The sequence below is a fragment of the Carcharodon carcharias genome, chromosome 5 (genome assembly GCF_017639515.1).
Source record: "Carcharodon carcharias isolate sCarCar2 chromosome 5, sCarCar2.pri, whole genome shotgun sequence".
In the NCBI taxonomy this organism is placed as follows: Eukaryota; Metazoa; Chordata; class Chondrichthyes; order Lamniformes; family Lamnidae; genus Carcharodon; species Carcharodon carcharias.
Window position 1 is genome coordinate 23,355,478 of NC_054471.1, and position 144,179 is coordinate 23,499,656.

At 40.5% G+C, this 144,179-nt stretch overlaps 1 protein-coding gene across 4 annotated transcripts; it reads right to left on the reverse strand.

The window, feature by feature from the left end:
- Positions 1-19,383: 19,383 nt before the first annotated feature.
- LOC121277641 (zinc transporter ZIP9) lies at positions 19,384-77,494 on the reverse strand. 4 transcript variants are annotated; one of them, XM_041187231.1, is made up of 7 exons: positions 77,290-77,494; positions 43,575-43,683; positions 41,014-41,193; positions 35,240-35,308; positions 32,296-32,381; positions 20,569-20,703; positions 19,384-19,875 (listed from the first exon to the last, which is right to left on the reverse strand). In XM_041187231.1, exons 1-7 carry the CDS (start codon positions 77,383-77,385, stop codon positions 19,642-19,644), a joined length of 909 nt encoding a protein of 302 aa, XP_041043165.1. In that variant the 5' UTR covers positions 77,386-77,494; the 3' UTR covers positions 19,384-19,641. The 4 variants fall into 4 exon arrangements, with proteins under 4 accessions (XP_041043165.1, XP_041043163.1, XP_041043167.1 ...); XM_041187229.1 differs by having other exon boundaries at positions 20,569-20,718; XM_041187233.1 differs by lacking the exon at positions 41,014-41,193 and having other exon boundaries at positions 20,569-20,718.
- Positions 77,495-144,179: the final 66,685 nt, after the last annotated feature.

The window sequence follows — 144,179 nt, forward strand, 5'->3', positions numbered from 1 at the left end:
CCTCCCCACGTCACCAGCACAAGCCTGCCCATTCCCCAAATGGCCCCAATCAGTACCCCCCCACCTCATTGGCCCCGCCCCAGCCCATCTCCCCCCACTCCCCCGCTTGCCCCTGCCCCACCCACGCCGCTTGCCCCCCACTCACCCCTGCTCACTCCTCCCCTGCTTAACCCCCACCCCTGCTTGCTCCTGCAGCCCCTTCCCTGCTTATCCCCCTCCCCACTTAAACCCCTCCCCATCCCCTGCTTGCCTACATGTGACTCCAGACCCACTGCAATGTGGTTGACTCTTTTTAAAAAAGAAGGGATGGGAAATAAATGCTGGCCTAGCCAGCGATGCCCACAATCCATGAGTGAAATTCAAAGCCTCACAATTCCTTGTATGATTGTTTCCTTTGCTATCCCTTGCATTCAGTCTTTTGTCTATGGGCCCTTGTTCTGGGTTTCTTTACTATTAGAAGCAGTGTGTTTCTATCTATTCTGTGCCCCTTCCTCCCCTCTGCTCCGTTAACCCACCTCCCCTCTTCTGCTTCATTGTCCCTCACTTCATAATTTTAAATACTTGTATCATATCATTGTAGCAAGAGAAGACCCAACTTTTCAAGTCTTTTGTATTTCTTCAGTAACCTAGTGAATCTGAATTGTATGGTTTCTGGAGCTTCAATATCCTTCCTATAATTTGGAATTTAATATTGCTGACACTACTTTGAGGTCGTACTAAGATTTTATATAGCGCATCATTATCTCTTGAAAAGTATTTTTTAAAACAGCCTTTTCAACTTGAGGTGCTATAATTAATGTCCTGTGAACCTGTACCATCTCATCTCCTTTCTGTCTTGGAGTTTTCATTCCTGCTTTTATTGGATGATCTTAATTCTGTTGTTTTACCTCTTTATATTATTTAGGGTTGAGTTGTTTGGGAAGGGAGGAAAATTGCTTTGTACAATAAATATAAGTTATACAACAATTAGCAGAGATATCACTGAAGTTATGATATAGTTCTACAAACCAAAACTTCTGGAAATAAAAAGCTTTGCCAGTATCTGAAAATAGGAAAAAACAGCTCAATATTTTGGACATAGATCCCTCATGAAAGCTTGATTACAAACATTAAGCTGTTTTTTTTCTTTTGAGGAACCAGCTATGTTTTTACAGTAATTACTGTTTACATCAGATATCTGACACGTAGAGTTTTCTTTTATCTCCCATCATCTAATTATTTTACAGCGACAGTAGTGACATCAATACCATTTTGGAATGGTGTAAGATTGGAGCTGATTAACAATCTCTCCTTGTTGCAGTTCTAGGAGGCACGCCCTTGAGCATGCTACTTCGGCACAGCTGCGGCATAAATCTTTTCATTCTTATTATAGAAATATACAAAGAGACCATTTGGCACATCATGCCTGTACTAGCTCACTAAAAGAGCTATTGATTAGTCCCCCTCCCCTGGTCTTTCCCTATGACTCTACAATTTTTCCTTTTTTAAGTAGAGTCCTTTTGAAAGTTACTATTGAGACTGCTTCCACAAATCTTTAAAGCAGCTCATTCCAGATCATAACTCAAAAGCAAGAAAAAATACCCTTCATATCACCCTCAGCTTTTTTGCCAATTATCTAAATGTATCCTACGGTTGTCGACCTTTTTGCCAGTGGAATAGAAACAAACAGAAATTGCTGTAAAAAACTCAGCAGGTCTGCTAGCATCTGTGGAGAGAGAAAGAGAGTTAATGCTTCAAGTCCAATGACTCTTCTTTGGAACAGCCAGTGGACATGGGTTCTCATCTATCTACTCTGTCAAAACCCAAAATACTGGTATCTTGGAAGATACACTCAGAAAATGTGACGAATGGACATGGTACTTTGAGGGGTACACATAAGTAGAGGATTTGGAGATGTACATTAACCAATCCTCTAGCCATGCCATGCTAGTATATCACCTCCAAACCCATGAGCCCTTCTATGATAACCTTTATGTGGTACACTGTCAAATGTCTTTTGTACATACTACACCTACTGGTTCCTTTTTAGTTACATTCTTAAACACTAATACACTTGTCAGACACAATTTCTCTTTCATAATATCATGTTGACTCTGCGTAATCACATTATGATGTTCCAATTGCCTTGTTAACACATCCTTAATAATAGATTCCAGAAATTTTCCTGATGGCTGATGTCAGACTAATTGGCTTCTAAGTTTCCTGATTTCTCTCTCCCTTCTTCCTTTAATAGCAGGTTTACATTTGCTAACTTTTCAATCCACTGAGACTGTTCTAGAATCTAGGGAATTTTGAAATATTGCAACCAATGCATTCACACTGTCTGCAATCATCTCTTTTAGAACCCTAGGATGTAGGCCTACATCCTAGGGTTGAGGGAATTTGTTGGATTTTAATTCCATCAATTTATCCGGTAATTTTCTTCAACTGATATTAATTACTTTAAGTTCATCACTCTCATTAGCCCCTTCATTTTCAATTAGTGACTTCATACTGATGTATCAATCAGTATTTTGCGGTGAGTTTATCAGAGACTGGATGTCAGATAAACACAAGAGTGGATGGAGAGTTAGAGTTGGGTGTCATCAGTGTATACACAGAACCTGGTCCTGTGTCAGCAGGTGAGATCATTGAGGGGGGCATCATATAAATGTAGAGTTGGAGAGCTCCATGGAGAAAAATGTGGGACAGGAAGAAAAAGCATTGATTTTGAGTCTTAACTCAAGCATTGATGTCTGAGAACCTACTTAATAAAAGCTAAACACTCCCATCAGTAGAATGAGATTAAGAACAGATGTAACCCTCCAGCAAAAAAAGTAATTTTAGCCAATGAAACTGGGTGTAACTATTGTTAACAATGGCTAGAACCCCAATATGAAATTTCCTGCCAGGTACCCTATACTATGGACATCGACTTGTCCAAAAAACAAATGTAATTTTAATGTGCCAATTTGCAGCTGGCCACAGTTAATTTTTTTTTTGCTTTACAGTAAGCTGTGGCATTTCCAAGCGTTTTTGCTTGCTGCCAAGGACTGGGTTTATATCAGCATCTGTAGGATTAGTGAAAGTCCTCCACGAACATTACAGGGCCTACAATTGTAACTATATAACATTTATGACAGAGAACTGCATAAACATTAAGCCTAACCAACACATCAATGAAAGCAGATCCTTAGGTAGCTGATGGGCATGTCATGTGATATGGAGTAACCCCACTGACTGTTCCCCCTTGTCTTCCTGTAGGCAAGTACATGGCTTCTGCTTGGTATATCACCATGATGTAAATTACCAATCTTGGCTATACTAAGTAGAATGCTGCTGATGTGAAATCACTTACTATCATTCTGTGACATAGCCATGACCCACCTTTACTTTTTTTCCAATTATTACTTTCTGCCTTTTCATCAGGGCTTCTCTGTGCCATGAATTATTGTGCAGCCAAGAGCTGAACAGGTACAAAGCATCTGATAATACTCCATGTGGCGATGTCAGGTGAAGAAGAATTAGATTTTATTTTTACAGGTGCAGGTGAAGATAGGATTTTATTTTTTCAAATTACTCATGTCACATGGTGCTTGCTACAATTTCTGAGCCTGGATTGGGAACGTGTGTATGTGCATGTGAGAGAAGCAATTTCGGAAGCTGCTACTTTGCAGGCAGCTTGTATAGTTCAGCCTATCCACTCTCCCACTTGAGCCATCTTCCACCTGCAGTTTGAAGGAAAATCTATCAACCAATACATAGGTACCCTGCGACAAAAGCAAATTGTATATAGCATTTGTTTGGCTCGGCTTGACAACTGAAGCTAAAAATTTATTTTCAATATTTGTCATGTTACCAACCAGTTTACTGACAGTTTGTTTCCTCTTGAGTCACCTCAATGGAAGATTCACACAGCACCTATCATACACATTTTCTCATACTTTATGACTATAGTGTTGAACTAGGTGGGAACAATTGGTACAGTTATGTCCATGAGGATGAATAAATTATGTGAAACTACCAGCACACTGCCTGGGATTTTCTCTGGCAATAAGTACTTAGAAAATCGATAGTTCTTTCTGTACGCAAGCTGGTGTAAAAACTATTCTTCCTGTACACTAACAGACAAATTGCAGCATTAGCTTTTTAGTCAGCTTGGTAGTAGACTTATCTCTGGGCCAGAAGTTTGAGTTGAATTCCATGACAAGCATTCAAGCCCACAATCTATGCTAGCTATACTGAGGGAGTTGTTGAAAGTGCTGTCCTTTGTATGAGATACCTGTCTGCCTGCCTCTTCCAATGTAAGAGATGATGCTAAAGATCCCAAAGCACCATTTAAAGAGGAGCAGGGCTAATCCGGCCATTGTTCTTCCCTCAGTTAATGCAACCAAAAACAGGTTAACTGGTCATTCATTGCATGTTTATGGATTCTTGTAGTATGTGTAATGATATTTGGCTCTAAATTTTCATTGCACTTTGTTATAAATCATTGTATGTGGAGTGCTTTGAGATATGTTAGGGCTTTTCTAACTAAGAAGAGAGCAAGTGACACCATTGGAATATTTTAGGATGTATGTTGGCTAATTTAATACTTAATTGTCTGTTTTATAGATTTTTAAAATGGCACCTTGTTACCTTTGATCAAATTTAGCTTGTGAAATAATGGACCTTCAAAACAAAAATTAGAAATTGCACTCACAATTTTGGTCTGAGTTTAATATCATGAGTATTTATAAATCAACTGCACTGCAAAGAACAGGTTTCCTCTTCAAATTGTGAAACATACAAGTCACTTTGCCACTCATGAGGAGGGCCACTTGACTTAGTAATTTTAAGTCAAATTCTGTTCTTACTATTTGGGATTTTTGTCAGAGTTTTGGAGTCAAAATTTATAATAGCTATTGGTTTGTGGAAACAGTTTGTTTTATTACATGGAGTTATTGATGTCTTGTGAGTTACAATTTGGAATTCCACCTAAACTAAATTGATGGCCTTTTTTGAGAGTTATTTGGTGAACTGTGCTTGTGGAAGTACCAGGTCGCTTTCCCCACCCTTAATAGTGCAGCCCTAATTTCTGTTACTGGGTCTCTTTTATTTTCCATATTTATATATATTTGAAATAAGTTGTACACTATTTTTATACAGAGCGAGGCTTTCCTTAAATTACATAATAGGCATTTTATTTTTATTATCAAAACTAGTGCCTGTGTACATCTTGTAATATTGTTTTTGTCTCTTTTTATGCTCCATTTATTATTGTTTGACTAATCATTTTAATAAATTATTCTTAAACAAGTGTCTTCTTATTTGCATACTTGGAGAGTGTCAAATTTGATCACCATTCTGGACTGAATTAGTAGGTCTCTGGTAACAGAATGCTACAGGTGCCCTCAGCAACCCTGGGCTAGGGATTGATAAAGTTTACTGGGGGTCGTATCCTGATATTCATCTAGTACAACCTGCTGGAAATTATGCCTAACGGACACCCCGTGAAAATAGGATTGGGCTCGGCCATTATGCCTTTCATGATAACGTATTGACATTCACTTTCTAGGTTCATGAAATGGCCAGTTTTGGGTGAGGTGACATAGGGCAGCTGGTACCTGTAAGTACCCTCATAAGAGTTGAAAGATGAGAAATGTTTCTTAATGTCTCTGTAAATCTCAATAGTAAGTATGAATGTAGGTATTTGTGGTCAATAAACATGGTGGGATTAGAGAACTTTACTCAGCTTGGTTAAAATTTAAAATTCTCTGCTTCACGCTGTTATTGAACCAAGTTTCATAAATTCCTTTTGCAAAGGATTTAGATATTTGCTTGAAAAAAAGCAATAATAAAAGATGTGAGGAGTGAGCACAAATCAGAAGGTTACAGCACAGAAAAAGGCTACTGAGTTCATTAAGTATTGTCCACAACTCACTTAGTCTAATCCCACCCTCATACTTACTGCCCTCCAATTATTTTTTATCAATACACTAATATTCCCCTCAATATCACCTTTTCAATTAATATTTTACTGCTAGTGTATCGTAGGTTCTTTGGAAAATCCACATCTACCTCATTTCCTCTATCCTCTGACTACGCAATTATCCTGATAGTTTCTGTGGAGACTAATCAAGCACTTGCATGGAGTCAATGTTTGAGCTCTGTAATTCTGTGTAGCAATATTCTATGATTTCCAGTGCAGTATTAGAGAGTTGTTAGATATCTGTCCTGACAAAGTCAATGCCAGTAATCACCATTCCTTAGTATTTTCAAACACTACTCCTAATTAGCCACTTCTGAGACACTATATAAAATGGTCTTGGTAACCTTTTCAGTGTGATATTGGCACACCATTGCTAGGAAACCATCTTTTTGTTTTCTTTTACATTGACCAGAGGAAAGTCAATCTAATGAAAGGTCATTAATCTGAAGCATTAACTCTGATCCTCTCTCCAGAGACGCTGCCAAACCTGCTAAGTATTTTCAGCATCTGTCGTGTCTTGCTTTTGTGCTGAAGATTAATAATTACAGCTCTTACACTGGATTCCAAGAGATAAGTGAGTTTACTCAGCCTCTGGTTTACATTTTCAGAGAAGAATGGGTGGTCAACTTGCCTCTAATTAGTACTTGGCAGGCCGCTCTGGCCAACTCCCTCTCACTAGACTGCTGCTAATCAGTAGGAATAGAGAGTAGAACATTCTACAGTTCACAAGAGCTTCATGTTACCAATGATAGTAAATAGCATGACAGTATCTATTTCAGTAAATTGAGACAAAGTCAGTGCCTGAATAAACCATTGTTTCATTCTCTGCATCAACAGCTAATTTAAATAGGAGCTATATTCCATATGCCCTAAATATTACAAATAAAGGGAGATACCTTTACACTTTTAGTTCAGCTTTCCATTGTCACATTTTTAAAAAATTCCTTGAAGGTCTGATTGAGGGACAGGTGATGTATCCAAATCTTTCCTGGTACTAAGTGGAATTTTAAAAAATATTTGACATGATTCTGTTTTGAACAATTCATCCTATGCATTGCTCTTTCCCTTTCTACATTCCATGTCTGGGAGAGTCAGCCTCTGTAGCACTTCTGGACCCTGCTGTCAATGTGGAGATCCAAAATCTAAAAGTGAGGTTGGGACCCTCATTTACTTTAATTAACCTGCAGCTGTCACCCAATAGCACATTTGAGAATAATCTTTTTCTGGGTCTATGTTATATTTTGAGGTTTTCAAAGTGTGCTGAACCCAAGAAAATACCTAATCAGCCATACTCACTAGGTAGGTTCTCTGTGATCTGGAGTGCAAGTTTCTGTCTAATATCTAAATAATAGAGATACAAGAATTAAAACAACACTCACTCTGTACACTAACTATTGGAATGTATAACTTGATTCTCCTCTTTAAAAGCAAACTGAATATGCAATCTTAACAGAGCAAGGGTCAGACTTTGGCTTTATTTACATAAGGCAGATGAATAAACAGTTTCATAATATTACCCTCAACACATAAAAGAAAGACAATGCTTGATTTTACTCTAACCATGGACTTTAAACCGAAGTTAATATGCTGCAGACTCTAATAATTTTTTTTTGTTCTTGGGATGTGAACATCACTGACAAGGCTAGCGTTTATTGCCCATCCCTAATTGCCCTTGTGAAGGTGATGGTGAACCACCTTGAACTTCTGCAGTTTATCTAGTGTAGGTACACCCAAAGTGCTTTTTTTCTGATGCAACTGAGTGGCTAGCTAGACCATTTCAGAAGGCAGTTAAGAGTCAACCATGTTGATGTGGGTCTGGAGTCACATCTAGACTAGACCAGGTAAAGACAGCAGATTTCCTCACCTGAAATACATTAGTGAACCAGAAATGTGCTTACAACAATCAGTAGTTTCATTATAATTATTAATGAGACTAGCATTTTATTCCAGATTTATTTATTTATTAATTGAATTTAGATTTCCCCAGCTGCCTATTGCTAAATATTGCTAGGCGAACTTTAAAACTTATACGGGTTTGCACCAGTTGCTCATGAGATTAAAATATTAATGTAGACTGGACTGTCTGGTAAAACAGGATTCCCATAGAATGCAATCTCATCTCTTGAACTGGTACTGAAACAAATGATAGTAGATGACTGCATCTTTCAAATACGTTAGATCAAACAACCCTTCATTAATGTTGAAATAGTTAACCTGAACTTTGACAATAGCAGGATTTTTGTGATTAAATACAACAGCTCTGACCAATAAAACCATTCACACTTCATCTCGCAAATCAGTCCCACTGTTGGTTGTAGAAAATCACACAGTTGTAGAGTTCTGGCAGCCAAATTCTCTAACGTCACTTTTTGCTTGCCTGTTGAAATATACTTTTGGGATATTAACTTTTTACCTGCTATGTCTAGCAATACAAAATAAAATGTTAAAAGAATTAACAGAGGCAAGTTCCATGTCAGTCACAGTCAACAGTTGCTGTTGATTTGCTTGCACCAGGAAGTTCAGCTAGCAGCAAAAGAAAGGCACATGTATGACTGACTACACTCCAGGGGAGTAGAAGACTTGTAAGGATAGAATTAAAATTTGCTGAATAGCTGGTAAAAGGGGCACTGATTTCATTAGTATCTAGAAACCCTTAGGGAAGAAAGAAGAGTTGTGTCATTTTTGTTTTCATCGCAAGCAAGCGACAGAATTATTTACATATTGTTTTATACTGTTTACACACACTTTCAAGAAACCAGTTCCTTTTAAATCATAAGAGGAAGGACCACAGAGACACCAACCTGTGTACTGATAACGCTAGTGCACTTCCTTGTGGCTAATGAGGTCTGAGTGTGGTGGTTTAAGTTTAGGGTAGGATCTTCCGGTCGGCGACCGGGGGCAGAGCCCGCTCGCTGACACACAAAATGACGTGGGCTGATGTTGGGTGGAACTCCCGACGCCACCCTGCATCATTTCCATTTTCAGGTTGGCGGGGGTGCAGCCGAGGCCATTGAAAAACTAATTAAGATCGTTAATGGACCTGCCCGTCCAACCTTAAGGTTGGTGGGCAGGCCGGGAGTTCTGGCGGGCTTCGGAAAAAGCATGAAACCTCATCCACGGGCGGCATGAGGTTTCATGAGGGTATTTAAATTTTCAAGAAACGTTTCAATAAAACTTGTGGACATGTTCCACCTCATGTGACAGTGTCATATGAGGGGACATGGCAGGGAAAATTTTTAAATATGTTTAATAAAAGTTTTAAATGGGAGCTGATCTCCCTGAGGCAGCACTTCGTCTCAGAGAGATCTTTGCGCTCTTTCGCGCGCATGCACGGTAGAGCGCAATCCCGGCTGAGGGCATAGCGCTTCCTGGTGGACGTCACGCTGGGCGGGCCTAATTTGGCCTGCCAACATAAAATGGCGCGCCCCAATTGGGGGCGCCAATCGGAGGCGCACCTTCTCCCGCACTTCCCCCTCCAATGGGGGGAAAATTTTTCCCTTATTGCAAAGTTGGTCTGTTTCTTTAAGACCTTTTCTCTAAATAGGGACATCTGGGTAAGTGCAGTTACTTAAACTAAGGCCAGAGGGAATTGTAACTGGTTTCACATTTCAGGGCCCTGATTAAGATTATTTGGCATATTTTATATATATTTGTGTGTATAGTTTATGTATATTTGTCACACCTGCATCCACTTCCTATGTCAGCTATAAATTCTTATACCCACATATATAATGGAGGCTGCCTATGGAATCTGTAATAATACACTTCTACTAGTGGCAACATTGTAGTGCTTCAGCTGGTACTGCAAAAGCTACTCAAATCATCTCTTTCTCTGTTTTTGTATTGTTATATGTTCTGCTGTTTAGCTATAAATAATATCAGTTGTATACAAAAGACCTTAGCATGCCAACTGAATTATATTTGCACAATGTTGTCCATTTATCCATGCTCGCTAACCTTGCATCAACTGTAAACTACGCTGCAACACCATGATAAATATTATTTAAATTGTGTGTATGCGTGTGAGAATTACATGTCATTTCTGCTGAATATACCTCCAATTTAAGACCCAGGAGTGAAGACGCTTTGGTAAACTTAACTTTGATCTTTCAATTTGGCCGCCTTGTTTTGTCAATTGCAGCTACTGAAGTGCTCAACTTCAGTGGTTTTTTTTCACCCTTTTGTTTCTTCCCAAGAGGGAAGTCTGATGGAAGCAATGGATCAATGTTTTGGTAAGACCAGCAGCAGTTTGTTGCATTTCTTTTTACCTAGAGGACAAGACTCCTTTTCTCACCCTTTCAGTTGTTCTCTTCATGCAAAGTTTCAGAGCAGAAACAGAAAATGTTCTCCCCAATTCCTCATCCCACCTCACTGAGTGCTAAGTCTTCTGTGGAGATGTGAACCTAAGGCCCTATCTGTTTTGTCAGGTCGATAAAAGATCACATGGCACTATTTAAGAAGAGAAAGGGAGATCTCTTGGCATCCCAACATCACTAAAACAGATGACCTGGTCATTTATTTCATTGTTGTTTGCGGGACCTTGCTATGCACAAGTTGGCTGTCCTAAATTGGTTCTGAAGAAGGGTCATACGGACTCGAAACATTAACTTTGTTTTTCTCTCTCCAAAGATGCTGTCAGACTGCTGAGTTTTCCCAGCATTTTCTGTTTTTGTTGGCTGTCTTATTCCCTTACATTACAAGAGTGACTACATTTCAAAAATAATTGGCTGTAAAGCACTTTGAGACATGCTGAGATTGTGAAAGGCACAATATAAATGCAGGTTATTTGTCCTCTTATTCAGGAAAGAAGCAATGAAAATACCTGACATTGCAACAGCAACGTTTCTAAATTCAGCCTCTGTTCTACTCAATTGGATTTGGTTTTCCGATGAAGCTTTACAATGCCCTAGTCAGATCTCATACTTAAGAACGGTATGCACAGTCTAGTCACCACATGTCAAAATGATCATGACTACAACAGAGATTGTGGAGAAGATCAACACAAGTGATCCTAAGTGTAAAGTGGATGAATTGTGAGGAAACATTACAGAAGCTCAGGTTCTACAGTTTTTAAAGAGGGAGGCTGAAATATCTAAAATATTAACTGGTATCGATAGGACAAATTAAGAATGCCATTCAGGATAGCAAAAATGGGCATAAACTTATTTAGTGAAAAATAAATTTGGAGTGATCATAGTGAAGAATTTCTTTACTAAATCAGAAACGTTTGGAATAATCTAAATAAGATGGTGGAATGAAAGGAGCAGCGTAGTTGAATGCTGTGGTACTGGCCACTAGAAAGACGAACCATGTGCCTAATGTCCTTTCCTGATATTTGAATGTCTTTAGTGTTTTGCATTTAGACCTTTAAATATCTTCACTCTCAGTACCTTTAAACATATTCACTCTCGGAACAGAAATTTCATGAGGGCTAGATTAGTCAAACTCATGTTGACAGCCTATCAGTTATACAGATGTCACAGTCCAATATACAAATTCTGAAATACTAGTGTTATGTTTTTTTTTATTCTTTCACAGCATGTGGGCATCACTGGCTAGCCCAGCATTTATTGCCTATCTCTTATTGCCCTTGAGAAGGTGGTGATGAGCAGCCTTCTTGAACTGCTGTAGGCCATGCGGTGTAGGTAGACCCACAGTGCTCTCACAAAGGGAATTCCAGGATTTTGACCCAGTGACAGTGAAGGAATGGTGATATAGTTTCAAGTCAAGTTGGTGTGTGGCTTGGAGGGGAACTTGCAGGTGGTGGCGTTCACATACATCTACTGCCCTTATCCTTCCAGGTGGTAGAGGTCTCGGGTTTGGAAAGTGCTGTCCAAGGAGCCTTGGTGAGTTGCTGCAGTGCATCTTGCAAATGGTACACATTACTGCCACTGTCAGTGGTAGATGGGGTGCCAATCAAGAGGGTTACATTGTCCTGGATGGTGTCAAGCTTCAAGTGTTGGAGCTGCACTTATCCAAGCAAGTGGAGAATATTTCATCACATTCCAACTTGTGCCTTATAGATGGTGGAAAGGTTTTAGGGAGTCAGAAAGTGAGTTACTCGCCACAGAATTCCCAGCCTCTGACCTGCTCTTGTAGCCACAGTATTTATATGGCAGATTCAGTTCAGTTTCTGGTCAATGGTAACCCCTAGGATGTTAATGCAGGGGGATTCAGCAATGGTAATGCCATTGAATGTTAGGGGGACATGAATAGATTCTCCCTTGTTGGAGCTGATCATTGCCAAGCATTTGTGTGGCACAAATGTTATTGCCACTTATCAACACCTGCCTGAATGTTGCCCAGGTCTTGCTACATATAGACAAGAATTACTTCAGCATCTGAGGAGTTGCAAATGGTGCTAAAGATTGTGTAATCATCAACAAACCACTTCAGATTTAATGATGGAGGGAAGGTCAAAGCTGAAGATGGTAATGCTGAGGACACTACCTTGAGGAACTCCTGAAGCATTGTCCTGGGACTAAGATACTTGAGCTCCAACAAGGACAACTATCTTCCTTTGTGCCAGCTTTGATTCCAACTAGTAGAGTTTTCCTCCTGATTCCCATTCACTCCAGCTTTGCTAGGGCTCCTCGATGCCACACTCAGTCAAAAGATGCCTTGATATCAAGGGCAGTCACTCTCACCTCACTTCTTGAGTTCAGCTCTTTTGTCCATGTTTGGACTAAGGCTATAACGAGGTCAGGATCTGAGCGGCCCTGGTGGAACCCAAACTGAGTGTCAGTAAACAGGTTAATGATGAGGGAGTGCCACTTGATAGCACTGCCAACGACCCCTTCATCACCTTGCTGATGATTGCAAGTATTCTGAATGGCGGCAGTTGGCCACATTGGCTTCGTCCTGTATTTTTATATACAGGACATACCTGGGCAATTTTCCACATTGCCAGGTAGATACAAGTGTTGTAGCTGCACTGCAACAGCTTGGCTAGCAGCACAGCTAATTCTGGAGCATAAGTCTTCAGTACTCTTGCCAGAATGCTTTCAGGTCCTTTGCAGTATCAAGTGCCTTCAACCAATTGTTGATATCATTTGGAGCGAATCGAATTGGCTGAAACTGGCACTGAAACTGTGATGGTAGGTACCACAGAAGGAGGCAGAGATGGATCATCCAATCAACACTACTGGCTGAAGATGGTTGCAAATGCTTCAGCCAGTACTGACGTGCTGGACTCTCCCATAATTTAAGATGAACATAAGAAATAGGAGCAGGAGTAGGCCATTCAGCCCCTCAAGCCTGCCCTACCATTCAATAAGAGCATGACTGATCTGCCCCAGGCCTCAAATCCCCTTTTGTGCCAGCTCCTCATAGTCTTCAACTCCCTAAAATTTCAAAAATCTATTTACCTCCTCTTTAAATACTTTCAGTGATCTAGCCTCCACAACTCTCTGGGGTAGAGAATTACAGACATTCACTACCTTCTGAGAGAAGAAATTCCTTCGCATCTCAGTTTTAAGCAAGTGTCCCCTTATCCTGCAACTATGTCCCCTAGTTCAGGATTCCCCAGCTAATGGAAACATCTTTTCAACATCTACCCTGTCAAGCCCCTTCAGAATCTTGTATGTTTCAAAAAGATCACCCCTCATTCTTCTAAACTCTAATGAATAAAGACCTAACCTGTTTAGTCATTCTTGATAAGTCAATCCCTTCATCCCAAGAATCAGCCTAGTGAATCTCTTTTGAACTGCCTCCAATGCCAGTATATCCTTTCTTAAATATGGGGACCAAAACTGTATACAGTACTCCAGGTGCGGCCTCACCAACACCCTGTAGAGTTGTAACAATACTTCCCTATTTTTAAACTTCAAACCCTTAGCAATACAGACCAAAATTCCATTTGCCTTCTTAATTACTTGCTGCACCTGCATGCTAACTCTTTGTGTTTCATGCACAAAAACACTCTAGGTCCCTCTGTGCTGCACTTTTTTGGAGTCTCTCCATTTAAATGATAGTCTGCCTCTTGATTCTTCCTACCAAAGTGCATGATCTCACAATTTCTTACATTAAACTCCACCTGCCAAGTTTTTGCCCACTCACTCAACCTATCCATAACCCCTTGCAAATTCCTTGTCCTCATCACAATATGCCTTCCCACCTATCTTTGTATTGTCAGCAAATTTGGATACATTACTCTCTTCCCCCTTTTCCAAGTCATTAAGATAGATAGTAAATAATTGAGGCCCTAGGGCCAATCCTAGCGGCACTCCACCAGTTAGGTCTTGGGGATATTTGTGGAATCTCCTACTTCAGTTGGTTGTTTGATTGTTCACCACCTTTCACAACTGGATGTGACAGGATTGCAGAGCTTAGATCTGATCTGTTGGTTGTGGGTTTGCTTAGCTCTGTCTATTGCACGCTGCTTCTGCTGTTTAGCTTGCAAGTAGTCCTGTGTTGTAGCATCACCGGGTTGACACCTCATTTTTAGGTATGACTGGTGCTGCTCCTGGCATGTTCTCCTGCACTCTTCATTGAGCTATATCTCCCGACTCTTTGCATAGTGCCATGGGGGTCATAGTCCGATGGGATCCTCCATGCTATTATTTAATCAAAAAAGTTGCAATGTTTGGACATATTCCTTTTGCCTGCAGAAGTCGCCACTTTCAGACCTGAAATGTATCCATCCTACTTCAAATTACCATAGAAAGGTAAAGGATCCCAAAAATTTGAACAACAGGTGAAGCTAGCCATTTCATTCTGCTACTCTGCAGTGTGTTCTATTAACAGGATGCTGCTGTCAAGCCAAAAAGACATTCTGCCTACCACCCAAGTGAGTCGTATAGTAGGTGAATATCAGTGTCAGTGCAATGCCAGTAGGCCGTACATCCCAATGACTGGTGGATCGAGCAGCACTTCTTTCAGCTGTTCCCAACAGGCAGAGTACTGACTGTACTCAACTAACCTGTGCTTGTAAAACTCAGAACATAATGTCTAACATTGGATGTGATTCTGTGATTGAACAGCATTTGCTGAACCATGCCGAGTGTGCTAACAATTACACTAATTTAAGATTATCAGTTGGGCTTGCAATGTGGCTCACTTACACTTTCTAGGAGCTAAATGTATTCATATGCAGGGACCTGTTTTCTGCAGACGAAAGGAATATGTCCAGACATTGCACCTTTTTTGAATAAACAAAAGCTTGGCTCCCTGGTGCATTTTGCCATGGCAACATCTCAACCAGTCAGAGCTAACTTATCAACAAATCAGCCCCCATTTTCTCCTGCAGTATAAATTGTTGTTCCTTTTGAAATTTAGCATTCTTGCATCTGTCCTAATGACTGCAAAATGAAAAGCTTCGACAGCATGTCTCATTTTTCGGCAATACTCAAGTTCTGTTCTACCAAGCAACTAACTTTAGTGAATTTGCGGTCAATCTATGCATCATTGTTCTCCAGGAGATGATGAAAGCATTGATTCAAATAAGATAGATCAAGTGTTGATTCAAATAAGATAGATTTCTTTCAGAAAATAACAATGTAGGTCCTGTTGTGTGAGTAATTTGAGACATGGTGACTTTGGTCCAAAGCTCTCCATTACTGGGAGTTTTCCCCAACTCATCTCTGGATCTGTTGTTGACTAATTGATAGCAACTGATTGCTAGGAGCTGTCAACAACTTCATTATTGTTGTAACATCTGCCTACCAGGATGACTGAAGGCAAACTAGATCTGTGGTCTTTTTTGTTTAGTAATACCTATAAGACTCCAGGAAATTGTTCCCTTAAAATAGAAAATAGACCCAGGCGTAAACACAGACCAAATTAAACCATTATATAAAAACAAAAAACCGCGGATGCTGGAAATCCAAAACAAAAACAGAAACAGAAATACCTGGAAAAACTCAGCAGGTCTGGCAGCATCGACGGAGAAGAGCACAGTTGATGTTTCGAGTCCTCATGACCCTTCAACAGAACTACATCCGCAGTTTTTTGTTTTTAATCTCTGTTTAATTGCCTGCCACTTCTCTTCAAGAAATGCCTACCTTGAAGTTTTGTTCTACTCTCCGTCAGGATTTTCAAATATATTTCACCCCTTTCCTATTTTTACTTAGTTCTGTTGAAGGGTCATGAGGACTCGAAACATCAACTGTACTCTTCTCCGCCGATGCTGCCAGACCTGCTGAGTTTTTTCAGGTATTTCTGTTTCTGTTTTTGTTTCAAATTAAACCATTGTTAGAGTAAGGATGCAGGAGATTGGGAGAACTGTCACTGTGTCAAAGCCTCCTGAAATGTCCATGTGGCACAGAGTTACCTCAGTCTGCCACGTCTTATAGAATGATGCAGGACAAGAGACCATTTGGCTATTCATGCTTGTGAAGGCTCTTTGGTAGAGCTATCTAACCAGTCCCATTTCTCTGCTCCTTCCCTTTAGACCTTTATTCTCTTCAAGTATTTATCAAATTCTCTTCTGAATTTTGCTACTCAATCTGCTTCCACCACCCTTTCAGGCAGTGCATTTCATATCACAACTTGCTGCATGGGGGAAAAAAGGTTTGCTCGTTTTGTCTCCAGTTCTTGGTGTTTTAGTCCCTAAACATGAGAGGAAAACAACTGCACTTAAGCCTGCACACTTCAAAATTGTGAAAAGGATAGATCGAGTAGTTACAGGCCAATCAGCCTAACCTTGGTGGAGGGCAGATTATGGAAAAAATCCTGAGGGACAGCTTAATCATCATTTAGAAAGGCATAGATTAATCAAAGGCAACACAGATCTATCAAGGGAAGGTTGTACCTGACTAACCTAATTGAATTTTTTGAGGAGGGTTTGTGATGTAGTTTACATAGAGTTTAGCAAGGCTTTTTCAGGCCCAACATCCAGATGGATCAGAAAAGTAAAAGCCCAGTCAAACAAAGGGCAACTAGCAGTCATCTCAGCTCCAGAACATCACTGCAAGAGTTCCTCAGGATAGTGTCCTTGGCCCAACTATCTGCAGCTGCTTCATCAATGACTTTTCTTCCATCATAAGGTCAGAAGTGGGGATGTTCGCTGATGATTGCACAATGTTCTGCACCATTCGCAACTCCTCAGATATTGAAGCAGACCATTTTTAAAAATTATTCATTCACAGGATGTGGACTTCACTGGCTAGGCCAGCATTTAATGCCCATCTACAGTTGCCCTTTAGAAGGTGGTGGTGAGCTGCCTTCTTGAACCGCTGCAGTCCATGTGGTGCAGGCACACCCACAGTGCTGTTAGGGAGTTCCAGGATTTTGACCCAGCGACAGTGAAGGAACGGCGATATATTTCCAAGTCAGGATGGTGAGTGGCTTGGAGGGGAACTTCCAATTGATGGCGTTCCCATCTATCTGCTGCCCTTGTCCTTCTAGATGGTGGTGGTCATGTGTTTGGAAGGTGCTGTCTGAGAAGTCTTGGTGAATTTCTGCAGTGCATCTTGTAAATGATACGCACTGCTGCTACTGGGCGGTGATGGTGGAGGGAGTGAATGTGTTTGGATGTGGGGCCAATCAAGTGGGCTGCTTTGTCCTGGATGGTGTCAAGCTTCTTGAGTGTTGTGGGAGCTGCACTCATCCAGACAAATGGGGAGTATTCCATCGCACTCCTGACTTGCACCTTACAGGTGGTGGACAGGCTTTGGTTAAGAAGGTGAGTTACTCCTCACACAATTCCTAGCCTCTAACTAGCTCTTGTAGCCACTGTATTTATATGGCTTGTCCAGTTCAGTTTTTGGTCAATGGTAACCCCCAGGATGTTGATAGTAGGGGATTCGGTGATGGTAATGCCATTTATCATCAATGGGCGCTGGTTGGATTCTCTCTCATTGGAGATGGTCATTGCCTGACACTTGTGTGACCAAAAGGCTCCCAGTGGGGATCTGCAGGAGAGGTGATCTTATTGAACCACATGAGATCCTGAGGAGACTTAACAAGGTGGCTACTGAGAGGATGTTTCTCCTTGTGGGAGAGGCCAGAACTAGGGGCACAGTTTTAAAAGCAATGGGACTCTTAAGACGGAGATGAAAAGAATTTTTTTTCTCTTGGGTCATTAATCTGTGGAATTCTCTTCCCTAGAGAGCATTGGAGGCTGGGTCATTGAATATTTTTAAGGCTGAGATAGATTCTTGATTGATAAGGGAGTCAAAGAGTGTAGAGGATAGGCAGGAAAGTAGAGTTGAGATCACAATCAGATCAGCCATGATCTTATAAAATGGCGGATCAGGGCCTTGGGGTCGAATGGCCTGCTTTAATCCTAATTTCATCTGTGCTGCAACCTACAAGGCTAAGGAACAGAGGCTTGAAGCTGGGACTAGGCTTAATAGCTCTTCCTTGTCTGCCATGGATAAGATGGGCAGAATGTCATCCTCCTGTGGCGTAAATTTCTATAAATCTCTAACTATGGCGCCAAGTTCAGGGGAAATCCTTATGTGTGTTAAGTTTCAACAGTGGAGTGAGGTAATTCACCCCCTAAGTAAACTTTATACCTGTATTCACCTCCTGTTTGCTTTACAAGAGTGATTCAGCCCCTGTATATTTTATACCAATAATTCAGTCCTAAGCCTGTTGAAAGTAATTCAGCCCTATGCAAAAAAAGACACTCATAATTTATCCCTTACTATGGTCTATATTAGTAAACCCCTTAGTATGCTTCACATTAGTAATTCACCCCCTAAATAAGCTTTATATTAATAAAAACAGTACTTGCTCACTCTGCCTTTGCATACTGTCCTCTTATGTGTTTAAGCATTTATCTATTTCAATTGATTTCACTTCTCTGTCAGTGAAGTCATATGCATTTCACTCAGAGTTACTGACACTTAGGAGATGGAGGTGGCTGCAGCCTCAAATCTACACGTGGGAAGGTTAGATGTTGTGTTGGGTGGAAAGCAGAGTTCATATCCTATGACACCAGTTGGCTTCCCTCCATCCATGATCTTGTTGACTGTCTCAGTTGGGAGCAAAATGGTGATTTTTTTTTTCTCTTCCTGTTCAGCTCAGAGTAAGTATTTTAATTTTGCAGGGAGAATAGAAATAAAAAATGGCAAACACTGAAAGAATGAAGTTGGAATACAGAACATTCTGGAAATACACATCAGGACTGTCAATACCTGAAGAGGGCAGAACCCTTTATCAGAATTAGGACAAGGGATTTTGCCTTAAACATTAATTTGCATTTTTCCCTTTTAGATTTCTTTACTCAACAAGGATGTGCTGGATTGCTCTAGTGGCATCAACTAAACACAAATAAATCTACCAGTCCCTTTTTAGCTGGGTAGAACTATTAAGAACTTAACCATAAGAAAAAGGAAACTTAGAAAACTAAATAATATTATTGCTAGTATCTACTATACATCCAGTACGCACTGGCTGTGGAAGGCCTCAAATCTGTGTGTAATGGAACGAGAGGACATTGCCTGTTTGACTTGTCCTCATGATGCCTCCTGCCCCCCTCCCCCCACATCCCAACCCCCACCCCAATCCCATTGTGTCTCATGCCTCAAAACTCCACACTCCAATAATAGAATACCCATTACTCAACAAAAAATGCTCCTTGGTCTCATTAATTTTGAAAGATATTAGTTTAACCTTGTCCCCACTTCCGATGTCTGCATGTATCATTGTCACAAGGGGCTGAGGCCTTCTGCATCTCGCTTGAGGTAAAGCTCACCCTGGTGGAAAATGGGGGCTGGTGATGCAAGACAAGGTTCCAATTCTACTTATGCATCGTGAAGTCCCAGCGACAAGAAAACTGGAATCATGCAGCCCACAATTAGTGTCAGGCTCTCTAGAACACCTAGGCCCTTCTTGCCATTGCCGTTGGTGACCCCATGGTGACTTTGGCTGCTGACTTCAGGCAACACGTGTACAGATGCAACATACAGAAATGTCCCGGCGGAGAAGAGCAGCCCGATGCCGGTGGCCTTGGTCTGGTGCAGCGAGCCCACGCTACTCTGTGGAGAAGAGGGGAGAAAAGAATGATCAGGTTCAAAGAACATAGGTCTGTCAGCTTGTACTGGTTGGTCCTCTACACAGTACATCATGCAGCAATAAGCCAATCCTGAGCCTGTACTCCGGTACAACTGGCAAACAGATGGTTCCAGGGCACAGGTTTAAAACACTCTGATTTTAACAAGGGAGAGAAGCAGGAAGAGTGAGATGAAAGGGAGATGGGGAGGGAGTGAAGAAGAACAGAAAAGAGGGAGGGAGGGAGGGGGGAGAAAAGGGAAGAAGACAAAAGGTAAATGGAAAGGAGGGAAGAGAGAGGGAAAGGGAGGTATAGAAAGGAAGGAAAGGAGGGAGAGAGGAGATAAGATGGAAGAAGGAATGGTGAAATTAGGAAAAGAAGAAGAACTGAAAGAGGAGAAAGTGGTGAGGGAGGCAGAGAAGCAAGAGGAAAAAATAACTTTATTATTCCAGATTGGGAAATCACTGCCGAGAACATGAATTTCACCACTCAGTGGAGATTTGGAGCAGAGGAGGAGAGGCAGTGGAAGTTGAGGATTCTAGATGCAAGGTGTGAATTAAAAGAGGGAGGGAGTAGAGATAGAAAGTGAGGATTAGAGGAGGAGGGTGTGAATTAGCAGAGGCAGGGAGTACTGGTGGAGGCTGAGGATTAAAGGTGGAGGTGTCTCTGCGGGTCTTACCTTGCTGACTATAAAGTAGGTGGTGATGGCGAGGAGCGGTGCTGCCAGGGAGAATACGAATAGGTGTTTCTGAATCTGCCGCTTCTCTAGACCTGCATGCATCAGATACGACACCAAACCAAATGATGCAGGAGCCTGAAAATATCCAGACTAACAGCAGTGAGCACAGATAGTAAAACCTGGCAGGCAATCTCACTGTTGTTCAATAAATGATTTTATTCACATATTCTGCACATCCTCCTTTTGGTTTCTCTCCATTACACATCCACCCTCATGGATTACCTTCTGCCAATGCCTCTGTTTACCCAGCTGCAATAGCAGCTTCCACACAGACTCAATTCCCCCTCCCACCCCTCATCACCCATTCCTTCAACCTCTATGTGCTTGCTGGACTATTTTTGATGTTGTAATTTGAGATTGAATTGAGAAAACTGAAAGAGTTACAACTTGGAAACTTTGGCTCCAGAGAAATAGAAAAGAAGCAATAGAAGACAGAATGAAAGATGAATTACTTAATGAATGGGATTGAACTAGAGAAAAGAATAGCCAGGATCTGGGAATGACAAACCCAGCAGTCAGTACGTCCAGAGATTACAGAACAATCTGTCAATAAAACTAATAGAATTCTAACTATACAGTACTGCCAATATGTCATGTACACACCAGACTATGCCCGAGTGAGATGCAGATTGAGTGAGGAGTTGGGCATTTGGTTCAGGTGGGAATTAGGGGCAGAGGGGCAAAGAGGTGCTCTACTTTTTTTCAGCCTCCAGTGGTTGGCAAGTTTCCTTCCTTGTCTCTGAGCTAGGTAAGTGCAACTTTCTGTTACTTAATCTGTGTAAATTATTAACTAATTGACTAATTAAATAAATAAGGTTGGACAGAAATGGCAAGGCTGGTGGTGTGCTGTGACGGTAGCATGTGTGCATCTGTGGCATGTACTGCAATTCCAGCCAACCATATCTGCAGAAAGTGTCAGCAACTTAGGCAACTTCAGCTCCGAGTTCCAGAGCTAGAGTGTGAATTGTGGACATTGCAGGGCATCAGGGAGGGGAAGAGTTACCTGGACGCTTTGTTCTAGGAGACAGTCACTCCTGTTAGGTTAAACAGGATCTTAGAGTTGGTCAGTGGTCAGGAACAGGAGGGTGTGACTGCGAGTCAGGCAGATAAGAGGAACCAGCATGTAGTGATGAAGGAGCCTCAGCCCCTGACTTTGTCCAACAGGTACAAGGGCCAGAGTTTACAGGAACAGTAAAAGGAAACTGAATTAAGGACTCTGTATCTGAATGCCCACAGCATTCGCAATAAAACAGACAAATTGTCAGGTAACATTGAAATTCATAACTATGACCTGATATCCATTTTAGAGACATGGCTACAAGGAAACCAAAGCTGGGACCCGAATATCCAAGAGTACGTGATACTCAGGAAGCTGGGAAAAGGTGGTAGGGTAGCTCTGTTAATTAAAGAGGGCATTAATACTGTAGTTAAATATGACCTTAGTTCTAAAGATCAAGACGTTGCATCAGTTTGAGTGGAACTAAGAAACAACAATGGTAATATAAATCACAGTATAAATCTGGAAATTAGAGATGCGTGTAACAAGGATATAGTAATCATGGGGGTTTCAATCTACACATAGACTGGGTAATCTTAATTAGTACTAATATTGTGGTGGAACAATTCTTGGGATGTAGGAAAGATGGTTTTCTAGAGCAGTACTTTGAGGAACCGACTAGGGAATGGGCTAGTTTAGAACGAGTATTGTACAATGTAAGAGGGATAATTAATAATCTTGTAGTAAAGGAGCCTTTAGAAAAGAGTGACTATAATATGATAGAATTTTACATGAAGTTTGAAAGTGATGCAGTTCAATCAGAGACTTTTTTTTATTCATTCACGGGATGTGGGTGTCACTGACTGGGCCAGCATTTATTACCCATCCCTAATTGCCCTTGAGAAGGTGGTGGTGAGCTGCCTTCTTGAACCACTGCAGTCCATGTGGTGTAGGTACATTCACAGTGCTGTTAGGAAGGGAGTTCCAGGATTTTGACCCAGTGACAGGGAAGGAATGGTGATATATGACTTGGAGGGGAACTTCCAGGTAGTGGTGTTCCCATCTATCTACTGCCCTTGTCCTTCTAGATGGCAGTGGTCATGGGTTTGGAAGATGCTGTCAAAGGAGCCTTGTTGAATTCCTGCAGTGCAACTTGTAGATGGTACACACTGCTGCTACTATGTATTGGTGGTGGAGGGAGTGAATGTGCCTGGATGTGGTGCCAACCAAGCGGGCTGCTTTGTCCTGGATAGTTCTTGAGTGTTGTGGGAGCCTCACTCATCCAAGCAAGTGGAGAGTATTCCATCACACTCCTGACTTGTGCCTTGTAGATTGGCTTTGGGGAGTCTTAATTCTAAACAAAGGAATCTATGAAGATCTGAGGAGAAAATTGGCTATGGTAGATTGGGAAACTATGTTAAAATTTGTGATGGTAGACAGGCAATGGCTAGCATTTAAAGAACTAATACACAGTTTACAACAAAAATATATTCATTTAATGCACAAAGACCCATCAAGGAAAGTGTTCCAACTGTGGCTAATGAAAACAATTAGGGATTGCATTAGGTGTATAAGGTTGCCAAAAAGAGGTAAGCCTGAGAATTGGGAGCATTTTAGAATTCTGCAAAGGAGGAACAAGAAAAAGATTAAGAAAGGGAAAATAGAAGAATAAACTAGCAGAAAACATAAAAATGGACTGTAAAAGCTTCTATTAGTATGTAAAAAGGAACACGATTAGCAAAAACAAATGTGGGCCTATTACAAGCAGAATGAGGAGAATTTATAATGGGGAGTAAGGAAATGGCAGAGAAACTAAACAGTTACTTCCTGTCTGTCTTCATGGTGGAAAATACTAAAAACCTCCCAGAAATAATGGAGAATCAAGGGACTAGTGTAAATGAGGAACTGCAGGATATTAATATTAGTAAAAACAAAAGTACAAGAGAAATGAATGAAACTTAAAGTAGATAAATCCCCTCGACATGAGGTAAGGTAACATGGGGGAGGGTGGGGGGGGAGATTAACTGTGGCCCCAGTTTGAGGCCATCGGCTGCAGAGGATCCCCAGGTCCTGAGTCCGGCCACATTGACCGTGACCCCTGTATGACCTTGCAAGGCAGACGGGTCCTGCAGGGAGGATAGATGGAGCCATTCTGGGGAGGGAGGGGACACAAAGGGATAATCAATCAATTGCCGATGGTGGTTAAACACCAGCCCCTGCACCTCGCAGGGGTCAAGGGCAGTGGGAGTGGGGGATGTACTGGACTCAGACCCATAAACTTCCATGGGCAGGTTTTTCCGGTCGGCAAGCAGGGGCGGGGCCCACTTGCCGATGCGTAAGATGATATGGGGATACGTCGGGTGTGTGTCCCGATGTCACCCCGCGTCATTTAGATTGTCAGTTCAGCGGGCGCATAGCCGACCTGGCTGCGCGTCCACCGAGCTGTCAACAGCCTATTAAGGCCATTAAAAAAACCAATTAACGTGATCGATGGACCTGCCCGTCCAACCTTAGGGTTGGTGGACAGGCCGGGAGCCCAGGCGGGCTTCGGAAAAAGCATGAAACCTCATCCATGGGCGGGATGAGGTTTCATGAGGGTATTAAAATTTTATGAAACGTTTCAATAAAAGTTATGGACATGTCACAACTCATGTGACAGTGTCACCTGAAGGGACATGGCAGGGAAATTTTTCAAACCTCTTTATTTCAAGTTTTACATCGGCGACGATCTCCCTAAGGCAGCACTTTGCCTCTTGCAAGCGCGTGTGTGAATGAGCGCACTCCAGACTGAGGGAATCCCCCCCCTGCCCGCATGGGGGGTGCATAGTGCTTCCTGGCGCATGTCACACTGAGTGGGCCTTAACTGGGCCGCCCACTTAAAATGGCTGCGCCCCCCCCCCCCCCCCACCCCCCCCACCCCCACAACCACCAACCCCACCCCCCCGACTAGGAACGCCGATCGGAGGCCCGCCCATTGGTGCCCACTCCCACTCCTCCCCCTCCCTAATGTGGGGAAAATGTTGGCCTATGTATTTCACTTACAAATAGTTACCACCTTAAAAATTTGCCCTTCCATTTTACTGTTTTAATTTTTATGAGGTTCAAACATTTATTTCCCTCTAATCAGACTGAGCTGACTTTCAGTGGCTGTCTGACTAAAATCAATCAGAAGTTATGATCCAATGGTTTGGAATGAGTCACAATAAGTAATTAATTAGCCATAGTCCACAATGGACGATTGGCATCTCTCCCTATTAGAGAGAGATATTTGGTTATATAGCTTGAGGGGCATCCATTCCACTATTGTGGGGTAAGATGAGGAGGCAACCTCCTTGATCTGAATGTTGAGCCAATCCAACACGATTAACTGTTTAAAACTATTTTATATTAGCAATGACACAGTTCAAAGTTCATCCAAATCTAGACTTAAATCCATTCAGTTGGGAAAGCAAAATACTTGATGACCAATGTAATCTTTACCTGGAGAAGTAACCTGCCAGAAAGCAAAGCTTCAATACAACCTTCCCCATTCAACGAGATTATGTTTTGAGTTTAAATAGTAAACCTATGTTTCAAGGAGAATGCTGGTGGGGTTCTTCTCAAAGAATCCAACCAAAGAAATGAGGAGCAGGCTTAATTTATTTGTTTCAGTTGTCTTTTCCAGTAAGTGCAATGAAATGAAAATGAATGGATGTCTGCTGTAAGCCAGAGAGAATAATTAAGAGTTGTCTTAGGGCTCTGTCACAGATGCTAAGCTGCTCAGGAACCAAAATGAATGACAAATAAAATTGGCATTTTGAGAAATGTTACCAAAATTAAGCATTATGTTATGATACAACAGCTTCTACATTTTACTTCAGTATATACTTGCATTTTAAAAAAGATATACTTTAGACTAAACTACAAAAATATAATTAGGTAATGTGTTTCTCTGGAGAGATCAGCATGTATAACAGGGATATAGCAATCCTTCAAGAACGTACCTAATTGTTAGAACAATAGATAATGAACTCCGAAACACTATTCCAAGTAACTTCACAGATTGAGAAGTTTGAGTTTGTGGGAGATGTGGCTGGCTGTGGAACCCTTTTGACATGAGTGTGAATTAAAAAAACACATCAGCTGTTTTGTTTCAGGATAAAGCAGTTGGTCATCTGACTAATAGAAAACTGCATTATTATTTTAAAGGACAACAATTGTTAAGTATTTGAAAATACTTCACTATAGAGGATACAAGTAACATCCCAGGAATTACTGTAAATCAGGAATTGGAAGGGAGAGAGAAAATTACAATCATCAGGGGAGTGGTACTTAACAAATTGTTGGAGCTGTGGGCTGACAAGTCCTTGGGTCCTGAAGGAATTCATCCTAGGGTCTTAAAGGAAGTGGCTAGTGAGATAGTTGATGCGTTGGTTTTAATTTTCCAAAATTCATGAGATTTGGGGAAGGTTCCATTAGATTGGAAAATAGCGAATGTAACTCCTTTATTCAAAAAGAGAGACAGAAAGCAGGAAAATATAGACCATTAGCTTAACATCTGTCATAGGGAAAATGTTAGAAGCTATTATTAAAGATGTTATCACAGGGTACTTAAATTCAAGGCCATCAGGCAGAGTCAACATGGTTTTGTGAAAGAGAAATCATGTTTAGCCAATTTATTGGAGTTCTTTGAAGAAGTAACGTGCTGTGAATGAAGGGGAACTTGTGGATTTGCTGTACTTAGATTTTCAGAAGGCATTTAATAAGGTGCCACATCAAAGGTTATTGTGGAAAATAAAAGCTCATGGTGTAGGGGGTAGCATATTGGCATGGATAGAAGATTGAATAGACAAGAAACAGAGTTGGCATAAATGGGTCATTTTCTGGTCGGCAGGATGTGACGAGTGGTGTGCCACAGGGATCAGTGCTGGAACCTCAACTGTTTACACTTTATATAATTGCTTTGGATGAAGGGACAGAAGGTATGGTTGCTAAATTTGCTGATGGCACAAAGATAGGTAGGAAAGTAAGCTGTGAAAAGGACTTATTTGGCCCGCCTGCATAAAATGGCAGTGCGGAGCTGACTGCCCCTGCCTGCTCCTGCCGAGCCTGCCAGACATGGGAAAAATTCTGCCCAATGTTTAACAAACTATTGGAATTTTTGAGGATGTAGCTAGCAGAGTAGAGAAGGCGGCTGTGATATATTTAGATTTTCAGAAAGCTTTTGATAGGGTCCAATACAAGAGGTTATTAAACAAAATTACAGCAGATGGGACTGGGGGTAATATACTGGCATGGATTGAGAACTGGTTAATGGACAGAAAACAGAGCAGGAATAAATGGGTCATTTTCAGGTTGGCAGGCTATACCGCAAGGATCAGTGCTTGGGCCCCAGCTGTTCACAATCTATATCAATGATTTGGATGTGGGGATTAAATGTAATATTTCCAAGTTTGCAGATGACACAAAGCTAGGTAGAAGTCTGAGCTGTGAGGACGATGTAAAGACGCTTCAAGGGGATTTGGAGAGGTTAAGCAAGTGAGCAAAAATTTGGCAGATGGAATACAATGTGGAGAAATGCGGGGCAGGGTCTTTTGCTGAGCGGGCGGGCGTGCCCCTGACCCGCTTGAGTGTAAAATGACGCGTGATGATTCGGCGAATGTCCTGACGTCATTGCGTACTTGCACGATATTTCAGTCGGTAGGCGTGCGCGGGAATCAGCAGTGCAGCCTCCGACAATTAAAAGGCCTATTAAGGCCATTAATAATGTAAGTGATTTAAATTTTTCGTTGGCCGTCCAACCTTATGGTTGGCGGGCAGGTGAAAAGGCCAAGTGGCCTTTGCATTTTTTGCGAAATCTCATCCAAACCTCATTTGATCCATCATTAAAAAAAAATTCATCTCAATTTCTAACATGTCCCTGCTCATGTGACAGAGTCCAGCGTGCTGGAAAAGCTCCCAGAGGCACACAGCTTCTTCAGGGAGATGAAGAGTTTTGACATTTAAAAATAAAGATTTTTGAAATGTTAAAAAACATGGCTCCTCATGTGACTCGCGTGCACCCGCTGCCTGTGTGGGAGGGGGAGAAGGTCAGGAGTGCAAGTTCATGCTCTTGCCCTCCTCCCACTCCCACACAGGCAGCACTGAGCGCTGCTGTGTGCATTTCGTGCTGGGTGGGCCTAAACTGGCCCGCCAGCGTGAAATCGCGGTCTGTCCCCGAGATGGGGGGCTTCTGACTTCTTCCCGCCAGCCCCCACCAAGCTTGCCCAACAAGGGAAAAATCCTGACCATGAAGTGATCCATTTTGGTGGGAAAAACAGAAATACAGAGTATTTCTTAAATGGTGAGAGGCTTGGAAGTGTTGAACTCCAAAGGGACGTGGGTGTCCTTATTCATGAATCACTGAAAGCTAACATGCAGGTTCAGCAAGCAATTAAGGTATGATATTGAAATGATACGTTAGATTTTATTACAAGAGGATTTGAGTACAGAAGTAAAGATGTCTAACTGTAATTACACAGAGCTTTGTTGAGACCGCACCTGGAGTAGTGAGCGCAGTTTTGGTCTCCTTACCTAATGAATGACACACTTGCATAGCGGAAGTACAGTGAAGATTCACTAAATTAATTCCTGGGATGGAAGGTGTGTCCCATGAGGAAAGATTAAATAGACTGGGCCTTATTCTCTGGAGTTTAGAAGAAGGAGAGGAGATCTCATTCATACAAAATCCTTTCAGGGCTCGACAGGGTAGATGCAGGAAGGACGTTTCCCTTGGCTGGGGGATTTGGAACCAGGGGACAAGCCTCAGAATAAGGGGCAGGCCATTTAGGACTGAGATGAGAAGGGGTTTCTTCACTCAGAGGATGGTGAACCTTTGAAATTCTCCGCCCCAAAGGGCTGTGAAGGCTCAGTTGTTGAATATGTTCAAGACTGGGATCAATAGATTTCTACATATTAAAATCATCAAGGGATACGGGGATAGTGCTGGAAAATAGTGCTGAAGCAGAAGATCAGCCAGGATCTGGTTGAATTAAGGAGTGGACTCGAAGGGCTAAGTGGCCTATTCCTGCTCCTATTTCTTATGTTCAGTCCAGAGTGCTGCAGCTGTATTACATAATCTGGAGCTTCTGGTCTTCAAGCTCTGGATCTGCACTAAGGATTATAAATTTGATCTTTAGTGTCAAAAAATTGAGTTATCAGGAAAGGATGGAAAATTTAGTCTTAAACTTTGAAAAACAGTAAATGGGAAGGAACAAGAAGGAAGCTTTACTGATTGATATGTAAAAATTGTTTGTTTAAAAAAACTATACTAAATTGGCAAGAAGATAAAATTGGAAGAAACTGTTCCCACTGGTGGAAGTGTAGAGAACCAGAGGACAGTGATTTAAAATGAAGAACCAAAGGGAAACTTTTTTCCACTGTGTGTGGTTTGTATTAGCTGAGAATGTGGTGGAGGTAGATATAATCGGGGCATTCAAAAGGGAATTGGATAAGCAGTTGAAAAGAAAAAAAACTGCTGAGCTATGTGGAAAGAGCAGGCGGAGCGGGACTAGGTGAGTTTCTCTTGCACAGAAGCAACATGGACATGATGGACCAAATGGCTTCTTTCTGTGCTGCAGACAATCTATAATTCTGTGAAAAAAGTTCTGGGAATTTGAACTCGCAAGTACTGCTTATGATCATTCCTCCATGCACCTTTGCTATTTATTCTGATTGTAAGCATCATGGGCAAGGCTTATCTCCAACAACTGAATAGTCTGTTCGGCCATTTCAGAGGACAGTTCAGAATCAGCCACATGCTGTGGGTCTGGAATCACAGATAAGCCAATCTGGGTCAGGAGGGCAATTTTCTTACAAAGGATTTGAGTAAACCAAATGGGTTTTTACAACAATCCTGTAGTTTCACAATCACCTTACTGATTTCCTCCAGCTTTTTATTCCAGATTTATTTAATAAACCAAATGTAAGTGCCAAGGATGCCATGAGGGATCATTAGTTCAGTAGTGTTTCTGCCAGAGGTGCATTAACCTAATATAATGAACTATTACTGGAAAATTCGTTCCAACTCAGACAATAGAAATTCATCTGAATATATTCCTCCCAGAACCTGACCCTAATCTCCAGCCACTGCTCTCCCAGAACCTGACCCTAATCTCCAGTCACTGCTCTCCCAGAACCTGACCCTAATCTCCAGTCACTGCTCTCCCAGAACCTGACCCTAATCTCCAGTCACTGCTCTCCCAGAACCTGACCTTAATCTCCAGTCACTGCCCCCCTGAACCTGACCCTAATCTCCAGTCACTGCTCTCCCAGAACCTGACCCTAATCTCCAGTCACTACTCTCCCAGAACCTGACCCTAATCTCCAGTCACTGCTCTCCCAGAACCTGACCCTAATCTCCAGTCACTGCTCTCCCAGAACCTGACCCTGATCTCCAGTCACTACTCTCCCAGAACCTAACCCTGATCTCCAGTCACTACTCTCCCAGAACCTGACCCTAATCTCCAGTCACTGCTCTCCCAGAACCTGACCCTAATCTCCAGTCACTGCTCTCCCAGAACCTGACCCTAATCTCCAGTCACTGCTCTCCCAGAACCTGACCCTAATCTCCAGTCACTGCTCTCCCAGAACCTGACCCTAATCTCCAGTCACTGCTCTCAGAACCTGACCCTAATCTCCAGTCACTGCTCTCCCAGAACCTGACCCTAATCTCCAGTCACTGCTCTCAGAACCTGACCCTAATCTCCAGTCACTGCTCTCCCAGAACCTGACCCTAATCTCCAGTCACTGCTCTCAGAACCTGACCCTAATCTCCAGTCACTGCTCTCCCAGAACCTGACCCTAATCTCCAGTCACTGCTCTCAGAACCTGACCCTAAACTCCAGTCACTGCCCCCCTGAACCTGACCCTAATCTCCAGTCACTGCTCTCCCAGAACCTGACCCTAATCTCCAGTCACTGCTCTCCCAAAACCTGACCCTAATCTCCAGTCACTGCTCTCCCAGAACCTGACCCTAATCTCCAGTCACTGCTCTCAGAACCTGACCCTAATCTCCAGTCACTGCTCTCCCAGAACCTGACCCTAATCTCCAGTCACTGCCCCCCTGAACCTGACCCTAATCTCCAGTCATTGCCCCCCTGAACCTGACCCTTAAAGCCAGTCTCTACTTCACTGAATCTGACCCTATTCTCCCATCACTGTTCCTCATTGGATCCAATCCCAATCTCTTGGTGCCCTTCTCTTCACCTGTTCTAGCTTCTGCTCCTCTTTCCAGCCCTTCCCCACGTTCCAGCTGTTTTATCCTCCATGTTCTCCAGCTCATCCCTTCTGCCAATCCCCAAGACTTCCCTATCTTTAGTTACTGTTCCTCACTTTAGGAACTTGAGTGGGTGAGAGAAACCATTGCATTTGGCCCAAGAAACTATAAAAACCCTGCAGGTGTAAATGCTGGCACATCAAAGTATCAGTTTAGTAGGCCTGTTGTGTGTTTCTAGCTAATCCCATGGGTAAATCTCTACATCTTCCCACTCAGTGGTTTATTTGCATCTGCCTTTCCTCCCCAGAGAGCCTTAGCTCTTTTCATTGAAGTAATTAGAGAGTTACTAGGAGAAAGAAGTTGAATCTGCACTTTAAATTAAACCAGGGCATGTCCATTTAAAGGATTGCACAATCTTTGTTTACAGACAACGCTTTGTTAGTGATGAGCTGCCTGTAGCAGTTCAAGAAGGCAGCTCACCACCACTTTCTCAAGGGCAGTTAGGGATGGGCAATAAATAGCTGGCCCAGCCAGTGACGCCCACATTCCATCAATGAATAAAAAAAGTAACAGCCGATTTTTTAAAAAACGGAATTTTAAAATATTTGTTCAGGGGAGGTGAGCATTGTAGGCAAGACCAGCATTTATTACCCATCCCTACTTGTCCTTGAGAAGGTGGTGAGCTGCCTTCTTGAACCGCTGCAGTCCATGTGGTGTAGGGACACCCACAGGGCAGTTAAGAAGGGAGTTCCAGGATTTTCACCCAGCAACAGTGAAGGACAGTGATCTAGTCCCAAGTCAATATGATGAGTGATGGAGGAAGCTGTTGGGATAATGGTATTCTCAGGACATCGCTGCTCTCTAGTTTCCTGGTATTGGAGGTCACAGCGAAGGGAGGTGCTATAAGTTTCCACAGTGCCTCTGTAGTTGGTACATGCTACAGGCGCTACACTGGTGATGGAGGGACTGGATATTGAGTGCACCGGCAAAAACTTGACCAAGCAAACTGCTTTGTCCTGGATATTTAAGCACTTGGATTTAAATTCTTTTAAAACTGGAAGTGAGAGGTTTAAGGGGCAGCCTGCAATTGTACAGGTTCATGAGAGAGAGCGTCTCCCACTGGCTGTAGAGACGGGCACCATATTCTACTCCTTTCTCAACAACCAATGATTACTCCCTGAAATTTAGTAATCTTGTAACGTAGTGAAACACTGCAGCCAAATTGGGTACAGCAAACACCCATGGACAACAGTGAGATAAACGATCAGATTATCTGTCACAACAATGTTGGTTGTGTGAAAAATGTTAGTCAGGGCATCAGGAGTGCAGTAGGAGGAGGTCCACCACCTTCTCAGGGCCACTATGGACAGTGATCCTAGCTAGCATTGCCCGGAGCTCAACAACACTAAATGTCAAAGTTAGCTTGTCTGTTCACCTTGTGAAGGATAACGGCAAAGAACACAATGACTTGGAGAGAGATCTGGGATGATCCTGCTGCAGTACCAAGAGCCACACCGTCCGCTGGAAGAGGGAATAAAACAGGTTAGTCATGAATTCCTTTTCATGTATTGAAGTTACATTACAGTCGTACAGAACTCTGGTTGGACTGCTGTCTATGGTACTGCTTTCAATTTGGGCACCTTACCTGAGGAAGGATATACTGGCCTTGGAGGGAGTGTAGCGCAGGTTCACCAGAGTGTTACTAAAGTTAGAAGAGTTAGTTTGTGATTGCAGGTTGGATTAACATAATTTGTACTTCCCTGAATTTTTAGGAAATTGAGGGATGATCGAATTAAGATGATTTAGAGGATCTCAGAGTAATGAGAGAGAAATTCTAATTACTCTACGCTGGTGGGGGGAGTCCAAAACATAACCTTAAAATGAGAGCTGGACCATAGAGGGATGATGTCAGGAAGTACTTCTTCACACAAAGGGTAGTGGAAATCTGGAACTCTCTCTCACAAAAAGCTGTTGCGATTAAGTCAATTAAAAACATCAAACTGAGACACTAGAGGTTAGGTCAACCATAATCTAATTGAATGACAGGACAGGGTCAAGAGGCTAAATTGCCGATTTTTATGTGGTTACATTTATTGCACAAGCTGAGTTGTGATGAGACGCTGGTGGTCGGCCTTTGAATGAATGTACAACTTGGAAAGGCCTAGGTCACTTCAGAGAGGATGAAGAGTCAGCCAAATAGAGTGGGACTGGAGTCTGATGTAGGTCAGTCTGGGTGAGAGGGTGACAGGTTCTCCACCCAGAAAGATATCAGTGAATCAGCTGGATTTTTATCCCAACAGCTAAAAATGCAAAAGGAATGGAAGAAGCTGGAAGGCTATCTACACCATCAGCATCGTGTTTAACATCTGTCAATCGTTATCTCGCAAGACCACAATTGGAACAGTCTGCACATTCTTCCCTGCCACTGTGCGTCTGATCCTCTGCTCTCTCTCCAAGTCTTGCAAATAATCCCTCTCACACCGAGCCTCCCCTCGCCACACCGAGCCTCCCCTCGCCACACCGAGCCTCCCCTCGCCACACCGAGCCTCCCCTCGCCACACCGAGCCTCCCCTCGCCACACCGAGCCCCCCCTCGCCACAGCGAGCACCCTCCCACAGCGAGCACCCTCCCACACCAAGCTCCCCTCATCACACTGAGCACCCACCCACAGCGAGCACCCACCCACAGCGAGCACCCCATCCTCACCGAGCCTCCCCTCACCACACTGAGCACCTCTCCCACACTGGGCCTCCCCTCACCACACCGAGCACCCACCCACAGCGAGCACCCACCCACACCGAGCCTCCCCTCACCACACCGAGCACCCTCCCACAGCGAGCACCTTCCCACAGCGAGTCTCCCCTCACCACAGCGAGCACCCTCCCACAGCGAGCACCCTCCCACAGCGAGCACCCTCCCACAGCGAGCACCCTCCCACAGCGAGCACCCTCCCACAGCGAGCACCCTCCCACAGCGAGTCTCCCCTCACCACACTGAGCACCCTCCCACAGCGAGTACTCCACCCACACCGAGTCTCCCCTCATCACACTGAGCACCCTCCCACAGCGAGCACCCTCCCACAGCGAGCACCCTCCCACAGCGAGCACCCTCCCACAGCGAGCACCCTCCCACAGCGAGCACCCTCCCACAGCGAGCACCCTCCCACAGCGAGCACCCTCCCACAGCGAGCACCCTCCCACAGCGAGCACCCTCCCACAGCGAGCACCCTCCCACAGCGAGCACCCTCCCACAGCGAGCACCCTCCCACAGCGAGCACCCTCCCACAGCGAGCACCCTCCCACAGCGAGCACCCTCCCACAGCGAGCACCCTCCCACAGCGAGCACCCTCCCACAGCGAGCACCCTCCCACAGCGAGCACCCTCCCACAGCGAGCACCCTACCACAGCGAGCACCATCCCACAGCGAGCACCCTCCCACAGCGAGCACCCTCCCACAGCGAGCACCCTCCCACAGCGAGTACTCCACCCACACCGAGTCTCCCCTCACCACAATGAGCACCCTCCCACACCGAGCACCCACCCACACCGAGTCTCCCCTCACCACACTGAGCAACCCCCGGCCTCAGCATACGGAGCTCCTATCCTCACCACACCTCACCAGATCAGCACCACCCTCACCGAATCAGTCCCCCTCCTCATTGGACTCAGCCCCCTCTCCAGACTCAGCCCCCTCTCATCTCACTGAGCCCCTCCTCATCTCACTGCACCCTCCCTCACCACACTGAGCCCTCTCCCCCATACCACACAGAGGCCCTTCCTCACCACACTGAACCCACCCTCACCACCCCCCTCCTCATACACCACCCAGTGCTCCTCATCTCACTATTCTACACAATTTAGAAGATGCGACTTAACTGAAACTTTTTAGACCCTGAGGGGTGTTGACAGGGTGGATGTGGAGAGGGTGTTTCCTCTTGTGGGAGAATCTAGAACTAGGGGTGCCTGCTTAAAAATAAGGGGTCGCCCACTTAAGACAGAGATGAGGAGATTTTTTCTCTCAGAGGGTTGTGAGTCTTTGGAACTCTCTTCCTCAAATGGCGGCGGAAGCAGAGCCTTTGAATATTTTTAAGACGGAGATAGACAGATTCTTGAATAACAAGGGGGTGAAAGGTTTCCAGGGGTGGGCAGGAATGTGAGGTTGAGGTTACATTCAGATCAGCCGTGATCTTATTGAAATGTGGAGCAGGCTCAAGAGGCCAAGTGACCTACTCCTGCTCCTAATTCGTATGATCGTATTTAACTCCAAACAAGACAGGTATTACTTCACTACACTAAACACACATTGCTTTAAACTAACCCGCAAACTCCACTGGGCTACTGTCCTATAGTTTATTGAGTGGGAGGAATCTGTTTCAATACCTGCAGCATGAATAACCAGGCCGAGTGTTGCAGTGAGACTGGAGCCAGCACCCGGGCCTGTCCTTGGTTCTGTAGTGGAAATGTAAAACTTTACGTTAATAATAAATATATATTTCACTATGTAATAACCCATTTTCAGAAGTATAAATAGGAATATAACTATTGAGCAAACAGGTTACAGGACGATATAGATGGGCTGGTAAGATGGGCAGAGTAGTGGCAAATGGAATTTAATCCTGAGAAGTGTGGGGTGATGCATTTTTGGAGGACTAACATGGCAAGGGAATACACAATGAATGGTAGGACCCTACAAAGAATCAGAGGGACCTTGATGTATATGCCCCTAGATCCCTGAAGGCAGCAGCACAGGTAGATAAGATGGTTAAGAAGGCATATGGGATACTTGCCTTTATTAGCTGAAGCATTGAATACAAGAGCAGGGAGGTTATGTTGGAACTGTATAAAATGGTAGTATGTCACAGCTGGAGTAGTGTGTGCTGTTCTGGTCGCCACATTATAGGAAGGATGTGATTGCACTGGAGAGGGTGCAGAGGAGATTCACCAGGATGTTGCCTGGGCTGGAGAGTTTCAGCTATGAAGAGAGACTGGATAGGCTAGGGTTCTTTTCCTTAGAGCAGAAAAGGCTGAGGGGGGACCTGATAGGGATATACAAAATTATGAAGGGCATAGATAGGATAGATAAGAAACTTTTCCCCTTAGCAGAGGTGTCAATATCTAGGGGGAATAGATTTGACTCCCTGAGGGGAAGGAGCATCTGGAGGGACATCGAGGTTTCCCGTTTCCCTCTCTCATTGCCACTGCAGGAACTCACCCATGACTCCCATGACGAAGCACAGGCCTGCACACATCTCCGTGTTCTGCTGGACCAGAGTCTCCATGGCGTCCGCCATCCTCCCCATGGAGACCTCCATACACGCACATGTGGGCACCACTTCATCAGACAGCAGGCGGATGCACTCCTCTGACTCACGTGCCATTCTGTTGAGGGGGGTCCAGCAGCTCTGCGTGATGTTCTCCCACCTTTTCCTAACTCTCCACGATGAGCTGGAAGGCCAAATCCAGAGGCTCGTCATCTGATTCGGACACCACAAATGCCTCTTCCCCAGCAGTCTTCCAAGTGCTGGGGAGCTCGCATGAACCTGCCTCCTCCTGCTGTGGACATGTGTCCGTGCGGTGACCATCAGCTTGTGAACCTGAGCCTGCTCTAGATCTAGGTCCCACTGAGTTGTATGTCTCTGCACTGGTGCAGGGTGTGGGTAAGCGCTGTGATGGGTCTTTCAAGCTGCTTATTTCCAGCTCTTCAATGGAGGAGGTGTCCTCTTGGTTGGTGAGGATCTGGATGGAGCTGAGGGACTAGCTGGCTGAGGGTGTCGTTCGCTTGGCAGAGCTCCCTGTGAATCAAAGTAGAGATAACTAGTGCATGGCAAAGCAGGAGAGAGAGAGCACTCACAGTTGCATTGAGAGAGGGATGATGGGGTGCAGGAACCTCATGTGGGTGTTCGCCGCCAACCCCACCATCACCGCAGGCAGGGTCCATACCCTCACCAGTCAGCGCGATGGCACACTCCTCAATGTGAGGGGGATGGACCTAGTGTGGGCCATTCCACCCCCTGGTCTGGGACCTCTCCCTGCTGCTGTCAGCCAGCTTCTCCTGCATGAAAACAGATGGAGAGAGTGTGAACAGGTCACATGGCACCGCTTGGAATGTTTGTGTGGTGAATGGAGCCATGGACAGGATGAGGACGTGAGCTCCAGAGGGTATGAGCCTGATGGAGATGTGAGGGTGTGTGTGAGAGTTAGTGATATTTTCTCCTGAGGTGTGAGATCCCTGTGGATGTGTGGTGGGCTGGTGAGTGGGGGTGTGTGTGAGTTGAGTGCTGAGGAGAGTGACTTATCCTGGCAGGACAGAGGAGACCATTCATCCTCTTCCTGCACTGGGTGGCTGTCCTCTTTTGCAGGCCGTAGGTGCTGACCACCACTGTCACTGCCTCCCATGCAGGATTGGTGACCATGCTTGCTGGCCTTCTCCCAGAGCTGGGGTAGAAGACATCGTGGCAGGCTGACACTGCGTCCAAAAGACATTCCAGGGACGTATCACTGAATCGGGGTGGGGGGCTGCAGTCTTCTTTCCTCTCGGGACCATGTTTCCTGTGCAGCATTCCTGGGCTGGAAGCACTGAGAGGTGTGCACGCGGCTGCACTTTAAATATGGGTCCCGGTGTGAGGAAGCGGTGAGGTGACAGTGTGACGGGCGCATCGGAGGCCGCTCGCCAGCGAAATGGCGTGTTTCCCGGGAATGCATGATTACTGAGACGGGATTGGGATGATACAGTGCAAAAACCCGCCAGTGCAGCCAGTGGGTAAAACGTCCCTTTTCCTATCCGCTATGATTCCACCCTGGTGCTGTCTGGTGTAATGGATCTCCCCCTGAGTTAGAACCCAACTGTCCTCTATATACCCTGGTTCTCCTCTAAGCTGTTCACGTTGCTTTAAAGCCCCTTTTCATTCTTTTCTATTTTGTTCACTTCGAAAAAAATCTTTCCAATCACTTCAAATCATGTTGGGTGCTTGAAGATTGGAGGATGTGCCAAGTCTGGCAGAAGTTTTTTTTTTGTTTTGGGACTTTCAAGAGCACTATTTTTGGGACAAGGGCCATGAAACACTTTCAGAAGTAGAGGGAGTCTGCTTATCAGAACCAAAGCCCATTTGCAGAACAAAGGAGTCTCTGTTCACCAGCAAAAACTTGTCTGTCACCCAATCACACAAGCTCCCACCCCACTCCCAAAAGCAGTAGCAAAGTACAAAGAGCACATTGTAAGCCTAGCAAGTGCTAGGTTTCAATGACCTAGCCATGAAGCTGGCTGGGGGCAGGGAAGGATGAAGAGACACAAAATACTGAGACATGGCTCACTCAGGATCAAACATGGCCGAGGGCACCTATAAGATTTCATTTATTCATTTTTGTATTTGTACTTAGCAACACTGACAAGGCTGCCATTTATCTCCCCAGAATGGAACAGGAATTTTAACATCAAAACAGGCCATTCAGCCCAACCAGTCTGTGCTGGTATAAAAACAAAATACTGCGGATGCTAGAAATCTGAAACAAAAACAGAAAATGCTGGAAAAACTCAGCAGGTTTAACAGCATCTCTGGAGAGAAAAAAAGAGTTAACGTTTCGGGCCCGTATGACTCTTCTTCAGAGTGTTCAGCCTCCACACGAGCAGTATCCTAATCGTACGTACCAACCCTGTTTCAATTTCCTAGCTGTCTTCCATTTACCTCACTGAGGTACAGTGAGCTGATTTTAGTGGTTGTGACTTGTTTCTGGTGCCCAGCAATCCAGTTAAAGGGGATCAACAATAGTAAGTTATTAGAAAAACCAACCTGTATTAAATCATATCTAAAAATGGATGGTACAAATACAGGCTTCATGGAGACCTCCAGCTTCACCATAACCCACGCTCTTAAAGCTCTTTGGCTCTAGTGCCTCTTTGAAGGGTCTGTTAAGACTCCAATCTGACAGGTCCCACCTACAATGTGGGCTTTTTCAATACTGTTCTGCATGGCAGATGGAGGAATAAAATCAAGGGGGCAGAGTTGCTGCCAGTTGGTGCGGGTGCTATCAGTTCAATCAGAGTGAAAACTGCTGTACCAGTGCACAAGATTGCAAGAAGCTTAAGTGTAAGTTAAGCCAAGTATAAGTTGAGTTTCTATGATATTTAAGGCTGATTTAGAAACCAATTTGGCTGAAGTTGGCCCTGTCAATAAAACTGGCCACACACCCCAGCTCGAAATGAGGAAAGCCAGTTTCCTCCAATTGTGTCCATCCAGGAAGGCTTTCAAATTCAGCTTATTTTCTTAGGCACACAGGCACTAATAGGGATGTTTTAAAAGTCTTTACATATTAGAAAATATTTAATTAAAAGAAGCTGACTAGCCAATGAAACAATTCAATGGTTCAGTGGATAACACACAAGTAAAGAACTGGACACATGAAAAATGTTTATTTTTTTGTGTGGTAAACCCATTTTCAGCTCTATTAAAAGAACTGCACTAGCTAACCACTCTCGAATACATCAAGCAACATAATTAAATGGAAAGAAAAAATAGCAATGATTACATTTTATTACAGTGCCCGATTGCAAGATTTGAGATATTACAAATGCATTTTAGCAGAATCTTGCACTGTAACACGAACAGTGCAATGTCAAATGCAAGTTGCATCCAATTTCCCGAATACCCCCAAAGTGGAAATGCTATGGGCCGATCGATCTAATGGCCTCTTCCTGTGCCATAAATTTGTCTATGTTTCTATCCCAAGATGTTGAATATTTGAAGACTGTGTACAATGAGATCTATATGTCCACTCTGAAAGATCCACTGAATTTAACTCCTGAGCATGTGGACCTCCACCTCAGGTAAAAGGTCAAGGTCAGCTGGTCATTTGCTGCTCTTCAAGTTCAAAGCAAAATCACATGTTTGAGCGATTTGTAATCTTAAATGCTGCTATGTTGAAGGGACACCACCCTTCACACAGCACCCTGACGTGGAAACATATTGTTGTCCCTTCATCGTTATTGGGTCAAAATCCCTGAGTTACATTTTTTTTAAATTCGTTCGTGGGATGTGGGCATCGCTGGCTAGTCCAGCATTTATTGCCCATCCCTAATTGCCCCTGCTCAAGGGGCATTTTTAAGAGTCAACCACATTGCTGTAGGTCTGGAGTCACATGTAGGTCAGACCCAGGTAAGGACAGCTGATTTCCTTCCCTGAAGGACATTAGTGAACCAGATGGGTTTTTACCATAATCAACAATGGTTTCATGGTAATCATTAGGTTTTGAATTCCAGATACTTATTGAATTCAAATTCCACCATCTGCCATTGTGGGATTCGAACCTAGGGCCCCGGAGTAATGCTTGGGTAATGCCCTGGGTCTCTGGATTACCAGTTCAGTGACAATACTGCTGTCCTGGCATACAGAACTATGGGAGGATTTGAGTATAGGAATGAAGAGGTCTTGCATTGTATAGAGCCTTGGTAAGACTGCACCTAGAGTATTGTGTACAGTTTTGGTCTCCTTATCTTAGGAAGTGTATATTTGCCATAGAGGGAGTACAATGAAGGTTCACCAGACCGATTCCTTGGATGGCGGAATTGTCTTGTGAGGAGGGATTGAGGAGGCTGGGCCTGAATTCTCTAAAGTTTAGAAGAATGAGAGGTGATCTTATTGAAACATACTTACAGGGCTCGTCAGGGTGGGCGCAGGAAGGGTGTTTCCCCTGACTGAGAGAGTATAGAACCAGGGACACAGTTTCAGAATAAGAAGGAGGCCACTCAGGACTGAGATGAGGAGGAATTTCTTCACACAGAGAGTGGTGAATCTTTGGAATTGTCTACCCCAGAGGGCCGTGGAGGTTCAGTTATGAGTATGTTCAAGACAGAGATTGGTAGATTTTTAGTTATTAAAGATATGAAGGAATGTGCGGATAGTGCGGGAAAATGGCTTTGAGATAGAAGATTAGCCATGATCTGGTACAGTAGGCTCGAGTGGCTGAATGGCCTACTCCTGCTCCTGTTTCTTCACCACATGGACTGCAGCGGTTCAAGAAGGCAGTTGACCACCACCTTCTCAAGGGGATTAAGGGATGGGCAGTAAATGCTGGGCTTGCCACTTTCCAAACAATGGAGAGAAAGGAGTATATTTTTTTCATATTATGTAAATTACTTTAGTCAGGCAGTTGAATATTACCTCCTTGCCATGCAATGCAGTTGCCGACCTGATCAACAATGAACATCAGAAGGAAGCCCATGACAAGGGAGATGCCAATGATGAAATGAGGGGGTGCAAACTGTTTTGTGCCAGCCTGTTTTCCATCAGACACCTGGATTTCCATGAGAACTTGACTCTGTGATATATTCCTGCGCTGATCTGTAATTTCAGACAGAATGGTTTTCCAAAACACATTTTCAAAGTGAAAAAATATTTTTTTTGTTTTTTCCAAAGACCCCTCCACCCCAACCCTCTCCCCAACTCCCAGCCCATCCTCCACACTTTATTGACTATTCCCTTCTTGATGGGTCAGGATCATAACCCGTCAACCAGGCCCCTCCTTTAAACAGTAGGAGGAGGCACAGAATCACAGATATTTAATTAACTAACCTGGAGGGGATAATCTGAAATATTCAACTGTATAAATCTAATTAAGGAGGAGTTGGAAACAGTTAAATGTGGCAAAATTATCAGCTGTTTGCTGGGAGGATATATCCTAGGTTAGTCAGACATCCAATTTTGTCCTAGACAGTCCAGTTTGTAGGGTCTGGCCACTGTCCAGAAGGCTACGCAACTCTAATATATCCTGGGCTACAATCTCCCCATTGGAGCGTTTCCGCCTTTATAACAGTGACAATGGTTCAAAAGTACACCATTGGCTGTAAAGTGATTTGGAAGGTCAGGTGGTTGTGAAAGGTGCTATATAAATGCAAGTCTTTCTTATTTTCTCTCTTTTTAACCAGGTCAGTTAGAAAAACAAGGTTGTCCCATCTGAACCAGAAGAATTACTGTATCTCATCGATCAACAGGATATAAGAACAGGTTCATCAGAGAAGTTAGATACAGTGGTTCATGCAATGGCCTTTAACCTCTGGATTTGGGTACAAATCCCTCATTGTCTGCTGTCAAAAGTTGCTACAAGTCTGAGGGAATCTGAGGTCAGGTCTCCATAGGTCTGAGCCCAACAGCAGCAAATTGCCATCAGTTCAGCACCAACTGGCACAGTGGCTTTCATACAGGGCGTAGGATGTCTGGTAAGCATGTCTATTGGTATGTAAATAAGAAGGGATGAATGAAAGTAAATGCAGTCCATTAGAGGCAGAGACAAGTAAAATTATAATGGGGAATAAGGAAATGGCAGATCACAAATACTTTTAGAAGATCCAAAAAAACATTCTGGAAATAATGGAGGGCTAAGAGTCTAGAGAGAATGACAAACTTAAAGAAATCATTGGAAATAAAAAAAGCTTACTGTGGAAATTAATGGAACTAAATGGCGTCAATTTCCTGGGATCTGACAACCCACATCCTGAGGTAGCTGCAGAGGTAGAGACTGCATTGACTTTGACCTTCCAAAAGTTTTTAGATTCCAGTCACACAGGGAAAATGCTAGAATCTATTATTAGGGATGTGGTAACAGGGCATTTAGAAAATCATAATATGATTAGCAGAGTCATCATGGATGTATGAAAGCAAAATCATGTTTGACAAAGCTGTTAGATTTTTGAGGGTGTAACTGGAAGGATGTAGAAAAGGGGACCAGTGTATATTATGTTTTTGGATTTTCAAAAAGCATTTGATCAGGTGCCACACAAAAGGTTACGACGCAAAGTTAGTGTTCAACAGTTTGGGGGTAATATATTAGCATGGATTGAGGATTGGTTAATGGACTGAAAACAGAGTGGAAATAGACATTTTTGGGTTGCAGACTGTAATTAGCAGGGTACCACAAAGATCAGTACATGGGCCTCAGCTATTTACAGTCTATATTAATGACTTAGATTAGGGAACTCAGTACAACACATCCAAGTGTGTAGACGATACGAAGTTAAGTAGAAAGGATGAAAAGGGATCTGGGGATCTTTGGACCTGAATCATTGAAAGTTAACAAGCAGGTACAGCAAGCAATGAGGAAGGCAAATGGTATGTTAGCTTTCCTTAGATAAGGAAAGACATATTTGCCCTAGAGAGAGTGCACTGAAGGTTCACTTGACTGATTGCTGGGATGAGGGAATTGTTGATGAGGAGAGATTGAGACGACAGGGCCTATATTCCCTGGAAGTTAGAGGGAGAGGGAGGGGGGATGGGGAAGGGTGGGAGGAGAAGGGGAGAGGAGAAAGGAGAAGGGGTGGAGGAGGGGAGAGGGGGAGCCTTTTGAGGACTAAGATCCCATAGCCATTTACTTTTACAGCCTTTTCAATTTGTGGACCCACTTGTAAAGATCAGTTTATATGAATCCCTACAGCCTTCTACAGTTTACCCATTCCATGTAAATGCCCACTTTCACCTTTATGTATATGAGGGTCAGTTTGCTAAGTTGGCCAGATGGCTAGAGTGTGGTGCAGAATGAGGCCAATGGTGTGGGTTCAATCCCCGTACTGGCTGTGGTAGTTTATGAAGGACTGTCTCCTTGCCTTGCCCCATGCAGACTGGTGCCCCTTAAGCTAACAGAGAGAGATGCCTAAGGTCCCACATGGACTATGGTTAATGATCTATGTATATGCAGGTTAAATGGTGAGTGAGTATAAGTGGGCACACACCTGCCATGAGATCACCCAGCAGCAGCTCGATTCCCTCAGGAATAATGATGGCCAGAGCTGTCCCGCAGAGTAATCCTGCTCCCAGCACTGTCACAAACTTCAGCTTCTCCTAAAGCAGTCAAAGAGAAAGAGCAGAATAAGGCAACGTGATTACAGATTTAGTCCAGTATAGACTGACTGTTCTATAATAATGTACACTGAGTGTTCCATAATGCACACTGAGTGTTCCATAATGTACACTGAGTGTTCCATAATGTACACTGAGTGTTCCATAATGCACACTGAGTGTTCCATAATGCACACTGAGTGTTCCATAATGCACACTGAGTGTTCCATAATGTACACTGAGTGTTCCATAATGTACACTGAGTGTTCCATAATGTACACTGAGTGTTCCATAATGCACACTGAGTGTTCCATAATGCACACTGAGTGTTCCATAATGCACATGCTGAGTGTTATATATAATAAACACTAAGGGCGGATTTTCCGTGCCCACTGTCGTCGGGCATGATCCATAGTGTGAGCGGACAATATGGTGCGACAGGTTTCACGATGGTGTCAAGCCAGTTCACGATCGGTCACTCAGCCTGCCGATGACTGGCCGCATTTCCCACCATCGGACATCAGGAACCTCATTGTGATATATCAGCATATCATTATCAGGCCAGCCCGCCAGAATCCTACCCCCCACCTTGCTGGATCCTCCGTCCACGTCAGCGGGAAAACACACCGACACGTTTCACAACACCACATGAAAGGTGTGCACTTGGTGGTTGTGCTTTGAGGGGAACTCGGAGGTGAGTACACAGTAACATTGTGCAGCTCTCACCAGGGTCACCTGTTGGACTTCAAGCTTCAGGGGCATCGGGGGGGTCGGGGTTAAGGGCAGCCCTGCCGTTGAATATAGCGCACAAGCATTTGGGGGGTGGGGGTCAGGGTGGGTGAGGGAAGTGGCCACGCATTCGGGAAACCTGTATAAAGTGACCATTCCTCTGCAACTGAGACAGTTCAGGCGCAGCCACATTGATATTGTTGAAGTCGGGCTCCTAGATTACCAGCCTACTCAAGCAATGCAGAGGCATCAAAGTGCCACCAAATGCTCCAGAGCTCCCCCCTCCCCATCTTCCCCCCACCGGCACAGTCTGGAAATTCATGAGCATTTTAGTGGAAGGCAGAACAACTGGACGACTGCACACATTGTACAATCACCTCACTAAAGCTGTCATGGAGCAGTCACTGCTGGAGGTGCTCACAGCCCCTTGCAATCTCCGCATCCCGGTTTGGACCAGTCTCCCCCATGGTTCAAGCTAACAGGGCAGCTTTGCAGTGCAGGTTAGGAGAATGTCTGTGTCTGAGCTGAGAGCACAGCAGGCAGTCCAGTGGGTGAAGCTGCCACCAATCGGTGAGGTGGAGTGGGGTGGAATTGGTGGAGTTTCGGGCAGCCAAGCAGCGCAATAATCTCTGGCCATTGAAGATGACGGAGGAGAGAGTGACTGAGGCTCCTGGTTGCACAGAGGCAGCAGCAGCAACTTCAGGAAGAAGGGGTGGTTGGGGCTCCCACACATACTGCCAAAGAGCCACAGCGAGCTGTCACTGGTCAGCACTTAGCGACACCCAGGGTCTATAGTCGCTGCCTTTCATTCCTTCAGATGACTGAGAACCAGTGTTGCTGAAGACTGCACATGTCTAGGGAACTGGTCAGTCACATCTGCCACCTGCTGCAGGATTTGGTGCCATGGGGCCATGGAGGGCACCCACCTGCCAGTGGCTGTGAAATTGACAGTAGTGCTCAATTTCTATGCGAGTGGCTCCTTCCTGGGCTCCACAGGTGACCCCTGTGGGATATCACAAGCCTCCACCCACAAATACATCCATGAGGTCATGGATGCCATCTTCACAAGGACACACAGCTTTGTGCATTTCACCCGGGACCAGAACAGCCAGGATGCAAGAGCGATTGGATTCGCCCAGATCTTGGGTTTCCCACAGGTGCAGGGTGCCATCGACTGCACTCACACAGCACTCACATCTCCGTGTGGACTACATCAACCACAAGGGCTTCCATTCGCTGAATGTGCAGCTGGTGTGTGACCACCACAAACACATCCTGCAGGTGTGTGCACGGTTTCCAGGGAGTGTCCACGGCTCCTACATCCTCAGTCGGTCACAGATCCATGGAGTCTTCCAGGGTCCACAGAGGCTGCAGGGTTGGCTCCTCGGCGACAAGGGCTTCCCACAGAGGCCGTGGCTGATGACACACGTGTGGTGGCCTCAGACTGCAGCAGAGCGACGCTATAATCAGGCTCATGGTGCAGCTCGTAACTTGGTGGAGCAGCTCATTGGGATGCTGAAGATGAGGTTCTGGTGTCTGGACCAGTCTGATGGATCCCTGCAATACAGCCCCCAGAGGGTGTCACACATCGTGGTCGTCTGCTGCGCCCTTTACAACCTGGCGCTGCAACGGGGAGAGGAGCTGGAGGTCTCCTCCGATGAGGAGGATGCTGATGGGGATGAGGGGGAGGAAGGTCCTCTGAGGCGTGATGACGGCAATGAGGCCCTCGCACTGGCCAGACGAGGCAGACACACTCGGGAGGCCCTCATAGCTGCTAGATTTGTGGAGGATGATGATGACAACATGCAGTGAGGAGAAACCTTAGATCCTCACATTGTATCTGTGAAGATTTGACTCCAGTCTGGCTGATGACAGCGTGAATACCCTCTGTGAGAATGCTCCTGTCATGGAGACGCAGTGGAGGCCCTAATAGTCGCTCGATCGCAGGAGGATGATGACAACATGTAGTGAGGACACCCCATAGATCTTCACACAGCCTCTGAGAATGTCTGACTCCTGTCTGGCTGAAGGCAGCTCGCCTGCACTCTGTGATCAGGGTCATATCATAGAGACACAGCCCTGAAACTTTAGATGCATCTGATCCTTTGTCCACCTTCAGCACCTGAGCCCTTCGGGAGCACAGCATCACTGGTCAAATTTTTACTTTTCTTTAGCTCTGAAGAAGAGTCATACAGACTTGAAATGTTAACTGTTTTTTTTTCTGCTCACAAGACGCTGTTAGACCTGCTGAATTTATCCAGTATTTTCTGTTTTTGTTGCAGTCTCCTCTACATTGGAGAGACCAAACGCAGACTGGGTGACCGCTTTACAGAACACCTTTGGTCTGTCCGCAAGCATTACCCAGACCTCCCTGTCACTTGCCATTTCTACACACCACCCTGCTCTCATGCCCACAAGTCCTTGGCTTGCTGCATTGTTCTAGTGAAGCTCAACGCAAACTGGAGGAACAGCACCTCATCTTCCAACTAGGCACTTTACAGCCTTCCGGACTTAACATTGAGTTAAACAACTTCAGACCATGAACTCTCTCCTCCATCTTCACCCCTTTTTAATCCCTTTTTAAAAAAATATTTCTAATCTTTATTCACTTATTTTTATATTTATTCATCTTTTTATCGGCATTTTTAATCCCTTTTCAACTGCTGCCTCCCCCCACCCTTCCCCAGAAAGGGCTATCTGTTACTTGTTCTATGTTGTTCTTTCACAAAGTGCAGACCCTTGTTCTGCTATTACCACATTCTGCTATCTTACCTTTATGCCATTATCAGCACCTCCTTTAGTCTTCAGCACTACCATTAACACTCCCTTTGTCTTGTGTCTATATCTTTGTCAATCTCTCCCTAGCCCCCACCTATCACTGGCCTTCTATCCAGCTTCACCTGCTCCACCCTCCTTAAACAGTTTAAATTCCATCTCATTTATACTTCTCTTTAGCTCTGAAGAAGAATCATATGGACTTGAAACGTTAACTCTGTTTCTCTCTCCACAGATGCTGTCAGACCTGCTGAGTTTTTCCAGCATTTTCTGATTTTATATCAGATTTCTTAACATTCGCAGCATTTTGCATTTATCTTAGTTCTGTAGTAAGTACTGACTGTTCTATAATAGAAAGTGACAGTTCTAAATTGGACACTGACGGTTCCATAACAGACAATGACTGGTCTATAATATGCGCTGACTGTTCTATTGTTATGACGTGGCAGATGATGTATGTCAGGTGGATCAAATCCAGGAGCGAAACTTGATCGCTCTTTCACATTGCTTTTGCAATTTGTATTTATTTTGAGATGCATGCACTGAATTCAGAAGTAATAAGTCCACCAAGACTTTTAGATTTCTTATTAACAAAAGAAAAGATTTCAAGCACATACAAGGGCTACAAATTACCACTCTCATAACTCCTAAAATCCCCAATTAATCTGAATTCCAGTTACACCCCCTTTAACGCAATAGTCCAAAAATGGATTTTAGATTTTAAACAGATCCAGCACATTAACACAATACCCTGGACAGTGGAATTCCAAATGGCTTTCTCCTCCAGTTTCAGTTTCAGTAGGCAGCAGACTTATGCAAAAATACTGGAGGCTTCATTAAGGCTATTTCACACGTTTCATCTCACAATGCCTTCTCCTGACACATAGCTTCATTCTCCTTTATATATGGTTATCTCTTCTTAATATGTAACTTCTATTGTTTCATACGTCTTTGAAAGTGTATCTCACTTCTAACATAAAACTTTCATGTTGTCACTGTATATTGTCAGTAACCCTCGGGAAAAAATAAACAAATTCCTTAGCTTGCTTGTCTGGCTATTTGTAAACAGACTGAGCTCCCTTTGAAATCCAAACCCTGCTTCACCTATCTAAAAATGCAAGTTCTCTTCACATCGTACATGCTATGCCAGCATCCATGTTTACTCATTAGCATGTCAAGCACCTAGCTTCTTTTCATGAGTCAAAGCCTGCAGTCTATTTGGCTCCAAATCTAATTAAAGCACACACAGATAGACCCAACTATTTATACCCCATAAACCTACTTTATAGTAAACCAGAAAAATGTTATGAAAATTATTATAGTTTCATGACACCTCCCTCCTTATGAGAAAATGAACCATCACAACTTAAAAAAAGGTTTCATTTTCTTAACCAATCTTACACTACCTACTATACTTATCTATATACCCAAACTATTACATTACTAGGTGCATGCATTAGTATAACAATATATATACAGACCCTTGGTATCAATAGAGGCCATTTCAGTCCAGTGTCCAGGTTTTTAATGTCCAATTTGCCTTTGAGTTTTAAGCTCTCAACAAAGCATCTGCAATTAAATTTTCTCATCCAGGAACATGTATAATCTGTAGATTAAATGGTTGCAGTAATAAACTCCATCTCAAGAGCCTTGCACTTCGGTCTCAAAATATGACCAGAAGTTTTAATGGATTGTGGTCTGTATAAACAATTGTTTCTGGTGAATTGTTTGTAACATAAACCTCGAAATGCTGCAATGTTAAAACCAGACCCAGAGTCTCCTTTTTGATCATGGGATATTTTCTATGTTGTACAATCAACTTTCAAGAAAAATACCCATTTGGTTTCTCAATTCCGGTTTCATCTTCTTGCACCAGTACTGTCCCAATGCCTAAATCACTCACATTAATGGCCAACTTAAATTGCTTGGCATAATTGGGTGCTGCCAAAACTGGTATCATAGTCAATACAGTTTTTAAACAGTCAAATGATTCTGGCACTCCTGTATCCATTGAAACTTTTTTTTTAATAGTTCATTCAATGGAGCAACCACACTGCTAAAGTTTGGTACAAATTTCCGGTAAAACCCACTCATGCCGAGAAATCTCAAAACTTCTCATTTTGTTGTAGGGATGGGGAAATCCATGATAGCTTTGACTTTCACATCTCTCGGAGCCACCTTACTATGTCCAATGGTATGGCTTAGATATGTAACTTGTACTTTTGAAAGTTCACTTTTAGCCAAGTTCTTCACCAAATTAGCCTCTTGTAGTCGATTAAATAATTCTTCCAGATGTTGTAAATGCTCCTCCAATGTTGGACTGAAAACTATCAAGTCATCAATATAAACAGCACAATTGCTCAGTCCGGCAATTACTTTGTTTGTCAGTCTTTGAAATGTTGCTGGTGCATTTCCCATACCAAACGGCATGACTTTAAACTGATATAGTCCATCTGGTGTCAAAAAAACCGATATCTCCTTTGCCCTCTCCAACAACGGTATTTGCCAATATCTTCTCAGCAAGTCAATCTCTGTGATAAACTTTGATTGTCCCACTTTCTCAATACAATCTTCCAACCGTGGTATAGGATATCAATCCACTTTTGTCACCACATTCACCTTTCGATAGTCCACACATAGTCTTTGTGTTCTACCCAGGTTCTGTACCATCACAATAGGTGAATTCCAGTTACTGCAACTAGATTCAATGATATCATTTTGAAGCATGAATTCAATTCCTTTCTGTACTCGTGATAACTTTGCTGAACTTAATCTATAAGGATGTTGCCATCTTGGAAGTGAATCTTCTACACTCACATCATGTGTAGCTAAATTTGTCCTCCCTAGCTTATTCCCACAAATAGCTTTATGTGACTGCAATAGCATCTCCAAATCACTTTGACACTTATCTGGAAAGTAACTCAATATTATATTTAAGTTTTCAAGTATCCCCTCATTATCCAATCTGATTAGTGGAAAATATTACGAAAATTATTATATTTTCATTAAATTTTAATAGACAATGACTGTTCTATAATAGACATTGACTGTTCTTAAAAACACTTACTATTTGATAATACACATTGACTATTCTATAATAGACAATGACTGTTCCAAAATAGACACTCATTGTTCTATAATACTGTTCTATAATAGACAATGATTGTTCTATAAAACACACTGACTGATCTATAATGCATACTATAAAAGACATTGACTGTTCTACACTGCAGACTGACTGGACTATAATACACAGTGACTATTCTATAATAGACACAAACTGTTCTATAATACACACTGACGGTTCTGTAGTACATGTTGAGTGTTATATATAATAAAACTAAGTGTTTTATAATAAGCACTCAGTTCTATAATACAAATTGACTGTTCCATAACACAAACTAACTGTCCTACAATACACACTGACTGTCCTACAATACACACTGACTGTCCTATAATACACACTGACTGTCCTATAATACACACTGACTGTCCTATAATACACACTGACTGTCCTATAATACACACTGACTGTCCTATAATACACACTGACTGTCCTATAATACACAATGATTATTCTATAATAGACAATGACTATTCTATAATAGACAATGACTTCTATAATGTACACTGGCTGTTCTATAATAGGCAGTGACTGCTCTATACTGGATAATGACTTCTATAATACACTCCATTCTATAATACACACTGACTATTCTATAACAGACAATGACTTCTATAATGTACACTGGCTGTTCTATATTAGTGACTGCTCTATAATAGATAATGACTTTTACAATACACACCATTCTATAATACACACTGACTATTATAGGACTATCAAAGGTTACGGGGAGAAGGCAGGAGAATGAGATTGAGAAACTTATCATCCATGATTGAATGGCAGAGCAGACTCGATGGGCCGAATGGCTTATTTTCTGCTCCTTTGTCTTATGGTCTTATGGACTATTCTATAATAGACAATGACTGTTCTATAATACACACTGTTCCATAATAGACAATGACTGTTCCAAAATAGACAGTGACTGTCCTATAACAGACAATGACTTCTGTAATACACACTATTCTATAATACACACTGACCGTCCTATAATAGACAATGACTGATCTATAATACATTCTGACTGTTCCGCAACATGCACCGACTGTTCCGCAACACGCACCGACTGTTCCGCAACACGCACCGACTGTTCCGCAACACGCACCGACTGTTCCGCAACACGCACCGACTGTTCCGCAACACGCACCGACTGTTCCGCAACACGCACCGACTGTTCCGCAACACGCACCGACTGTTCCGCAACACGCACCGACTGTTCCGCAACACGCACCGACTGTTCCGCAACACGCACCGACTGTTCCGCAACACGCACCGACTGTTCCGCAACACGCACCGACTGTTCCGCAACACGCACCGACTGTTCCGCAACACGCACCGACTGTTCCGCAACACGCACCGACTGTTCCGCAACACGCACCGACTGTTCCGCAACACGCACCGACTGTTCCGCAACACGCACCGACTGTTCCGCAACACGCACCGACTGTTCCGCAACACGCACCGACTGTTCCGCAACACGCACCGACTGTTCCGCAACACGCACCGACTGTTCCACAACACGCACCGACTGTTCCACAACACGCACCGACTGTTCTATAATAGACAATGACTTCTATAATACACACAATTCTATAATACACGCTGACTGTTCTATAATAGACAATGACTGTTCCACAATGCACACTGACTCTTCTGTAATATGTACTCACAGTTCTATGATACACACTGACTGTTCTATTATAGACAGTGACTGTTCTATAATAGACAATGGCTTCTATAATACACTATATTCTATAATACACACTGACTTTTCTATAATAGACTGGGACTGTTCGATAATATACACTGACTGTTCCAGAATTTTACTGTCCTCTTCCAGGCCCCACTGGAAGCGCTGAGCCTTTCTCAGTGGATGTTTCACGCTGGCTGGCTGTTAATTGGGCAGGCAGCGTGAAATCACGGTCAGGGGCCAATCGCAGTTGGGGGCCAATCATGGTCAGGGTCCATTTCCCTTCCGCTCTCGCGCTTGCCGATTGCGCGTGTCCAAAGGGTGAAAAATTCAGGCCTGACTGTTCTATAATACACACTGACTAATCTACAATAGACACTGACTCTTCTATAATACACACTGACTGATCTACAGGAGACACTAACTGATCTATAACATACACTGACTAATCTACAATAGACACTGACTCTTCTATAATTCACACTGACTAATCTACAATAGACACTGACTGATCTATAACATACACTGACTGATCTATAACATACACTGACTAATCTACAATAGACACTGACTCTTCTATAATACACACTGACCAATCTACAATAGACACTGACTCTTCTATAATATACACTGACTGATCTACAGGAGGCACTGACTGATCTATAACATGCACTGACTAATAGAACCATAGATCACTACAGCACAGAAAGCAGGCTATTCGGCCCTTCTGGTCTGTGCCGAAATATTATTCCGCTAGTCCCATTGACCTGCACCTAGTCCATAACCCTCCAGACCTCTCCCATCCAACTATCTATCTAATTTATTCTTAAAACTTAAGAGTGAGCCCGCATTTATCACGTCAGATGGTAGCTTGTTCCACACTCTCACCACTCTGAGTGAAGAAGTTCCCCCTAAACCTTTCCCCTTTCACCCTAAAGCCATGTCCTCTCGTGTTTATTTCTCCTAATCTAAGTGGAAAGAGCCTACTCACATTTACTCTATCTATAAAAACAAAAAAACTGCGGATGCTGGAAATCCAAAACAAAAACAGAATTACCTGGAAAAACTCAGCAGGTCTGGCAGCATCGGCGGAGAAGAAAAGAGTTGACGTTTCGAGTCCTCATGACCCTTCGACAGAACTGTCGAAGGGTCATGAGGACTCGAAACGTCAACTCTTTTCTTCTCCGCCGATGCTGCCAGACCTGCTGAGTTTTTCCAGGTAATTCTGTTTTTGTTTTACTCTATCTATACCCCTCATAATTTTGTAAACTTCAATCATATCTCCCCTCGTTCTTCTACGCTCCAAGGAATAAAGTCCTAACCTGTTTAATCTTTCCCTGTAACTCAACTCCTTAAGACCCGGAAACATCCTAGTAAATCTTCTCTGCACTCTCTCAATCTTACTGATATCCTTCCTGTAGTTAGGCGACCAGAACTGCACACAATACTCCAAAGTTGGCCTCACCAATGTCTTATACAACCTCACCATAACATCCCAACTCCTATACTCAATACTTTGATTTATGAAGGCCAGTATGCCAAAAGCTTTCTTTACAACCTTGTCTACCTGTGACGCCACTTTCAGGGAACTATGTATCTGAACTCCCAGATCCCTTTGTTCCTCCGCACTCCTCAGTGCCCTACCATTTACTGTGTATGTCCTACCTTGGTTTGACCTTCCAAAATGTAACACCTCACACTTTTCCGCATTAAACGCCATCTGCCATTTTCTGGCCCATTTTTCCAATTGGTCCAGGTCTCTCTGCAAGCTTTGAAAGCCTTCCTCGCTGTCCACAGCACCTCCAATCTTAGTGTCATCAGCAAACTTGCTGATCCAATTCACCACATTATCATCCAAATCATTGATATAGACAACAAACAACAATGGTCTCAGCACAGATCCCTGAGGCACACCACTAGTCACAGACCTCCAGTCTGAGAAGCAATCACCCACTACCACTCTCTGTCTTCTCCCACACAGCCAATTTTGAATCCAGTTTACAACCTCTCCATGGATACCAAGTGTCTGAACCTTCTGAACTAACCTCCCATGTGGGACCTTGTCAAAGGCCTTACTAAAGTCCATGTAGACAACATCCACAGCCTTTCCTTCATCTACTTTCTTGGTAACCTCCTCGAAAAACTCTACAAGGTTCGTTAAACACGACCTACCACGCACAAAGCCATGCTGACTATCCTTAATCAGCCCTTGGCTGTCCAAATAATTATATATCTGATCTCTCAGAACACCTTCCAATAATTTACCTACTACTGACGTCAGGCTCACTGGCCTGTAATTACCTGGTTTACTTTTGGAGCCTTTTTTAAACAACGGAACATCAGCTACCCTCCAATCCTCCGGCACCTCACCCGTGGCTAAGGACATTTTAAATATTTCTGCCAGGGCCCTGGCAATTTCTACACTAGTCTCCCTCAAGGTCCGAGGGAATATCATGTCGGGCCCGGGGGATTTATCTACCTTTATTCGCTGTGAGGCAGCAAGCACCTCCTCCTCTTTAATCTCTATATGTTCCATGAAACTATTGCTTGTTTCCCTTCCTTCCTTATACACTATGCCAGTTTCCTGAGTAAATACTGATGCAAAAAAACTGTTTAAGATCTCCCCCATCTCATGAGGCTCCACACATAGATGACCACTCTGATCTTCAATGGGACCAATTGTGTCCCTTACTATCCTTTTACCCTTAATATACTTGTAGAAACCCTTCGGGTTTACCTTCACATTATCTGCCAAAGCAACCTCATGTCTTCTTTTTGCATTCCTGATTCCCTTTTTTAGTATTTTCTTACATTTTCTATACTCTACAAGTATCTCATTTGCTTCTTGTTGCCTATACCTGCTATACACCTCTCTCTTCTTCTTAACCAGATCGCCAATATCCCTTGAAAACCAAAGTTCCCTATGCCTGTTAACTTTGCCTTTAATCCTGTCAGGAACATGCAAACTCTGCACTCTTAAAATTTCGCCTTTGTATACCTTCCATTTACTGAACACATCCTTGCCAGAAAACAACTTATGCCAATCCACTCTTCCTAGATCCTTTCTCATTTCCACAAAATTGGCCTTTCTCCAACTTAGAATCTCAACTCGAGGACCAGACCTATACTTATCCATAATTAGCTTAAAACTAATGACATTGTGGTCAATGGACCCAAAATGTTCGCCTACACATACTTCTGTCACCTGACCTGTCTGGTTCCCTAATAGGAGATCAAGTATTGCATCCTCTCTCTTTGGTACCTTTATATATTGATTTAGAAAACTTTCCTGAACACATTTGACAAACTTCAAGCCATCCAGCCCTTTTACAGTATGGGAATCCCAGTCAGTATGTGGAAAGTTAAAATCTCCTACTATCACAACTTTCTGTTTCTTACATCGGTCTGCTATCTCTCTACAGATTTGCTCCTCCAATTCTCTCTGACTATTGGGCGGTCTATAATACAACCCTATTAGTGTGGTCACACCTTTCCCGTTCCTCAGCTCCACCCATATGGCCCCTGTAGACGAGCCCTCTGGGCTGTCCTATCTACACACAGCTGTGATATTTTCCCTGACTAGTAATGCCACTCCTCCCACTTTCATCCCTCCCCCTCTATCACGTCTGAAACAACGGAACTCCGGAACATTGAGCTGCCAGTCCTGCCCCACCTGCAACCAAGTCTCACTAATAGCAATAATGTCGTAATCCCACATGCCAATCCACGTCCTAAGCTCATCTGCCTTTCCGACAATACTCCTTGCATTGAAATAGATGCACCTGAGAACATTTCTATCACGTACGGACCCTTGATTTCTGTCTATACATGCATTCCTCGCTTGGCCTTTATCCTCCTCCACCTCACTATCTGCTCTAACACTCTGGTTCCCCTCCTATTTCTAGCCTCACTAGTATGTGGCACGGGTAGCACTCCTGAGATCATAACCCTGGAGGTCCTGTCCTTCAACTTAGCGCCTAACTCCCTAAACTCTCTTTGCAGGACCTCCTCCTCCTTCCTATCCACGTCATTGGTCCCTACATGGACCACGACATCTGGCTGCTCACCCTCCCTCCTGAGAATACTGAGAACTCGATCCGAGATATCGCAGACTCTGACACCAGGGAGGCAACAGACCATCCGCGATTCTCGATCTCTCCCACAGAACCTCCTATCTGTCCCCCTATCGAATCCCCTATCGCTACTGTTCTCCTCTTTTCCCTCCCTCCTTTCTGAGCTGAGGGTCTAGCCTCAGTGCCAGAGACACGATCACTACAACTTGTCCCTGGTAGGTCGGCCCCACCAACAGTATCCAAAACATTATACCTATTGTTGATGGGAATGGCCACAGGCTGCTCTGCTCTTTCTGTCTATTCCTCTTCCTTCTCCTGACATTCACCCAGCTGCCTGCCTCCTGACTTTTAGGGGTGACTGTCTCCCTGAAACTCCTGTCTATTACTGCCTCTGCCTCCTGTATGATCCGAAGTTCATCCAGCTCCAGCTCCAGTTCCCTAACTCGGTTTGTCAGAGCTGCAGCTGGATGCACCTTTTGCAGGTGTAGGCATCAGGGACAATTGTGCTGTCCATGACTTCCCACATGCTGCATTCGGAGCACTCGACTGCCCCAACTGCTGCCTCCATTACCTACTCCTAATTTACTTAAAGGACTTTACCCGGCCCTATCCCACTGGGAGCAAGCTCGTCCTCAGCTTCTGCTCGCCGAAGCCTCTCGAACCAAAACCTCAAAGCTCCACTCCTTCACTGGGCCGCTCACAGGCTGGCCCCTCCTCTTCAGCTTCCCCTCCTTTTATTTTCAATCTCCGCGCTCTTTTTCGACTGACCTGCCTTCAAGATCCGCCGCCTTTTTCAAATGTTGAGTGCAAGAGTCCTTCTCCTCGATTCCCTCCTGAGTCGTGGTGAATGCGCTGACTTCTCCCAGAATGCTTCAGTCACTTTTCACCAGCGCCCTCTGTTGGATCTATAATAGTTACTGACTGATCTATAATACACTTTTGACTTCTGTAATACGCACTGAAAGTTCTATAATACACATTGACTCATCTACAATAGTTACTGACTTCTACAATGCGCGCCGACTCTTCTACAATGCGCGCCGACTCTTCTACAATGCGCGCCGACTCTTCTACAATGCGCGCCGACTCTTCTACAATGCGCGCCGACTCTTCTACAATGCGCGCCGACTCTTCTACAATGCGCGCCGACTCTTCTACAATACGCGCCGACTCTTCTACAATACGCGCCGACTCTTCTACAATACGCGCCGACTCTTCTACAATACGCGCCGACTGTTCTGCAATACACACGGACTGTTCTGCAATACACACGGACTTCTGTAATACACACTGACTTCTGTAATACACACTGACTTCTGTAATACACACTGACTTCTGTAATACACACTGACTTCTGTAATACACACTGACTTCTGTAATACACACTGACTTCTGTAATACACACTGAAGGTTCTATAATATACACTGGCAGTTCTATAATAGACACTGACTGTTCTAAAATAGACAACGACTGTTATATAATAGACAATGACTGTTATATAATAGACAATGACTTCTATAATAAACACTATTCTATAATGCACACTGACTGATCTATAATAAACACTGATTGCTCGTTAATACACATTGATTGTCTATAATATGTACTGACTGTTCTACAATATGCACTCACAGTTCTGTAATACACAATGAGTGTTCTATAATAAACACTGACGGTTCTGTAATAGACAATGAGTGTTCTATAATAGACACTGACTGTTCTGTAATAGGCAATGAGTGTTCTATAATAGACACTGACTGTTCTGTAATAGACAATGAGTGTTCTATAATAGACACTGACTGTTCTGTAATAGACAATGAGTGTTCTATAATAGACACTGACTGTTCTGTAATAGGCAATGAGTGTTCTATAATAGACATTAACAGCTCTATAATAAACACTGACGATTCTGTAATAGACAATGAGTGTTCTATAATAGACACTGACTGTTCTGTAATAGACAATGAGCGTTCCATCATAGACACTGACTGTTCTGTAATAGACAATGAGTGTTCCATCACAGACACTGACTGTTCTGTAATAGGCAATGAGTGTTCTATAATAGACACTGACTTCTGTAATAGGCAAAGAGTGTTCTATAATAGACACTGACTGTTCTGTAATAGACAATGAGTGTTCTATAATAGACACTGACTGTTCTGTAATAGGCAATGAGTGTTCTATAACAGACATTAACAGCTCTATAATAAACACTGACGATTCTGTAATAGACAATGAATGTTCTATAATAGACACTGACTGTTCTGTAATAGACAATGAGTGTTCCATCATAGACACTGACTGTTCTGTAATAGACAATGAGTGTTCCATCATAGACACTGACCGTTCTGTAATAGGCAATGAGTGTTCTATAATAGATACTGACGGTTCTGTAATAGGCAATGAGTGTTCTATAATAGACACTGACTGTTCTGTAATAGGCAATGAGTGTTCTATAATAGACACTGACTGTTCTGTAATAGACAATGAGTGTTCTATAATAGACACTGACTGTTCTGTAATCGGCAATGAGTGTTCTATAACAGACATTAACAGCTCTATAATAATCACTGACGATTCTGTAATAGACAATGAATGTTCTATAATAGACACTGACTGTTCTGTAATAGACAATGAGTGTTCCATCATAGACACTGACTGTTCTGTAATAGACAATGAGTGTTCCATCATAGACACTGACTGTTCTGTAATAGACAATGAGTGTTCTATAATAGACACTGACTGTTCTGTAATAGACAATGAGTGTTCTATAATAGACACTGACTGTTCTGTAATAGACAATGAGCGTTCCATCATAGACACTGACTGTTCTGTAATAGACAATGAGTGTTCCATCATAGACACTGACTGTTCTGTAATAGACAATGAGTGTTCTATAATAGACACTGACTGTTCTGTAGTAGACACTGACTGTTCTGTAGTAGACACTGACTGTTCTGTAATAGACAATGAGTGTTCTGTAATAGACAATGAGTGTTCTGTAATAGACAATGAGTGTTCTGTAATAGACAATGAGTGTTCTGTAATAGACACTGACTGTTCTGTAATAGACACTGACTGTTCTGTAATAGACACTGACTGTTCTGTAATAGACACTGACTGTTCTGTAATAGACACTGACTGTTCTGTAATAGACACTGACTGTTCTGTAATAGACACTGACTGTTCTGTAATAGACACTGACTGTTCTGTAATAGACACTGACTGTTCTGTAATAGACACTGACTGTTCTGTAATAGACACTGACTGTTCTGTAATAGACACTGACTGTTCTGTAATAGACACTGACTGTTCTGTAATAGACACTGACTGTTCTGTAATAGACACTGACTGTTCTGTAATAGACACTGACTGTTCCATAATAGATAATGACTATTTTCTAAAAACACTGACTGTTGCTATAATAAACATTGTTTTTCATAGACACTGAGGCCAGAATCTTATGTCCCACGGGCGGGCGTGTGCCCGAACCATCCAGATGTGAAATAGCGCGAGATGTTGCCGGCCGGCACCCTGGTGTTATCGTGCACATGTGCGATGACTCGCTTGGCAGGCACACACAGCAGCTGGGAGCGTTCCCGTCGACAATTAAGTGGAAAATTAAGCCCATTAAGGAGGCAACTGAAAGTGGTTTCTCGTGGCCTGTCCACTTTTGTGATTGGTGGGCTGGCCAATTGGTCAGGCGGCCTTTTCATTTTTGCTGAAACCTCGATCTAGGGCGGCATGAAATCTCCAGGGGGAAGTAAAATAAAGAGGGATATCCGTGGCCGGGTTTTTCATGAGGTATGCTCTCAGGTGCTTGACTGTACTGCATATACATATTTTGCAGCATTTTCGTTGTTTCATTTACTCTGTGGAGCTCTGCAGCTCCCTGAGGCGGCTGTCTGCCTTCAGGGAGCTCACTGGAAGCGCTCACTAGCACCAGCGGTGATAGGGCACCCACCCTCTTCCTGCCCCTGCTGGCAGGGCTGAGACTTACTCAGAGCGTATTTTACGCTGGCTGGTTGTTAATTTGGCAGCCAGCATGAAATCATGGTCAGGGGTCCATTAATGTCTGCTCCCGGGCCCGCCGATCGCGTGTGCCCTGACCGCCCTACCGTGCGCCCTGACCGCCCTACCGTGCGCCCTGACCGCCCTACCGTGCGCCCTGACCGCCCTACAGTACGCACTGACCGTCCTAGTGTACGCACTGACCGTCCTAGTGTACGCACTGACCGTCCTAGTGTACGCACTGACCGTCCTAGTGTATGCACTGACTGTCCTAGTGTACACATTGTCCTACAATATGCACTGACTGTCCTAGTGTACACACTGACTGTCCTAGTGTACACATTGTCCTACAATATGCACTGACTGTCCTATAGTACACACTGACTGTCCTATAGTACACACTGACTGTCCTATAGTACACACTGACTGTCCTATAGTACACACTGACTGTCCTATAGTACACACTGTCCTAAAATACGCACTGACTGTCCTATAGTCCACACTGACTGTCCTAGTGTACGCACTGACTGTCCTAGTGTACGCACTGACTGTCCTAGTGTACGCACTGACTGTCCTAGTGTACGCACTGACTGTCCTAGTGTACGCACTGACTGTCCTAGTGTACGCACTGACTGTCCTAGTGTACGCACTGACTGTCCTAGTGTACGCACTGACTGTCCTAGTGTACGCACTGACTGTCCTAGTGTACGCACTGACTGTCCTAGTGTACGCACTGACTGTCCTAGTGTACGCACAGTCCTATAATACGCGCTGACTGTCCTAGTGTACGCGCTGACTGTCCTAGTGTACGCGCTGACTGTCCTAGTGTACGTGCTGACTGTCCTAGTGTACGCGCTGACTGTCCTAGTGTACACTGTCCTAGTGTACGCGCTGACTGTCCTAGTGTACACTGTCCTATAGTACGCACTGACTGTCCTATAGTACGCACTGACTGTCCTATAGTACGCACTGACTGTCCTATAGTACGCACTGACTGTCCTATAGTACGCACTGACTGTCCTATAGTACGCACTGACTGTCCTATAGTACGCACTGACTGTCCTATAGTACGCACTGACTGTCCTATAGTACGCACTGACTGTCCTATAGTACGCGCAGACTGTCCTATAGTACGCGCAGACTGTCCTATAGTACGCGCAGACTGTCCTATAGTACGCGCAGACTGTCCTATAGTACGCACAGACTGTCCTATAGTACGCACAGACTGTCCTATAGTACGCACAGACTGTCCTATAGTACGCACAGACTGTCCTATAGTGCACAGACTGTCCTATAGTGCACAGACTGTCCTATAGTGCACAGACTGTCCTATAGTGCACAGACTGTCCTATAGTACGCACAGACTGTCCTATAGTACGCACAGACTGTCCTATAGTACGCACAGACTGTCCTATAGTACGCACAGACTGTCCTATAGTACGCACAGACTGTCCTATAGTACGCACAGACTGTCCTATAGTACGCACAGACTGTCCTATAGTACGCACAGACTGTCCTATAGTACGCACAGACTGTCCTATAGTACGCACAGACTGTCCTATAGTACGCACAGACTGTCCTATAGTACACAGACCGTCCTATTGTACGCACTGACTGTCCTATTGTACGCACTGTCCTATAATACGCACTGACTGTCCTATAGTACGCACTGTCCTGTAATAGACAATGAGTGTTCTATAAAAGAGCTGACTGCTCTATAAAACACACTGATTGTTCTATAATATGCACTGACGGTTCTGTAATACATAAGGATGTCATATATAATAGACACTTTTTTTATAATAAACATTGATGCTCTCTAAAAACATTCACTGTTGCTATAATACACTGTTTTTCATAGACACTGACTATTCTATAATGCACACTGACTGTTATATAGTACAGACTGATTGTTCTATTATACACCCATCTAGGCAGCATTTGACCGAGTGTGGCATCAAGGAGCCCTAGCAAAATTGGAGTCAATGGGAATCGGGGGAAAACTCTCCACTGGTTGGAGTCATAAGGAAGATGGTTGTGGTTGTTGGAGGTGAATCATCTCAGCTCCAGGACATCACTACAGGAGTTCCTTAGGGTAGTGTCCTAGGTCCAACCATCTTCAGCTGCTTTATCAATGACCTTCCTTCCATCATAAGGTCAGAAGTGGGGATGTTCGCTGATGATTGCACAATGTTCAGCACCATTCGCGACTCCTCAGATACTGAAGCAGTCCATGTTCAAATGCCAGGACAATATCCAGGCTTGGGCTGACAAGAGGCAAGTAACATTCATGCCACACAAGTGCCAGGCAATGACCATCCCCAACAAAAGAGAATCTAACCACTGTCCCTTGACATTCAAAAGCATTACCATCACTGATCACACATACCAACTGTCAAAATCCTGGGGGATACCAAAGACCAGAAACTGAATTGGATCAGCCATATAAATAATGTGGCTACAAGAGCAGGTCAGAGGCTAGGAATCCTGTGAAGAGTAACTCATCTGACTCCCCAAAGCCTGTCTACCATCTACAAGGCACAAGTCAGGATTGTGACGGAATATTCCCTACTTGCCTGGGTGAGTGCAGCTCCCACAACACTCAAGATGCTCAACATTGTCCAGGACAAACTGCTGCAACTCACCAAGGCTCCTACAGAGCACCTCCCAAACTCGCAACCTCAACCACTTAGAAGGACAAGGGCAGCAGACACATAGGAACACCACCACCTGCAAATTCCCCTCCAAGCCACTCACCATCCTGACTTGGAAATATATCGCCATTCCTTCACTGTCACTGAGTCAAAATCCTGGAACTCCCTCCCTAACAGCACTGTGGGTGTACCTACACCACATGGACTGCAGCGGTTCAAGAAGGCAGCTCACCACCACCTTCTCAAGGGCAATTAGGGATGGGCAATAAATATTGGCCCAGCCAGTGAAGCCCACACCCCATGAGGGTTTAATTAGATTAAAATCTGTCCATTGCAATGGTGACAAAGATATGCAAGCAATGGGAAGGGGCAGTGAAGCGCAGCTATGCAGAGAGCAGGGATTCAGTACCTGGGTTGTAAGGAGAAACTGCAGATGCTGGAAATGCTTGCAATGGACTCGAGAAGTTTCAAGCGATAATGTTATTGGTTTTTAAAATCTTCAAGGGCAAGAAATAGCTTCTGTACAATAACAGTTATGTTGAAGTAATTAGTTGTATGCAAAGCATTGTGAGACACTGGGGAGACCAGTAAGATGCAGATAAATACAAATCCTTTCTTTAATTCAAATTGTGGGATGGCTTAATATCAATGGGGAAAAGCCCGTAGGATGTAATGACACTTCATTCACACAGTGGCTCAGTATTTGTTTTGCCAGAATTCAGTCAATTAATAAACAGAGTTGCCTCTCTCCCTCTCAATAACCAGGGATGTGGCCTTTGTCCAGACACAAATTTCAAAGCACCTTTTGTGTTTTCAATGAGGTCAAATGTACAGCTTCTCACAGCAAATGCCAAAGATTCAGAATAAGTGCAAACAATTGATGGGCTCCTACATATATGGAAGCAGGGAAAGGGAGACAGGACCATCCTTGTCCACAACACCTACCCAGTCAGCCATCCACTTCAGCTAGTGTCAGGATGGAGCTAAATCTAGGTAGGACTTCTCCCATTAATGGGAGAGCTCGAGAAGCCAAACTGAGGGAGACACAGTCAAGCAGAGGTTCTGTGTTTGGGTTAGAGGGGAAATACTCCTCAGCTACATGAAGTGAAGAGGTGGCAGAATGGTGAATCCTCAGACAGCTGAGGTACAAACAGCCTTCAGGTTTGCCATGGTACATAAGTCCTCTACCTATGCCTACTGATCTTTAATGCCAGCCTGGGACACACATACACTTGCTCCTTCATTGGGAACTGTCCTGCTTACAGTAGAGTAGGAGTGCTCTGGGGAGGTGGGGGAGGGTGAATAGCTAGCATTCATGCTGCATCTTGGTACCAATGACATAGGTAGAAAGAGAGATGTGGTCTAACAGGCAAAGTTTAGGGAGGTGCGAAGGAAACTAGCAAGCAGGACCTCAAAGGTAGTAATGTCTGGATTACTCCTGGTACCACGCACAAGCGAGTATAGAAATAGGATGTACGAATGTGTGGCTGGAGAGATGGTGCAGGACACAGGGCTTTAAAGTCATGGGCTGTTGGGATCAGTTCTGGGGGACGTGGGAGCTGTACAGGCCGGAGGAGTTGTACCTGAACAAAGCTGGGACCAACGTCCTTGTGAGGCAATGTGCTAGTGCTATTGGGGATGGTTTAAACTCTCTAGGAGGCAATATTAAAGAGGAAAGTTGCACAGAGAATTGGCAGAAACAGATAGCATTGGAGTAGGAAATAATAAGGTGGCATCAGAGTAAGGGGGAATGTAATACAGTCTAAATTAGGTTTATTGTGCATGTACGTGAATGCGCAGAGTATGGTTAAACAAAAGGGTTGGTGAACTGCAGATGCAGATAGCCACGTGGAAATATGATGTTGTGGCGATAATGGAGACCTGGCTCAAAGAAGGGCAGGTCTGGGAACTAAACATTCCTGGATACAAGTTGTTCAGAAAAGATAGGGATGGAAAGAAAGGAGGGGTGGCTGTATCGATTACAGAGAACATTACAGTGCTGGAGAGAGAGAGGGTGTCTCAGAGGGGTCAAGAAAGACAAAATCTATTTGGTTAGAGCTAAGAAACAGTAGAGCTACCATTACATTGCTCGGTGAATTCTATAGGCCACCAACTAGTGGGAAGGATGTAGGGGAACAAATTTACAAGGAAATTACAGAAAGGTGTCAGAATTATAGAATAGTTATAATGGGAGACTCCATTTATCCTAATAGAGACTGGGATAGTAACAATGCAAAAAGCAGAGAGGGGCAAGAGTTTCTAGTGTGTGTTCAGGGGAATTTTTTCCATCAGCATGTTTCCAACGAGGAAGAAGGCAATGCAGGACCTGGTTCTTGGGAATGAGGTGGGTCAAGTGGGTCAAGTGTCAGGAGGAGAAAATATAGGGGACAATGATCATTATATCATAAGGTTCAGTTCAGCAATGGAAAAGGACAAGGAGCAATGCAAACTAAGAATAATTAACTGGGGCAAAACCAACTTCAATGGGGTGAGAATGGGTCTGGACCAGAGAAATTGGAATCAAAGGTTGGCAGGCAAAACAGTAACTGAACAATGGGCTGCCTTTACAGAAGGGATAGTTCAGGCACGGTCAAGGTACATTCCCACGAGGGGGAAAGGCAGGGCAAACAAATCCAGAGCTCCTTGGATGACAGGAAAGATGAAACAGCTGAAAGGTGCCTATGACAAATTTCAGGTGGAGAATATGAGGAGACACTGGCAGCTAACATAAAAGGGAATCCAAAAGTTCTCTATAAGCATATAAATAGTAAAATGATGGTAAAAGGCAGAGTGTGCACAATTATGTAGCTAAGAGAGGATTCCCAGAACAAAGCAGCATGATTATGGTAGTAAATGAATACTTTGCATCTGTATTTACCAAGGAAGAAGATGCTATCCAAATTTTGGTCAAGAATGTGGTGTTGAGCCACTAGATAAAGGAAGTGTTGATAGGTTATCTGTACTTAAAGTTGATAAGGCACCCGGACCGGATGAGATACATCCAAGGATACTGAGGGAAGTACAGGTGGAAATTGTGGAGGCACTGACCATCATCTTCCAGTCTCAGGGGTGGTGTCAGAGGACCAGGGAATTGCAAATGTTACAACTCTTGCTCAAAAAAGGGTGTAAATATAAGCCGAGCAACTGCTGGCCAGTCAGTTTAACCTCAGTGGTGAGGAAGCTTCTAGAAACGATACTTCGGGATTAAATTAACAGTCACTTAGATAAATACAGGGGTCTGAGTGCAACTTGTATGGAGTGCAGCTTGGACAGAGTGAGAAGCTGGGAGTTTCGTGAGTGAGGGAATCTTAAGGGTTAATCTCTTTCTAAAAATCTAGTCTTGTTTACATTTACCATTCAACTAAAATTTAATGTTTAAGGTAAGCCTTAAGCAGGGAGAAACAAGCTCTCTACTGGAGAGCAGCTGTGATTAGTTAATTAGATAGTTAGTTTAATCCGGTTTCTGTAGCTGCAGAAGTGTTGACTCTTCTCTAAGTCTCAGATAGTATGAATACAGGGGTCTGAGTGCAGGCTTACCAGTGGAGTGCAGCTTGGATAGCGTGCAAAACTGGGAGTTTGACGAAGTTGAAGAGTGTGATGAAGTTGATGAGTTTGATGAAGTTCGATTGAACATGTGGCTGGAGAACTGGTGTAGGAGGGAGGCCATCAGATTTCTGGGAGATGTTACTTTCTTTTTCTACCTTTTACAGCCTCCAGAATTTGGTTCTTACTTCAGTACAGGGGAAGAAGCTGACTGATGAGTAACAGGCAAGTTATTCTACTTAAAGTAAATAATTTGTGAAGTTATGGTATGGGAGGGTAGCTCAGCCGAGTGGAATGTGCATCCTGTGACATGCAGAAGTCATGGACACACCATGTGTCCTGGACTTACACATCTGCAGGTAGTGTCACTGCAGGCCAGTCAGAAGCTTGGGCTCTGGGTTTTGGAGTCATTGCAGTGCATCACGAGGCAGAGAAGTACGTGGATAGCAAGTTTAAGGAGGTGGTCACACAGCACGTTAGGAGCATGCAGACAGAGAGGGAATGGGTGACTGCCAGGCAGGCTAAAAGAACCAGGCAGGTAGTGCAAGAGCTCCCCAAGTTGATCTCGCTTGCTAGCCAATCTTCCATTTTGGATACTGGTGAGGGTGACAACTCCTCAGAGGAATGTAACAAGAACCAAGTCAGTGGCACCATGGGTGACTCAGCTGCACTGGAGGGGAGAAAGAAGAGTGAAAGAGCAATAATCATAGGGATTCATTAGTTAGGGGAACAGTCAGGCAATTCTGCGGCCATAGATGGTTTGTTGCCTCCCTGGTGCTGGGGTCAAGGATGTCACAGAGTAGCTGCAGGACATTCTTCTGGGGGAGGGTGAACAGCCAGAAGTCATAGCCCACATTGGTACCAATGACATAGCTAGGAAGAGGGATGAGGTCCTGAAAGTATATTTTAGGGAATTAGGAGAGGAATTAAAAAGCAAGACCTCAAGATCTCACGATTACTCCCAGTGCCATGTGCTAGTGAGCATAGGAATAGGAGGATAGATCGACTGGACGTGTGGCTGGAAAACCGGTGTGGGAGGGAGGTCATCAGATTGCTCAGGCATTGGGACTGCTTCTGGGGCTGCTGGGACCTGTAGGAGATGGACAGGTTATAGCTTAATAGGACTGGGACTAATGCCCTCTCAGGAAGGCTTGCCAGTGAGGGAGAGGGTTTAAACCAGATTTTCAGGGGGCTGGGAATCTGAAAGGGGCTAAGATTAGAGGGAAGCAAAACTAGTAACAAGAAGTAGAAAAGTGGAGAGCGAAATTAAAAGGCAGACGAAGCAAAGGCAAGCATCAAATAGGATCCGAATGTGAAAAAAGACAAGTTTAAGGGCACTCCATCTGAATGCACACAGCATTTGCAACCAGGTAGACGATTTGAAGGCACAAATAGAGATGAATAGGTATGATCTAATTTCCAGTACGGAGATGTGGCTACAGGGTGATCAAGACTGGGAACTGAATATCCAGGGATATTTGTCATTTCGGAAGGACAGAGGAGAAGGGCAAGGAGATGTGGTAAGGCTGTTAATAACATACAGGATCAGTACATTAGTAAGAGAGGATCTTAGATCAAAGGATCAAGATGTAGAATCAATTTGTTTGGAGCTAAGAAACAGCAAGGGGCAGCCAGCATTTCTCTGTCCCTACGTTACTTGGGCATTGTGGGTTAGTTAAGGAAAGACAGTGTGGATATGCTAAGTGCAAGTCAGGGTTAACTAACTTGTTGGAGGTTTTTGATGAGGTAACAGAGCAAGTTGATGTTGAGAGCTGTTGATGGCGTACATGAACTTCCAGAAGGCATTTAAAAAAGTGCTGCACAAAGACTTGTGAGCAAAGTTTGATCTCATGGAATAAAAGGGACAGTAGCAACATGGCTATGAAATTGGACAGGAAACATCACCCCGCCCACCAAATACCCACACCACTCCCCCCCACCCGACATCATCCCCCCCAAACACATCACCCTATCAACACCCACACCCCCCAAGCACCCACACCACTCCCCCCCCAACCAGACATCACCCCCCCAAACACTTCACCCTACCAACACCCACACCGCCCAACCCCACCAGACATCACCCCCCCCAAGCACCCACACCACCTGCCCACCAGACATCACCCCTCCCAAACACCCACACCAGCCCCCCACCAGACATCACCCGCCCCCCAAACACATCACCCTACCAACACCCACCCCATCAGACATCACCCTCCCAAAAACCCACACCACCCTGCCCCACCAGACATCACGCACCCCCCCACCCCCCTCCAAACACACATACCACCCTCCTCCCACCAGACATCAGCCAAGGGCTGGAGCATTTGCTACAATCTTCAGCCAGAAGTGCTGAGTGGATGATCCATCTCAGCCTCCTCCAGAGGTCCACAGCATCACAGATACCAGTCTTCAGCCAATTCGATTCACTCCTTGTGATATCAAGAAACAGCTGAAGGCACTGGATACTGCAAAGGCTATGGGCCCTGATAATATTCCAGCAATAGTACTGAGGACTTGTGCTCCAGAACTTGCTGTGCCCCTAGCCAAGCTGTTCCAGTACATCTACAACACTGGCATCTACCTGGCTATGTGAAAAATTGCCCAGGTATGTCCTGTCCACAAAAAACAGGACAAATCCAACCCGGCCAATTACCGCCCCATCAGTCTACTCTCCATCATCAGTAAAGTAATGGAAAGAGTTGTTAACAGTGATATCAAGCAGCACTTGTTTAGCAATAACCTGCTCACTGACGCCCAGTTTGGGTTCTGCCAGGGCCACTCAGCTCCTGACCTCATTACAGCCTTGGTTCAAATATGGACAAAAGAGCTGAACTCCCAAGGTGAGGTGAGAGTGACTGCCCTTGACATCAAGGCAGCATTTGACCAAGTGCGGCATCAAGGAGCCCGAGCAAAACTGGAATCAATGAGAATCAGGGGGAAAACTCTCCACTGGTTGGAGTCATACCTAGCACAAAGGAAGATGGTTGTGGTTGTTGGAGGTCAGTCACCTCAGCTCCAGGACATCACTGCAGGAGTTCCTCAGGTTAGTGTCCTTGGCCCAACCATCTTCAGCTGCTTCATCAATGACCTTCCTTCCATCATAAGGTCAGAAGTGGGGATGTTCGCTGATGATTGCACCATGTTCAGCACCATTCACGACTCCTCAAATACTGAAGCAGTCCATGTCCAGATGCAACAAGACCTGGACATTACCCAGGTTTGGGCTGACAAGTGGCAAGTAACACTCGTGCCACATAAGCGCCAGGCAATGACCGTCTTCAACAAGAGAGAATCTAACCATTGTCCTTTGACATTCAATGGCATTACCATTGCTGAATCCCCCACTGTCAACATCCTGGGAGTTACCATTGACCAGAAACTGAACTGGACCTGCCATATAAATACTGTGGCTACAAGAGCAGGTCAGAAGCTAGGAATCCTGCAGAGAGTAACTCAGCTCCTGACTCCCCAAAGCCTGTCCGCCATCTACAAGGCACAAGTCAGGAGTGTGATGGAATACTCCCCATTTACCTGGATGAGTGCATCTCCCACAACACCCAAGAAGCTTGACACTGTCCAGGACAAAGCAGCCCACTTGATTGGCACCACATCCACAAACATTCACTCCCTCCACTGCTGACACACAGTAGCAGCAGTGTGTACCATCTACAAGATACACTGCAGCAACTCACCAAGGCTCCTTAGATAGCACCTTCCAAACCCACGACCACTAACATCTAGAAGGATAAGGGCAGCAGATATATGGGAATACCACCACCTGGAAGTTCCCCTCCAAGCCACTCACCATCCTGACTTGGAAATATATCACCTTTCCTTCACTGTCGCTGGGTCAAAATCTAGTAACTCCCTTCCTAACAGCACTGTGGGTGTACCTACACCACATGAATGGCAGCGGTTCAAGAAAGCAGCTCACCACCATCTTCTCAAGGGCAATTAGGGATGGGCAATAAACGTGGGCCAGTGACACACATATCCCATGAAAGAATGATATAAAAACCCTCTCCCAACAATCTACACCACCCCGCCCCACCAGATCTCTCCCTCCAATAAACACCCACACCAGTACTGTACTCCAGTGTTATACAGCGACACAACAGTACCCACCAGCACTGTACTCCTGTGGTATACAGCCTCAGACCAGTGCCCACCAGTACTATACCCCAGTGTTATACAGCAACACATCTGTACCCACCAGCACTGTACCCCAGTGTTATACAGCCTCAGACCAGTGACCACCAGTACTGTACCCCAGTGTTATAGAGTGACTGACCTCTACCCACCAGTGCTGTATCCCAGTGCTATGCAGTGACAGACCTGTACTCACCAATACTGTACCCCAGTGTTATACATTGACTGACCTCCACCCACCAGTGCTATATCCCAGTGCTATACAGTGACAGAGCTGTACTCACCAGTACTGTACACCAATGTTGTACAGTGACTGACCTGTATCCACCAGTGCTGTATCCCAGTGCTATGCAGTGACAGACCTGTACTCACCAATACTGTACCCCAGTGTTATACATTGACTGACCCCCACCCACCAGTGCTATATCCCAGTGCTATAGTGACAGAGCTGTACTCACCAGTACGGTACACCAGTGTTGTACAGTGACTGACCTGTACCCACCAGTGCTGTATCCCAGTGTTATACATTGACTGACCCCCACCCACTAGTGCTATATCCCAGTGCTATACAGTGACAGAGCTGTACTCACCAGTACTGTACACCAATGTTGTACAGTGACTGACCTGTACCCACCAGTGCTGTATCCCAGTGCTATGCAGTGACAGACCTGTACTCACCAGTACTGTACCCCAGTGTTATACAGTGACTGATCCCCACCCACCAGTGCTGTATCCCAGTGCTATACAGTGACAGAGCTGTACTCACCAGTACTGTACCCCAGTGTTATACAGTGACTGATCCCCACCCACCAGTGCTGTATCCCAGTGCTATACAGTGACAGAGCTGTACTCACCAGTACTGTACACCAATGTTGTACAGTGACAGAGCTGTACCCACCAGTACTGTACACCAGTGTCATACAGTGACAGACCTGTACTGACCAGTACTGTATACCAGTGTTATACAGTGACCGATCTGTTCCCACCAGTACTGTACCCCAGTGTCATGTGACTGACCTGTACTCATCATTATTTAACCCAGTTTTATTTAGAGACAGAGCTGTACTGACCAGTACTGTATAACAGTGTTTTACAGCGACAGAGCTGTACTGACCAGCACTGTATAACAGTGTTTTACAGCAACAGAGCTGTACTGACCAGCACTGTATAACAGTGTTTTACAGTTACAAAGCTGTACTGACCAGTACTGTATAACAGTGTTTTACAGCGACAGAGCTGTACTGACCAGCACTGTATAACAGTGTTTTACAGCAACAGAGCTGTACTGACCAATACTGTATAACAGTGTTTTACAGTGACAGAGCTGTGCTGACCAGTACTGTATAAGTGTTTTACAGTTACAAAGCTGTACTGACCAGTACTGTATAACAGTGTTTTACAGTGACAGAGCTGTGCAGACCAATACTGTATAACAGTGTTTTACAGTGACAGAGCTGTGCTGACCAGTACTGTATAACAGTGTTTTACAGTTACAAAGCTGTACTGACCAATACTGTATAACAGTGTTTTACAGTCACAGAGCTGTACTGACCAGTACTGTATAACAGTGTTTTACAGTTACAAAGCTGTACTGACCAGTACTGTATAACAGTGTTTTACAGCGACAGAGCTGTACTGACCAGCACTGTATAACAGTGTTTTACAGTTACAAAGCTGTACTGACCAGTACTGTATAACAGTGTTTTACAGCGACAGAGCTGTACTGACCAGCACTGTATAACAGTGTTTTACAGCAACAGAGCTGTACTGACCAATACTGTATAACAGTGTTTTACAGTGACAGAGCTGTGCTGACCAGTACTGTATAACAGTGTTTTACAGTGACAGAGCTGTGCTGACCCAGTACTGTATAACAGTGTTTTACAGTTACAAAGCTGTACTGACCAGTACGGTATAAGTGTTTTACAGCGACAGAGCTGTACTGACCAGCACTGTATAACAGTGTTTTACAGCAACAGAGCTGTACTGACCAGCACTGTATAACAGTGTTTTACAGCAACAGAGCTGTACTGACCAATACTGTATAACAGTGTTTTACAGTGACAGAGCTGTGCTGACTAGTACTGTATAACAGTGTTTTACAGTGACAGAGCTGTGCTGACCAATACTGTATAACAGTGTTTTACAGTGACAGAGCTGTGCTGACCAGTACTGTATAACAGTGTTTTACAGTTACAAAGCTGTACTGACCAATACTGTATAACAGTGTTTTACAGTTACAGAGCTGTACTGACCAGTACTGTATAACAGTGTTTTACAGTTACAAAGCTGTACTGACCAGTACTGTATAACAGTGTTTTACAGCGACAGAGCTGTACTGACCAGTACTGTATAACAGTGTTTTACAGCAACAGAGCTGTACTGACCAATACTGTATAACAGTGTTTTACAGTGACAGAGCTGTGCTGACCAGTACTGTATAACAGTGTTTTACAGTGACAGCGCTGTACTGACCAGTACTGTATAACAGTGTTTTACAGTGACAGAGCTGTACTGACCAGTACTGTATAAGTGTTTTACAGCGACAGAGCTGTACTGACCAGTACTGTATAACAGTGTTTTACAGTGACAGAGTTGTACTGAACAGTACTGTATACCAGTGTTTTACAGTGACAGAGCTGTACTGACCAGTACTGTATACCAGTGTTTTACAGCGACAGAGCTGTACTGACCAGTACTGTATAAGTGTTTTACAGTGACAGAGTTGTACTGACCAGTACTGTATACCAGTGTTTTACAGTGACAGAGCTGTACTGACCAGTACTGTATAACAGTGTTTTACAGTGACAGAGCTGTACTGACCAGTACTGTATAACAGTGTTTTACAGTGACAGAGCTGTACTGACCAGTACTGTATAACAGTGTTTTACAGTGACAGAGTTGTACTGACCAGTACTGTATAACAGTGTTTTACAGTGACAGAGCTGTACTGACCAGTACTGTATACCAGTGTTTTACAGCGACAGAGCTGTACTGACCAGTACTGTATACCAGTGTTTTACAGTGACAGAGCTGTACTGACCAGTACTGTATAAGTGTTTTACAGTGACAGAGTTGTACTGACCAGCACTGTATAACAGTGTTTTACAGCGACAGAGCTGTACTGACCAGTACTGTATAACAGTGTTTTACAGTGACAGAGCTGTACTGACCAGTACTGTATACCAGTGTTTTACAGTGACAGAGCTGTACTGACCAGTACTGTATAAGTGTTTTACAGTGACAGAGTTGTACTGACCAGTACTGTATACCAGTGTTTTACAGTGACAGAGCTGTACTGACCAGTACTGTATAACAGTGTTTTACAGTGACAGAGCTGTACTGACCAGTACTGTATAACAGTGTTTTACAGTGACAGAGCTGTACTGACCAGTACTGTATAACAGTGTTTTACAGTGACAGAGCTGTACTGACCAGTACTGTATACCAGTGTTTTACAGCGACAGAGCTGTACTGACCAGTACTGTATACCAGTGTTTTACAGCGACAGAGCTGTACTGACCAGTACTGTATACCAGTGTTTTACAGTGACAGAGCTGTACTGACCAGTACTGTATAAGTGTTTTACAGTGACAGAGTTGTACTGACCAGCACTGTATAACAGTGTTTTACAGCGACAGAGCTGTACTGACCAGTACTGTATAACAGTGTTTTACAGCGACAGAGCTGTACTGACCAGTACTGTATACCAGTGTTTTACAGCGTCAGAGCTGTACTGACCAGTACTGTATACCAGTGTTTTACAGCGTCAGAGCTGTACTGACCAGTACTGTATACCAGTGTTTTACAGCGTCACAGCTGTACTGACCAGTACTGTATAACAGTGTTTTACAGTGACAGCGCTGTACTGACCAGTACTGTATAACAGTGTTTTACAGTGACAGAGCTGTACTGACCAGTACTGTATAACAGTGTTTTACAGTGACAGAGTTGTACTGACCAGTACTGTATAACAGTGTTTTACAGTGACAGAGCTGTACTGACCAGTGTGTATAACAGTGTTTTACAGCGACAGAGCTGTACTGACCAGTACTGTATAACAGTGTTTTACAGTGACAGAGTTGTACTGACCAGTACTGTATACCAGTGTTTTACAGTGACAGAGTTGTACTGACCAGTACTGTATAACAGTGTTTTACAGTGACAGAGCTGTACTGACCAGTACTGTATAACAGTGTTTTACAGTGACAGAGTTGTACTGACCAGTACTGTATAACAGTGTTTTACAGTGACAGAGCTGTACTGACCAGTACTGTATAACAGTGTTTTATAGTGACAGAGCTGTACTGACCAGTACTGTATAACAGTGTTTTACAGTGACAGAGCTGTACTGACCAGTACTGTATAACAGTGTTTTACAGCGACAGAGCTGTACTGACCAGTACTGTATAAGTGTTTTACAGTGACAGAGCTGTACTGACCAGTACTGTATACCAGTGTTTTACAGTGACAGAGCTGTACTGACCAGTACTGTATACCAGTGTTTTACAGTGACAGAGCTGTACTGACCAGTACTGTACAACAGTGTTTTACAGCGACAGAGCTGTACTGAGCAGTACTGTATACCAGTGTTTTACAGCGTCAGAGCTGTACTGACCAGTACTGTATACCAGTGTTTTACAGTGACAGAGCTGTACTGACCAGTACTGTATAAGTGTTTTACAGTGACAGAGCTGTACTGACCAGTACTGTATAACAGTGTTTTACAGTGACAGAGCTGTACTGACCAGTACTGTATACCAGTGTTTTACAGTGACAGAGCTGTACTGACCAGTACTGTATACCAGTGTTTTACAGCGACAGAGCTGTACTGACCAGTACTGTATAAGTGTTTTACAGTGACAGAGTTGTACTGACCAGTACTGTATACCAGTGTTTTACAGTGACAGAGCTGTACTGACCAGTACTGTATAACAGTGTTTTACAGTGACAGAGCTGTACTGACCAGTACTGTATAACATTGTTTTACAGTGACAGAGCTGTACTGACCAGTACTGTATAACAGTGTTTTACAGTGACAGAGCTGTACTGACCAGTACTGTATACCAGTGTTTTACAGCGACAGAGCTGTACTGAGCAGTACTGTATACCAGTGTTTTACAGCGTCAGAGCTGTACTGACCAGTACTGTATACCAGTGTTTTACAGCGTCAGAGCTGTACTGACCAGTACTGTATACCAGTGTTTTACAGCGTCACAGCTGTACTGACCAGTACTGTATAACAGTGTTTTACAGTGACAGCGCTGTACTGACCAGTACTGTATAACAGTGTTTTACAGTGACAGAGCTGTACTGACCAGTACTGTATAACAGTGTTTTACAGTGACAGAGTTGTACTGACCAGTACTGTATAACAGTGTTTTACAGTGACAGAGCTGTACTGACCAGTGCTGTATAACAGTGTTTTACAGCGACAGAGATGTACTGACCAGTACTGTATAACAGTGTTTTACAGTGACAGAGTTGTACTGACCAGTACTGTATACCAGTGTTTTACAGTGACAGAGTTGTACTGACCAGTACTGTATAACAGTGTTTTACAGTGACAGAGCTGTACTGACCAGTACTGTATAACAGTGTTTTACAGTGACAGAGTTGTACTGACCAGTACTGTATACCAGTGTTTTACAGTGACAGAGCTGTACTGACCAGTACTGTATAAGTGTTTTACAGTGACAGAGCTGTACTGACCAGTACTGTATACCAGTGTTTTACAGTGACAGAGCTGTACTGACCAGTACTGTATACCAGTGTTTTACAGTGATAGAGCTGTACTGACCAGTACTGTATACCAGTGTTTTACAGTGACAGAGCTGTACTGACCAGTGCTGTATAACAGTGTTTTACAGTGACAGAGCTGTACTGACCAGTACTGTATAACAGTGTTTTACAGTGACAGAGCTGTACTGACCAGTACTGTATACCAGTGTTTTACAGCGACAGAGCTGTACTGACCAGTACTGTATAACAGTGTTTTACAGTGACAGAGCTGTACTGACCAGTACTGTATACCAGTGTTTTACAGCGACAGAGCTGTACTGACCAGTACTGTATAACAGTGTTTTACAGTGACAGAGCTGTACTGACCAGTACTGTATACCAGTGTTTTACAGTGACAGAGCTGTACTCAGCAGTATTGTTCCCTAGTGTTGTATAGTGACAATAGATTTTTGAATTGTGCGGGATGATTCCCTGTATACAGTCGGCACCCTTCAGGGCATTAGGCTCAAGACCTGTTTCTTGCTGCTGTACAAGGTATAAACCAAGCCTCGGGGATGGGGTCTGTTGGGAACCTGGTGGGCTGTAACTCTGATCGTATCCAGACCATTTGCAGACTGCATCGTCCTGTGTGAACTGGCTCACACACAGCGGGAGATAGGGAGGGCTGGATCATATCCTGTATTGTCGAGTCCACATTTCCAAAACCCAGGCTTACTTCCTTTGGAATTAGTTATCCCCAAAAAGTAGTGAGAATGTGTTTGGCAGTTTTCAACAGGAAACTGGTCACAGGAGCCTGGCTGATACTGTCTGTCCGATCTCCCGATCGCCAACTACCTTCTATTAACCAGTGTGTTTTTTCTATTTACCATTAACCTGGGCTGCTAGTTATTGATGGGCGAACGTGAATGCGGTTATTTAGAGGAAGTGGAGCAATAAACTGAGCATTTTACACTTTGATACAAGTTTAACTTTACAATAAACACTCCTTAAACCAAACAAAGAGCAAACGCTGTCCCTCCCGCGGAACTATCACTGAAGGAAGTGAACCATTCTTTAAACCGTTAGAGATTAACCGGTTATTAGAAGGAGCTGCTTGTTCCTGGGGAACTGGCTCTTACCTGAGGCAGTCTGACGGTTAAAGGGATCAGTCCCAGGAGCAGGCAACCCCCGAACATTGCCAGAGAGAGCAGGATGATAGTGACCGCCCCGTCCATCGCTTCCGATCCCTCTGCAGCCTTCAGGCGGCCGGGCACTCAACTCCCAACCATCTACGGCACTGCCAAACTCTCAATCAATCCTTCCCCAAACTTTCAACCCATCCACGTCGCTCACTCGCGGAATGTTGGAAAACAGCACCGCCCAGCGGGGGAGAGGGGAACTACAGAGAGAGAGAGCGAGAGAGAGGGAGCACCGCCCAGCGGGGGAGAGGGGAACTACAGAGAGAGAGAGCGAGAGAGAGGGAGCACCGCCCAGCGGGGGAGAGGGGAACTACAGAGAGAGAGAGCGAGAGAGAGGGAGCACCGCCCAGCGGGGGAGAGGGGAACTACAGAGAGAGAGAGCGAGAGAGAGGGAGAGAGGGAGCACCGCCCAGCGGGGGAGAGGGGAACTACAGAGAGAGAGAGAGCACCGCCCAGCGGGGGAGAGGGGAACTACAGAGAGAGAGAGAGAGAGGGAGCACCGCCCAGCGGGGGAGAGGGGAACTACAGAGAGAGAGAGAGGGAGCACCGCCCAGCGGGGGAGAGGGGAACTACAGAGAGAGAGAGAGAGGGAGCACCGCCCAGCGGGGGAGAGGGGAACTATAGAGAGAGAGAGAGAGCACCGCCCAGCGAGGGACGGAGGAACTAGAGAGAGAGAGAGAGCACCGCCCAGCGGAGGAGAGAGGAATTACAAAGAGAGGGAGAGAGCACCACCCAGCGGGGGAGGGAGAAACTACAAAGAGAGCGAGAGAGAGCACCACCCAGCAGAGTGGAACTACAGAGAGCGAGAGAGAAAGTGAGAGCATCGCCCAGCGGAGGAGAGTGGAACTACAGAGAGAGCGAGAGAGAGCACCACCCAGCGGAGGAGGGAGGAACTACAGAGAGAAAGTGTGAGAGCGGGAGCACCGCCCAGCGGGGGAGGGAGGAACTACAAAGAGGGAGAGAGAGCACCGCCCAGCGAGGGAGGGAGGAACTAGAGAGAGAGAGAGAGAGCGGGAGCACCGCCCAGCGGGGGAGAGAGGAACTACAAAGAGAAGGGAGGAACTACAGAGAGAGAGTACTGCCCAGCGGCGGAGACAGGTGCCACAGAGATAGAGAGCAACCCCAGCGGGAAAGGGAGGAACTACAGAGAGAGAGATCACCGCCGAGCGGGCAGGGAAGGAACTACAGAGAGAGAGCACCACCCAGCGGGGGAGAGGGGAACTACAGAGAGAGAGATCACCGCCGAGCGGGCAGGGAAGGAACTACAGAGAGAGAGCACCACCCAGCGGGGGAGAGGGGAACTACAGAGAGAGAGATCACCGCCGAGCGGGCAGGGAAGGAACTACAGAGAGAGCGAGAGGGTGTACTGCCCAGCGGGGGAGGGAGGAACGACAGAGAGAGAGACCATATGACCATAAGACATCGGGGTAGAAATTAGGCCATTCAATTATGGCTGATAAGTTTCTCAACCCCATTCTCCCGCCTTCTCCCCGTAACCTTTGATCCCCTTACCAATCAAGAACCTATCTATCTCGGTCTTAAATACACTCAATGACCTGGCCTCCACAGCCTTCTGTGGCAATGAATTCCAGAGATTCACCACTCTCTGGCTAAAGAAGTTTCTCCTCATCTCTGTTCTAAAAGGTCTTCCCTTTACTCTGAGGCTGTGCCCTCGGGTCCTAGTCTCTCCTACTAATGGAAACATCTTCCCCACATCCACTCTATCCAGGCCTTTCAGTATTCTGTAAGTTTCAATCAGATCCCCCCTCATCCTTCTAAACTCCATCGAGTATAGACCCAGAGCCCTCAAACGTTCCTCATATGTTAAGCCTTTAATTCCTGGGATCATTCTCGTGAACCTCCTCTGGACGCTATCCAGGGCCAGCACATCCTTCCTGAGATACGGGGCCCAAAATTGCTCACAATATTCTAAATGTGGTCTGACCAGAGCCTTATAAAGTCTCAGCAGCACATCCCTGCTTTTATATTCTAGTCGTCTTGAAATAAATGCCAACATTGCATTTGCCTTCCTAACTACCGACTCAACCTGCAAGTTAACCTTAAGAGAATCCTGGACTAGGACTCCCAAGTCCCTTTGCACTCCAGATTTCTGAATTCTCTCCCCATTTAGAAAATAGTCTATGCCTCTATCCTTCCTACCAAAGTGCATGACCTCACACTTCCCCACATTGTATTCCATCTGCCACTTCTTTGCCCATTCTCCTAACCTGTCTAAATCCTTCTGCAGCCTTCCCACCTCCTCAATACTACCTGTCCCTCCACCTATCTTTGTATCATCTGCAAAGTTAGCCAGGATGCCCTCAGTTCCTTCATTTAGATCATTAATGTATAAAGTGAAAAGTTGTGGTCCCAACACTGACCCTTGCAGAACTCCACTAGTCACCAGCTGCCATCCTGAGAAGGACCCCCTTATCCCCACTCTCTGCCTCCTGCCAGACAGCCAATCTTCTATCCATGCTAGCACCTTGCCTCTAACACCATGGGCACTTATCTTACTGAGCAACCTCCTGTGCGGCACCTTGTCAAAGGCCTTCTGGAAATCCAAGTAGATAACATCCGTTGGCTCTCCTTTGTCTAACCTACTCATTACCTCCTCAAAGAATTCTAACAGATTTGTCAGGCATGACCTCCCCTTGATGAAACCATGCTGACTTTGCCCTATTTTACCATGCACTTCCAAGTATTCTGAAATCTCATCCTTAATAATGGACTCTAAAATCTTACCAATGACCGAGGTCAGGCTAATCGGCCTGTAATTTCCCGTCTTTTGCCTCTCTCCCTTCTTAAACAGGGGGTTACATTAGTGATTTTCCAGTCCTCTGGGACCCTCCCTGACTCCAGTGATTCCTGAAAGATCGCCACTAACGCCTCCACTATCTCTTCAGCTATCTCCTTCAGATCTCTGGGGTGTAATCTATCTGGTCCAGGTGATTTATCCACCTTCAGACCTTTCAGTTTTCCTAGCACTTTCTCCTTGGTAATGGCCACCGTACTCACCTCTGCCCCCTGACTCTCTTGAACTTTGGGGATTTCAGTTCCTCCGCCATTTCTTTGTTCCCCACTACTACTTCTCCAGCGTCATTTTCCAGCGGCCCAATGTCCACTTTTGCCTTCTCTTACCCTTTATATATCTAAAAAACTCTTGCTGTCTTCTTTTATATTACTGGCTAGTTTACCCTCATATTTAATCTTCTCCCTCCTTATTTCTTTTTCAGTTGTCCTCTGTTGGTCTTTGTAGGCTTCCCAATCCCCTGGTTTTCCACTGCTCTTCGCCACATTGTATGCTTTCTCTTTAGCTTTTATGCTGTCCCTGACTTCCCTTGTCAGCCATGGTTGCCTCGTCCTCCCTTTAGTATGCTTCTTCTTCCTAGAGATGAATTTTTGCTGTGTCTCACAAATTACTCCCAGAAACTCCTGCCATTGCTGTTCCACTATCTTTCCTGCTAGGCTTATCTCCCAGTCAATTCTGGCCAGCTCCTCCCTCATGCCTCTGTAGTTGCCTTTATTCAACTGTAATACCGTTACATCTGATTCCAGCTTTTTCCTCTCAAATTGCAGGGTAAATTCTATCACATTATGGTCACTTCCTCCTAAGGGTTCCTTCACCTTAAGCTCCCTTATCAAATCTGCCTCATTACACATCACTAAATCTAGAATTGCCTGTTCCCTAGTGCGCTCCACCACAAGCTGCCCCAAAAAGCCATCTCGTAGACATTCCACAAATTCCTTTTCTTGGGATCCACTACCAACCTGATTTTCCCAGTCTACCTGCATATTGAAACCCCCATGATCACTGTAACCTTGCCTTTCTCACACAGCTTTTTTATCTCCTGGTGTATCTTATGCCCCACATCCTGACTACTGTTCGGAGGTCTGTACATAACTCCCATTATGGTTTTTTACCTTTGTGGTTCCTCAACTCTACCCACACAGATTCTACATCATCTGACCCTACGTCATTTCTTGCTATAGATCTAATTTCATTTCTTACTAACAAAGCAACCCCACCCCCTCTGCCAACCTGCCTATCTTTTCGATCGGATGTATATCCTTGGATATTTAGCTCCCAGTCCTGATCCCCTTGCAGCCATGTCTCCGTGATGCCCACCACATCATACCTGCCAATTTCAATCTGCGCCACAAGCTCATTTACCTTATTTCATATACTGCGTGCATTCAGATACAACACCTTCAGTCCTGTATTTCCCATCCCCTTTCTCATTGTTGTCCCTTTATCTGATGTGCTTGAAGTTAGATTCCTAGCCCTTTCCAAACACTCTGTCCTATTTTGTGTTCTGGAGACTTTAATAGCCTCTCCTGGGCTCTCCTTTCTTTTCAGTTTTTTCATAATTTTCCATGAAGTTGAATCCACCCCCCACACTCTAACCTGCTTCTTTGTTTCCCATTAGTCATATTACTTGGAGTTTTACCCTTCCCTACCCCCCCACTTTCTAGTTTAAAGTCCTGTTGACCACCCTATTTACCCTTTTCGCTGGAACATTGGTCCCAGATCGGTTCAGGTGGAGACCATCCCAACGGTACAGATCCCTCCTGTTCCAATACTGATGCCAGTGCCCCATGAAATGGAACCCCTCTTTCCCACACCACTCCTTTAGCCACGTGTTTACTTCCCTTATTCTCGCGTCCCTATGCCAATTTGCACGTGGCTCGGTTAGTAATCCAGAGATTATAAACCTTGAGGACCTGTTCTTTAATTTAGTTCCTAGTTCCTGATTATCCACAAACAGGTCCTCTTTCCTAGTTTTACCGATGTTATTTGTCCCGACATGGACCACAACAACTGGATCTTCCCCCTCCCACTCCAATATCCTTTCAAGCCGGTCAGAGATGTCCCTCACCCTGGCACCAGGCAGGCAACATACCATGCGGGACTCTCGATCCTGCTTACAATGGATGCTGTCAATTCCCCTAATTATAGAATCCCCTACAACCACCACTTGTCTTTTTGCTCCCCCCTTTTGAATGGCCTCCTGTGTCACGGTGCCGTGGTCAGCTGGCTCATCCTCCCTACAGCCCTCTTCCTCATCCACACAGGTAGCAAGTACCTCATACCGGTCATCGCCCAGCGGGGGAGGGAGGAATGACAGAGAGAGAGAGAGAGAGAGCACTGCCCAGCAGGGGAGAGAGGAACTACAGAGAGAGCGAGAGAGAGAGAGCACTGCCCAGTGGGGGAAGGAGGAACGACAGAGAGAGAGAGAGAGAGAGAGAGAGAGCACTGCCCAGCAGGGGAGAGAGGAACTACAGAGAGAGAGAGAGAGAGAGAGCACTGCCCAGCAGGGGAGAGAGGAACTACAGAGAGATCGAGAGAGAGAGCACCACCCAGCAGGGGAGAGAGGAACTACAGAGAGAGAGAGAACACTGCCCAGCGGGGGAGGGAGGAATTACAGAGCGAGAGAGAGAGAGAGAGAGAGAGCACCTCCCATCAGTGGTGTTGGGAACTGCAGAGAGAGAGAGAGTTTATATTGCCCTGTGTCAGTTCATTGCCCTGTATTTATATTGTACTGTATCAGTTCATTTCTCTGTGTTTATACTGTATGTGTTATAGAAACATAGAAACTAGGAGCAGGAGTAGGCCATTCAGCCCTTTGAGCCTGCTCCACCATTCATTATGATCATGGCTGATCATCCAACTCAATAACCTGCTCCTGCTTTCTCCCCATATCCTTTGATATCTTTTGCCCCAAGATCTATATCTAACTCCTTCTTGAAAACATACAATGTTTTGGTCTCAACTACTTTCTGTGGTAACGAATTCCACAGGCTCACCTCTCTCTGGGTGAAGAAATTTCTCCCCATCTCAGTCCTAAATGGTCTATCCCTTTTCCTCAGACTGTGACCCCTTGTTCTGGACTCCCCCACCATCGGGAACATCCTTCCTGCATCTACCTGTCTAGTCCTGTTAGAATTTTATAGATTTCTATGAGATCCCCCCTCATTCTTCTGAACTCCAGCGAATATAATCCTAACTGACTCAGTCTCTCCTCATATGTCAGTCCCGCCATCCCAGGAATCAGTCTGGTAAACCTTCGCTGCAATCCATCTATAGCAAGAACATCCTTCCTCAGATAAGGAGACCAAAACTGCACACAATATCCCAGGTGTGGTCTCACCAATTGCAGCAAGACATCCCTGTTCCTGTACTCGAATCCTCGCTATGAAGGCCAACATACCATTTGCCTTCTTTACCACCTGCTGCACCTACATGCTTACCTTCAATGACTGGTGTACAAGGACACCCAGGTCTTGTTGCACATTCCCCTCTCTCAATTTATAGCCATTCAGATAATAATCTGCCTTCCTGCTTTTGCTACCAAAATGGATAACCTCACATTTATCCACATTATACTACATCTGCCATGCATTTGCCCACTCACTCAGCTTGTCCAAATCACACTGAAGAATCTCTGCACCCTCCTCACAGCTCACCCTCCCATCTAGCTTTGTGTCATCTACAAATTTGGAGATATTACATTTAATTCCCTCATCTAAATAATTAATATATATTTTGAATAGCTGGGGTCCCAGCACCGATCCCTGCGGTACCCCACTCATTCGGAAAAAGACCCATTTATTCCTATTCTTTGTTTCCTGTCTGCCAACCAGTTTTCTATCCATCTCAATACACTACCCCCAATCCCATGCGATTTAATTTTACACGCTAATCTCTTATGTGGGACTTTGTCCAAAGCCTCCTGAAAGTCCAAATAAACCACATTCACTGGCTCCCCCTCATCAACTCTACTAGTTACATCCTCGAAAATTTCCAGTAGATTTGTCAAGCATGATTTCCCTTTCATAAATCCATGCTGACTCTGTCTGATTCTGCCACTGTTTTCCAAGTGCTCAGCTATTAAATCTTTTATAATGGACACTAGAATTTTCCCCACTACTGACATTAGGCTGACTGATCTATAATTCCCTGTTTTCTCTCTACCTCCCTTTTTAAAGAGTGGGGTTACATTAGCTATCCCCCAATCTGTAGGAACTGTTCCAGAGTCTGTAGAATCTGGGAAGATGACCACCAATGCATCCACTATTTCTAGGGCCACTTCCTTAAGCTCTCTGGGATGTAGATTATCAGGCCCTGGGGATTTGTCAGCCTTCAATCCTATCAATTTCTCCAACACCATTTCCCTACTAATACTGATTTCTTTCAGTTCCTCCCTTTCACTAAACCCTGTGTTCCCCAACGTTTCTGGTATGTTATTTGTGTCCTCCTTTGTGACAACAGAACCAACGTATGTATTTAGTTGGTCAGCCATTTCTTTGTTCCCCATTATATTTTCTCCTGTTTCTGACTGTAAGGGACCTACATTTGTCTTCACCAATCTCTTTCTCTTCACATACCTATAGAAACTTTTACAGTATGTTCCCTGCACGCTTACTCTTGTACTCTATTTTCCTCCTCTTAATCAATCCCTTGGTCCTCCTTTGCTGAATTCTAAAGTGCTCCCAATCCTCAGATCTGTTGTTTTTTCTGGCCAATTTGTCTGCCTCTTCCTTGGATCTAATACTATCTCTAATTTCCCTTGTAAGCCATGGTTTGGCCACCTTTCCTGTTTTACTTTTGTGCCAGACAGGAATAAACAATTGTTGCAGCTCACCCATGCGCTCTTTGAATGTTTGCCATTGTCTATCTACCATCATCCCTTTAAGTAATGTTTCCCAATCCATCATAGCCAACTTGCGCCTCATACCTTCGTAGTTTCCTTTATTAAGATTCAGGACCTTAGTCTCAGAATCAACTACATCTCTCTCCATCTTGATGAAAATTCTATCATATTATGGTCGCTCATCCCCAAGGGGCCTCGCACAACTAGACTGCCAATTATTCCTTTCTCATTACACAATACCCAGTCTAGCCTGTTCCTCAATGTATTGGTCCAGAAAACCATCCCGTATACACTCCAGGAATTCCTCCTCTACGGTATTGTTACTAATTTGATTTGCCCAATCTGTATGCAGATTAAAGTCACCCATAATTACAGATGTTCCTTTATTACATGCATCTCTAATTTCCTGTTTAATGCCATTCCAACATCACCATTACAGCTTGGGGGTCTATATACAACCCCCACTAACGCTTTTTGCCCCTTAGTGTTTCTCAGCTCTACCCAAACAGATTCCATATTGTCGGAGTTAATATCTTTCCTCACTATTGCGTTAATTTCCTCTTTAACCAGCAATGCAATTCCACCACCTTTTCCTTTTTGTCTGTCCTTCCTAAATACTGAATACCCCTGGATGTTCAGTTCCCATCCCTGGTCACTCTGCAGCCATGTCTCTGTAATCCCGACTATATCATAACTGTTTACATATATTTGCATGGTTAATTCATCCACTTTATTGCGAATGCTCCTCGTGTTAAGGCACAAAGCCTTAAGGCTTGTCTTTTTAACATTACTTGTCCCATTCCCACTATTTCTCACTGGGCCCCTGTTTGATTCTTGCCCTTGATTTCTCTGCCTATTACTTTTCTTATTCCCCTTTCTGTCTTTCATTCTTGTCCTTGATTCCCCCTCCTCTGACTCCTTGCATAGGCTCCCATCCCCCTGCCATTTTAGTTTAAACCTTCCCCAACTGCTCTAGCAAATATTCCCCCTTGGACATCAGTCCCGGTCCTGCCCAGGTGTAACCTGTCCAGTTTGTATTGGTCCCACCTCCCTGAGAACCAGTCCCAATGTCCCAGGAATCTGAAACCCTCCCCCCTCACAACATCTCTTCAGCCACGTATTCATCCGATATATCCTGGTATTCCTACTCTGACTGGCACGTGACACTGGTAGCAATCCTGAGATCACTACCTTTGAGGTCCTACTTTTCAATTTACTTCTCAATTCCCTATATTCTGCTTTTAGGATCTCATCCTTTTTTTTACCTATGTCGTTTGTACCAATGTGTACCACGACCACTGGCTGTTCACCCTCCCCCTTCAGAATGTCCTGTAGCTGCTCAGACATCCTTGATCCTAGCACCAGGGAGGCAACATATCATCCTGGAGTCTCGTTTGCGGCCACAGAAACACCTATCCATTCCCCTTATAATTGAATCCCCTATAACTATTGCATTTCCACACTTCTTACTCCTCCCCTGTGCAGCAGAGCCAACCGTGGTGCAATGAATTTGGGTGTTGCTGCTTTCCCTGAGAGACCATTCCCCTCAATAGTATCCAAAGTGATATATCTGTTTTGCAGGGGAATAACCACAGGAGATTCCTGCACTGCTGCCTAGTCCTCTTGCTCTGCCTGGTGGTCACCCATTCCCTTCCTGTCTGTGGACTCTTAGCCTGTGGTGTGACCACCTCCATATACGTGCTATCCATGATACTTGTGGATGCTCCACAGTGTCCACATCCGCCGCTCCAGCCCCAAAACCCGGGCTTCCAGGAGCTGCACCTGGAGATACTTCCCGCGCACACACTGGCCCCGGGCACTGGAAATGTTCCCGGCTTCCCACATAGAGCAGGAGGAGCAAACCACAGCTTTGAGCTCCTGCCCTAACTTACCCCTTTAAATTAAATCTTTTGGAAGATCTTCTTATCGTGTCCACGGACAGTCTATACATGGCCCAGCCAGAACTGGACACATTTTTGCGCCTTGTTGTTGAATTCGGCAAGATCTACAACAGTGCAGGATTCCTCTAGCGATAATTATCTTTGGAAGATACTTAATATCAAATAATATCAATTACTTTAGGGCCTTTCTTCCCTGCTCCTTGTTGTTACAGAATATAGCCCTTACAAATGATGAACTACAAAATAAGACCTTAAAAACTATTAGCGACAAAAGTAGTAAATACTTACCCGACTGTACTCACAGCAATCAAAGGATCTCCTTGTTCCCTCCTCACCAAACTCCCTCAGTCACCCCTGCTCTCCCAGCTCCTTTTCAACTCCTGACTCCTCTCGCGCTTCTCTTCAGTTCATTACTGTGTTTACCTGTGTTTATATTGTACTGTGTCAGTTCATTTCTCTGTAACTGGAGAGAGAGGGAGAGAGCACCATCCAGTGGGAGAGAGAGGAGTTACAGAGAGAGACAGTGAGAGAGAGAGAGAGCACCACCCAGCAGGGGAGAGAGCAAGACAGAGAGAAAGTGAGAAAAAGACATAGCACAACCCAATGGGGGAGAGAGTAACTACAGAGAGGGAGAGCACTGCCCAGAGGAGGAGAGAGAGGAGCACTGCCCAGAGGGGGGGAGAGTAGCTACAGAGAGAGGGAGAGAAAGAGAGAGACAGGACCTCCCAGCGGGGGACAGAGTAACTACAGAATGGGAGAGAGCTGCCCAGAGGGGGAAAGAGTAACTACAGAGAGAGGGAGAGAAGGAGAGAGACAGGACCTCCCAGCGGGGGACAGAGTAACTACAGAACTACGGAGAGAGTAACTACAGAACTACAGAGGGGGAGAGAGCTGCCCAGAGGGGGAGAGAGTAACTACAGAGAGAGGGAGAGAAAGAGAGAGAGCACTGCCCAGTGGGGGAGACAGGAACTACAGAGAGAGAGAGAGAGCACTGCCCAGAGGGGGAGAGAGGAAAAGAGAGCACTACAGAGTGGGGGAGAGAGGAATTAGAGAGAGAGAGAGAGAGAGAGAGCACTGCCCAGATGGGGAGAGAGTAACTACAGAGAGAGGGAGAGAAAGAGAGAGACAGGACCTCCCAGCGGGGGACAGAGTAACTACAGAAATACAGAGAGAGAGAAAGAGAGAGAGAAAGACATAGCACTACTGAGTGGGGGAGAGAGGAAATACAGAAGAATAGAGAGAGAAATAGTGAGCACCGCCCAGCAGGGGAGAGAGGAATTACAGAGAGAGAGCACAGCCCAGCGGGGGAGAGAGGAATTACAGAGAGAGAGCACAGCCCAGCGGGGGAGAGAGGAATTACAGAGAGAGAGCACAGCCCAGCGGGGGAGAGAGGAACTAAGGAGAGAGAGAGGGAAAGAGAGCACGACAGAGTGGGGGAGAGAGGAATTACAGAGAGAGAGAGAGCACCGCCCAGTGGAGGAGACAGGAACTACAGAGAGAGAGAGAGAGAGCACTGCCCAGTGGGGGAGACAGGAACTACAGAGAGAGAGAGAGAGCACAGCCCAGCAGGGGAGAGAGGAACTAAGGAGAGAGAGAGGGAAAGAGAGCACAACAGAGTGGGGGAGAGAGGAATTACAGAGAGAGAGAGAGCACCGCCCAGTGGGGGAGAGAGGAACTACAGAGAGAGAGAGCACTGCCCAGTGGGGGAGGGAGGAACTAAGGAGAGAGATAGAGAGAGCACCACCCAGTGGGTGAGAGAGGAACTACAGAGAAGAGAGAGAGAGAGCACTGCCCAGTGGGGGAGGGAGGAACTAAGGAGAGAGGGAGGGAAAGAGAGCACTACCGAGTGGAGCAGAGGAAGTACAGAGGGATAGAGAGCGAAATAGTGAGCACCACCCAGTAGGGGAGTGAGGAACTACAGAGAGAGAGCACCGCCCAGTGGGTGGGGGGGGGGGGGGGGGAACTAAGGAGAGAGAGAGAGCACCACCCAGTGGGGGAGAGAGGAATAACAGAAAAAGCGAGTGCACTGCCCAGCAGGGGAGAGAGGAAATACAGAGAGCGAGAGCGGGAGCACCGCCTAGTGGGTGAGAGAGGAACTACAGAGAGAGAGCGGGAGCACCACCTAGCGGGGGAGAGAGGAACTACAGAAAGAGAGAGAGAGCGGGAGCACCGCCAAGCGGGGGAGAGAGAAAATAAAGAGAGAGAAAGAGGGAGAGACAACACCACAATGTTGGAGAGAGTAACAATAGAGGGAAAGGGGGAGAGACAGGGAACACCATCCAGCTGGGGAGAGAGAAACGACCGAGAGAGAGATGGAGAGAGAGGACCGGCCAGAGGGGAAGATGGGAAGTACAGAGAGATAGAGAGAGAGAGAGAGAGCAAGGCAAAGCATGGGAGAGAGGAACAACAGAGGGAGAGAGTTTATATTGTTGTGTGTCAGTTCAATACTCAATGTTTATGTTATAGTGTGTCAGTTAATTACTCTGTGTTTATATTGTACTGTGTCAGTTAATTATGCAATGTTTACATTGTAGTGTGTCAGTTCTTTACTCTGTGTTTATATTGCACTGTGTCAGTTCATTACTCTGTGTTTATATTGCACTGTGTCAGTTCATTACTCTGTGTTTATATTATACTGTGTCAGTTCATTACTGTGTTTATATTGTACTGTGTCAGTTCATTACTGTGTGTTTATATTGCACTGTGTCAGTTCATTACTCTGTGTTTATATTATACTGTGTCAGTTCATTACTGTGTGTTTATATTGTATTGTGTCAGCTCATTGCTCTGTGTTTATATTGCACTGTGTCGTTTCATTGCTCTGTGTTTATATTGCACTGTGTCAGTTCATTGCTCTGTGTTTATATTGCACTGTGTCAGTTCATTACTCTGTGTTTATATTGTACTGTGTCAGTTCGTAACTCTGTGTTTATATTGTAATGTGTCAGTTCATTACTCTGTGTTTATATTGTACTGTGTCAGTTCATTACTCTGTGTTTATATTGTACTGTGTCAGTTCGTAACTCTGTGTTTATATTGTAATGTGTCAGTTCATTACTCTGTGTTTATATTATAGTGTGTCAGTTCATTACTCTGGGTTTATATTGTGCTGTGTCAGTTCATTACTCTGTGTTTATATTGTACTGTGTCAGTTCATTACTCTGTGATTATAATGCACTGTGTCAGTCCATTACTCTGTGTTGATATTGCACTGTGTCAGTTCATGACTGTGTTTATATTATACTGTGTCAATTCATTACTCTGTGTTTATATTGTACTGTGTCAATTCATTACTCTGTGCTTATATTGTACTGTGTCAGTTCATTACTCTGTGTTTATATTGTACTGTGTCGGCTCATTGCTCTGTGTTTATATTGCACTGTGTCGGTTCATTGCTCTGTGTTTATATTGCACTGTGTCAATTCATTACTCTGTGCTTATATTGTACTGTGTCAGTTCATTACTCTGTGTTTATATTGTACTGTGTAAGTTCATTACTCTGTGTTTATATTATAGTGTGTCAGTTCATTACTCTGTTTTTATATTGTACTGTGTCAATTCATTACTCTGTGTTTATATTTTATTGTGTCAGTTCATTAATCTGTGTTTATATTGTACTGTGTCAATTCATTTCTCTGTTTTGATATTGTACTGTGTCATTTCATTACTCTGTGTTTATATTGTATTGTGTCAGTTCATTACTCTGTTTATATTGTACTGTGTCAATTCATTACTCTGTGTTTATATTGCACTGTGTCAGTTCATTACTCTGTTTATATTGCACTGATTCAGTTCAGACTGTCTTTATATTGTATTGTGTCAGTTCATTGCTCTGTGTTTATATTGTACTATGTCAGTTCATTTATAGTTTCTATTGTACTGTGTCAGTTCATTGCCCTGTGTTTATATTGTACTGTGTCAGTTCATTACGCTCTGTTTATATTGTACTATGTCAGTGCATTACTTTTTGTTTCTATTGTACAGTCAGTTCATTGCTCTGTGTATATATTGTATTGGGTCATCTCATTACTCTGTGTTTCTATTGCACTGTGTCAGTTCATTACTCTGTGTTTATATTGTACTGTGTCATTTCATTACTCTGTTTACGTTGTGTGTCAGTTCATTACTCTGTGTTTATATTGCACTGTGTCAGTTCATTACTCTGTGTTTATATTGTCCTCTGCAGTTCATTACTCTGTTTTTATATCGTATTGTGTCAGTTCATTACTTTGTGTTGATATTGTGCTGTGTCACGTAATTACCATGTGTTTATGTTGTACTGTGTCAGTTCATTACTCTGTGTTTATATTGTACTGTGTCGGTTCATTGCTCTGTGTTTATATTGCACTGTGTCGAATTCATTGCTCTGTGTTTATATTGTACTGTGTCAGTTCATTAATCTGTGTTTATATTATAGTGTGTCAGTTCATTACTGTGTGTTTATATTGCACTGTGTCAGATCATTACTCTGTGTTTATATTGTACTGTGTCAGTTCATTACTCTGTGTTTATATTGCACTGAGTCAGTTCAGACTGTGTTTATATTGTACTGTGTCAGTTCATTACTTTTTGTTTCTATTCTACTGTGTCAGTTCATTGCTCTGTGTATATATTGTATTGTGTCAGTTCATTACACTGTGTTTATAGTGTACTGTGTCAGTTCATTACTCTGTGTTTATATTGCACTGTGTCAGTTCATTACTCTGTGTTTATATTGCACTGTGTCAGTTCATTACCCTGTGTTTATATTGTACAGTGTCAATTCATTACTCTGTGTTTATATTGCACGGTGTCACTTCTTTACTCTGTGTTTATATTGCACTGTGTCAGTTCATTGCTCTGTGTTTATATTGTACTGTGTCAGTTCATTACTCTGTGTTTATATTGCATTGTGTCAGTTCATCACTCTGTGTTTATATTGCACTGTGTCAGTCATTGCTCTGTGTTTAGATTGTACTATGTCAGTTCATTTTTTGTTTCTATTGTACTATATCAGTTCATTGCTCTGTGTTTATATTGTACTGTGTCAGTTCATTACGCTGTGTTTATATTGTACTATGTCATTTCATTACTTTTTGTTTCTATTGTACTGTCAGTTCATTGCTCTGTGTATATATTGTATTTTGTCAGCTCATTACTCTGTGTTTCTATTGCACTGTGTCAGTTCATTACTCTGTGTTTATATTGTACTTTTTCTCTTCACTACTCTCTGTATATTGTGCTGTGTCAGGTAATTACTCTGTGTTTATGTTGTACTCTGCAGTTCATTACTTTGTGTTTATATGGTACTGTGTCAGTTCATTACTCTATGCTTGCATTGTGCTGTGTCAGTTCATCACTGTCTGTTTATATTGCACAGTGTCAGTTCATTACTCTGTTTTTATATTGTCTTCTTCAGTTCATTACTCTGTGTTTATATTGTACTTTGTCAGTTTATTACTCTGTGTTTATATTGTACTGTGTCTCTTCACTACTCTGTGTTTATTTTGTACTGTGTCAGTTTATTACTCTGTGTTTATATTGTACTGTGTCTCTTCACTACTCTGTGTTTATATTGCACTGTGTCAGTTCATTACTCTGTGTTTACTTTGTACCGTGACAGTTCATTACTATGTGTTTATATTATAGTATGTCAGTTCATTAGTCTGTGTTTATATTGTGCTGTGTCAGTTCATTGCTCTGTGTTTACATTGTACTTTGTCAGTTCATTACTCTGTGTTTATATTGCACTATGTCAGTTCATTACTCTGTGTTTATATTGCACTATGTCAGTACATTACTCTGTGTTTATATTGCACTGAGTCAGTTCAGACTGTGTTTATATTGTACTGTGTCAGTTCATTACTTTTTGTTTCTATTGTACTGTGTCAGTTCATTGCTCTGTGTATATATTGTATTGTGTCAGATCATTACTCTGTGTTTATATTGTACTGTGTCAGTTCATTACTCTGTGTTTATATTGTACTGTGTCAGTTCATTACTCTGTGTTTATATTGCACTGTGTCAGTTCATTACCCTGTGTTTATATTGTACTGTGTCAATTCAATACTCTGTGTTTATATTGCACGGTGTCACTTCTTTACTCTGTGTTTATATTGCACTGTGTCAGTTCATTGCTCTGTGTTTATATTGTACTGTGTCAGTTCATTACTCTGTGTTTATATTGCATTGTGTCAGTTCATCACTTTGTGTTTATATTGCACTGTGTCAGTTCATGACTCTGTGTTTATATTGTACTGTGTCAGTCATTGCTCTGTGTTCATATTGTACTATGTCAGTTCATTTTTTGTTTCTATTGTACTATATCAGTTCATTGCTCTGTGTTTATATTGTACTGTGTCAGTTCATTACGCTGTGTTTATATTGTACTATGTCACTTCATTACTTTTTGTTTCTATTGTACTGTCAGTTCATTGCTCTGTGTATATATTGTATTGTGTCAGCTCATTACTCTGTGTTTCTATTGCACTGTGTCAGTTCATTACTCTGTGTTTATATTGTACTTTTTCTCTTCACTACTCTCTCTATATTGTGCTGTGTCAGGTAATTACTCTGTGTTTATGTTGTACTCTGCAGTTCATTACTTTGTGTTTATATTGTACTGTGTCAGTTCATTACTCTATGCTTGCATTGTACTGTGTCAGTTCATCACTGTCTGTTTATATTGCACTGTGTCAGTTCATTACTCTGTTTTTATATTGTCTTCTTCATTTCATTACTCTGTGTTTATATTGTACTGTGTCAGTTTATTACTCTGTGTTTATATTGTACTGTGTCTCTTCACTACTCTGTGTTTATATTGTACTGTGTCAGTTTATTACTCTGTGTTTATATTGTACTGTGTCTCTTCACTACTCTGTGTTTATATTGTACTGTGTCAGTTTATTACTCTGTGTTTATATTGTACTGTGTCTCTTCATTACTCTGTGTTTATATTGTACTGTGTCAGTTCATGACTCTGTGTTCATATTGTACTGTGTCAGTTCATTACTCTGTGTTTATATTGCATTGTGTCAGTTCATCACTCTGTGTTTATATTGCACTGTGTCAGTTCATGACTCTGTGTTTATATTGTACTGTGTCAGTCATTGCTCTGTGTTTAGATTGTACTATGTCAGTTCATTTTTTGTTTCTATTGTACTATATCAGTTCATTGCTCTGTGTTTATATTGTACTGTGTCAGTTCATTACGCTGTGTTTATATTGTACTATGTCATTTCATTACTTTTTGTTTCTATTGTACTGTCAGTTCATTGCTCTGTGTATATATTGTATTTTGTCAGCTCATTACTCTGTGTTTCTATTGCACTGTGTCAGTTCATTACTCTGTGTTTATATTGTACTTTTTCTCTTCACTACTCTCTGTATATTGTGCTGTGTCAGGTAATTACTCTGTGTTTATGTTGTACTCTGAAGTTCATTACTTTGTGTTTATATGGTACTGTGTCAGTTCATTACTCTATGCTTGCATTGTGCTGTGTCAGTTCATCACTGTCTGTTTATATTGCACAGTGTCAGTTCATTACTCTGTTTTTATATTGTCTTCTTCAGTTCATTACTCTGTGTTTATATTGTACTTTGTCAGTTTATTACTCTGTGTTTATATTGTACTGTGTCTCTTCACTACTCTGTGTTTATTTTGTACTGTGTCAGTTTATTACTCTGTGTTTATATTGTACTGTGTCTCTTCACTACTCTGTGTTTATATTGCACTGTGTCAGTTCATTACTCTGTGTTTACTTTGTACCGTGACAGTTCATTACTATGTGTTTATATTATAGTATGTCAGTTCATTAGTCTGTGTTTATATTGTGCTGTGTCAGTTCATTGCTCTGTGTTTACATTGTACTTTGTCAGTTCATTACTCTGTGTTTATATTGCACTATGTCAGTTCATTACTCTGTGTTTATATTGCACTATGTCAGTTCATTACTCTGTGTTTATATTGCACTGAGTCAGTTCAGACTGTGTTTATATTGTACTGTGTCAGTTCATTACTTTTTGTTTCTATTGTACTGTGTCAGTTCATTGCTCTGTGTATATATTGTATTGTGTCAGATCATTACTCTGTGTTTATATTGTACTGTGTCAGTTCATTACTCTGTGTTTATATTGTACTGTGTCAGTTCATTACTCTGTGTTTATATTGCACTGTGTCAGTTCATTACCCTGTGTTTATATTGTACTGTGTCAATTCAATACTCTGTGTTTATATTGCACGGTGTCACTTCTTTACTCTGTGTTTATATTGCACTGTGTCAGTTCATTGCTCTGTGTTTATATTGTACTGTGTCAGTTCATTACTCTGTGTTTATATTGCATTGTGTCAGTTCATCACTTTGTGTTTATATTGCACTGTGTCAGTTCATGACTCTGTGTTTATATTGTACTGTGTCAGTCATTGCTCTGTGTTCATATTGTACTATGTCAGTTCATTTTTTGTTTCTATTGTACTATATCAGTTCATTGCTCTGTGTTTATATTGTACTGTGTCAGTTCATTACGCTGTGTTTATATTGTACTATGTCACTTCATTACTTTTTGTTTCTATTGTACTGTCAGTTCATTGCTCTGTGTATATATTGTATTGTGTCAGCTCATTACTCTGTGTTTCTATTGCACTGTGTCAGTTCATTACTCTGTGTTTATATTGTACTTTTTCTCTTCACTACTCTCTCTATATTGTGCTCTGTCAGGTAATTACTCTGTGTTTATGTTGTACTCTGCAGTTCATTACTTTGTGTTTATATTGTACTGTGTCAGTTCATTACTCTATGCTTGCATTGTACTGTGTCAGTTCATCACTGTCTGTTTACATTGCACTGTGTCAGTTCATTACTCTGTTTTTATATTGTCTTCTTCATTTCATTACTCTGTGTTTATATTGTACTGTGTCAGTTTATTACTCTGTGTTTATATTGTACTGTGTCTCTTCACTACTCTGTGTTTATATTGTACTGTGTCAGTTTATTACTCTGTGTTTATATTGTACTGTGTCTCTTCACTACTCTGTGTTTATATTGTACTGTGTCAGTTTATTACTCTGTGTTTATATTGTACTGTGTCTCTTCATTACTCTGTGTTTATATTGTACTGTGTCAGTTCATGACTCTGTGTTCATATTGTACTGTGTCAGTTCATTACTCTGTGTTTATATTGCATTGTGTCAGTTCATCACTCTGTGTTTATATTGCACTGTGTCAGTTCATGACTCTGTGTTTATATTGTACTGTGTCAGTCATTGCTCTGTGTTTAGATTGTACTATGTCAGTTCATTTTTTGTTTCTATTGTACTATATCAGTTCATTGCTCTGTGTTTATATTGTACTGTGTCAGTTCATTACGCTGTGTTTATATTGTACTATGTCATTTCATTACTTTTTGTTTCTATTGTACTGTCAGTTCATTGCTCTGTGTATATATTGTATTTTGTCAGCTCATTACTCTGTGTTTCTATTGCACTGTGTCAGTTCATTACTCTGTGTTTATATTGTACTTTTTCTCTTCACTACTCTCTGTATATTGTGCTGTGTCAGGTAATTACTCTGTGTTTATGTTGTACTCTGAAGTTCATTACTTTGTGTTTATATGGTACTGTGTCAGTTCATTACTCTATGCTTGCATTGTGCTGTGTCAGTTCATCACTGTCTGTTTATATTGCACAGTGTCAGTTCATTACTCTGTTTTTATATTGTCTTCTTCAGTTCATTACTCTGTGTTTATATTGTACTTTGTCAGTTTATTACTCTGTGTTTATATTGTACTGTGTCTCTTCACTACTCTGTGTTTATTTTGTACTGTGTCAGTTTATTACTCTGTGTTTATATTGTACTGTGTCTCTTCACTACTCTGTGTTTATATTGCACTGTGTCAGTTCATTACTCTGTGTTTACTTTGTACCGTGACAGTTCATTACTATGTGTTTATATTATAGTTTGTCAGTTCATTAGTCTGTGTTTATATTGTGCTGTGTCAGTTCATTGCTCTGTGTTTACATTGTACGTTGTCAGTTCATTACTCTGTGTTTATATTGCACTATGTCAGTTCATTACCCTGTGTTTATATTGCACTATGTCAGTTCATTACTCTGTGTTTATATTGCACTGAGTCAGTTCAGACTGTGTTTATATTGTACTGTGTCAGTTCATTACTTTTTGTTTCTATTGTACTGTGTCAGTTCATTGCTCTGTGTATATATTGTATTGTGTCAGATCATTACTCTGTGTTTATATTGTACTGTGTCAGTTCATTACTCTGTGTTTATATTGTACTGTGTCAGTTCATTACTCTGTGTTTATATTGCACTGTGTCAGTTCATTACCCTGTGTTTATATTGTACTGTGTCAATTCAATACTCTGTGTTTATATTGCACGGTGTCACTTCTTTACTCTGTGTTTATATTGCACTGTGTCAGTTCATTGCTCTGTGTTTATATTGTACTGTGTCAGTTCATTACTCTGTGTTTATATTGCATTGTGTCAGTTCATCACTTTGTGTTTATATTGCACTGTGTCAGTTCATGACTCTGTGTTTATATTGTACTGTGTCAGTCATTGCTCTGTGTTCATATTGTACTATGTCAGTTCATTTTTTGTTTCTATTGTACTATATCAGTTCATTGCTCTGTGTTTATATTGTACTGTGTCAGTTCATTACGCTGTGTTTATATTGTACTATGTCACTTCATTACTTTTTGTTTCTATTGTACTGTCAGTTCATTGCTCTGTGTATATATTGTATTGTGTCAGCTCATTACTCTGTGTTTCTATTGCACTGTGTCAGTTCATTACTCTGTGTTTATATTGTACTTTTTCTCTTCACTACTCTCTCTATATTGTGCTGTGTCAGGTAATTACTCTGTGTTTATGTTGTACTCTGCAGTTCATTACTTTGTGTTTATATTGTACTGTGTCAGTTCATTACTCTATGCTTGCATTGTACTGTGTCAGTTCATCACTGTCTGTTTATATTGCACTGTGTCAGTTCATTACTCTGTTTTTATATTGTCTTCTTCATTTCATTACTCTGTGTTTATATTGTACAGTGTCAGTTTATTACTCTGTGTTTATATTGTACTGTGTCTCTTCACTACTCTGTGTTTATATTGTACTGTGTCAGTTTATTACTCTGTGTTTATATTGTACTGTGTCTCTTCACTACTCTGTGTTTATATTGTACTGTGTCAGTTTATTACTCTGTGTTTATATTGTACTGTGTCTCTTCATTACTCTGTGTTTATATTGTACTGTGTCAGTTCATGACTCTGTGTTCATATTGTACTGTGTCAGTTCATTACTCTGTGTTTATATTGTACTGTGTCAGTTCATTACTCTGTGTTTATATTGTACTGTGTCTCTTCATTACTCTGTGTTTATATTGTACTGTGTCAGTTCATGACTCTGTGTTCATATTGTACTGTGTCAGTTCATTACTCTGTGTTTATATTGCATTGTGTCAGTTCATCACTCTGTGTTTATATTGCACTGTGTCAGTTCATGACTCTGTGTTTATATTGTACTGTGTCAGTCATTGCTCTGTGTTTAGATTGTACTATGTCAGTTCATTTTTTGTTTCTATTGTACTATATCAGTTCATTGCTCTGTGTTTATATTGTACTGTGTCAGTTCATTACGCTGTGTTTATATTGTACTATGTCATTTCATTACTTTTTGTTTCTATTGTACTGTCAGTTCATTGCTCTGTGTATATATTGTATTTTGTCAGCTCATTACTCTGTGTTTCTATTGCACTGTGTCAGTTCATTACTCTGTGTTTATATTGTACTTTTTCTCTTCACTACTCTCTGTATATTGTGCTGTGTCAGGTAATTACTCTGTGTTTATGTTGTACTCTGAAGTTCATTACTTTGTGTTTATATGGTACTGTGTCAGTTCATTACTCTATGCTTGCATTGTGCTGTGTCAGTTCATCACTGTCTGTTTATATTGCACAGTGTCAGTTCATTACTCTGTTTTTATATTGTCTTCTTCAGTTCATTACTCTGTGTTTATATTGTACTTTGTCAGTTTATTACTCTGTGTTTATATTGTACTGTGTCTCTTCACTACTCTGTGTTTATTTTGTACTGTGTCAGTTTATTACTCTGTGTTTATATTGTACTGTGTCTCTTCACTACTCTGTGTTTATATTGCACTGTGTCAGTTCATTACTCTGTGTTTACTTTGTACCGTGACAGTTCATTACTATGTGTTTATATTATAGTATGTCAGTTCATTAGTCTGTGTTTATATTGTGCTGTGTCAGTTCATTGCTCTGTGTTTACATTGTACTTTGTCAGTTCATTACTCTGTGTTTATATTGCACTATGTCAGTTCATTACTCTGTGTTTATATTGCACTATGTCAGTTCATTACTCTGTGTTTATATTGCACTGAGTCAGTTCAGACTGTGTTTATATTGTACTGTGTCAGTTCATTACTTTTTGTTTCTATTGTACTGTGTCAGTTCATTGCTCTGTGTATATATTGTATTGTGTCAGATCATTACTCTGTGTTTATATTGTACTGTGTCAGTTCATTACTCTGTGTTTATATTGTACTGTGTCAGTTCATTACTCTGTGTTTATATTGCACTGTGTCAGTTCATTACCCTGTGTTTATATTGTACTGTGTCAATTCAATACTCTGTGTTTATATTGCACGGTGTCACTTCTTTACTCTGTGTTTATATTGCACTGTGTCAGTTCATTGCTCTGTGTTTATATTGTACTGTGTCAGTTCATTACTCTGTGTTTATATTGCATTGTGTCAGTTCATCACTTTGTGTTTATATTGCACTGTGTCAGTTCATGACTCTGTGTTTATATTGTACTGTGTCAGTCATTGCTCTGTGTTCATATTGTACTATGTCAGTTCATTTTTTGTTTCTATTGTACTATATCAGTTCATTGCTCTGTGTTTATATTGTACTGTGTCAGTTCATTACGCTGTGTTTATATTGTACTATGTCACTTCATTACTTTTTGTTTCTATTGTACTGTCAGTTCATTGCTCTGTGTATATATTGTATTGTGTCAGCTCATTACTCTGTGTTTCTATTGCACTGTGTCAGTTCATTACTCTGTGTTTATATTGTACTTTTTCTCTTCACTACTCTCTCTATATTGTGCTCTGTCAGGTAATTACTCTGTGTTTATGTTGTACTCTGCAGTTCATTACTTTGTGTTTATATTGTACTGTGTCAGTTCATTACTCTATGCTTGCATTGTACTGTGTCAGTTCATCACTGTCTGTTTACATTGCACTGTGTCAGTTCATTACTCTGTTTTTATATTGTCTTCTTCATTTCATTACTCTGTGTTTATATTGTACTGTGTCAGTTTATTACTCTGTGTTTATATTGTACTGTGTCTCTTCACTACTCTGTGTTTATATTGTACTGTGTCAGTTTATTACTCTGTGTTTATATTGTACTGTGTCTCTTCACTACTCTGTGTTTATATTGTACTGTGTCAGTTTATTACTCTGTGTTTATATTGTACTGTGTCTCTTCATTACTCTGTGTTTATATTGTACTGTGTCAGTTCATGACTCTGTGTTCATATTGTACTGTGTCAGTTCATTACTCTGTGTTTATATTGCATTGTGTCAGTTCATCACTCTGTGTTTATATTGCACTGTGTCAGTTCATGACTCTGTGTTTATATTGTACTGTGTCAGTCATTGCTCTGTGTTTAGATTGTACTATGTCAGTTCATTTTTTGTTTCTATTGTACTATATCAGTTCATTGCTCTGTGTTTATATTGTACTGTGTCAGTTCATTACGCTGTGTTTATATTGTACTATGTCATTTCATTACTTTTTGTTTCTATTGTACTGTCAGTTCATTGCTCTGTGTATATATTGTATTTTGTCAGCTCATTACTCTGTGTTTCTATTGCACTGTGTCAGTTCATTACTCTGTGTTTATATTGTACTTTTTCTCTTCACTACTCTCTGTATATTGTGCTGTGTCAGGTAATTACTCTGTGTTTATGTTGTACTCTGAAGTTCATTACTTTGTGTTTATATGGTACTGTGTCAGTTCATTACTCTATGCTTGCATTGTGCTGTGTCAGTTCATCACTGTCTGTTTATATTGCACAGTGTCAGTTCATTACTCTGTTTTTATATTGTCTTCTTCAGTTCATTACTCTGTGTTTATATTGTACTTTGTCAGTTTATTACTCTGTGTTTATATTGTACTGTGTCTCTTCACTACTCTGTGTTTATTTTGTACTGTGTCAGTTTATTACTCTGTGTTTATATTGTACTGTGTCTCTTCACTACTCTGTGTTTATATTGCACTGTGTCAGTTCATTACTCTGTGTTTACTTTGTACCGTGACAGTTCATTACTATGTGTTTATATTATAGTTTGTCAGTTCATTAGTCTGTGTTTATATTGTGCTGTGTCAGTTCATTGCTCTGTGTTTACATTGTACGTTGTCAGTTCATTACTCTGTGTTTATATTGCACTATGTCAGTTCATTACCCTGTGTTTATATTGCACTATGTCAGTTCATTACTCTGTGTTTATATTGCACTGAGTCAGTTCAGACTGTGTTTATATTGTACTGTGTCAGTTCATTACTTTTTGTTTCTATTGTACTGTGTCAGTTCATTGCTCTGTGTATATATTGTATTGTGTCAGATCATTACTCTGTGTTTATATTGTACTGTGTCAGTTCATTACTCTGTGTTTATATTGTACTGTGTCAGTTCATTACTCTGTGTTTATATTGCACTGTGTCAGTTCATTACCCTGTGTTTATATTGTACTGTGTCAATTCAATACTCTGTGTTTATATTGCACGGTGTCACTTCTTTACTCTGTGTTTATATTGCACTGTGTCAGTTCATTGCTCTGTGTTTATATTGTACTGTGTCAGTTCATTACTCTGTGTTTATATTGCATTGTGTCAGTTCATCACTTTGTGTTTATATTGCACTGTGTCAGTTCATGACTCTGTGTTTATATTGTACTGTGTCAGTCATTGCTCTGTGTTCATATTGTACTATGTCAGTTCATTTTTTGTTTCTATTGTACTATATCAGTTCATTGCTCTGTGTTTATATTGTACTGTGTCAGTTCATTACGCTGTGTTTATATTGTACTATGTCACTTCATTACTTTTTGTTTCTATTGTACTGTCAGTTCATTGCTCTGTGTATATATTGTATTGTGTCAGCTCATTACTCTGTGTTTCTATTGCACTGTGTCAGTTCATTACTCTGTGTTTATATTGTACTTTTTCTCTTCACTACTCTCTCTATATTGTGCTGTGTCAGGTAATTACTCTGTGTTTATGTTGTACTCTGCAGTTCATTACTTTGTGTTTATATTGTACTGTGTCAGTTCATTACTCTATGCTTGCATTGTACTGTGTCAGTTCATCACTGTCTGTTTATATTGCACTGTGTCAGTTCATTACTCTGTTTTTATATTGTCTTCTTCATTTCATTACTCTGTGTTTATATTGTACAGTGTCAGTTTATTACTCTGTGTTTATATTGTACTGTGTCTCTTCACTACTCTGTGTTTATATTGTACTGTGTCAGTTTATTACTCTGTGTTTATATTGTACTGTGTCTCTTCACTACTCTGTGTTTATATTGTACTGTGTCAGTTTATTACTCTGTGTTTATATTGTACTGTGTCTCTTCATTACTCTGTGTTTATATTGTACTGTGTCAGTTCATGACTCTGTGTTCATATTGTACTGTGTCAGTTCATTACTCTGTGTTTATATTGTACTGTGTCAGTTCATTACTCTGTGTTTATATTGTACTGTGTCTCTTCATTACTCTGTGTTTATATTGTACTGTGTCAGTTCATGACTCTGTGTTCATATTGTACTGTGTCAGTTCATTACTCTGTGTTTATATTGCATTGTGTCAGTTCATCACTCTGTGTTTATATTGCACTGTGTCAGTTCATGACTCTGTGTTTATATTGTACTGTGTCAGTCATTGCTCTGTGTTTAGATTGTACTATGTCAGTTCATTTTTTGTTTCTATTGTACTATATCAGTTCATTGCTCTGTGTTTATATTGTACTGTGTCAGTTCATTACGCTGTGTTTATATTGTACTATGTCATTTCATTACTTTTTGTTTCTATTGTACTGTCAGTTCATTGCTCTGTGTATATATTGTATTTTGTCAGCTCATTACTCTGTGTTTCTATTGCACTGTGTCAGTTCATTACTCTGTGTTTATATTGTACTTTTTCTCTTCACTACTCTCTGTATATTGTGCTGTGTCAGGTAATTACTCTGTGTTTATGTTGTACTCTGAAGTTCATTACTTTGTGTTTATATGGTACTGTGTCAGTTCATTACTCTATGCTTGCATTGTGCTGTGTCAGTTCATCACTGTCTGTTTATATTGCACAGTGTCAGTTCATTACTCTGTTTTTATATTGTCTTCTTCAGTTCATTACTCTGTGTTTATATTGTACTTTGTCAGTTTATTACTCTGTGTTTATATTGTACTGTGTCTCTTCACTACTCTGTGTTTATTTTGTACTGTGTCAGTTTATTACTCTGTGTTTATATTGTACTGTGTCTCTTCACTACTCTGTGTTTATATTGCACTGTGTCAGTTCATTACTCTGTGTTTACTTTGTACCGTGACAGTTCATTACTATGTGTTTATATTATAGTATGTCAGTTCATTAGTCTGTGTTTATATTGTGCTGTGTCAGTTCATTGCTCTGTGTTTACATTGTACTTTGTCAGTTCATTACTCTGTGTTTATATTGCACTATGTCAGTTCATTACTCTGTGTTTATATTGCACTATGTCAGTTCATTACTCTGTGTTTATATTGCACTGAGTCAGTTCAGACTGTGTTTATATTGTACTGTGTCAGTTCATTACTTTTTGTTTCTATTGTACTGTGTCAGTTCATTGCTCTGTGTATATATTGTATTGTGTCAGATCATTACTCTGTGTTTATATTGTACTGTGTCAGTTCATTACTCTGTGTTTATATTGTACTGTGTCAGTTCATTACTCTGTGTTTATATTGCACTGTGTCAGTTCATTACCCTGTGTTTATATTGTACTGTGTCAATTCAATACTCTGTGTTTATATTGCACGGTGTCACTTCTTTACTCTGTGTTTATATTGCACTGTGTCAGTTCATTGCTCTGTGTTTATATTGTACTGTGTCAGTTCATTACTCTGTGTTTATATTGCATTGTGTCAGTTCATCACTTTGTGTTTATATTGCACTGTGTCAGTTCATGACTCTGTGTTTATATTGTACTGTGTCAGTCATTGCTCTGTGTTCATATTGTACTATGTCAGTTCATTTTTTGTTTCTATTGTACTATATCAGTTCATTGCTCTGTGTTTATATTGTACTGTGTCAGTTCATTACGCTGTGTTTATATTGTACTATGTCACTTCATTACTTTTTGTTTCTATTGTACTGTCAGTTCATTGCTCTGTGTATATATTGTATTGTGTCAGCTCATTACTCTGTGTTTCTATTGCACTGTGTCAGTTCATTACTCTGTGTTTATATTGTACTTTTTCTCTTCACTACTCTCTCTATATTGTGCTCTGTCAGGTAATTACTCTGTGTTTATGTTGTACTCTGCAGTTCATTACTTTGTGTTTATATTGTACTGTGTCAGTTCATTACTCTATGCTTGCATTGTACTGTGTCAGTTCATCACTGTCTGTTTACATTGCACTGTGTCAGTTCATTACTCTGTTTTTATATTGTCTTCTTCATTTCATTACTCTGTGTTTATATTGTACTGTGTCAGTTTATTACTCTGTGTTTATATTGTACTGTGTCTCTTCACTACTCTGTGTTTATATTGTACTGTGTCAGTTTATTACTCTGTGTTTATATTGTACTGTGTCTCTTCACTACTCTGTGTTTATATTGTACTGTGTCAGTTTATTACTCTGTGTTTATATTGTACTGTGTCTCTTCATTACTCTGTGTTTATATTGTACTGTGTCAGTTCATGACTCTGTGTTCATATTGTACTGTGTCAGTTCATTACTCTGTGTTTATATTGCATTGTGTCAGTTCATCACTCTGTGTTTATATTGCACTGTGTCAGTTCATGACTCTGTGTTTATATTGTACTGTGTCAGTCATTGCTCTGTGTTTAGATTGTACTATGTCAGTTCATTTTTTGTTTCTATTGTACTATATCAGTTCATTGCTCTGTGTTTATATTGTACTGTGTCAGTTCATTACGCTGTGTTTATATTGTACTATGTCATTTCATTACTTTTTGTTTCTATTGTACTGTCAGTTCATTGCTCTGTGTATATATTGTATTTTGTCAGCTCATTACTCTGTGTTTCTATTGCACTGTGTCAGTTCATTACTCTGTGTTTATATTGTACTTTTTCTCTTCACTACTCTCTGTATATTGTGCTGTGTCAGGTAATTACTCTGTGTTTATGTTGTACTCTGAAGTTCATTACTTTGTGTTTATATGGTACTGTGTCAGTTCATTACTCTATGCTTGCATTGTGCTGTGTCAGTTCATCACTGTCTGTTTATATTGCACAGTGTCAGTTCATTACTCTGTTTTTATATTGTCTTCTTCAGTTCATTACTCTGTGTTTATATTGTACTTTGTCAGTTTATTACTCTGTGTTTATATTGTACTGTGTCTCTTCACTACTCTGTGTTTATTTTGTACTGTGTCAGTTTATTACTCTGTGTTTATATTGTACTGTGTCTCTTCACTACTCTGTGTTTATATTGCACTGTGTCAGTTCATTACTCTGTGTTTACTTTGTACCGTGACAGTTCATTACTATGTGTTTATATTATAGTTTGTCAGTTCATTAGTCTGTGTTTATATTGTGCTGTGTCAGTTCATTGCTCTGTGTTTACATTGTACGTTGTCAGTTCATTACTCTGTGTTTATATTGCACTATGTCAGTTCATTACCCTGTGTTTATATTGCACTATGTCAGTTCATTACTCTGTGTTTATATTGCACTGAGTCAGTTCAGACTGTGTTTATATTGTACTGTGTCAGTTCATTACTTTTTGTTTCTATTGTACTGTGTCAGTTCATTGCTCTGTGTATATATTGTATTGTGTCAGATCATTACTCTGTGTTTATATTGTACTGTGTCAGTTCATTACTCTGTGTTTATATTGTACTGTGTCAGTTCATTACTCTGTGTTTATATTGCACTGTGTCAGTTCATTACCCTGTGTTTATATTGTACTGTGTCAATTCAATACTCTGTGTTTATATTGCACGGTGTCACTTCTTTACTCTGTGTTTATATTGCACTGTGTCAGTTCATTGCTCTGTGTTTATATTGTACTGTGTCAGTTCATTACTCTGTGTTTATATTGCATTGTGTCAGTTCATCACTTTGTGTTTATATTGCACTGTGTCAGTTCATGACTCTGTGTTTATATTGTACTGTGTCAGTCATTGCTCTGTGTTCATATTGTACTATGTCAGTTCATTTTTTGTTTCTATTGTACTATATCAGTTCATTGCTCTGTGTTTATATTGTACTGTGTCAGTTCATTACGCTGTGTTTATATTGTACTATGTCACTTCATTACTTTTTGTTTCTATTGTACTGTCAGTTCATTGCTCTGTGTATATATTGTATTGTGTCAGCTCATTACTCTGTGTTTCTATTGCACTGTGTCAGTTCATTACTCTGTGTTTATATTGTACTTTTTCTCTTCACTACTCTCTCTATATTGTGCTGTGTCAGGTAATTACTCTGTGTTTATGTTGTACTCTGCAGTTCATTACTTTGTGTTTATATTGTACTGTGTCAGTTCATTACTCTATGCTTGCATTGTACTGTGTCAGTTCATCACTGTCTGTTTATATTGCACTGTGTCAGTTCATTACTCTGTTTTTATATTGTCTTCTTCATTTCATTACTCTGTGTTTATATTGTACAGTGTCAGTTTATTACTCTGTGTTTATATTGTACTGTGTCTCTTCACTACTCTGTGTTTATATTGTACTGTGTCAGTTTATTACTCTGTGTTTATATTGTACTGTGTCTCTTCACTACTCTGTGTTTATATTGTACTGTGTCAGTTTATTACTCTGTGTTTATATTGTACTGTGTCTCTTCATTACTCTGTGTTTATATTGTACTGTGTCAGTTCATGACTCTGTGTTCATATTGTACTGTGTCAGTTCATTACTCTGTGTTTATATTGTACTGTGTCAGTTCATTACTCTGTGTTTATATTGCATTGTGTCAGTTCATTACTCTGTGTTTATATTGTCCTCTGCAGTTCATTACTCTGTGTTTATATCGTACTGTGTCAGTTCATTACTTTGTGTTGATATTGTGCTGTGTCAGTTAACTACCCTGTGTTTATGCTGTACTGTATCAGTGCATTACTCTGTGTTTATAATGTACTGTGTCGCTTCATTGCTCTGTGTTTATATTGCACTGTGTCAGTTCATTTCTCTGTGTTTATGCTGTACTGTGTCGGTTCATTACTCAGTGATTGTATTATAGTGTGTCAGTTCATTACTGTGTGTTTATATAGCACTGTGTCAGTTCATTACTCTGTGTTTATATTATAGTGTGTCAGTTCATTACTCGGTGTTTATTTTATACTGTGTCAGTTCATTACTCTGTGTTTATATTATAGTGTGTCAGTTCATTACTCTGTGTTTATATTGTACTGTGTCAGTTCTTTACTCAGTTTATATTACACTGTGTCAGTTCATTACTTTTTGTTTCTATTGTACTGGTTCAGTTATTTGCTCTGTGTATACATTGTATTGTGTCAGCTCATTGCTCTGTGTTTATATTGTACTGTGTCAGTTCATTACTCTGTGTTTATATTGCACTGTGTCAGCTCATTACTATGTGTTTATATTGCAATGTGTCAGTCCATTACTCTGTGTTGATATTGCACTGTGTCAGTTCATGACGGTGTTTATATTGTACTGTGTCAGTTCATTGCTCTGTGTTTATATTGCACTGTGTCAATTCATTACTCTGTGCTTATATTGTACTGTGTCAGTTCATTACTCTGTGTTTATATTGTACTGTGTCGGCTCATTGCTCTGTGTTTATATTGCACTGTGTCGGTTCATTGCTCTGTGTTTATATTGCACTGTGTCGTTTCATTGCTCTGTGTTTATATTGCACTGTGTCAGTTCATTGCTCTGTGTTTATATTGCACTGTGTCAGTTCATTACTCTGTGTTTATATTGTACTGTGTCAGTTCGTAACTCTGTGTTTATATTGTGCTGTGTCAGTTCATTACTCTGTGTTTATATTATAGTGTGTCATTTCATTACTCTGGGTTTATATTGTGCTGTGTCAGTTCATTACTCTGTGTTTATATTGTACTGTGTCAGTTCATTACTATGTGATTATATTGCACTGTGTCAGTCCATTACTCTGTGTTGATATTGCACTGTGTCAGTTCCTGACTGTGTTTATATTGTACTGTGTCAGTTCATTGCTCTGTGTTTATATTGCACTGTGTCAATTCATTACTCTGTGCTTATATTGTACTGTGTCAGTTCATTACTCTGTGTTTATATTGTACTGTGTAAGTTCATTACTCTGTGTTTATATTATAGTGTGTCAGTTCATTACTCTGTTTTTATAATGTACAGTGTCAATTCATTACTCTGTGTTTGTATTGTATTGTGTCAGTTCATTAATCTGTGTTTATATTGTACTGAGTCGGTTCATTGCTCTGTGTTTATATTGCACTGTGTCAGTTCATGACTCTAAGTTTATACTGCACTGTGTCAGTTCATTGCTCTGTGTTTATATTGTACTGTGTCAATTCATTACTCTGTGTTTATATTGTACTGTGTCAGTTCATTACTCTGTGTTTATATGATAGTATGTCAGTTCTTTACTCTGTGTTTATATTATAGTTTGTCAGTTCATTACTCTGTGTTTATATTGTACTGTGTCGCTTCATTGCTCTGTGCTTATATTGCACTGTGTCAGTTCATTACTCTGTGTTTATATTGCACTGTGTCAGTTCATTACTTTGTGTTTCAATTGTGATGTGTCAGTTCATTACTCTATGCTTGCATTGTACTGTGTTAGTTCATCACTTTGTGTTTATATTGCATTGTGTCAGTTCATTACTCTGTTTTTATATTGTCTTCTGCAGTTCATTACTCTGTGTTTATATCGTACTGTGTCAGTTCATTACTTTGTGTTGATATTGTGCTGTGTCACGTAATTACCCTGTGTTTATGTTGTACTGTGTCAGTTCATTGCTCTGTGTTTACATTGCATTGTGTCAGTTCATTTTTCTGTGTTTATACTGTACTGTGTCGGTTCATTGCTCTGTGTTTATATTGCACTGTGTCAGTTCATTTCTCTGTGTTTATGCTGTACTGTGTCGGTTCATTACTCAGTGATTATATTATAGTGTGTCAGTTCATTACTGTGTGTTTATATAGCACTGTGTCAGTTCATTACTGTGTATTTATATTGTCCTCTGCAGTTCATTACTCTGTGTTTATATTGTACTGTGTCAGTTCATTACTTTGTGTTGATATTGTGCTGTGTCACGTAATTACCCTGTGTTTATGTTGTACTGAGTCAGTTCATTACTCTGTGTTTATAATATTCTGTGACGCTTCATTGCTCTGTGTTTATATTGCACTATGTCAGTTCAGTACTCTGTGTTTATATTGTAATGTGTCAGTTCATTACTATGTGTTTATATTGCACTGTGTCAGTTCATTACTCTGTGTTTATATTGTCCTCTGCAGTTCATTACTCTGTGTTTATATCGTACTGTGTCAGTTCATTACTTTGTGTTGATATTGTGCTATGTCAGGTAACTACCCTGTGTTTATGCTGTACTGTGTCAGTGCATTACTCTGTGTTTATAATGTACTGTGTCGCTTCATTGCTCTGTGTTTATATTGCACTGTGTCAGTTCATTTCTCTGTGTTTATGCTGTACTGTGTCGGTTCATTACTCAGTTATTATATTATAGTGTGTCAGTTCATTACTCGGTGTTTATTTTATACTGTGTCAGTTCATTACTCTGTGTTTATATTATAGTGTGTCAGTTCATTACTCTGTGTTTATAGTGGACTGTGTCAGTTCTTTACTCAGTTTATATTACACTGTGTCAGTTCCTGACTCTGTGTTTATATTGTACTGTGTCAGTTCATTACTTTTTGTTTCTATTGTACTGGTTCAGTTATTTGCTCTGTGTATATATTGTATTGTGTCAGCTCATTGCTCTGTGTTTATATTGCACTGTGTCGTTTCATTGCTCTGTGTTTATATTGCACTGTGTCAGTTCATTGCTCTGTGTTTATATTGCACTGTGTCAGTTCTTTACTCCGTGTTTATATTGTAATGTGTCTGTTCATGATTCTGTGTTTATATTGTACTATGTCAGTTCATTGCTCTGTGTTTATATTGTACTGTGTCAGTTCATTACTCTGTGCTTATATTATAGTGTGTCAGTTCATTACACTGTGTTTATATTGTACTGTGTCAGTTCATTGCTCTGCGTTTATATTGTACTGTGTCAGTTCATTACTTTGTGTTTCAGTTGTGCTGTGTCAGTTCATTACTCTATGCTTGCATTGTACTGTGTTAGTTCATCACTTTGTGTTTATATTGCATTGTGTCAGTTCATTACTCTGTTTTTATATTGTCTTCTGCAGTTTATTACTCTGTGTTTATATCGTACTGTGTCAGTTCATTACTTTGTGTTGATATTGTGCTGTGTCACGTAATTACCCTGTGTTTATGTTGTACTGTGTCAGTTCATTGCTCTGTGTTTACATTGCATTGTGTCAGTTCATTTTTCTGTGTTTATACTGTACTGTGTCGGTTCATTGCTCTGTGTTTATATTGCACTGTGTCAGTTCATTTCTCTGTGTTTATGCTGTACTGTGTCGGTTCATTACTCAGTGATTATATTATAGTGTGTCAGTTCATTACTCGGTGTTTATTTTATACTGTGTCAGTTCATTACTCTGTGTTTATATTATAGTGTGTCAGTTCATTACTCTGTGTTTATATTGTACTGTGTCAGTTCTTTACTCAGTTTATATTACACTGTGTCAGTTCATGACTCTGTGTTTATATTGTACTGTGTCAGTTCATTACTTTTTGTTTCTATTGTACTGGTTCAGTTATTTGCTCTGTGTATATATTGTATTGTGTCAGCTCATTGCTCTGTGTTTATATTGCACTGTGTCATTTCATTGCTCTGTGTTTATATTGCACTGTGTCAGTTCATTGCTCTGTGTTTATATTGCACTGTGTCAGTTCATTGCTCTGTGTTTATATTGCACTGTGTCAGTTCATTACTCTGTGTTTATATTGTACTGTGTCAGTTCGTAACTCCGTGTTTATATTGTACTGTGTCAGTTCATTACTCTGTGTTTATATTATAGTGTGTCAGTTCATTACTCTGGGTTTATATTGTGCTGTGTCAGTTCATTTCTCTGTGTTTATATTGTACTGTGTCAGTTCATTACTCTGTGATTATAATGCACTGTGTCAGTCCATTACTCTGTGTTGATATTGCACTGTGTCAGTTCATGACTGTGTTTATTTTGTACTGTGTCAGTTCATTGCTCTGTGTTTATATTGCACTGTGTCAATTCATTACTCTGTGCTTATATTGTACTGTGTCAGCTCATTACTCTGTGTTTATACTGTACTGTGTCGGTTCATTGCTCTGTGTTTATATTGCACTGTGTCAGTTCATTTCTCTGTGTTTATGTGTACTGTGTCGGTTCATTACTCAGTGATTATATTATAGTGTGTCAGTTCATTACTGTGTGTTTATATAGCACTGTGTCAGTTCATTACTCTGTGTTTATATTATAGTGTGTCAGTTCATTACTCGGTGTTTATTTTATACTGTGTCAGTTCATTATTATGTGTTTATATTATAGTTTGTCAGTTCATTACTCTGTGTTTATATTGTACTGTGTCAGTTCTTTACTCAGTTTATATTACACTGTGTCAGTTCATGACTCTGTGTTTTTATTGTACTGTGTCAGTTCATTACTTTTTGTTTCTATTGTACTGGTTCAGTTATTTGCTCTGTGTATATATTGTATTGTGTCAGCTCATTGCTCTGTGTTTATATTGCACTGTGTCGTTTCATTGCTCTGTGTTTATATTGCACTGTGTCAGTTCATTGCTCTGTGTTTATATTGTACTGTGTCAGTTCGTAACTCTGTGTTTATATTGTACTGTGTCAGTTCATTACTCTGTGTTTATATTATAGTGTGTCAGTTCATTACTCTGGGGTTATATTGTGCTGTGTTAGTTCATTACTCTGTGTTTATATTGTACTGTGTCAGTTCATTACTCTGTGATTATATTGCACTGTGTCAGTCCATTACTCTGTGTTGATATTGCACTGTGTCACTTCATGACGGTGTTTATATTGTACTGTGTCAGTTCATTGCTCTGTGTTTATATTGCACCGTGTCAATTCATTACTCTGTGCTTATATTGTGCTGTGTCAGTTCATTACTCTGTGTTTATATTGTACTGTGTCGGCTCATTGCTCTGTGTTTATATTGCACTGTGTCGGTTCATTGCTCTGTGTTTATATTGCACTGTGTCGTTTCATTGCTCTGTGTTTATATTGCACTGTGTCAGTTCATTGCTCTGTGTTTATATTGCACTGTGTCAGTTCATTACTCTGTGTTTATATTGTACTGTGTCAGTTCGTAACTCTGTGTTTATATTGTACTGTGTCAGTTCATTACTCTGTGTTTATATTATAGTGTGTCAGTTCATTACTCTGGGTTTATATTGTGCTGTGTCAGTTCATTACTCTGTGTTTATATTGTACTGTGTCAGTTCATTACTCTGTGATTATATTGCACTGTGTCAGTCCATTACTCTGTGTTGATATTGCACTGTGTCAGTTCATGACTGTGTTTATATTGTACTGTGTCAGTTCATTGCTCTGTGTTTATATTGCACTGTGTCAATGCATTACTCTGTGTTTATATTGTACTGTGTCAGTTCATTACTCTGTGTTTATATTGTACTGTGTAAGTTCATTACTCTGTGTTTATATTATAGTGTGTCAGTTCATTACTCTGTTTTTATATTGTACAGTGTCAATTCATTACTCTCTGTTTATATTGTATTGTGTCAGTTCATTAACCTGTGTTTATATTGTACTGAGTCGGTTCATTGCTCTGTGTTTATATTGCACTGTGTCAGTTCATGTCTCTAAGTTTATACTGCACTGTGTCAGTTCATTGCTCTGTGTTTATATTGTACTGTGTCAATTCATTACTCTGTGTTTATATTGTACTGTGTCAGTTCATTACTCTGTGTTTATATGATAGTATGTCAGTTCTTTACTCTGTGTTTATATTATAGTTTGTCAGTTCATTACTCTGTGTTTATATTGTACTGTGTCGCTTCATTGCTCTGTGCTTATATTGCACTGTGTCAGTTCATTACTCTGTGTTTATATTGCACTGTGTCAGTTCATTGCTCTGTGTTTATATTCTACAGTGTCAGTTCATTACTCGGTGTCTATATTGTGCTGTGTCAGTACATTACTTGTTATTTCTATTGTACTGTGTCAGTTCATTGCTCTGTGTATATATTGTATTGTGTCAGTTCATTACTCTGTTTTTATATTGTACTGTGTCAGTTCATTACTCTGTGTTTATATTGCACTGTGTCAGTTCATTACTCTGTGTTTATATTGCACTGTGTCAGTTCATTACCCTGTGTTTATATTGTACTGTGTCAATTCATTACTCTGTGTTTATATTGCACTGCGTCACTTCTTTACTCTGTGTTTATAGTGCACTGTGTCAGTTCATTGCTCTGTGTTTATATTGTACTATGTCATTTCATTTATTGTTTCTATTGTGCTGTGTCAGTTCATTGCTCTGTGTTTATATTGTACTGTGTCATTTCATTACTCTGTTTACGTTGTGTGTCAGTTCATTACTCTGTTTTTATATTGCACCATGTCAGTTCATTACTCTGTATTTATATTGTCCTCTGCAGTTCATTACTCTGTGTTTCTATCGTGCTGTGTCAGTTCATTACTTTGTGTTGATATTGTGCTGTGTCACGTAATTACCCTGTGTTTATGTTGTACTGAGTCAGTTCATTACTCTGTGTTTATAATGTTCTGTGTCGCTTCATTGCTCTGTGTTTATATTGCACTGTGTCAGTTCAGTACTCTGTGTTTATATTGTACTGTGTCAGTTCATTACTATGTGTTTATATTGCACTGTGTCAGTTCATTACTCTGTGTTTATATTGTCCTCTGCAGTTCATTACTCTGTGTTTATATCGTACTGTGTCAGTTCATTACTTTGTGTTGATATTGTGCTGTGTCAGGTAACTACCCTGTGTTTATGCTGTACTGTGTCAGTGCATTACTCTGTGTTTATAATGTACTGTGTCGCTTCATTGCTCTGTGTTTATATTGCACTGTGTCAGTTCATTTCTCTGTGTTTATGCTGTTCTGTGTCGGTTCATTACTCAATTATATTATAGTGTGTCAGTTCATTACTGTGTGCTTACCTAGCACTGTGTCAGTTCATTACTCTGTGTTTATATTATAGTGTGTCAGTTCATTACTCGGTGTTTATTTTATACTGTGTCAGTTCATTACTCTGTGTTTATATTATAGTGTGTCAGTTCATTACTCTGTGTTTATATTGTACTGTGTCAGTTCTTTACTCAGTTTATATTTCACTGTGTCAGTTCATTACTTTTTGTTTCTATTGTACTGGTTCAGTTATTTGCTCTGTGTATACATTGTATTGTGTCAGCTCATTGCTCTGTGTTTATATTGTACTGTGTCAGTTCATTACTCTGTGTTTATATTGCACTGTGTCAGCTCATTACTATGTGTTTATATTGCACTGTGTCAATTCATTACTCTGTGCTTATATTGTACTGTGTCAGCTCATTACTCTGTGTTTATACTGTACTGTGTCGGTTCATTGCTCTGTGTTTATATTGCACTGTGTCAGTTCATTTCTCTGTGTTTATGTGTACTGTGTCGGTTCATTACTCAGCGATTATATTATAGTGTGTCAGTTCATTACTGTGTGTTTATATAGCACTGTGTCAGTTCATTACTCTGTGTTTATATTATAGTGTGTCAGTTCATTACTCGGTGTTTATTTTATACTGTGTCAGTTCATTATTATGTGTTTATATTATAGTTTGTCAGTTCATTACTCTGTGTTTATATTGTACTGTGTCAGTTCTTTACTCAGTTTATATTACACTGTGTCAGTTCATGACTCTGTGTTTTTATTGTACTGTGTCAGTTCATTACTTTTTGTTTCTATTGTACTGGTTCAGTTATTTGCTCTGTGTATATATTGTATTGTGTCAGCTCATTGCTCTGTGTTTATATTGCACTGTGTCGTTTCATTGCTCTGTGTTTATATTGCACTGTGTCAGTTCATTGCTCTGTGTTTATATTGTACTGTGTCAGTTCGTAACTCTGTGTTTATATTGTACTGTGTCAGTTCATTACTCTGTGTTTATATTATAGTGTGTCAGTTCATTACTCTGGGGTTATATTGTGCTGTGTTAGTTCATTACTCTGTGTTTATATTGTACTGTGTCAGTTCATTACTCTGTGATTATATTGCACTGTGTCAGTCCATTACTCTGTGTTGATATTGCACTGTGTCACTTCATGACGGTGTTTATATTGTACTGTGTCAGTTCATTGCTCTGTGTTTATATTGCACCGTGTCAATTCATTACTCTGTGCTTATATTGTACTGTGTCAGTTCATTACTCTGTGTTTATATTGTACTGTGTCGGCTCATTGCTCTGTGTTTATATTGCACTGTGTCGGTTCATTGCTCTGTGTTTATATTGCACTGTGTCGTTTCATTGCTCTGTGTTTATATTGCACTGTGTCAGTTCATTGCTCTGTGTTTATATTGCACTGTGTCAGTTCATTACTCTGTGTTTATATTGTACTGTGTCAGTTCGTAACTCTGTGTTTATATTGTACTGTGTCAGTTCATTACTCTGTGTTTATATTATAGTGTGTCAGTTCATTACTCTGGGTTTATATTGTGCTGTGTCAGTTCATTACTCTGTGTTTATATTGTACTGTGTCAGTTCATTACTCTGTGATTATATTGCACTGTGTCAGTCCATTACTCTGTGTTGATATTGCACTGTGTCAGTTCATGACTGTGTTTATATAGTACTGTGTCAGTTCATTGCTCTGTGTTTATATTGCACTGTGTCAATGCATTACTCTGTGTTTATATTGTACTGTGTCAGTTCATTACTCTGTGTTTATATTGTACTGTGTAAGTTCATTACTCTGTGTTTATATTATAGTGTGTCAGTTCATTACTCTGTTTTTATATTGTACAGTGTCAATTCATTACTCTCTGTTTATATTGTATTGTGTCAGTTCATTAACCTGTGTTTATATTGTACTGAGTCGGTTCATTGCTCTGTGTTTATATTGCACTGTGTCAGTTCATGTCTCTAAGTTTATACTGCACTGTGTCAGTTCATTGCTCTGTGTTTATATTGTACTGTGTCAATTCATTACTCTGTGTTTATATTTTACTGTGTCAGTTCATTACTCTGTGTTTATATTGTACTGTGTCGCTTCATTGCTCTGTGCTTATATTGCACTGTGTCAGTTCATTACTCTGTGTTTATATTGCACTGTGTCAGTTCATTGCTCTGTGTTTATATTCTACCGTGTCAGTTCATTACTCGGTGTCTATATTGTGCTGTGTCAGTACATTACTTTTTATTTCTATTGTACTGTGTCAGTTCATTGCTCTGTGTATATATTGTATTGTGTCAGTTCATTACTCTGTTTTTATATTGTACTGTGTCAGTTCATTACTCTGTGTTTATATTGCACTGTGTCAGTTCATTACCCTGTGTTTATATTGTACTGTGTCAATTCATTACTCTGTGTTTATATTGCACTGCGTCACTTCTTTGCTCTGTGTTTATAGTGCACTGTGTCAGTTCATTGCTCTGTGTTTATATTGTACTATGTCATTTCATTTATTGTTTCTATTGTGCTGTGTCAGTTCATTGCTCTGTGTTTATATTGTACTGTGTCATTTCATTACTCTGTTTACGTTGTGTGTCAGTTCATTACTCTGTTTTTATATTGCACCGTGTCAGTTCATTACTCTGTATTTATATTGTCCTCTGCAGTTCATTATTCTGTGTTTCTATCGTGCTGTGTCAGTTCATTACTTTGTGTTGATATTGTGCTGTGTCACGTAATTACCCTGTGTTTATGTTGTACTGAGTCAGTTCATTACTCTGTGTTTATAATGTTCTGTGTCGCTTCATTGCTCTGTGTTTATATTGCACTGTGTCAGTTCAGTACTCTGTGTTTATATTGTACTGTGTCAGTTCATTACTATGTGTTTATATTGCACTGTGTCAGTTCATTACTCTGTGTTTATATTGTCCTCTGCAGTTCATTACTCTGTGTTTATATCGTACTGTGTCAGTTCATTACTTTGTGTTGATATTGTGCTGTGTCAGGTAACTACCCTGTGTTTATGCTGTACTGTGTCAGTGCATTACTCTGTGTTTATAATGTACTGTGTCGCTTCATTGCTCTGTGTTTATATTGCACTGTGTCAGTTCATTTCTCTGTGTTTATGCTGTACTGTGTCGGTTCATTACTCAGTTATTATATTATAGTGTGTCAGTTCATTACTGTGTGCTTACCTAGCACTGTGTCAGTTCATTACTCTGTGTTTATATTATAGTGTGTCAGTTCATTACTCGGTGTTTATTTTATACTGTGTCAGTTCATTACTCTGTGTTTATATTATAGTGTGTCAGTTCATTACTCTGTGTTTATATTGTACTGTGTCAGTTCTTTACTCAGTTTATATTACACTGTGTCAGTTCATGACTCTGTGTTTATATTGTACTGTGTCAGTTCATTACTTTTTGTTTCCATTGTACTGGTTCAGTTATTTGCTCTGTGTATATATTGTATTGTGTCAGCTCATTGCTCTGTGTTTATATTGTACTGTGTCATTTCATTTCTCTGTGTTTATATTGCACTATGTCAGTTCTTTACTCCGTGTTTATATTGTACTATGTCTGTTCATGACTCTGTGTTTATACTGTACTATGTCAGTTCATTTCTCTGTGTTTATATTGTACTGTGTCAGTTCATTACTCTGTGCTTATATTATAGTGTGTCAGTTCATTACACTCTGTTTATATTGTACTGTGTCAGTTCATTGCTCTGTGTTTATATTGCACTGTGTCAGTTCATTGCTCTGCGTTTATATTGTACTGTGTCAGTTCATTACTTTGTGTTTCAATTGTGCTGTGTCAGTTCATTACTCTGTGTTTATATTATAGTCTGTCAGTTCAGAACTCGGTGTTTATTTTGTACTGTGTCAGTTCATTACTCTGTGTTTATATTATAGTGTGTCAGTTCATTACTCTGTGTTTATGTTGTACTGTGTCAGTTCATTACTCTGTGTTTATATTATAGTGTGTCAGTTCTTTACTCTGTGTTTATATTGTACTGTGTCAGTTCATTACTCTGTGTTTATATTGCACTGAGTCAGTTCAGACTGTGTTTGTATTGTATTGTGTCAGTTCATTGCTCTGTGTTTATATTGTACTGTGTCAGTTCATTACTCTGTGTTTATATTGTGCTGTGTCAGTTCATTACTTTTTGTTTCTATTGTACTGTGTCAGTTCATTGCTTAATGTATATATTGTATTGTGTCAGTTCATTACTCTGTGTTTATATTGTACTGTGTCAGTTCATTACTTTGTGTTTATATTGCACTGTGTCAGTTCATTACTCTGTGTTTATATTGCACTGTGTCAGTTCATTACCCTGTGTTTTTATTGTACTGTGTCAGTTCATTACTCTGTGTTTATATTGCACTGTGTCACTTCTTTACTCTGTGTATATATTGCACTGTGTCAGTTCATTGCTCTGTGTTTATATTGTACTGTGTCAGTTCATTACTCCATGTTTATATAGCACTGTGTCAGTTCATGACTCCTTGTTTATATTGTACTGTGTCAGTTCATTGCTCTGTGTTTATATTGTACTGTGTCAGTTCATTACGCTGTTTTTATATTGTACTATGTCAGTTCATTACTTTTTGTTTCTATTGTACTGTCAGTTCTTTGCTCTGTGCATATATTGTATTGTGTCAGCTCATTACTCTGTGTTTTTATTGCACTGTGTCAGTTCATTCCTCTGTGTTTATATTGTACTGTGTCATTTCATTACTCTGTTTACGTTTTGCGTCAGTTCATTACTCTGTGTTTATAATGTACTGTGTCTCTTCACTACTCTCTTTATATTGTGCTGTGTCAGGTAATTACTCTGTGTTTATGTTGTACTCTGCAGTTCATTACTTTGTGTTTATATTGTACTGTGTCAGTTCATTACTCTATGCTTGCATTGTACTGTGTCAGTTCATCACTGTCTGTTTATATTGCACTGTGTCAGTTCATTTCTCTGTTTTTATATTGTCTTCTTCAGTTCGTTACTCTGTGTTTATATCGTAATGTGTCAGTTCATTACTTTGTGTTGATATTGTGCTATGTCACGTAATTACTCTGTGCTTATATTGTACTGTGTCAGTTCATTACTCTGTGTTTATATTGTACTGTGTCGGCTCATTGCTCTGTGTTTATATTGCACTGTGTCGGTTCATTGCTCTGTGTTTATATTGCACTGTGTCGTTTCATTGCTCTGTGTTTATATTGCACTGTGTCAGTTCATTGCTCTGTGTTTATATTGCACTGTGTCAGTTCATTACTCTGTGTTTATATTGTACTGTGTCAGTTCGTAACTCTGTGTTTATATTGTACTGTGTCAGTTCATTACTCTGTGTTTATATTATAGTGTGTCAGTTCATTACTCTGGGTTTATATTGTGCTGTGTCAGTTCATTACTCTGTGTTTATATTGTACTGTGTCAGTTCATTACTCTGTGATTATATTGCACTGTGTCAGTCCATTACTCTGTGTTGATATTGCACTGTGTCAGTTCATGACTGTGTTTATATTGTACTGTGTCAGTTCATTGCTCTGTGTTTATATTGCACTGTGTCAATGCATTACTCTGTGTTTATATTGTACTGTGTCAGTTCATTACTCTGTGTTTATATTGTACTGTGTAAGTTCATTACTCTGTGTTTATATTATAGTGTGTCAGTTCATTACTCTGTTTTTATATTGTACAGTGTCAATTCATTACTCTCTGTTTATATTGTATTGTGTCAGTTCATTAACCTGTGTTTATATTGTACTGAGTCGGTTCATTGCTCTGTGTTTATATTGCACTGTGTCAGTTCATGTCTCTAAGTTTATACTGCACTGTGTCAGTTCATTGCTCTGTGTTTATATTGTACTGTGTCAATTCATTACTCTGTGTTTATATTGTACTGTGTCATTTCATTACTCTGTTTACGTTTTGCGTCAGTTCATTACTCTGTGTTTATAATGTACTGTGTCTCTTCACTACTCTCTTTATATTGTGCTGTGTCAGGTAATTACTCTGTGTTTATGTTGTACTCTGCAGTTCATTACTTTGTGTTTATATTGTACTGTGTCAGTTCATTACTCTATGCTTGCATTGTACTGTGTCAGTTCATCACTGTCTGTTTATATTGCACTGTGTCAGTTCATTTCTCTGTTTTTATATTGTCTTCTTCAGTTCGTTACTCTGTGTTTATATCGTAATGTGTCAGTTCATTACTTTGTGTTGATATTGTGCTATGTCACGTAATTACTCTGTGTTTATGTTGTACTGTGTCAGTTCATTACTCTGTGTTTATAATGTACTGTGTCGCTTCATTGCTCTGTGTTTATATTGCACTGTGTCAGTTCATTTCTCTGTGTTTATACTGTAGTGTGTCGCTTCATTACTCTTTGTTTATATTGCACTGTGTCGGTTCATTGCTCTGTGTTTAAATTGCACTGTTTCAGTTCATCACTCTGTGTTTATATTGTGCTGTGTCGGATCATTGCTCTGTGTTTATATTGTACTGTGTCAGTTCATTACTCTGTGTTTATATTATAGTGTGTCAGTTCATTACTGTGTGTTTGTATTGCATTGTGTCAGTTCATTACTCAGTGTTTATATTGTACTGTGTCAGTTCTTTACTCTGTTTATATTGCAGTGTGTCAGTTCATTACTCTATGTTTATATTGTACTGTGTCAGTTCATTACTTTTTGTTTCTATTGTACTGTGTCAGTTATTTGCTCTGTGTATATATTGTATTGTGTCAGCTCATTACTCTGTTTTTATATTGTACTGTGTCAATTCATTTTTCTGTGTTTATATTGTACTGTGTCAGTTCTTTACTCTGTGTTTATATTGTACTGTGACTTTTCATGACTCTGTGTTTATATTGTACTAAGTCAGTTCATTGCTCTGTGTTTATATTGCACTGTGTCAGTTCATTTCTCTGTGTTTATATTGTACTGTGTCAGTTTATTTCTCTGTGTTTATATTACAGTGTGTCTGTTCATTACTCTGTGTTTATATTGTACTGTGTCAGTTCATTACTCTTTGTTCATATTATAGTGTGTCAGTTCATTACACTGTGTTTATATTGTACTGTGACAGTTCATTGCTCTATGTTTATATTGCACTGTGTCAGTTCATTGCTCTGCGTTTATATTGTACTGTGTCAGTTCATTACTTTGTGTTGATATTGTGCTGTGTCACGTCATTACCCTGTGTTTATATTATAGTGTGTCCGTTCATTACTCTGTGTTTATATTGCACTGTGTCAGTTCATTTCTCTGTGTTTATATTATATTGTGTCCGTTCATAACTCGGTGTTTATATTGTACTGTGTCAGTTCATTAATCTGTGTTTATATTATAGTGTGTCAGTTCATTACTCTGTGTTTATATTGCACTGTGTCAGTTCATTTCTCTGTGTTTATATTATATTGTGTCCGTTCATAACTCGGTTTTTATATTGTACTGTGTCAGTTCATTACTCTGTGTTTATATTATAGTGTGTCAGTTCATTACTTTTTGTTTCTATTGTACTGTGTCAGATCATTGCTTAATGTATATATTGTTTTGTGTCAGTTCATTACTTTGTGTTTATATTGCACTGTGTCAGTTCATTACTCTGTGTTTATATTGCACTGTGTCAGTTCATTACTCTGTGTTTATATTATAGTCTGTCAGTTCAGAACTCGGTGTTTATTTTGTACTGTGTCAGTTCATTACTCTGTGTTTATATTATAGTGTGTCAGTTCATTACTCTGTGTTTATGTTGTACTGTGTCAGTTCATTACTCTGTGTTTATATTATAGTGTGTCAGTTCTTTACTCTGTGTTTATATTGTACTGTGTCAGTTCATTACTCTGTGTTTATATTGCACTGAGTCAGTTCAGACTGTGTTTGTATTGTATTGTGTCAGTTCATTGCTCTGTGTTTATATTGTACTGTGTCAGTTCATTACTCTGTGTTTATATTGTGCTGTGTCAGTTCATTACTTTTTGTTTCTATTGTACTGTGTCAGTTCATTGCTTAATGTATATATTGTATTGTGTCAGTTCATTACTCTGTGTTTATATTGTACTGTGTCAGTTCATTACTTTGTGTTTATATTGCACTGTGTCAGTTCATTACTCTGTGTTTATATTGCACTGTGTCAGTTCATTACCCTGTGTTTTTATTGTACTGTGTCAGTTCATTACTCTGTGTTTATATTGCACTGTGTCACTTCTTTACTCTGTGTATATATTGCACTGTGTCAGTTCATTGCTCTGTGTTTATATTGTACTGTGTCAGTTCATTACTCCATGTTTATATAGCACTGTGTCAGTTCATGACTCCTTGTTTATATTGTACTGTGTCAGTTCATTGCTCTGTGTTTATATTGTACTGTGTCAGTTCATTACTTTTTGTTTCTATTGTACTGTCAGTTCTTTGCTCTGTGCATATATTGTATTGTGTCAGCTCATTACTCTGTGTTTTTATTGCACTGTGTCAGTTCATTCCTCTGTGTTTATATTGTACTGTGTCATTTCATTACTCTGTTTATGTTTTGCGTCAGTTCATTACTCTGTGTTTATAATGTACTGTGTCTCTTCACTACTCTCTTTATATTGTGCTGTGTCAGGTAATTACTCTGTGTTTATGTTGTACTCTGCAGTTCATTACTTTGTGTTTATATTGTACTGTGTCAGTTCATTACTCTATGCTTGCATTGTACTGTGTCAGTTCATCACTGTCTGTTTATATTGCACTGTGTCAGTTCATTTCTCTGTTTTTATATTGTCTTCTTCAGTTCGTTACTCTGTGTTTATATCGTAATGTGTCAGTTCATTACTTTGTGTTGATATTGTGCTATGTCACGTAATTACTCTGTGTTTATGTTGTACTGTGTCAGTTCATTACTCTGTGTTTATAATGTACTGTGTCGCTTCATTGCTCTGTGTTTATATTGCACTGTGTCAGTTCATTTCTCTGTGTTTATACTGTAGTGTGTCGCTTCATTACTCTTTGTTTATATTGCACTGTGTCGGTTCATTGCTCTGTGTTTAAATTGCACTGTTTCAGTTCATCACTCTGTGTTTATATTGTGCTGTGTCGGATCATTGCTCTGTGTTTATATTGCACTGTGTCAGTTCATTACTCTGTGTTTATATTATAGTGTGTCAGTTCATTACTGTGTGTTTGTATTGCATTGTGTCAGTTCATTACTCAGTGTTTATATTGTACTGTGTCAGTTCTTTACTCTGTTTATATTGCAGTGTGTCAGTTCATTACTCTATGTTTATATTGTACTGTGTCAGTTCATTACTTTTTGTTTCTATTGTACTGTGTCAGTTATTTGCTCTGTGTATATATTGTATTGTGTCAGCTCATTACTCTGTTTTTATATTGTACTGTGTCAATTCATTTTTCTGTGTTTATATTGTACTGTGTCAGTTCTTTACTCTGTGTTTATATTGTACTGTGACTTTTCATGACTCTGTGTTTATATTGTACTAAGTCAGTTCATTGCTCTGTGTTTATATTGCACTGTGTCAGTTCATTTCTCTGTGTTTATATTGTACTGTGTCAGTTTATTTCTCTGTGTTTATATTACAGTGTGTCTGTTCATTACTCTGTGTTTATATTGTACTGTGTCAGTTCATTACTCTTTGTTCATATTATAGTGTGTCAGTTCATTACACTGTGTTTATATTGTACTGTGACAGTTCATTGCTCTATGTTTATATTGCACTGTGTCAGTTCATTGCTCTGCGTTTATATTGTACTGTGTCAGTTCATTACTCTGTGTTTATATTGCACTGTGTCAATTCATTACTCTGTGTTTATATTGTACGGTGTCAGTTCATTACTCTGTGTTTATATTGCACTGAGTCAGTTCAGACTGTGTTTATATTGTATTGTGTCAGTTCATTGCTCTGTGTTTATATTGCAAAATGTCAGTTCATTACCCTGTGTTTATATTGTACTGTGTCAATTCATTACTCTGTGTTTATATTGCACTGTGTCACTTCTTTACTCTGTGTTTATATTGCACTGTGTCAGTTCATTGCTCTGTGTTTATATTGTACTATGTCAGTTTATTTATAGTGTCTATTGTACTGTGTCAGTTCATTACTCTGTTTTTATATTGTACTGTGTCAATTCATTAATTTTTGTTTCTATTGTACTGTAAGTTCATTGCTCTGTGTATATATTGTATTGTGTCAATTCATTACTCTGTGTTTCTATTGCACTGTGTCAGTTCATTACTCTGTATTTATATTGTCCTTTGTCATTTCATTGCTCTGTTTACGTTGTGTGTCAGTTCATTACTCTGTGCTTATATTGTACTGTGTCTCTTCACTCCTCTCTTTATATTGTGCTGTGTCAGTTAATTCCTCTGTGTTTATGTTGTACTCTGCAAATCATTACTTTGTGTTTATATTTTACTGTGTCAGTTCATTGCTCTTTGTTTATATTGCACTGTGTCAGTTCATTGCTCTGCGTTTATATTGTGCTGTGTCAGTTCACTACTCTGTGTTTATATTGTACTCTGTCAATTCATTACTCTGTGTTTATATTGCACTGTGTCAGTTCATTGCTCTGTGTTTATATTGTACTGTGTCAGTTCATTACTCTGTGTTTATATTGTACTGTGGCAGTTCATTTCTCTGACTTTATATTGTACTACCTCAGTTCATTTTTTTTGTTTCTATTCTACTGTGTCAGTTCTTTGCTCTGTATTTATATTGTACTGAGTCATTTCATTACTCTTTGTTTATATTGTACTATGTCAGTTCATTACTTTTTGTTTCTATTGTACTGTCAGTTCATTGCTCTGTGTATATATTGTATTGTGTCAGTTCATTACTCTGTGTCTCTATTGCACTGTGTCATTTCATTACTCTGTGTTTATATTGTACTGCGTCTCTTCACTACTCTCTTTATATTTTGCTGTGTCAGTTAATTACTCTATGTTTATGTTGTGCTCTGCAGTTCATTACTTTGTGTTCATATTGTACTGTGTCATTTCATTACTCTATGCTTACATTGTAGTGTGTCAGTTCATTACTCTGTGTTTATATTGCACTGTGTCAGTTCATTACTCTGTGTTTATATTGCACTGAGTCAGTTCAGACTGTGTTTATATTGTATTGTGTCAGTTCATTGCTCTGTGTTTATATTGTACTGTGTCAGATCATTACTCTGTGTTTATATTGTGCTGTGTCAATTCATTACTCTGTGTTTATATTGCACTGTGTCACTTCTTTAATCTGTGTTTATATTGCACTGTGTCAGTTCATTGCTCTGTGTTTATATTGTACTGTGTCAGTTCATTACTCTCTGTTTATATTGCACTGTGTCAGTTCATGACTCTGTGTTTATATTGTAATATGTCAGTTCATTCCTCTGTGTTTATATTGTACTATGTCAGTTCATTTATAGTTTCTATTGTACTGTGTCAGTTCATTACTCTGTTTTTATATTGTACTGTGTCAATTCATTAATTTTTGTTTCTATTGTACTGTAAGTTCATTGCTCTGTGTATATATTGTATTTTGTCAGTTCATTACTCTGTGTTTCTATTGCACTGTGTCAGTTCATTACTCTGTATTTATATTGTCCTTTGTCATTTCATTACTCTGTTTACGTTGTGTGTCAGTTCATTACTCTGTGCTTATATTGTACTGTGTCTCTTCACTCCTCTCTTTATATTGTGCTATGTCAGGTAATTCCTCTGTGTTTATGTTGTACTCTGCAAATCATTACTTTGTGTTTTTATTGTACTGTGTCAGTTCATTGCTCTTTGTTTATATTGCACGGTGTCATTTCATTGCTCTGCGTTTATATTGTAGTTTGTCAATTCATTACTCTGTGTTTATATTGCACTGTGTCAGTTCATTGCTCTGTGTTTATATTGTACTGTGTCAGTTCATTACTCTGTGTTTATATTGTACTGTGGCAATTCATTAATCTGACTTAATATTGTACTACGTCAGTTCATTTTTTTTGTTTCTATTCTAATGTGTCAGTTCATTGCTCTGTATTTATATTGTACTGTGTCAGTTCATTACTCTTTGTTTATATTGTACTATGTCAGTTCATTACTTTTTGTTTCTATTGTACTGTCAGTTCATTGCTCTGTGTTTATATTGTACTGTGTCAGTTCATTACTCTGTGTTTATATTGTACTGTGGCAGTTCATTACTCTGACTTTATATTGTACTACGTCTGTTCATTTTTTTTGTTTCTATTCTACTGTGTCAGTTCATTGCTCTGTATTTATATTGCACTGTGTCAGTTCATTACTCTGTGTTTATATTGTACTGCGTCTCTTCACTACTCTCTTTATATTTTGCTGTGTCAGGTAATTACTCTGTGTTTATGTTGTGCTCTGCTGTTCATTACTTTGTGTTTATATTGTACTGTGTCATTTCATTACTCTATTCTTACATTGTAGTGTGTCAGTTCATTACTCTGTGTTTATATTGCACTGTGTCAGTTCATTACTCTGTGTTTATATTGTATTCTGCAGTTCATTACTCTGTGTTTATATCGTACTGCGTCCGTTCATTACTTTGTGTTGATATTGTGCTGTGTCAGTTAATTACCCTGTGTTAATGTTGTACTCTGCAGTTCATTACTTTGTGTTTATATTGTACTGTGTCAGTTCATTAGTCTGTGAATATATTGTACTGTGACTGTTCATTACTCTGTGTTAATATTATACTGTGTCAGTTCATTAGTCTGTGTCTAGATTGTACTGTGTCAGTTCATTACTTTGTGTTTCTATTGCACTGTGTCAGTTCATTAATCTGTGTTTATACTGTACTGTGCCATTTCATTACTCTGTGTTTCTATTGCACTGTGTCTGTTCATTACTCTGTGTTTATATTGTACTGTGTCAGTCCATCACTCTGTGTTTATTTTACACTGTGTCATTTCATTATTCTGTGTTTATATTGTACTGTCTCAGTTAATTACATTGTGTGCCTATTGTACAGTTTTAGTTCATTACTCTGTTTGTATTGGTCTGTGTCAATTCATGACTGAGTTGATATTGTACTGTGTCAATTGATTACTCTGAGTGTGTATGTTGTGCTGTGTCAGTTCTTTGCTCTTTGTTCATATTGCAATGTGTCTGTTTGTTGATCTATGTTATTACTGCACTATGTCAGTTCATCAGTCTGTCCTAAGATTATGCTGTGTCAGTTCATTAATCTCTGTTCAAATTGTACTGTGTCGTTTCATTACTCTGTGTTTATATTGTACTGTGTCAGTTCATTACTCTGTGTTTATATTGTACTGTGTCAGTTCATTACTCTGTTATTATATTGTACTGTGTCAATTCATTACTCTGTGTTTATATTGCACTGTGTCAGTTCATTACTCTGTGTTTATATTGCACTGAGTCAGTTCAGACTGTGTTTATATTGTATTGTGTCAGTTCATTGCTCTGTGTTTATATTGTGCTGTGTCAGTTCATTACTTTTTGTTTCTATTGTACTATGTCAGTTCATTGCTCTGTGCATATATTGTATTGTGTCAGCTCATTACTCTGTTTTTATATTGTACTGTGTCAGTTCATTTCTCTGTGCATATATTGTATTGTGTCAGCTCATTACTCTGTTTTTATATTGTACTGTGTCAGTTCATTGCTCTGTGCATATATTGTATTGTGCCAGCTCATTACTCTGTGTTTATATTGTACTGTGTCAGTTCATTACTATGTTTTTATAGTGTACTGTGTCAATTCATTTCTCTGTGTTTATATTGCCCTGTGTCAGTTCATGACTCTGTGTATATATTGTACTATGTCAGTTTATTACACTGTGTTTCTATTGTATTGTGTCAGTTCATTGCTCTGTGTTTATATAGTACTGTCTCATTTCATTACTCTACGCTTACATTGTAGTGTGTCAGTTCATTACTCAGTGTTTATATCGTACTGTGTCAGTTCATTACTCTTTGTTTATATTGTGCTGTGTCAGTTCATGAGTCTGTGTTTATATTGTACTGTGTCAATTCATTACTCTGTGTTTATATTGCACTGTGTCAGTTCATTACTCTGTGTTTCTATTGCACTGTGTCAGTTCATTAATCTGTGTTTATATTGTACTGTGTCAGTTGATTACTCTGTGTTTCTATTGCACTGTGTCAGTTCATTACTCTGTGTTTATATTTTACTGTGTCAGTTCATTACTCTGTCTTTATATTATAGTCTGTCAGTTCATTACTCTGTGTTTATATTGTGCTGTGTCAGTTCATGACTCTATGTTTATATTATACTGTGTCTGTTCATTGATCTGTGTTTATATTGTACTGTGTCAGTTCATTACTCTGTGTCTATATTGTACTGTGTCAGTTCATTACTCTTTGTTTATATTGTACTGTGTCAGTTCATGAATCTGTGTTTATATTGTACTGTGTCAATTCATTTCTCTGTGTGTATATTGTACTGTGTCAATTCATTTCTCTGTGTGTTTATTGTACTGTGTCAGTTCATTACTCTGTGTTGATATTGTACTGTGTCAATTCATTACTCTGTGTTTATATTGTATTGTGTCAGTTCATTACTCTGTGTTTATATTGCACTGTGTCAGTTCATTACTCTGTGTTTATATTGCACTGATTCAGTTCAGACTGTGTTTATATTATATTGTGTCAGTTCATTGCTCTGTGTTTATATTGTACTATGTCAGTTCATTTATAGTTTCTATTGTACTGTGTCAGTTCATTGCTCTGTGTTTATATTGTACTGTGTCAGTTCATTACGCTATGTTTATATTGTACTATGTCAGTGCATTACTTTTTGTTTCTATTGTACAGTCAGTTCATTGCTCTGTGTATATATTGTATTGTGTCATCTCATTACTCTGTGTTTCTAATGCACTGTGTCAGTTCATTACTCTGTGTTTATATTGTACTGTGTCATTTCATTACTCTGTTTACGTTGTGTCAGTTCATTACTCTGTGTTTATATTGCACTGTGTCAGTTCATTACTCTGTGTTTATATTGTCCTCTGCAGTTCATTACTCTGTTTTTATATCGTATTGTGTCAGTTCATTACTTTGTGTTGATATTGTGCTGTGTCACGTAATTACCATGTGTTTATGTTGTACTGTGTCAGTTCATTACTCTGTGTTTATATTGTACTGTGTCGGTTCATTGCTCTGTGTTTATATTGCACTGTGTCGGTTCATTGCTCTGTGTTTATATTGCACTGTGTCAGTTCATTAATCTGTGTTTATATTATAGTGTGTCAGTTCATTACTGTGTGTTTATATTGCACTGTGTCAGATCATTACTCTGTGTTTATATTGTCCTCTGCAGTTCATTACTCTGTGTTTATATCGTACTGTGTCAGTTCATTACTTTGTGTTGATATTGTGCTGTGTCACGTAATTACCCTGTGTTTATGTTGTACTGTGTCAGTTCATTACTCTGTGTTTATATTGTACTGTGTCTGTTCATTGCTCTGTGTTTATATTGCACTGTGTCGGATCATTGCTCGGTGTTTATATTGCACTGTGTCAGTTCATTAATCTGTGTTTATATTGCACTGTATCAGTTTTTACTCTGTGTTTACATTGTACTGTGCCAGTTCATTACTCTGTGTTTCTATTGCACTGTGTCAGTTCATTACTCTGTGTTTATAATGTACTGTGTCAGTTCATGACTCTGTGTTTATATTGTGCTGTGTCAGTTCATGACTCTATGTTTATATTGTACTGTGTCTGTTCATTACTCTGTGTCTATATTGTACTGTCTCAGTTCATTACTCTTTGTTTATATTGTACTGTGCCAGTTCATGAATCTGTGTTTATATTGTACTGCGTCAATTCATTTCTCTGTGTGTATATTGTACTGTGTCAGCTCATTACTCTGTGTTGATATTGTACTGTGTCAGTTCATTACTCTGTTTACATTGTGTGTCAGTTTATTACACTATGTTTACGTTGTAGTGTGTCAGTTCATTACTCTATGTTAATATTGTACTGTGTCATTTCTTTACTCTGTGTTTATATTGTACTGTGTCTCTTCACTACTCTGTTTATATTGTGCTGTGTCAGGTAATTACTATGTGTTTATGTTGTACTCTGCAGTTCATTACTTAGTGTTTATATTATACTGTGTCAGTTCTTTACTCTATGCTTACATTGTAGTGTGTCAGTTCATTCCTCTGTGTTTATATTGTACTGTGTCATTTCATTACTCTGTGTTTATATTGTACTGTGTCAGTCCATCAGTCTGTGTTTATTTTACACTGTGTCATTTCATTATTCTGTGTTTATATTGTACTGTCTCAGTTAATTACATTGTGAGTTCATTGCTCTTTGTTCATATTGCAATGTGTCTGTTAATTGATCTATGTTATTACTGCACTGTGTCAGTTCATCACTCTGTCTTAATATTATGCTGTGTCAGTACATTACTCTGTGTAAAGATTATGCTGTGTCTTTTCATTACTCTCTGTTCAAACTGTACTGTGTCGTTTCATTACTCTGTGTTTATATTGTACTTTGTCAGTTCATTACTCTGTGTTTACATTGTACTGTGTCAGTTTATTACTCTGTGTTTATATTGTACTGTGTCTCTTCACTACTCTGTGTTTATATTGTACTGTGTCAGTTTATTACTCTGTGTTTATATTGTACTGTGTCTCTTCACTACTCTGTGTTTATATTGTACTGTTTCAGTTTATTACTCTGTGTTTATATTGTACTGTGTCTCTTCACTACTCTGTGTTTATATTGTGCTTTGTCAGTTTATTACTCTGTGTTCATATTGTACTGTGTCTCTTCATTACTCTGTGTTTATATTGTACTGTGTCAGTTCATGACTCTGTGTTCTTATTGTACTGTGTCAGTTCATTACTCTGTGTTTATATTGTACTGTGTCAGTTCATTACTCTGTGTTTATATTGCACTGTGTCAGTTCATTACTCTGTGTTTATATTGTACTTTTTCAGTTCATTACTCTGTGTTTATATTGTACTGTGTCATTTCATTACTCTGTGTTTATATTGTACTGTGTCTCTTCACTACTGTGTTTATATTGTACTGTGTCAGTTTATTACTCTATGTTTATTTTGTACTGTGTCTCTTCACTACTCTGTGTTTTTATTGTACTGTCAGTACATTACTCTGTGTTTATATTGTACAGTGCCAGTCCATCACTCTGTGTTTATTTTACACTGTGCCATTTCATTATTCTGTGTTTATATTGTACTGTATCAATTAATTACATTGTGTGCCTATTGTACAGTTTTAGTTCATTACTCTTTTTATATTGGTCTGTGTCAATTCATTACTGAGTTGATATTGTACTGTGTCAGTTGATTACTATGTGTGTATGTTGTGCTGTGTCAGTTCATTTCTCTTTGTTCATATTGCAATGTGTCTGTTAATTGATCTATGTTATAACTGCACTGTGTCAGTTCATTACTCCGTCTTAATATTATGCTGGTTCAGTTCATGACTCTTTGTTTTTATTGTACTGTGTCAGTTCATTACTCTGTGTTTAAATTGTACTGTGTCGGTTCATTACTCTGTGTTTATATTGTACTGTGTCAGTTCATTGCTCTGTGTTTATATTGCACTGTTTCAGTTCATTGCTCTTTGTTTATATTGCACTGTGTCAGTTCATTAATTTTTGTTTCTATTCTACTGTAAGTTCATTGCTCTGTGTATATATTTTATTGTGTCAGTTCATTACTCTGTGTTTCTAGTGCACTGTGTCATTTCATTACTCTGTGTTTATATTGTCCTTTGTCATTTCATTACTCTGTTTACGTTGTGTGTCAGTTCATTACTCTGTGTTTATATTGTACTCTGTCTCTTCACTACTCTCTTTATATTGTGCTGTGTCAGGTAATTACTCTTTGTTTATGTTGTACTCTGCAGATCATTACTTTGTGTTTATATTGTACTGTGTCAGTTCATTGCTCTTTGTTTATATTGCACTGTGTCAGTTCATTGCTCTGCGTTTATATTGTACTGTGTCAGTTCATTACTCTGTGTTTATATTGTACTCTGTCAATTCATTACTCTGTGCTTATATTGTACTGTGTCTCTTCACTCCTCTCTTTATATTGTGCTGTGTCAGGTAATTACTCTGTGTTTATGTTGTCCTCTGCAGTTCATTACTCTATGTTTATATTGCACTGTGTCAGTTCATTACTCTATGTTTATATTGTACCTTGTCAGTTCATTGCTCTGTGTTTATATTGTACTGTGTCAGTTCATTACTCTGTGTTTATATTGTACTGTGTCTCTTCACTACTCTGTGTTTATATTGTACTGTTTCAGTTTATTACTCTGTGTTTATATTGTACTGTGTCTCTTCACTACTCTGTGTTTATATTGTGCTTTGTCAGTTTATTACCCTGTGTTCATATTGTACTGTGTCTCTTCATTACTCTGTGTTTATATTGTACTGTGTCAGTTCATGACTCTGTGTTCTTATTGTACTGTGTCAGTTCATTACTCTGTGTTTATATTGTACTGTGTCAGTTCATTACTCTGTGTTTATATTGCACTGTGTCAGTTCATTACTCTGTGTTTATATTGTACTTTTTCAGTTCATTACTCTGTGTTTATATTGTACTGTGTCATTTCATTACTCTGTGTTTATATTGTACTGTGTCTCTTCACTACTGTGTTTATATTGTACTGTGTCAGTTTATTACTCTATGTTTATTTTGTACTGTGTCTCTTCACTACTCTGTGTTTTTATTGTACTGTCAGTACATTACTCTGTGTTTATATTGTACAGTGCCAGTCCATCACTCTGTGTTTATTTTACACTGTGCCATTTCATTATTCTGTGTTTATATTGTACTGTATCAATTAATTACATTGTGTGCCTATTGTACAGTTTTAGTTCATTACTCTTTTTATATTGGTCTGTGTCAATTCATTACTGAGTTGATATTGTACTGTGTCAGTTGATTACTATGTGTGTATGTTGTGCTGTGTCAGTTCATTTCTCTTTGTTCATATTGCAATGTGTCTGTTAATTGATCTATGTTATTACTGCACTGTGTCAGTTCATTACTCCGTCTTAATATTATGCTGGTTCAGTTCATGACTCTTTGTTTTTATTGTACTGTGTCAGTTCATTACTCTGTGTTTAAATTGTACTGTGTCGGTTCATTACTCTGTGTTTATATTGTACTGTGTCAGTTCATTGCTCTGTGTTTATATTGCACTGTTTCAGTTCATTGCTCTTTGTTTATATTGCACTGTGTCAGTTCATTAATTTTTGTTTCTATTCTACTGTAAGTTCATTGCTCTGTGTATATATTTTATTGTGTCAGTTCATTACTCTGTGTTTCTAGTGCACTGTGTCATTTCATTACTCTGTGTTTATATTGTCCTTTGTCATTTCATTACTCTGTTTACGTTGTGTGTCAGTTCATTACCCTGTGTTTATATTGTACTCTGTCTCTTCACTACTCTCTTTATATTGTGCTGTGTCAGGTAATTACTCTTTGTTTATGTTGTACTCTGCAGATCATTACTTTGTGTTTATATTGTACTGTGTCAGTTCATTGCTCTTTGTTTATATTGCACTGTGTCAGTTCATTGCTCTGCGTTTATATTGTACTGTGTCAGTTCATTACTCTGTGTTTATATTGTACTCTGTCAATTCATTACTCTGTGCTTATATTGTACTGTGTCTCTTCACTCCTCTCTTTATATTGTGCTGTGTCAGGTAATTACTCTGTGTTTATGTTGTCCTCTGCAGTTCATTACTCTATGTTTATATTGCACTGTGTCAGTTCATTACTCTATGTTTATATTGTACCTTGTCAGTTCATTGCTCTGTGTTTATATTGTACTGTGTCAGTTCATTACTCTGTGTCTATATTATACTGTGTCAGTTCATTACTCTTTGTTTATATTGTACTGTGTCAGTTCATGACTCTGTGTTTATATTGTACTGTGTCAATTCATTTCTCTGTGTGTATATTGTACTGTGTCAGTTCATTACTCTGTGTTGATATTGTACTGTGTCATTCCATTACACTGTTTACATTGTGTGTCAGTTTATTACTCTACGTTTACGTTGTAGTTTGTCAGTTCATTACTCTGTGTTAATATTGTACTGTGTCGGTTCATTACTCTGTGTTTATATTGTACTGTGTCTCTTCACTACTCTGTTTATATTGTGCTGTGTTAGGTAATTACTCTGTGTTTATGTTGTGCTCTGCAGTTCATTGCTTAGTGTTTATATTATGCTGTGTCAGTTCATTACTCTATGCTTACATTGTAGTGTGTCAGTTCATTCCACTGTGTTTATATTGTACTGTGTCATTTCATTACTCTGTGTTTATATTGTACTTTGTCTCTTCACTACTGTGTTTATATTGTACTGTGTCAGTTTATTACTCTATGTTTATTTTGTACTGTGTCTCTTCACTACTCTGTGTTTTTATTGTACTGTCAGTACATTACTCTGTGTTTATATTGTACAGTGCCAGTCCATCACTCTGTGTTTATTTTACACTGTGCCATTTCATTATTCTGTGTTTATATTGTACTGTATCAATTAATTACATTGTGTGCTTATTGTACAGTTTTAGTTCATTACTTTGTTTATATTGGTCTGTGTCAATTCATGACTGAGTTGATATTGTACTGTGTCAGTTGATTACTCTGTTTGTATGTTGTGCTGTGTCAGTTCATTTCTCTTTGTTCATATTGCAATGTGTCTGTTAATTGATCTATGTTATTACTGCACTGTGTCAGTTCATTACTCCGTCTTAATATTATGCTGGTTCAGTTCATGACTCTGTGTTTTTATTGTACTGTGTCAGTTCATTACTCTGTGTTTAAATTGTACTGTGTCGGTTCATTACTCTGTGTTTATATTGTACTGTGTCAGTTCATTGCTCTGTGTTTATATTGCACTGTTCCAGTTCATTGCTCTTTGTTTATATTGCACTGTGTCAGTTCATTAATTTTTGTTTCTATTGTACTGTAAGTTCATTGCTCTGTGTATATATTTTATTGTGTCAGTTCATTACTCTGTGTTTCTATTGCACTGTGTCATTTCATTACTCTGTGTTTATATTGTCCTTTGTCATTTCATTACTCTGTTTACATTATGTGTCAGTTCATTACTCTGTGTTTATATTGTACTCTGTCTCTTCACTACTCTCTTTATATTGTGCTGTGTCAGGTAATTACTCTGTGTTTATGTTGTACTCTGCAGATCATTACTTTGTGTTTATATTGTACTGTGTCAGTTCATTGCTCTTTGTTTATATTGCACTGTGTCAGTTCATTGCTCTGCGTTTATATTGCACTGTGTCAGTTCATTGCTCTGCGTTTATATTGTACTGTGTCAGTTCATTAATCTGTGTTTATATTGTACTCTTTCAATTCATTACTCTGTGCTTATATTGTACTGTGTCTCTTCACTCCTCTCTTTATATTGTGCTGTGTCAGGTAATTACTCTGTGTTTATGTTGTACTCTGCAGTTCATTACTCTGTGTTTATATTGTACCTTGTCAGTTCATTACTCTATGTTTATATTGTACCTTGTCAGTTCATTGCTCTGTGTTTATATTGTACTGGTCAGTTCATTACTCTGTGTCTATATTGTACTGTGTCAGTTCATTACTCTTTGTTTATATTGTACTGTGTCAGTTCATGACTCTGTGTTTATATTGTACTGTGTCAATTCATTTCTCTGTGTGTATATTGTACTGTGTCAGTTCATTACTCTGTGTTGATATTGAACTGTGTCAGTCCATTACACTGTTTACATTGTGTGTCAGTTTATTACTCTACGTTTACGTTGTAGTTTGTCAGTTCATTACTCTGTGTTTATATTGTACTGTGTCTCTTCACTACTCTGTTTATATTGTGCTGTGTCAGGTAATTACTCTGTGTTTATGTTGTGCTCTGCAGTTCATTGCTTAGTGTTTATATTATGCTGTGTCAGTTCATTACTCTATGCTTACATTGTAGTGTGTCAGTTCATTCCGCTGTGTTTATATTGTACTGTGTCATTTCATTACTCTGTGTTTATATTGTACTCTGCAGTTCATTACTCTGTGTTTATATTTTACTGTGTCAGTCCATCACTCTGTGTTTATTTTACACTGTTTCATTTCATTATTCTGTCTTTATATTGTACTGTCTCAGTTAATTACATTGTGTGACTATTGTACAGTTTTAGTTCATTACTCTTTTTATATTGGTTTGTGTCAATTCGTGACTGAGTTGATATTGTACTGTGTCAGTTGATTACTCTGTGTGTGTATGTTGTGCTGTGTCAGTTCATTGCTCTTTGTTCATATTACAATGTGTCTGTTAATTGATCTATGTTATTACTGCACTGTGTCAGTTCATCAGTCTGTCTTAATATTATGCTGTGGCAGTACATTACTCTGTGTTAAGATTATGCTGTGTCAGTTTATTACTCTCTGTTCAAATTGTACTGTGTCGTTTCATTATTCTGTGTTTATATTGTACTGTGTCAGTTCATTACTCTGTGTTTATATTGTACTGTGTCAGTTCATTACTCTGTGTTTATAATGTACTGTGTCAGTTTATTACTCTGTGTTTATATTGTACTGTGTCTCTTCACTACTGTGTTTATATTGTACTGTGTCATTTTATTACTCTATGTTTATTTTGTACTGTGTCTCTTCACTACTCTGTGTTTTTATTGTACTGTCAGTACATTACTCTGTGTTTATATTGTACAGTGCCAGTCCATCACTCTGTGTTTATTTTACACTGTGACATTTCATTATTCTGTGTTTATATTGTACTGTATCAATTAATTACCTTGTGTGCCTATTGTACCGTTTTAGTTCATTACTCTGCTTATATTGGTCTGTGTCAATTCATGACTGAGTTGATATTGTACTGTGTCAGTTGATTACTCTGTGTGTATGTTGTGCTGTGTCAGTTCATTTCTCTTTGTTCATATTGCAATGTGTCTGTTAATTGATCTATGTTATTACTGCACTGTGTCAGTTCATCAGTCCGTCTTAAGATTATGCTGTGTCAGTTCATTACTCTGTGTTTTTATTGTACTGTGTCAGTTCATTACTCTGTGTTTAAATTGTACTGTGTCGGTTCATTACTCTGTGTTTATATTGTACTGTGTCAGTTCATTGCTCTGTGTTTATATTGCACTGTTTCAGTTCATTGCTGTTTGTTTATATTGCACTGTGTCAGTTCATTAATTTTTGTTTCTATTGTACTGTAAGTTCATTGCTCTGTGTATATATTGTATTGTGTCAGTTCATTACTCTGTGTTTCTATTGCACTGTGTCATTTCATTACTCTGTGTTTATATTGTTCTTTGTCATTTCATTACTCTGTTTACATTGTGTGTCAGTTCATTACTCTGTGTTTATATTGTACTGTGTCTCTTCACTACTCTCTTTATACTGTGCTGTGTCATGTAATTACTCTGTGTTTATGTTGTACTCTGCAGATCATTACTTTGTGTTTATATTGTACTGTGTCAGTTCATTACTCTGTGTCTATATTGTACTGTGTCAGTTCATTACTCTTTGTTTATATTGTACTGTGTCAGTTCATGAATCTGTGTTTATATTGTACTGTGTCAATTCATTTCTCTGTGTGTATATTGTACTGTGTCAATTCATTTCTCTGTGTGTTTATTGTACTGTGTCAGTTCATTACTCTGTGTTGATATTGTACTGTGTCAATTCATTACTCTGTGTTTATATTGTACTGTGTCAGTTCATTACTCTGTGTTTATATTGCACTGTGTCAGTTCATTACTCTGTGTTTATATTGCACTGATTCAGTTCAGACTGTGTTTATATTATATTGTGTCAGTTCATTGCTCTGTGTTTATATTGTACTATGTCAGTTCATTTATAGTTTCTATTGTACTGTGTCAGTTCATTGCTCTGTGTTTATATTGTACTGTGTCAGTTCATTACGCTATGTTTATATTGTACTATGTCAGTGCATTACTTTTTGTTTCTATTGTACAGTCAGTTCATTGCTCTGTGTATATATTGTATTGTGTCATCTCATTACTCTGTGTTTCTATTGCACTGTGTCAGTTCATTACTCTGTGTTTATATTGTACTGTGTCATTTCATTACTCTGTTTACGTTGTGTCAGTTCATTACTCTGTGTTTATATTGCACTGTGTCAGTTCATTACTCTGTGTTTATATTGTCCTCTGCAGTTCATTACTCTGTTTTTATATCGTATTGTGTCAGTTCATTACTTTGTGTTGATATTGTGCTGTGTCGAACGTTTATCGTACTGTGTCAGTTCATTACTTTGTGTTGATATTGTACTGTGTCACGTAATTACCCTGTGTTTATGTTGTACTGTGTCAGTTCATTACTCTGTGTTTATATTGTACTGTGTCTGTTCATTGCTCTGTGTTTATATTGCACTGTGTCGGATCATTGCTCGGTGTTTATATTGCACTGTGTCAGTTCATTAATCTGTGTTTATATTGCACTGTATCAGTTTTTACTCTGTGTTTACATTGTACTGTGCCAGTTCATTACTCTGTGTTTCTATTGCACTGTGTCAGTTCATTACTCTGTGTTTATAATGTACTGTGTCAGTTCATGACTCTGTGTTTATATTGTGCTGTGTCAGTTCATGACTCTATGTTTATATTGTACTGTGTCTGTTCATTACTCTGTGTCTATATTGTACTGTCTCAGTTCATTACTCTTTGTTTATATTGTACTGTGCCAGTTCATGAATCTGTGTTTATATTGTACTGCGTCAATTCATTTCTCTGTGTGTATATTGTACTGTGTCAGCTCATTACTCTGTGTTGATATTGTACTGTGTCAGTTCATTACTCTGTTTACATTGTGTGTCAGTTTATTACACTATGTTTACGTTGTAGTGTGTCAGTTCATTACTCTATGTTAATATTGTACTGTGTCATTTCTTTACTCTGCGTTTATATTGTACTGTGTCTCTTCACTACTCTGTTTATATTGTGCTGTGTCAGGTAATTACTATGTGTTTATGTTGTACTCTGCAGTTCATTACTTAGTGTTTATATTATACTGTGTCAGTTCTTTACTCTATGCTTACATTGTAGTGTGTCAGTTCATTCCTCTGTGTTTATATTGTACTGTGTCATTTCATTACTCTGTGTTTATATTGTACTGTGTCAGTCCATCACTCTGTGTTTATTTTACACTGTGTCATTTCATTATTCTGTGTTTATATTGTACTGTCTCAGCTAATTACATTGTGAGTTCATTGCTCTTTGTTCATATTGCAATGTGTCTGTTAATTGATCTATGTTATTACTGCACTGTGTCAGTTCATCACTCTGTCTTAATATTATGCTGTGTCAGTACATTACTCTGTGTAAAGATTATGCTGTGTCTTTTCATTACTCTCTGTTCAAACTGTACTGTGTCGTTTCATTACTCTGTGTTTATATTGTACTTTGTCAGTTCATTACTCTGTGTTTACATTGTACTGTGTCAGTTTATTACTCTGTGTTTATATTGTACTGTGTCTCTTCACTACTCTGTGTTTATATTGTACTGTGTCAGTTTATTACTCTGTGTTTATATTGTACTGTGTCTCTTCACTACTCTGTGTTTATATTGTACTGTTTCAGTTTATTACTCTGTGTTTATATTGTACTGTGTCTCTTCACTACTCTGTGTTTATATTGTGCTTTGTCAGTTTATTACTCTGTGTTCATATTGTACTGTGTCTCTTCATTACTCTGTGTTTATATTGTACTGTGTCAGTTCATGACTCTGTGTTCTTATTGTACTGTGTCAGTTCATTACTCTGTGTTTATATTGTACTGTGTCAGTTCATTACTCTGTGTTTATATTGCACTGTGTCAGTTCATTACTCTGTGTTTATATTGTACTTTTTCAGTTCATTACTCTGTGTTTATATTGTACTGTGTCATTTCATTACTCTGTGTTTATATTGTACTGTGTCTCTTCACTACTGTGTTTATATTGTACTGTGTCAGTTTATTACTCTATGTTTATTTTGTACTGTGTCTCTTCACTACTCTGTGTTTTTATTGTACTGTCAGTACATTACTCTGTGTTTATATTGTACAGTGCCAGTCCATCACTCTGTGTTTATTTTACACTGTGCCATTTCATTATTCTGTGTTTATATTGTACTGTATCAATTAATTACATTGTGTGCCTATTGTACAGTTTTAGTTCATTACTCTTTTTATATTGGTCTGTGTCAATTCATTACTGAGTTGATATTGTACTGTGTCAGTTGATTACTATGTGTGTATGTTGTGCTGTGTCAGTTCATTTCTCTTTGTTCATATTGCAATGTGTCTGTTAATTGATCTATGTTATTACTGCACTGTGTCAGTTCATTACTCCGTCTTAATATTATGCTGGTTCAGTTCATGACTCTTTGTTTTTATTGTACTGTGTCAGTTCATTACTCTGTGTTTAAATTGTACTGTGTCGGTTCATTACTCTGTGTTTATATTGTACTGTGTCAGTTCATTGCTCTGTGTTTATATTGCACTGTTTCAGTTCATTGCTCTTTGTTTATATTGCACTGTGTCAGTTCATTAATTTTTGTTTCTATTCTACTGTAAGTTCATTGCTCTGTGTATATATTTTATTGTGTCAGTTCATTACTCTGTGTTTCTAGTGCACTGTGTCATTTCATTACTCTGTGTTTATATTGTCCTTTGTCATTTCATTACTCTGTTTACGTTGTGTGTCAGTTCATTACTCTGTGTTTATATTGTACTCTGTCTCTTCACTACTCTCTTTATATTGTGCTGTGTCAGGTAATTACTCTTTGTTTATGTTGTACTCTGCAGATCATTACTTTGTGTTTATATTGTACTGTGTCAGTTCATTGCTCTTTGTTTATATTGCACTGTGTCAGTTCATTGCTCTGCGTTTATATTGTACTGTGTCAGTTCATTACTCTGTGTTTATATTGTACTCTGTCAATTCATTACTCTGTGCTTATATTGTACTGTGTCTCTTCACTCCTCTCTTTATATTGTGCTGTGTCAGGTAATTACTCTGTGTTTATGTTGTCCTCTGCAGTTCATTACTCTATGTTTATATTGCACTGTGTCAGTTCATTACTCTATGTTTATATTGTACCTTGTCAGTTCATTGCTCTGTGTTTATATTGTACTGTGTCAGTTCATTACTCTGTGTCTATATTATACTGTGTCAGTTCATTACTCTTTGTTTATATTGTACTGTGTCAGTTCATGACTCTGTGTTTATATTGTACTGTGTCAATTCATTTCTCTGTGTGTATATTGTACTGTGTCAGTTCATTACTCTGTGTTGATATTGTACTGTGTCATTCCATTACACTGTTTACATTGTGTGTCAGTTTATTACTCTACGTTTACGTTGTAGTTTGTCAGTTCATTACTCTGTGTTAATATTGTACTGTGTCGGTTCATTACTCTGTGTTTATATTGTACTGTGTCTCTTCACTACTCTGTTTATATTGTGCTGTGTCAGGTAATTACTCTGTGTTTATGTTGTGCTCTGCAGTTCATTGCTTAGTGTTTATATTATGCTGTGTCAGTTCATTACTCTATGCTTACATTGTAGTGTGTCAGTTCATTCCACTGTGTTTATATTGTACTGTGTCATTTCATTACTCTGTGTTTATATTGTACTTTGTCTCTTCACTACTGTGTTTATATTGTACTGTGTCAGTTTATTACTCTATGTTTATTTTGTACTGTGTCTCTTCACTACTCTGTGTTTTTATTGTACTGTCAGTACATTACTCTGTGTTTATATTGTACAGTGCCAGTCCATCACTCTGTGTTTATTTTACACTGTGCCATTTCATTATTCTGTGTTTATATTGTACTGTATCAATTAATTACATTGTGTGCTTATTGTACAGTTTTAGTTCATTACTTTGTTTATATTGGTCTGTGTCAATTCATGACTGAGTTGATATTGTACTGTGTCAGTTGATTACTCTGTTTGTATGTTGTGCTGTGTCAGTTCATTTCTCTTTGTTCATATTGCAATGTGTCTGTTAATTGATCTATGTTATTACTGCACTGTGTCAGTTCATTACTCCGTCTTAATATTATGCTGGTTCAGTTCATGACTCTTTGTTTTTATTGTACTGTGTCAGTTCATTACTCTGTGTTTAAATTGTACTGTGTCGGTTCATTACTCTGTGTTTATATTGTACTGTGTCAGTTCATTGCTCTGTGTTTATATTGCACTGTTCCAGTTCATTGCTCTTTGTTTATATTGCACTGTGTCAGTTCATTAATTTTTGTTTCTATTGTACTGTAAGTTCATTGCTCTGTGTATATATTTTATTGTGTCAGTTCATTACTCTGTGTTTCTATTGCACTGTGTCATTTCATTACTCTGTGTTTATATTGTCCTTTGTCATTTCATTACTCTGTTTACATTATGTGTCAGTTCATTACTCTGTGTTTATATTGTACTCTGTCTCTTCACTACTCTCTTTATATTGTGCTGTGTCAGGTAATTACTCTGTGTTTATGTTGTACTCTGCAGATCATTACTTTGTGTTTATATTGTACTGTGTCAGTTCATTGCTCTTTGTTTATATTGCACTGTGTCAGTTCATTGCTCTGCGTTTATATTGCACTGTGTCAGTTCATTGCTCTGCGTTTATATTGTACTGTGTCAGTTCATTAATCTGTGTTTATATTGTACTCTTTCAATTCATTACTCTGTGCTTATATTGTACTGTGTCTCTTCACTCCTCTCTTTATATTGTGCTGTGTCAGGTAATTACTCTGTGTTTATGTTGTACTCTGCAGTTCATTACTCTGTGTTTATATTGTACCTTGTCAGTTCATTACTCTATGTTTATATTGTACCTTGTCAGTTCATTGCTCTGTGTTTATATTGTACTGGTCAGTTCATTACTCTGTGTCTATATTGTACTGTGTCAGTTCATTACTCTTTGTTTATATTGTACTGTGTCAGTTCATGACTCTGTGTTTATATTGTACTGTGTCAATTCATTTCTCTGTGTGTATATTGTACTGTGTCAGTTCATTACTCTGTGTTGATATTGAACTGTGTCAGTCCATTACACTGTTTACATTGTGTGTCAGTTTATTACTCTACGTTTACGTTGTAGTTTGTCAGTTCATTACTCTGTGTTTATATTGTACTGTGTCTCTTCACTACTCTGTTTATATTGTGCTGTGTCAGGTAATTACTCTGTGTTTATGTTGTGCTCTGCAGTTCATTGCTTAGTGTTTATATTATGCTGTGTCAGTTCATTACTCTATGCTTACATTGTAGTGTGTCAGTTCATTCCGCTGTGTTTATATTGTACTGTGTCATTTCATTACTCTGTGTTTATATTGTACTCTGCAGTTCATTACTCTGTGTTTATATTTTACTGTGTCAGTCCATCACTCTGTGTTTATTTTACACTGTTTCATTTCATTATTCTGTCTTTATATTGTACTGTCTCAGTTAATTACATTGTGTGACTATTGTACAGTTTTAGTTCATTACTCTTTTTATATTGGTTTGTGTCAATTCGTGACTGAGTTGATATTGTACTGTGTCAGTTGATTACTCTGTGTGTGTATGTTGTGCTGTGTCAGTTCATTGCTCTTTGTTCATATTACAATGTGTCTGTTAATTGATCTATGTTATTACTGCACTGTGTCAGTTCATCAGTCTGTCTTAATATTATGCTGTGGCAGTACATTACTCTGTGTTAAGATTATGCTGTGTCAGTTTATTACTCTCTGTTCAAATTGTACTGTGTCGTTTCATTATTCTGTGT

Excerpts from the sequence above, each read along its gene's own strand:
- LOC121277641 (XM_041187229.1), bottom strand. The coding sequence starts at position 77,385 with ATGGACGGGGCGGTCACTATCATCCTGCTCTCTCTGGCAATGTTCGGG. Across the intron at positions 43,684-77,289 it reads TAACCGTCAGACTGCCTCAG|GAGAAGCTGAAGTTTGTGAC; the intron begins GTAAGAGCCAGT and ends TGACTGCTTTAG. Across the intron at positions 35,309-41,013 it reads CTGCATTGCATGGCAAGGAG|AACCAAGGACAGGCCCGGGT; the intron begins GTAATATTCAAC and ends TTTCCACTACAG.